This window comes from Choloepus didactylus, chromosome 20, assembly GCF_015220235.1.
Source record: "Choloepus didactylus isolate mChoDid1 chromosome 20, mChoDid1.pri, whole genome shotgun sequence".
In the NCBI taxonomy this organism is placed as follows: Eukaryota; Metazoa; Chordata; class Mammalia; order Pilosa; family Megalonychidae; genus Choloepus; species Choloepus didactylus.
Window position 1 is genome coordinate 51460935 of NC_051326.1, and position 101079 is coordinate 51562013.

Below are 101079 nucleotides of genomic sequence, written 5' to 3' on the forward strand. Positions count from 1 at the left end.
AGGCAGAGACCATATTTTACGTTTTGCATGTGATACAATGATGGAAACATTAGCACTTTGGTGTCAATTTAAGTTTGATTATGTGGCAGTGTTTTCTTTCCCCTGTAGTTTGATTCTTTTAAATAAGGGATCAAAAAAGCATATACAACTTTAGTATATTATTCTACTACCAATAATAATAAATAGCATTTAGTGAGTGCTTACTATGAGCTAAGCTCTTTCGTTCATGACCTATTTAATGAGAATGGAAATAAATCCAATCTGGGTCACCTGAGGATATTTTCTGAGTTCTGGAAATCAGAGGCTGTCCAGAATGGGAGAAGTTGTTCTGAAGTTCATTACTAGTAGTTTTCAAAAAAGAGGGGTGGGGGGAGGGAGAGAAGTAGGGGAGGTAAAAGAATAAGCTGACCCTCATTGAGCCTCACCACTGAAGTAGGTGTTTGCTGGTACTGGTAATCCCCTCTCCCTGATTGCTTGTGCTGACCAAAAAGAGTATGCGTTAATGAAAGATGAATCAATTTTCTTTGTATTTCAGATCCTCCTAAACCCATATGCTTAAAACTGCTTCATTCAGGAACCCCTTCTCATTGTTTTTGTCCTCTGTGTCACAGTTCTCAAACTTTTTAGTCTCAGGATCCCTATATACTTAGATATTTTGAAATTCCCTGGGAACTTTTGTTTATGTGAGTTTAAACTATTAATATTTATATATTAGAAATTGAAACTGAAAAAAATATTTATGTATTAATTCATTTAAAATAGCAATAACAACCAATTGCATGTTAACAAAAATATTATGAAAAAATTATATTTTGCAAACTTAAAAAGTTAATGAGTAAAATGGGAAATTTTATGTCGTATATATGTTACCACAGGGATTAAAAAAATAAAGAGTTAATCAGAGGAGGGGCATGGTTTTTCATTTTTACAAATTTCTTTATTGTCTGGCTTAAGGGAGATTCTCATACTAGCTTCTGCATTCAATCTCTTCGTATATGGTTTGTTTGTTGATACATATTGTTTTGTTTGATGTATAGGAAGGAAATCCAGCTTCACACAAATATGTAGTTGGAAAAGGAAGGAGCATTTTAATAGCATTTCAGATAGTTGTAGATATTCTTCTTTGATGCTACATCAAAACTCAATAAGTGGTAGTTTTTTTAAAGGTTAGTTGGAATGTGAAATCTGAAACCAAATCTTATACTCTGTGACATTAAAATCCATTGTCTCTCTTATACTTTGAATTGATATTTTACCCATGCATGACTTTGTAATATGTAAAACCAGTCTTTTTTAAAATATTGATTCATTGAGTTACATGTATCTTACAAATATTAACACATTTTGTTATACAATATTAGAAAACAATATTTGTTAATATCACCTCCAGTGTCAACAGTAAAGTCTAGGTATTGTAAAACTGTCAAGCTCTGGGGCAGACACAAATTTTCTGAAATTCTAATTTTCTTTGGAAAGGTTGGATTTTATCATTGGCCATAAATGTTTTCAGTTGTTTTTCCTTTAGTGACAGGCTCCCTTATTTCCTTTTCAAGCAAATGTCTGCCAAATAACCACATTCATTGGCTAGCTCTGCTCACAACTCAGTTGCACAAGTGCTTTTCCTCATGACAACCATCATACTTCAGTGTATGTAATTCCCATCTTGTCCCAGAGGATACTAAAAAGAGATCTGCTCAAGGGTCAAGATTTACTAATATTAATAATTTTTACTGCTTCATCAACGACATTCTTAAGAGAAACAAGAACTACTGGTACCATTTTGTGCCATGACATTATTCATGCTAAAGGACCAATAATTGTACCCATTGTTCCGGTTTGCTAATGCTGCCATTATGCTAAATACCAGAAATGGATTGGCTTTTATTAAGGGTGTTTATTTAGTTACGAATTTACAGTCTGAAGGCTATGAAAATGTCCAAATTAAGGCACCAACACAAGTATACCTTCTCTGTAGGAAGGCCAATAGCGTCCGGAAAACCTCTGTTAGCTGGGAAGGCCCATGGCTGGTGTCTGCTGAACCCGGGTTGTGTTCCAGCTCCTCTCTCAGCTCCTGTGCATTCTTCAAAATGTTGCTCTTGGGGCATTTTGTCCTCTTTTAGCTTCTCTGGAGCAAACACTGTGCTAGCATCCCCAAGTGTCAGCAAAAGTCTGCTTCCAATAGCCATCTCCGAAATGTGTCTCTCAGCTGCTCTCCAAATGTCAGTCTCAGCTGCTCTGAGGTCCTTCTGTTTGTGAGCTCTTTTATAGAACTCCAGTGATTAAATTAAGACCCACGCTGAATGGTGGGGGAAACATGTCCATGGAAATTATCTAGTCAAAGGTTTCGCCCACCGTTGATTGCATCACATCTCCATGGAAACAGTCAAAGGATTCTAACCTAATCAGCACTAATATGTCCACCCCCACAAGATTGCATCAAGGAACATGGCATGTTGGGGGATGTAATGCATCCAAACAGGCACACCCATCATTGAATTTTTTTTTCCAGAGGGAAAAATCATGCAAAAAGTACAGAGTTCCCATATATCCCCCTTCACACTCGCAGTTTTCCCTATTATTAACACTTTGCATTAGAGTCTTACCTTTGTGCCAATTGATGAAACAATATTATTATAATTATACCATTAACAGTAATTAACATTAGGGTTCACTGCCCAGCATTGATTTTGCACCATTAGTGCTCAGTGAAAAAGGCAAATAATGTCTTAGTGTTATTATAAAAAAAAAGTATTAAAAACAAACAAAAAAATAGTTTTGATTTCACGCACCTCCACACTTTGAGAACTGCAGCACTCATCTTCATTGTTCAGTGCACTTTAGGTTGCAGGTGACAGAAATCCAGCAAGTTGCTTAACCAAATATATATATTTATATATATAAACACATACACATATTTATACACACAGGCCCACATAACTGAGACAAGTTAGAGTGGTTCTTGCCTCAAGCATAACTAGATTCAGGACTCAAGAATATTATCAGCTCTCTCTCTCCATATCTCAACTTTCTTTTCTCTGTGCCATGGTGTAATTCTCATCTAGTGTAATAAGAGTTCTGTGTATTTCAGGAAACAGCCACCATTATCTCTAAAAGTATGATCGCTTGTAATTCAAGAAAAAAGAGCTATTTTTTGTAGAGTCTGGACATCGAATCTCATGGAAGAATTCCAGGTGGTCTGAATTGTGTGTCTACCCCTTAGATCTCTACTGGAATCAGAAGTTCCGGGTACCAGATGTCCAGGTCAGGTCAGGTGCCCACCCCTGCAGCCAGCAGCAGAGATATGCTATTTGCAGCCCCCAACAGAGTCTCAAGTTTGGCACAGTGAAAGGGCCATCTCCTCAAAATAGGAGAAAAAAGGGTGCTGGGCAGGCCAATAAAAAAAGACATTCACTAAAAATACTAAATGGCCAAGATTCTTCTACTTTTCAGGTGTTTCTAATAAAAGGGGATCAGCAAAACTGCTCTAAACTAACCATTCTCATTTGTGTCTTCAGGTCCTCTATCCTTACAGTTCTTCACTGCTAGAAACTTCTTTTGTGCAACACAAGAGCGGAATCAATTCCATGGAGGAGCCTGTGTATAAACTACTTTCACTGTTAGAGCCAGAAATAAGTTAATGTCTTCTAAATGGAACAACCTAGAGGGCTTCCTGGGAAATGCAGAAAATTTTGAGGGAGAGTGAGGTCTAATAAATAATGGAAGACATAGCAGTAGCTAGAAGCTACATAGGAGCACCTGAATAAAAAGTAGTTTCAAGAGCATTTTAAAAGAAAAAGCTAAAAATAAAAGTTTGCTGTGAAACACAAGGGCCCATCTATAAATAGAGTTAAGCATAAGATCTATATAATGAAAATGAGTGAGTCTGTCCTAGATCCTACAGTCAAGGAAAATCAGGAAAGTTTAATGAAAGAGTACATAAAATGGCAAGAGACTTTAATATGATCTCATTTATGGAAGCTGGGTGATGGGGATATATAGAAGTTCATTAAACTATTCTACTTTTGTGTATATTTGAAATTTTCCCATTAAAAAGTATTTTTTTAAAATGTGTTATCTGTGAACTAAGAAACAAACCATCCATTTGTGCATGTAAATTTTCTTAATTTAATAAAAAAAGAGAGTAGGGGCCTGGATTTCTTAACAAAGAAGCACCCGAGAAACAGCTGCCTGGGGACCACAATCAGTGACATTTTGTTTGAACTAATTAACAGGAAAACCCTTCTCTTTGTCTTCTTAATGCATCTTGCAAGCAAAGATGGAAGGTATCCATAAGACTCTAGGCTCTTTCTCCTGGGGAAAAAATGCAGGCTTATTTATATCACTTTAGGATGTTGCCCGAAACCATCACAAAATCAAACATTTATTTCAACCTGAGGTAACCTATCTCATTCTTCATTTTGTAATCATATTTGGGATCATATTGTCTCTACTTGCTTGAAGAAGACAACATTTCCTCAAATGTGTTCCTATAATGTGGGGAAATGATTAGCAAAAAAGGGTTCTGAAGTCAAAAAGGTGTGGGAAATTCTGCATCTACTATTTGCATTCTAAAACATGACTAGACTTGGGATGAAGAAATTGTTTAATGACTAAATTTCTTTCAAACTATTCTGGGAAAGCATCTATTAATTCCAAGAATGTTCCACAGAACATCCTTTAGTAAATGCTGATAGTGGGAGGGGAGAGGAATAGGATAAGGCAGGGAAGCAGAAATATAAGAATGCCTGTAATGGTTAATTTCATATGTTGATTTGGCTAGGTTATGGTGTCCAGTTGTTTGGCCTGATTATTACTGTGAAGGTATTTCATAGATTTGCATCTGTAATCAGTTGATTGCATCTACTGGTGACTGCATGTACAATCAACAAGGAAGCTTGCCCTCAGTAATGTGGAGAGTCTCCTGATATGATCAGTTGGAGGTCATAAAATGAGGACTAAGGGTTTCAGAGATCAGAAAGAAGAATTTCTACTTCAACAACAATCCAACAGCTTCCCCTGGGGAATTTGGACTCAATTTCAGCATCACCTTTATCTGAGTTTCCAGCTTGCAGTCTACCCTATGGAATTCAGACTTGCCAGTCTCCACAGTAATGAGAGCCAAACTTTTTTTTTTTAATTCAGTTTTATTGCAGTATATTCATATACCATACAGTTATCCATGGTGTACAATCAGCTGTTCACAGTACCATCATATAGTTGTGCATTCATCATGCCAATCTATTTTTGAACATTTTCTTTATACCAGAAAGAATCAGAATCAGAATAAAAAATAAAAGTAAAAAAGAACACCCAAATCATCCCCTCCATCCCACCCTATTTTTCATTTAGTTTTTGTCCCCATTTTTCTACTCATCCATCCATACACTGGATAAAGGGAGTGTGATCCACAAGGTTTTTACAATCACAGTGTCACCCCTTATAATCTACATTGTTGTACAATTATCTTCAAGAGTCAAGGCTACTGGATTGGAGTTTGGTATTTTCAGGTATTTACTTCTAACTATTCCAATACATTAAAACCTAAAAAGGGTTATCTATATAGTGTGTAAGAATGTCCACCAGAGTGACCTCTTGGCTCCATTTGAAATCTCTCAGCCACTGAAGCTTTATTTCGTTTCATTTCACCTCCCCCTTTGGGTCAAGATGTTCTCAATCCTACGATGCCAGGTCCAGATTCATCCCTGGGAGTCATATCCTGCATTGCCAGGGAGATTTACACCCCTGGGAGTCAGATCCCACGTAGGGGGAAGGGCAGTGAGATCACCTGCCAAGGTGGCTTAGAGAGAGGGCCACATCTGAGCAACAAAGAGGCACTCAGGGGAGACTCTTAGGCACAATTACAAGCAGGTTTAGCCTCTCCTTTGCAGTAACAAGCTTCATAGGGGCAAGCCCCAAGAAAGAGAGCTCAGCACATCAAGCTGTTAGTCCCCAGCATTTGTGAGAACATCAACAATCCAGGTGAGGAAGTCCAACACCTCTGCATTCTCCCTGAGCTCCTCAGGGGGACCCCAAATATGTATTTTTATTCTCCACCCAAATTACTTTGGGATGTGTTCCTATTTCACTCTAACATATACAGACCTACCATATCTCACTTCCTATTCAAACCAAACTCTTATATGTATGTGTGTGTCTATCTCCTGTCAGTTCCATTTCTTTGGAAAACCCTAACACAACACCAAACAATTAAGAATCAGATAAATTGTTCCAGATATATATAGTTACTCAGTCTTCTTCATAATTAAAATAAAAACAGGAATATAAATTATAGGTATTTTGAAAGAAAATATCACTCTGATGAAAGTAAGCTTTTGCAAATAGCATAGACAAATATTTGGCTGCGTGTGTCAAATGACTTTGGTACATATACAGCACTCTTTAAACAACTGATATTTCTGACACTTGGATCTGACTTTTCTCCATTACACTACTGCCCCTCCCCAAACACGATCTATATGAGCCACACTATTCTCTGCACAGTCACGAGAAACCATCATCAAGCTTCTCACACTGGGATATAAATGCAATCACACTGTTACTTCTCCAAAAACCCTATCTGTGGGAAGTTCAGTATCTTCTTGATATCTCTTTCACATTCCCTTGTCCCAAAAGCTATATATCATCCAAGAACTCAGGGCCCCACTTCATCTGTGGGGTCAGGGAGAGAGTTAGTACATCTGTTAGATCACCAGCACTGTTGTGACTTGGCCCATGGTCTCATGTCTGAACCAGCCCAGCTCCTTTCCCCAACCTCTGCCCCAATCTCGTTTCCAGCTAATTGTCTGTACCTGGTTTTCTCCTCTGTCTCTTTCTGCTCACTCTTCAGATTAATGCTTCTGTTATAAATTCACTCAACAAATATTTACTGGCTACCTTCTCTAGGCCAGACACTTGTTCTAAACCCTGAGTACACAACAGTGAGCACAGTGAAAAGAGAAAAAAAAAAAAAATCCCTGCCTTCAAAGACTCTAAATTCTGATGGTGGCAATGAACATAAGAGCAAGTAAATATGCAGTATGTCAGTTAGTGGTAAGTGCTATGTAGGAATGTAACTACAGGTAAAGAGGAATAGAAAGTGCCAGCCATGTGGGGGCAGGACAGGGGAGACAAGAAAGAAGGTTTATGTGGCATGATCAGGACACCATCAATATTAAAATGACATTCAAACAGACACCTGAGGGAAGTGAGATATTCCACAAGGATATCTGGAAAAGTGTTCCAAACAGAAGGAACAGCAAGAAGGCCCTGGGGCAATAGCTTACCTGAGTCCAGTGGGACAAGAGTAGATTGAGCAAGAGGGATAATAGCAGGACACAAAGTTAAAGAGAGTGGTGGGGCTGGATCAAGTAGGGACTTCCAAGCTTTGTTAAAGACTTTTTAACTTCACTCTGAGTAAGATGAGGGATTGGGGCAAAGGAGCAACATGATATGACTTAGGTTGTAGAAGGATCATTCTGGCTCCTGTGTTGAGAACAACCTCTATGGAGGCAAGATGGAAGCAAAAACCCAGTTAGGAGGCTATTGCAATAGTCTCAATAAACAAACAGATGCTGGGTGGCCTGGGCCAGGTGGTAATCATGAGAGAGGTGAGAATGATCCGATTCTGGGGTCATTTTCAATGAAGAGTCAACAATATTTGATGATGGAAGAGTATGAGGAATGACAGACCGAGAGACGTTGAGAACATTCCCAGGTTTTGGCCTGAGCAACTGGAGGATGGATGTTCCAGTTTGCTAATGCTGCCATTATGCAAAATACCAGAAATGATTGGCTTTTATAAAGAGAGTTTATTTGGTTACAAATTTACAGTCTGAATGCCATGAAAATGTCCAAATTAAGTTATCAACATGAGTATACCTTCACTGAATGAAGACCAATGGCGTCCGGAAAACCTCTGTTAGCTGAGAAGGCACATGGCTGGCATCTGCTATCCCAGGTTGTGTTCCAGCTCCACTCTCAGCTCCTGTGTGTTCTTCAAAATGTTGCTCTTGGGGCGTTTGTCCTCGGTTAGCTTCTCCAGAGCAAATACAAGCTTAGCATTCTCCAAAGTGTCAGCAAAAGTCTGCTTTCAGTGACCAAAATGTCTCTCTCAGATGCTCTGAGGTCCTTCTGTTTGTGAGCTCTTTTATAGGACTCTGGTGATTAAATCAAGATCCACCCTGAATGGGTAGGGTCCATATTCCATGGAAATAATCCAATCAAATGTTTCACTCACAATTGATTGAATCACATCTCTATGGAAACAATCAAAGGATTCCAACCTAATCAACACTAATACATTTGCCCCCACAAGACTGCATTAAAGAATATGGCTTTTGGTGGACATAATATATCCCAACTAGCACAATGGAGTTACAATACATTGAGATGGGCAAGACTGGATGGATCTGATTTGAAGTCAGAGATGAAGTCAAGAGCTTGTTTTTGAACATATTTTGTTTGAGATGTCTATTAGCTGTCTAAGTGAAAAATGCTGAATAAACAGTTGGATATATATGTCAAATTCGGGAGAGAATGCAGATGGAAATACTGTGTATCTCTGGGAGACGTAGGGAGTTATAGCCAAGTAAATAGATGGGTTCACCTAGGGAGTAACTGTAGATAGAGAAAAGGGCTGAGTTCTGAGTCCTGCATCAGTTTATGCTAGTTGCCTGGAGATAAGAAAGAACCAGGAGGATTCTGTAATCTACTGGATTCGTAGCTTTGCCCCTGACATTGGTTTTTGATTCTTCCCTGACTCTGTGGTATCCTTCTAGCTCAATCCAAGGAACATCAGCCCTCCAACCCATGTTTAGCACAAGTTCCAAACTGTCTGAAAGAAGCATTTAAACAGTATGGTCAATTAAAGAAGGAACCAGGACATAAACCTGGGAATCCTAGTTCTAAATCCAATGTTTTTCTTTAAAATTAATTTTTGACTTGTATTTATTTGTATTAAATGTATCACACAGGTTAACTGAGACAAATTAGAAACAATAAATCAGCCAACAATTTTTAAAAGACATAATTTTTGGGTCATCTATAATCCCACCATCTATTATGACCACTGTTAATATTTTGGTATAAATTCTTCCAGATTTTTCTCTATGTAGCTATATTTACATGTAACTATAGGTCTTCTGTATCTCATAGCTTTGAGTTCTGATTAAGATTACTAAAACAGTGTGTCCAAGAAATGCTGTTTGCTGCCAAGTCTCTGTGGCTGACTGCTTGCCTCGTTTCTTTCCCATTTATGGTTGGCAGTGTTTTCCTCTGTACCTCCCCCTTGCTCTTCCCTCTTCCTGGAACACATCCCAGATGTCTACATGGTCTTCTGCATTTGTTACTGCAGGTCTCTGCTCAAGTGTTGCTTCTTAGCACCCCCACGACTCCCACCAGAGCAGGGCCTGCTGGTCCCTGCTTGCAAGCTGGTGTTCACTGGGCCCTTACCCAGCCCCAGAATATCCAGCACGTGAGCTAGATTGTGGATGAGAAGGAGGCTAGTTTAGTTCTACACACAAGCCTTATTTTAGTCCCAGCTCCACCCCAGCAAAGACAGTCTGTTATATGTGTAAATACATATTCCTTTTTTTCTTCTCCTTTTCTTCCTCTTCCTTCTTTTTTCAAAAACGGGATCAAGCTATGTGTATTGTTCAAAATGCTTTTTTCATTTAACAATTTATCTTGAACATCTTTCCATGCTAATAAATTTACATATAGATCACCTTAATGAGAGCATAGAATTCCATTGTGAGGTTGGGCTGTGCTGGTTTGTATGTATTATGTCCCCCAAAATGCCATGTACTTTGATGCAATCTTTGTGGGGGGCAGACAGATCTGTTAGTGTTGATTAGGTTGAAATCTTTGGATTAAGTTGTTTCCATGGAGATGTGACCCACCTAACTGTAGGTGATAACTCTGATTGAATTATTTCCCTGGAGGTGTAGCCACGCCCATTCAGTGTGGGTCTTGATTTAATTACTGGAGTCCTTTAAAAATGCTGACACAGACGCAGATGCTAGCTGGCTTAGCTTAGAGAAGCTTGGGATTGCAGACCACTGACGCTGCTGCAGGATAGAGACACATTTTGAAGACAGCTGTTGAAAGCTGATGCTAACATTTTGCAGCAAGCCATTCTGAAACACAACCTGGCAGCAAGAGGCACCAGCCACGTGCTTTCCCAGCTAACAGAGGTTTTCTGGACGCCATTGGCCTTCCTTTGGTGAAGGTATATTTGTGTTGATGCCTTAAGTTGGACATTTTCATGGCCTTCAGACTGTAAATTTTTAACCAAATAAACCCCCTTTATAAAAGCCATTCCATTTCTGGTATTTTGCATAATGGCAGCATTAGCAAAGGGGAGCATGGGCCATAATTTAACTAATCTTCTATGGTTGATTTTTAGATTTTTATAGTTTGTGACCTGCATAAAACATTCTTCTTTATACATTGTATCCACTCATCCAATTATTTCCTTAAGATGAATTTTAAAACATAGATTTATAGTTGTGCAAGATACTACCATTGGGGAGAACTGGGTGAATTGTACACAAGACTTCCCTGTACATTTTTTTGTAACTTTTTGTGAATCTATGAATATTTCAAATTAAGAAGTTTTCTTAAAATCCTATTAGTGGGGGGCGGGGCAAGATGGCAGACTGGTGAGCTGTACGTTTTAGTTACTCCTCCAGGAAAGTAGGTAGAAAGCCAGGAACTGCGTGGACTGGACACCACAGAGCAATCTGTCTTTGGGCATACTTCATACAACACTCATGAAAATGTCGAACTGCTGAGATCAGTGAAATCTGTAAGTTTTTGCGGCCAGGGGACCCGCGCCCCTCCCTGCCAGGCTCAGTCCCGTGGGAGGAGGGGCTGTCAGCTCCGGGAAGGAGAAGGGAGAACTGCAGTGGCAGCCCTTATCCGAAACTCATTCTACTGATCCAAACTCCAACCATAGATAGACTGAGACCAGACACCAGAGAATCTGAGAGCAGCCAGCCCAGCAGAGAGGAGACAGGCATAGAAAAAAAACAACACGAAAAACTCCAAAATAAAAGCGGAGGATTTTTGGAGTTCTGGTGAGCGTGGAAGGGGGAAGGGCAGAGCCCAGTCCCGAGCTCGGGCCCTGAGGCGCATATGCAAATCCCGAAGAAAAGCTGATCTCTCTGCCCTGTGGACCTTTCCTTAATGGCCCTGGTTGCTTTGTCTCTTAGCATTTCAATAACCCATTAGATCTCTGAGGAGGGCCCTTTTTTTTTTTTAATCCTTTTTTCTTTTTCTAAAACAATTACTCTAAGAAGCCCAATACAGAAAGCTTCAAAGACTTGCAATCTGGGCACATCAAGTCAAGAGCAGAACTAAGAGAGCTCTGAGACAAAAGGCAATAATCCAGTGGCTGAGAAAATTCACTAAACACCACAACTTCCCAAGAAAAGGGGGGTGTCCGCTCACAGCCACCATCCTGGTGGACGGGAAACACTCCTGCCCATCGCCAGCCCCATAGCCCAGAGCTGCCCCAGACAACCCAGTGTGACGGAAGCGCTTCAAATAACAGGCACACACCACAAAACTGGGCGTGGACATTAGCCTTCCCTGCAACCTCAGCTGATTGTCCCAGAGTTGGGAAGGTGGAGCAGTGTGAATTAACAAAGCCCCACTCAGCCATCATTTGAGCAGACTGGGAGCCTCCCTACACAGCCCAGCAGCCCAGAACTGCCCTGGGGGGACGGCACTCACCTGTGACATAGCACAGTCATCCCTCAACAGAGGACCCGGGGTGCACAGCCTGGAAGAGGGGCCAACTTGCAAGTCTCAGGAGCCATACGCCAATACCAAGGATTTGTGGGTCAGTGGCAGAGACAAACTGTGGCAGGACTGAACTGAAGGATTAGACTATTGCAGCAGCTTTAAAACTCTAGGATCACCAGGGAGATTTGATTGTTAGGGCCACCCCCCCTCCCCGACTGCCCAGAAACACGCCCCACATACAGGGCAGGCAACACCAACTACACACGCAAGCTTGGTACACCAATTGGGCCCCACAAGACTCACTCCCCCACTCACCAAAAAGGCTAAGCAGGGGAGAACTGGCTTGTGGAGAACAGGTGGCTCGTGGACGCCACCTGCTGGTTAGTTAGAGAAAGTGTACTCCATGAAGCTGTAGATCTGATAAATTAGAGATAAGGACTTCAATAGGTCTACAAACCCTAAAAGAACCCTATCAAGTTCAGCAAATGCCACGAGGCCAAAAACAACAGAAAATTATAAAGCATATGAAAAAACCAGACGATATGGATAACCCAAGCCCAAGCACCCAAATCAAAAGACCAGAAGAGACACAGCACCTAGAGCAGCTACTCAAAGAACTAAAGATGAACAATGAGACCATAGTACGGGAGATAAAGGAAATCAAGAAGACTCTAGAAGAGCATAAAGAAGACATTGCAAGACTAAATAAAAAAATTGATGATCTTATGGAAATTAAAGAAACTGTTGACCAAATTAAAAAGATTCTGGACACTCATAGTACAAGACTAGAGGAAGTTGAACAACGAATCAGTGACCTGGAAGAGGACAGAATGGAAAATGAAAGCATAAAAGAAAGAATGGGGAAAAAAATTGAAAGAATAGAAATGGACCTCAGGGATATGATAGATAACATGAAACATCCAAATATAAGACTCATTGGTGTCCCAGAAGGGGAAGAAAAGGGTAAAGGTCTAGGAAGAGTATTCAAAGAAATTGTTGGGGAAAACTTCCCAAATCTTCTAAACAACATAAATACACAAATCATAAATGCTCAGCGAACTCCAAATAGAATAAATCTAAATAAACCCACTCCGAGACATATACTGATCACACTGTCAAACACAGAAGAGAAGGAGCAAGTTCTGAAAGCAGCAAGAGAAAAGCAATTCACCACATACAAAGGAAACAGCATAAGACTAAGTAGTGACTACTCAGCAGCCACCATGGAGGCGAGAAGGCAGTGGCATGATATATTTAAAATTCTCAGTGAGAAAAATTTCCAGCCAAGAATACTTTATCCAGCAAAGCTCTCCTTCAAATTTGAGGGAGAGCTTAAATTTTTCACAGACAAACAAATGCTGAGAGAATTTGCTAACAAGAGACCTGCCCTACTGGAGATACTAAAGGGAGCCCTACAGACAGAGAAACAAAGACAGGACAGAGAGACTTGGAGAAAGGTTCAGTACTAAAGAGATTCGGTATGGGTACAATAAAGGATATTAATAGAGAAAGGGAAAAATATGGCAAACATAAACCAAAGGATAAGATGGCCGATTCAAGAAATGCCTTCACGGTTATAACGTTGAATGTAAATGGATTAAACTCCCCAATTAAAAGATATAGATTCGCAGAATGGATAAAAAAAAATGAACCATCAATATGTTGCATACAAGAGACTCATCTTAGACACAGGGACACAAAGAAACTGAAAGTGAAAGGATGGAAAAAAATATTTCATGCAAGCTACAGCCAAAAGAAAGCAGTTGTAGCAATATTAATCTCAGATAAAATAGACTTCAAATGCAGGGATGTTTTGAGAGACAAAGAAGGCCACTACATACTAATAAAAGGGGCAATTCAGCAAGAAGAAATAACAATCGTAAATGTCTATGCACGCAATCAAGGTGCCACAAAATACATGAGAGAAACACTGGCAAAACTAAAGGAAGCAATTGATGTTTCCACAATAATTGTGGGAGACTTCAACACATCACTCGCTCCTATAGATAGATCAACCAGACAGAAGACCAATAAGGAAATTGAAAACCTAAACAATCTGATAAATGAATTAGACTTAACAGACATATACAGGACATTACATCCCAAATCACCAGGATACACATACTTTTCTAGTGCTCATGGAACTTTCTCCAGAATAGATCATATGCTGGGACATAAAACAAGCCTCAATAAATTTAAAAAGATTGAAATTATTCAAAGCACATTCTCTGACCACAATGGAATACAATTAGAAGTCAATAACCATCAGAGACTTAGAAAATTCACAAATACCTGGAGGTTAAACAACACACTGCTAAACAATCAGTGGGTTAAAGAAGAAATAGCAAGAGAAATTGCTAAATATATAGAGACGAATGAAAATGAGAACACAACATACCAAAATCTATGGGATGCAGCAAAAGCAGTGCTAAGGGGGAAATTTATAGCACTAAACGCATATATTAAAAAGGAAGAAAGAGCCAAAATCAAAGAACTAATGGATCAACTGAAGAAGCTAGAAAATGAACAGCAAACCAATCCTAAACCAAGTAGAAGAAAAGAAATAACAAGGATTAAAGCAGAAATAAATGACATAGAAAACAAAAAAACAATAGAGAGGATAAATATCACCAAAAGTTGGTTCTTTGAGAAGATCAACAAGATTGACAAGCCCCTAGCTAGACTGACAAAATCAAAAAGAGAGAAGACCCATATAAACAAAATAATGAATGAAAAAGGTGACATAACTGCAGATCCTGAAGAAATTAAAAAAATTATAAGAGGATATTATGAACAACTGTATGGCAACAAACTGGACAATGTAGAAGAAATGGACAATTTCCTGGAAACATATGAACAACCTAGACTGACCAGAGAAGAAATAGAAGACCTCAACCAACCCATCACAAGCAAAGAGATCCAATCAGTCGTCAAAAATCTTCCCACAAATAAATGCCCAGGGCCAGATGGCTTCACAGGGGAATTCTACCAAACTTTCCAGAAAGAACTGACACCAATCTTACTCAAACTCTTTCAAAACATTGAAGAAAATGGAACACTACCTAACTCATTTTATGAAGCTAACATCAATCTAATACCCAAACCAGGCAAAGATGCTACAAAAAAGGAAAACTACCGGCCAATCTCCCTAATGAATATAGATGCAAAAATCCTCAACAAAATACTTGAAAATCGAATCCAAAGACACATTAAAAAAATCATACACCATGACCAAGTGGGGTTCATTCCAGGCATGCAAGGATGGTTCAACATAGGAAAAACAATCAATGTATTACAACACATTAAAAACTCGAAAGGGAAAAATCAATTGATCATCTCAATAGATGCTGAAAAATCATTTGACAAAATCCAACATCCCTTTTTGATAAAAACACTTCAAAAGGTAGGAATTGAAGGAAACTTCCTCAACATGATAAAGAGCATATATGAAAAACCCACAGCCAGCATAGTACTCAATGGTGAGAGACTGAAAGCCTTCCCTCTAAGATCAGGAACAAGACAAGGATGCCCGCTGTCACCACTGTTATTCAACATTGTGCTGGAAGTGCTAGCCAAGGCAATCCGGCAAGACAAAGAAATAAAAGGCACCCAAATTGGAAAAGAAGAAGTAAAACTGTCATTGTTTGCAGATGATATGATCTTATATCTAGAAAACCCTGAGAAATCGACGATACAGCTACTAGAGCTAATAAACAAATTTAGCAAAGTAGAGGGATACAAGATTAATGCACATAAGTCAGTAATGTTTCTATATGCTAGAAATGAACAAACTGAAGAGACACTCAAGAAAAAGATACCATTTTCAATAGCAACTACAAAAATCAAGTACCTAGGAATAAACTTAACCAAAGATGTAAAAGACCTATACAAAGAAAACTACATAACTCTACTAAAAGAAATAGAAGGGGACCTTAAAAGATGGAAAAATATTCCATGTTCATGGATAGGAAGGCTAAATGTCATTAAGATGTCAATTCTACCCAAACTCATCTACAGATTCAATGCAATCCCAATCAAAATTCCAACAACCTACTTTGCAGACTTGGAAAAGCTAGTTATCAAATTTATTTGGAAAGGGAAGATGCCTCGAATTGCTAAAGACACTCTAAAACAGAAAAACGAAGTGGGAGGACTTACACTCCCTGACTTTGAAGCTTATTATAAAGCCACAGTTGCCAAAACAGCATGGTACTGGCACAAAGATAGACATATAGATCAATGGAATCGAATTGAGAATTCAGAGATAGACCCTCAGATCTATGGCCGACTGATCTTTGATAAGGCCCCCAAAGTCACCGAACTGAGCCATAATGGTCTTTTCAACCAATGGGGCTGGGAGAGTTGGATATCCATATCCAAAAGAATGAAAGAGGACCCCTACCTCACCCCCTACACAAAAATTAACTCAAAATGGACAAAAGATCTCAATATAAAAGAAAGTACCATAAAACTCCTAGAAGATAATGTAGGAAAACATCTTCAAGACCTTGTATTAGGCGGCCACTTCCTAGACTTTACACCCAAAGCACAAGCAACAAAAGAGAAAATAGATAAATGGGAACTCCTCAAGCTTAGAAGTTTCTGCACCTCAAAGGAATTTCTCAAAAAGGTAAAGAGGCAGCCAACTCAATGGGAAAAAATTTTTGGAAACCATGTATCTGACAAAAGACTGATATCTTGCATATACAAAGAAATCCTACAACTCAATGACAATAGTACAGACAGCCCAATTATAAAATGGGCAAAAGATATGAAAAGACAGTTCTCTGAAGAGGAAATACAAATGGCCAAGAAACACATGAAAAAATGTTCAGCTTCACTAGCTATTAGAGAGATGCAAATTAAGACCACAATGAGATACCATTTAACACCGGTTAGAATGGCTGCCATTAAACAAACAGGAAACTACAAATGCTGGAGGGGATGTGGAGAAATTGGAACTCTTATTCATTGTTGGTGGGACTGTATAATGGTTCAGCCACTCTGGAAGTCAGTCTGGCAGTTCCTTAGAAAACTAGATATAGAGCTACCATTGGATCCAGCGATTGCACTTCTCGGTATATACCCGGAAGATTGGAAAGCAGTGACACGAACAGATATCTGCACGCCAATGTTCATAGCAGCATTATTCACAATTGCCAAGAGATGGAAACAATCCAAATGTCCTTCAACAGATGAGTGGATAAATAAAATGTGGTATATACATACGATGGAATACTACGCGGCAGTAAGAAGGAACGATCTGGTGAAACATATGACAACATGGATGAACCTTGAAGACATAATGCTGAGCGAAATAAGCCAGGCACAAAAAGAGAAATATTATATGCTACCACTAATGTGAACTTTGAAAAATGTAAAACAAATGGTTTATAATGTAGAATGTAGGGGAACTAGCAGTAGAGAGCAATTAAGGAAGGGGGAACAATAATCCAAGAAGAACAGATAAGCTATTTAACGTTCTGGGGATGCCCAGGAATGACTATGGTCTGTTAAATTCTGATGGATATAGTAGGAACAAGTTCACAGAAATGTTGCTATATTAGGTAACTTTCTTGGGGTAAAGTAGGAACATGTTGGAAGTTAAGCAGTTATCTTAGGTTAGTTGTCTTTTTCTTACTCCCTTGTTATGGTCTCTTTGAAATGTTCTTTTATTGTATGTTTGTTTTCTTTTTAACTTTTTTTTTCATACAGTTGATTTAAAAAAGAAGGGAAAGTTAAAAAAAAAAAAAAAGAAAAGAAAAACAAGGAAAAAAAAAAGATGTAGTGCCCCCTTGAGGAGCCTGTGGAGAATGCAGGGGTATTCGCCTACCCCACCTCCATGGTTGCTAACATGACCACAGACATAGGGGACTGGTGGTTTGATGGGTTGAGCCCTCTACCATAAGTTTTACCCTTGGGAAGACGGCTGCTGCAAAGGAGAGGCTAGGCCTCCCTGTATTTGTGCCTAAGAGTCTCCTCCTGAATGCCTCTTTGTTGCTCAGATGTGGCCCTCTCTCTCTGGCTAAGCCAACTTGAAAGGTGAAATCACTGCCCTCCCCCCTACGTGGGATCAGACACCCAGGGAAGTGAATCTCCCTGGCAACGTGGAATATGACTCCCGGGGAGGAATGTAGACCCGGCATCGTGGGATGGAGAACATCTTCTTGACCAAAAGGGGGATGTGAAAGGAAATGAAATAAGCTTCAGTGGCAGAGAGATTCCAAAACGAGCCGAGAGATCACTCTGGTGGGCACTCTTACGCACACTTTAGACAACCTTTTTTAGGTTCTAAAGAATTGGGGTAGCTGGTGGTGGATACCTGAAACTATTAAACTACAACCCAGAACCCATGAATCTCGAAGACAGTTGTATAAAAATGTAGCTTATGAGGGGTGACAGTGGGATTGGGAATGCCATAAGGACCAAACTCCACTTTGTCTAGTTTATGGATCGATGTGTAGAAAAGTAGGGGAAGCAAACAAACAGACAAAGGTACCTAGTGTTCTTTTTTACTTCAATTGCTCTTTTTCACTCTAATTATTATTCTTGTTATTTTTGTGTGTGTGCTAATGAAGGTGTCAGGGATTGATTTAGGTGATGAATGTACAACTATGTAATGGTACTGTAAACAATCGAAAGTACAATTTGTTTTGTATGACTGCGTGGTATGTGAATATATCTCAATAAAATGATGATAAAAAAAAAAAAAAAAAAAAAAAGAAGGGAAAGTTAAAAAAAAAAAAAAGAAAGAAAGAAAAACAAGGGAAAAAAAAAAAGATGTAGTGCCCCCTTGAGGAGCCTGTGGAGAGTGCAGGGGTATTCGCCTACCCCACCTCCATGGTTGCTAACATGACCACAGACATGGGGGACTGGTGGTTTGATGGGTTGAGCCCTCTACCATAAGTTTTACCCTTGGGAAGGCGGTTGCTGCGGAGGAGAGGCTAGGCCTCCCTATATTTGTGCCTGAGAGTCTCCTCCTGAATGCCTCTTTGTTGCTCGGGTGTGGCCCTCCCTCTCTGGCTGAGCCAGCTTGAAGGGTGGGGTCACTGCCCTCCCCGCTACGTGGGATCGGACACTCAGGGGAGTGAATCTCCCTGGCAGCGTAGAGTGTGACTCCCGGGGAGGAGTGTAGACCCGGCATCGTGGGACGGAGAACATCTTCTTGACCAGAGAGGGGATGTGAAGGGAGATGAAGTGAGCTTCGGTGGCAGAGAGATTCCGGAACGAGCTGAGAGGTCACTCTGGAGGGCACTCTTATGCACACTTTGGACAACCCTTTTTAGGTTCTAAAGAATTGGGGTAGCTGGTGGTGGATACCTGAAACTGTCAGGCTACAACCCAGAACCCATGAATCTCGAAGACAGTTGTATAAAAATGTGGCTTATGAGGGGTGACGGTGGGATTGGGAAGGCCATGGGGACCGCGCTCCAGTTTGTCTAGTTTGTGGATGGATGAGTAGAAAAGTGGGGGAAGGAAACAAACAGACAAAGGTACCCAGTGTTCTTTTTTACTTCAATTGCTCTTTTTCACTCTAATTATTATTCTTGTTATTTTAGTGTGTGTACTAGTGAAGGTGTCAGGGATTGATTTGGGTGATGAATGTACAACTATGTAATGGTACTGTAAACAATCGAAAGTACGATTTGTTTTGTGTGACTGCGTGGTATGTGAATATATCTCAATAAAGTGATGATTAAAAAAAAAAAAAAAAAAAAACAGGAAGCATGGTGCAACGCACAGGGCATGGGGTTTGGTCATAGGAAGCTGGTTCAGATCTTGCCTCCACAACCTACCAGCAACTTCTTCATCCTACATTCCCTCATTTGAACAATGGGGTTAAAGCATATATACCTCATATGCTTGCTGAGGTTAAATGAGATGCAGGGCACCAGCTATTATCATTCTTTCACTGCCTAGAGCACTGCATTGCATGAGATAGGTGAAAATTTGTAAATTAAAACAGCAAAAACACCTGAGGGGAAAAAAAAAAAAATCCTATTAGCTTTCACACTAATGCAAGGTGTTAATAATAGGGTGGAATGTGGGAACTCTGTTTCATGCATGATTTTCCTGTAAACCTATAACTTCTCTAATTAAAAAATAAAATCTTTTTAGTTTTAACAAATGGTGCTGGAACAACTGGCTACCCATGAGCAAAAAATAAAATAATGAAATAAAATAAACACACATACATGAAACTTGGATTATCTCCTTTAACTGTTTTTTAAATTCAATTTTATTGAGATATATTGACATGCCATACAAACATCCATAGGGTACAATCAATGTTTGTGCATTCATCACCCCAATCAATTTTTGAACATTTTCCTTACACCAGAAAGAATATGAATGGTGATGGTGGTGAATACATAAATACGTGACTATAAAGGAACCATCAATTGTTTACTCAGGAAGGAATGTATAGTGTGTGAACAAAACTGTCTTAAAAAAATGGGTTGATGATGAAACCTTGAGGGCACTATACTGAGTGAAATAAGTCAGACACATAAGGACAAATATGGCAGGGTCTCACTGATAGGAACTAATTATAATATGTAAACCCATAGTATGAAATATATGTTACCAGGATATAGAATGAGGCTAAAGAAAGGGGGGTGGTTGCTTATTATGAGCAGAATGTTCAACTAGGTTGAACTTAAATGTTTGGAAATGGACAGAGATGATGGCAGCACATTGTGAGAATAACTAACAGTGCTGAGTGGAGCATGAAATTGGTGGAAAGGGGAAGCTCAGAGTCATGTATGTCACCAGAAAGTTAGAGGTTAAAAGATGGGAATATATAAAGCAGTGAACCTTGTGGTGGGCAATGTCCGTGATTAACTGTACAAACATTAGAAATCTCTTTCATGAACCAGGACAAATGTATGACACTATAACTAGAAGTTAATAATAGAGGGGTATATAGGGGGAAAATGTCTCTATTGCAAACTATGTGCTACAGTTAGCAGTATTTTAACATTCTTTCATCAACAGTAACAAATATACTATACCAATACTATGAGTCAACAATAGAGCGGGGGTGGTTAGGGGTATGGGAGGATTTGAGTTTCCTTTTGTGTCTTTCTTTCTTTTCTGGAGTAATGAAAATGTTCTAAAAATTGGAAAAAAAATTAATTGTGGTGATGGATGCACAGTTCTATGATGGTACTGGGTGCAACTGAGTATACACTTTGGATCTTTGGATAACTGTATGGTATGTGAACAATCTAAAAAAAATAGAAAAAGTAAAAATAAATAAAATAAAAAAAGAACACCCAAATCATCCCTCCCATCTCACCCTACTTTTCATTTAATTTTTGTCCCCTTTTTCTACTCATCCATCCATACACTGGATAAAGGGAGTGTGATCCACAAGGTTTTCACCATCACAGTCATCCCTTGTAAGCTAAGTTGCTATACAATTGTCTTCAAGAGTCAAGGCTACTGGGTTGCAGTTTGATAGTTTCAGGTATTTCCTTCTAGCTATTCCAATACACTAAAACCTAAAAAGGGATCTCTTGATTCTATTTGAAATCTCTCAGCCACTGAAACTTTGTTTCATTTCGCTTCCTCCTTTTGGTCAAGATGTTCTCAATCCAACCATGCTGGGTCCAGGGAGCCTCATCCCCGGGAGTTGTATCCTGTGTTGCTAAGGAGATTTACACCCCTGGGAGTCAGGTCCCACATAGGGGAGAGGGCAGTATATCTCCTTTAACTTTAGAGTAAAGGAGATGACAATCTCCTGAATTTAAAATGTTGTTTGTATGTTTGTTTGTTTTTAGTATATAGACCTTTATTTGGTGAAACATTCTGTTTATTAATGTGCATTTTGCAGTTGAGTTTTCAGGTTGCTTACAGGAATTGTTACTGTGCAAATTGTGAAAGAAAGCAGAACACTACCAGTATAGCATGTAAATGAAACTAAATATTAAAATCTACTGTGAGACTCCCATGTTCTTATTTGACAGACACTTTAAAACAGATGAAACTATGAAGCAGAATCCATTGTTAATTTGAAAGGCCTGCAATCTGTGTGCCTAATAAAGTGCAAGGCTCTGGCGGTACCAGTAGGTTTTCCAGCCTATAGCATCCTAGAGATTAAACTGGTGGCAAAACAGTTATTCCTTCCTCTGCCCATATCTTCTGTTGTGCAACCATTACTGTTGTCAAAGACCCCTCCTTCCTCCCAGCTCAATCCTAGATACCGAGGAAGTGTATTATGTGTGCCCTGAAGCATAACAGCCTCAGTGTTTTCGACGCAGTCACCATTTTCTTTCTCTCTGGCTCCCGGAGATAATCAGTACCTGAGACCCCTGATACGAAGCCTGTCCTCTGGGCATTGCTGCCCAGGTTGGGTTCCAAAGCTCCTCTGCCATGTCAGAGCTCTTGGATACTGCTAAGCAAACGCTCCCTACAAGGTGATGGGCTGAGGTCAAACATTTTCTGCTGAAATGCAGTGAATCTTGTTTTCTGCTTTGTGCCCCCAAACTTTGCTGCCACCTTATACTTCCAGCATTTGCAGAGATCGGGTATAGTGGCTATTTCCATTTTTTACTTGAAATCTCCAAAACTCAGGGACACTCCTCAAGGGCAGAGTCAGACAATGAGCTGACAGGCAGGACTTTGCGACTCCCCCAAATCTAAGACTTTCTCTTTGGATTGAGTTGCGTATTTCAATGAATCTAAGAGTCCATCAATTATAAACTGCAAAATTATTTTATGTGCCATTAGGAATGGAAAAAATGGCTAAACAATGAGACATTAATGATTCTAAGACATTTTGATTTCAGGGATGTTAGGATGTAAAATAGTGTACATCTTCAAATTGAGGAAATGCTGTAGTGTGCTTTGACATTCTATTCCTTTGAGAAGTTTTCTCCCAAACTGGCTCTCAGTCTCCGCATTCCACAACCCCTGGCAGGTGCCCTACTTGGTCTTATAGATATAATAAGGCATGTCACGTCTAAATCTTGGAGGAAATATAGACCCTTGTTACATAGACAAAATTAAAAAAAATAAAAAATAAAAAGCTTCCCCCCAAACAGGGGAACTCACAAGGGACTTACGTTCCAATTGGCAAGACAAACAAGAAAGAAACAATTATAAAATAGTAAAACTACCATCAGAGGGCCCAAAGTTTCCACAACTTTCTCCATTCACTGCATCCTTAATGTCAGTAATTTTTTCATGACATCTCTAGACCAAAACAACTATCTAACAGTTCTATTTAAGAAGCAGTTAAGTCTAAATAGCTTAACACATATTTATGCTTTAACAACTTAGTAGTTGCTTGAAAAAATAATACACAAAATTGATAGAAAAAAATATTTTAATTTCATTCTTAAAAAGCACAATTACTCTTGGGATGTGGGTACCTGTTGGACCTTGCACAACTTTTCTAACCTTGGACTCAGATTGGAAACTTCACCCTCATTTCCTGTTCCACACTGATTTTTGCAAGGACCTTCCTTTTTATCATAGCAACCACCAAAAAGCCAGCTTCACAAAGATGGCATCCTCAAAAGAACTTTCAGTGTGAGTTAATGTTGAAAACGTGAACAAACGACCTCAAGTTTGTAGTCTGTGTATTATCTGACAGATGTGGCTGTGTTTCCCTTGGACATATGTTTGGGCCTCCTAGGAGGACTGTCCAAGCTAAAGAGGACTAGATGGACACAGAAGACAAGCGTAATGAGCCAGATCCAGCAACTCATGTTCTGATGCAATGTGGCCAAGGAACACTAGTGGACTTCAACAGCCAGCAAAAGAATGCACTATGCTCTTACAGACAGGTACTAGGAGAGCTGCCGGAGGAGTTCCTGCTCCAGGGGCCAAGGAGCAAGGAGTGCAGCTCAAGGTGTGGTGCTTTAGAGGTGATGGTGGGTGGGAGGTCTTGGTTAGGACCCCTGAGAGGCCCAGACACAGGTTGTAGCCCTAAATCTGTATCTTGGATACTTCTGTTTGGGGCTAATATGTTGTTTTACTGGTTTATAAAGAGGCTACTGGGTCAGTGCACTAATAATGTTGTGTATTTTGCAACTGAGAGCTTTAACAATATTTTAAAATTCTTGACATGAAAATGTTTGCGTGGAGAGGAAATCTTAATTTCAACTTAACATTTTTCAATGAAAGGAAAAGAAGAACTATTTAAAAATTTTATCACCTGTTTCTGCTTACAAGGTTTCTTGTCAAAGATTACTCAAGAATTTGAAGAGATCATCATTAAAGTCTTGGCTGGGAATTGCCTCCAGCTATTTTAACATAAAGCTAATATTAAAAAGTTATGTTCCTGGAAGTTGCCCATTAAATGTTTTGAGGAGCATTTATTTGGAAGTTTTATATAAATTTAATATTTATTATCTTCCCTAATATTTTGTGTTTTATTTTTCTAATAAATATATTTAGAAAATGTAATAGAAATGTTTGCCTAGCCCCATAGAGATGCCCCCCAATCTCCTCTAGTTTACCCCAATGTGCTATAGAAATATTATCATTTTTATGTGTGCCCTGACATTATAAAGGTCAGGAAACATTACACTAAAAGATATGGAGTCATCCCTTCCCTGCAGACAGGACTGATAAACCATTACTTGTTCCTAGAGCACAGTAATGCAAAGCTCTAACCCTTCCACCTCGAGATAATTTATTTATGCTGCCAAGGGGATACATAAAAAATGTTGTACAATTTTTTTTCTCCCCATACATGCTGGCTTCTTCATGCTTCCCTATTACAGAATAAAGAGAGTTCACGTCTCCATATTGTAATTTCATGCACATATTCATTCAATCAATATTTATTGATTTACCTACTATAAGCCTGCTACTGTTCCAGGAGTTGGGAATATAGAAAAGAACAGACAAAAAAATTCCTGCCCATATGGATGTTATATCTAGACAGGAGAAACAAAACATCATAAATATAAGTAAACAAACAGTATATTCACTGATGTGCTGGTAAATGTTTAACAGCAGCTCTGAGGAGAAAGAGAGTGCTGATTTGTAGTATTTGCTGATTTGTGTGGTGTGAATATTCCCATTGTGGCCAGTTTCAAACTATCAGTGTGAGATCCCTGAACGCAGAGCTGGGAAGAGATCTTACAACTGGCTGTCACGGATAGGTACAGATCAGATCTAGCACACCACTGAATGTGCCATGGTAATAAGTATCACGGAAGAAAATAAAGAAAACAAGAAGGACATGAATAGTGGTAGTCAGATGAAAATTTGCAATAGTAACTGGGAGAATTAGGGAGGCCTCATTAAGAAAGTACCATTTTGGTGAAGACCAGTAAGTGCAAAAGCATTCCCAGCATATTTGAAGAATAGCTACAAAAGCCCACATGGGAAAAAAAAAAGCCCACATGGACTGAACACTCCAGAACTCATTCTCTGAGGCCAACATCATATACCAAAGCAAGATAAAATTACCAAAGAAAAGAAAATTACCGACCATTATTCCTTATGAGTATAGATGCAAATATTCTCAACTAATTACTAGCAAATTGAATCCAACAGCACATTAAAAGAATTATACACTATGATCAAATGGGATTTATCCCATGTATTCAGGTGTGGCTCATCACAAGAAAATCAATTAATGTGATTCACCACATTAAGAGAACAAAGGAAAAAATCCACATGATCATCTCAATTGATGCAAAGGCAGTTGACAATAATCTAGCACCCCTTCTTGATATAAACACTTAGAAAAGTAGGAATAGAAGGAAACTTCCTCCACATGATAAAGGGTATATATGAAAAACCCACAGCTAACATCGTACACAATGGTGAAAGACTGAAAGCTTTTCCTCTAAGATCAGGAACAAGACAAGAACACTCACTGTCACTGATGTTATTCAACAATGTACCAGGAGTTCTATCCAGAGCATTAGGCTAGAAAAAGAAATAAAAGGCATCCAAATTGGAGAGGTTTTTACAAATGACATGATCCTATATATAGAAAATCCTGAAAAATCCACAACAATGCTACTAGAACTAATAAATTCAGCAACGTGGTGGGGTACAAGATCAATAAACAAAAATCAGTTGTATTTCTATACACTAATATTCAACAATCTGAAGAAGAAACCAAGAAAAAAATCCCATATACAATGGTAACTAAAGGAATCAATAACTAGGAATAAATCTAACCAAGAATGTAAAGGTTTTGTAAATGGAAAACTAGAAAACATTGCCAAAAGAAATCAAAGAAGACCTAAATAAATAGAAGGACATTCCATGGTCACGGACTGGAAGACTATTGATGTGATGTACATTCTACCCAAAGTGATTTACAGATTCAATGCAATCAATCAAAATTCCAACAGCCTTCTCTGAGGAATTGGAAAAGCCAATCATTAAATTTATATGGAAGGATAAGGGACCCCAAATACCCTAAGCCACCTTGGAAAAGAACAAAGTTGGAGTACTTACATTTCCTGATCTTAAAACTTACTACAAAGCTACAATAATCACAGTATGGTACTGGCACAAGGACAGACATATAGACCAGTGGAACTGAATTGAAAGTTCAGAAATAAACCCTCACACCTGTGGCCAAATGATTTTTGAAGGGTGCCAAGTCCACTCAATTGGGAAAGAATAGTCTCTTCAACAAATGGTGCTGGGAAAACTGGATATCCATGTATAAACAAATGAAGGTGTACCCTTACCTCACATCAGGTACAAAAATTAACTCAAAATGGATTAAAGGCCTAAATATAAGAACCAAAACTACAAAACTCTTAAGACAAAAACATAGGGAAGTAACTTCATGATGTTGTGTTAGGCAACAGTTTCTTAAGACTTTACACCAAAAGCAGGAGCAACAAAAGAAAAAGAGAAATCAGATAGCATCAAAATTAAAAACTTTTGTGCACATAAGAACTTTACCAACAATGTAAAAAGACCTATACAATGGGAGAAATAATTGGAAATCACATATCCAATAAGGGTTTAATATCCAGAATATATAAAAATATCCTACAATTCAACAACAGAAAGACAATCAACTCAATTAAAAAATGGATGAAACCTTCTGGACCAAAAGGGGGATGCCAGATGAAATGCAGTGAAACTTCAGTGGCTGAGAGACTTCAAACGGAGTCAAGAGGTCACTCTGGTGGACATTCTTATGCACTATATAGATAACCCTCTTTAGGTTTTAATGTATTGGAATAGCTAGAAGTAAATACCTGAAACTATCAAACTGCAACCCAGTAGCCTTGACTCTTGAAGATGAGTGTATAACAATGTAGCTTAAAAGGGGTGACAGTGTGATTGTGAAAATCTTGTGGATCACACTCCCTTTATCTAGTGTATGGATGGATGAGTAGAAAAATGGGGACCAAAACTAAATGAAAAATAGGGTAGGATGGAGGGGATGATTTGGGTGTTCTTTTTTACTTTTATTTTTTATTCTTATTCTGATGTATTCTTTCTGGTGTAAGGAAAATGTTCAAAAATAGACTGAGGTGATGAATGTACAACTATATGATGCTACTGTAAACAGATGATTGTACACCATGGATGACTGTATGGTATGTGAATATATCTCAATAAAACTGAATTAAAAAAACAAAACAAAACAAAAAAATGGGTGAAAAACCTGAATAGACATTGCTTGAAAGAGAATATACAAATGACCAAAAAGGACATGAAAATATACTCAACATCAATAGCCATTAGGGAAATGTACATTAAAACAGATACCATTTCATACCCACTAGAATGGCTACTATTTAAAAAATGGAAAATTAGTGTTGGAGAGGATGTGGAGAAACAGTAACACTCCTTGTTGCTCAGAATGTAAAATAGAGCGGCCACATGGCAAACAGTTCAGTGTTTCCTCAGAAAGTAAAGAATTGGCAGTTTCCACTTCTAGGTATATAACCCAAAGAACTGAAAGCAGGGACTCAAACAGATGCCAGCACACTAATGCTCACAGTGGCATTATTCACAATTGCCAAAAGATGGAAGCAACCCAAGTGTCCGTCCATCCACAGATGAATGTATAAGCAAAATGTGGTATATCCATACAATGGAATATTACTCATTTGTAAGAAGAATAAAGTTCTGATATATGTGACAACATGGGTGAATCCTGAAGATATCATGTTGAGTGAAATAAACCAGACATAAAAGGACAAATATTATATCATATCATTGATGAACTATTTAGAATAAGCAAATTCATAGTCAGAAACTAGAATACAGGTTACCAGGGGTTAGGGAGGAAGTAGGAAATGGGGCATTAATCCTTAAATAGAACAGAATTTCTGTTTGGGTAGAAAAGTTTTGGTAATGGATGGTGGTGATGGTAGCACAACATTGTGAATGTAATTAACACCACTGAATTACATATTTAAATGTGGTTACAAGGGGAAATTTTAGGTTGTATATATGTAACTAAAATAAAAATTAAAACCATTAAGACAGTACAACACAAAGAATGAACCCTAATATAAACTATGTACCACAGTTAATAGTACAATCATAATAATATTCTTTAATCAATTGTAACAAAGGTACCACAGTAATGCAAAGTGTTACTAATGGAGGGAGGTAAATGAGAACTCTGTATTTTTTGCATGTCATTTCTAAAAACCTATAACTTCTCTAATTTAAAAAAATTATAATAGTAATAATTCAATAAGCTTTACATTTTTGTAGTCTGTTTTTATTTTATAATAAAAAGTATTAAATAATATCATGTATTTTTTAATTTGCAGTGCTTTTAACAAAAACATCCAAATAATATTTTTAAAGATGTATTTTCTAAATCTTAGTCTTTAAAAGTTGTAACTGTTCCTATATTAAGGTGTAGTGGCTGAGGCTACCTATATGCAGGTTCTGCCCTATACAAGAGTGGAGACAAATGGGCAAATGGGGCTCTAAGATCCAGGTCACATTCTGTCTGGAAGCTGTGTGCCCTGGCATAGGGCTGCCCAAAGGAAGGGGCACCTTCCTCTAATTTGCACAAAGGCACAAATCAACTTTAAAATCATGACACTTAATCCTGCAAACTGGAAAACAAATGAACTCCTCTAGGATACTTCGATACTTCTTATTTGCATTTTCAAACCAATTGTTTTATTCACTCCTAATTAAAGTCAATATAATTCTGGGCAAGACTGCAATAAAACATATAAGAACGTATCAAGCCAAATAAGCACAATGCTGAAATCTCAAATAATCCTCAAATCTCAACGGATAGTCAATTTATTATATATATATATATATATATATATATATATATATATATATATATATCATACACATATATATCCACTTTTCATCAAACTGTATTTATTTTACAGAATGCCATACTCTCTTTGTGATTAAATATAAAATTCTGCCAGCCACATCTATTGCTTTACTTTATCCCATAGTTTTATTTTTCATACCATTAAGTAAATGTCAAACAGCCACTGACTCAAGTGTTCCCAAGTATTAAAATTACTTCTTTCAGTCTTCAGATTGTTTAGCTCCTTCTCTTGCTAATCTATCAGCTTCTTCATTGCCTGTAAATCCCGAATGACCAGGAACATGCACCTGTTAAAATAAATTTTTTCTTTTTAATTTTATTAATTTTTACACAAGTAACACTTGACTACATTCTCATTCCAAAAATCTCAACTACAGAATATACTGATAGAAGACAGGTCCCTTCATAGGCTGTCTTTCCCCAACATAATTCTACACAGCATGATGTGTATCCTTACACACCTATTATAACACACTTATGCAATGTAAACTTTTACAAATATTTAGTTTTGTTTCTCAAGAAATTGAATTTTACTGCTTGTATTGCTTTTTTCTCCTTACTTAACAATGAAACTTGGCAAGCTTTCCAAGCAAAGTGCATGTATGTATGTATATGTATAAAATGTATATATACACACACACTTTTTATTCTTTTTTATTTATTTATGCATTTATTTGATTTAACCATTGTTTACATTTAGGTTGCTCAAAGACAAAGTTAAATGTCAGGTTACCAGGGGTTCTGGGGAAGGAGAGAAAGGTGGAATTGAGACAATGGTTTCAGCTTAACTTGCTCTGTACTGTTTGAAAAAAAATTTTAACAAAAATCATCTCTTACAAAATACTGCCATTTACTTAGTGATGTAACTAAGGCCATATCATACAACTTTATTAATTTTTTTTAACTAAACACATTATAAATTAGTTTTATTTAACATTATGGTTGATGCCAAAGAAACCAATAGGTCTGACTATTATATAGCACTTTAACAGTAAAGAGGTATGCCTGACCTGGCATTACTAACAAAATACAAAGAGTACAGAATAGCCCTCAAATTTTACTGCCAGTGTGTCTGTATACAGTTAATACCTCTTGTTAAAACCATGGCCTATAGTTGATAGTACAATTATAAAAATGTTCTTTCATCAATTGTAACAATTGTCCACACTAATAAAGAGGTTAATAATAGAGTGGTATATTGGATCCCCATATTTTATGCCTGATTTTTCTGTAAACCTACAACTTCTATAATTTTAAAAAACAAGCAAAAACCAGTACTGATTATATACTCATCTAAAGATGCAAATAATTTCATGGAAATTTATTTTAACTTAAACCACTAAATCACTCATGTACAAAAACCACAAATATCTCTAGTTAATTTAGATTACTTGGTCATAATAGCCATAAGACATAAACGTTTAAAAAAATACTTACCCACTGAATATCCATGTCCTGGGTAAGTCTCTCCAGCTCAACAAAGTCCTCTTTGTTGATCACCTCTTTCCCTGTGCTTGTTCTCCATCCATTGTTCTTCCAACCTTGAACCCAATTAGTTATACCTAAAAGAAATGCATACAGATTAATTTCATTATTTCACAATTGGCTTCACTTTCTTTTTTACCTTTATTCTTACATTTATTATCCCATCTTAAATTTGCTCCACCCCCTCTCCCTCCCTCCCAGGATATTTTCTAACCAATGTTCAACAGAACAATACATACAGCTATTAATTCTCAAAAGGACTGGCTGACATCCTTCCTAATTTCCTCACTAAACCTATACATTCTTAGACTCTACTGCGGGATATGTAGTTGTCTCAAACCCAACTCAGCTATTCTGTGGCTGAAAGAGATCCCCTATATAAGTCGAGAAAAATAATTTTACTCTGCTTTGCTTCACAGTAGCATTCTGCCATACCAAGTGATATAAACCTATCAACACTGTTCAGATGAACAGGTGGTTAATGGGAGACACCCAAAATACTAAAGAAAAAGGATTAGCTCTGCCCACACGAAATTCCTTGGGGAAGCCAATCAGTTCAGTGAAAATATCTTGAACTGTTCTAGTCTTTTTTTTAACCTCCCTAGACTTAGCTCTTATAATTGTTCCCCTTTGTATTTTAAGTAGTCATTCTGGGTGAAATTTTCACTTTCTTAACTGTGTCATGCTTTGGCCTTTTGCACATGCCTGAAACATTCCCTTTCTTTTCCCTTTTCTCTATCTAGTATTCAACATTCAGCTGTCAGTTGAAGATGCCAGTTCTCCAGAAAGCTTTCCTTGACCTCTTCAGCATCCCTCCCCTGTGGTCCTATTTATTGCGTTTTACAAAGGAGCTCTTAGCATACTATCTTAGATAATTTATACAGGTTTAGACTCTTAAATGCCAGGAGAGCAGAGATATATCTATCTTTATTACTGTTTTATCTTCCGCACCTAGCAAAGGGCCTAGCACAAAGTGTGTATGAAATAAATATGTAGTAAACCTTGATGCAGTGGAAACAGGACTTCAAAATCCTCATTCTTTCCTCTGTATCTTACCATTCAATGTTATACCCTCTTACCATTTGGGTCCTGCCCTGTTACAGTATCTCCTCCTGGGTTAAGAAGTATCTATTTCCCTTAAATTTACTACTACTACTACTACTACTACTAATAATAATAATAAAACACTAGAAGAAATATAATGTGAAAACTTACCATTTATAGTAAACATACTATCTGTATATAGAACCAACTTATTGATGTTTTGAGCCTTTGCTTGTTCAATGGCTTTGCAGGCTGCCTTGAAGAAATAAATCAATAATCATGCTATAGGAAGTGCTTAACTTTCAACATTGTTGATGTTCCTAATGACTTTAAAGTTTAAACATTCCTTCTTTTTCTGTACTAGCTGTAATGACTATATTCTGTGAAATAATGATATATATGCAATTCTTCTGCTTAAATCTCTCTTTGAAATAAGTTTTCATTTTATTTTCAGTAAATTCCTATTGTGAAGAGTAGTAACAAACTCCAAAATAAGCTTCTTTTGGACTCTGAATATCCTCTATACAATATAAAGTTAGCTGATATGTTCGTAGTCAATGCTAAAGAATGATAAAGTTAAATTTTGAGTGAAAAAATGTATCAGATAACTTACATGAATTTCTGCTCTTTGGTTCGTTTGTCGTCCAGGAAGTCTAATTCCTACATTTCTGTTTCAAAGCAGTACCAAAGAAAATAAAATTATAAAACTAATTCTCTAAGTGATTCCTTAAGCCTCTCAGTGGATAACAATAGGTTAGTGTATATTTACTTGAAATATAAAATCATCATATAAAAACACAGCCTTTAAACACCAACCAAACCAGCACTTTTAACATTTTATCAAAAGACATGATGGGATGGGATGGTAGAAGAAACACTGGGCTAGAAGTCAAAAGCTTACCCCTGAAATACATTAGCTGTATGATTTTGGTCAAGCCATTTAAAACTCCCTCACACTCAGTTTTCTACCTGTAAAATGGGAATAACATGAGTCTGCCCTCTTTTATAGGGCTTGAAGCTAAAATGAGGTATTAAGGTGAAAGAACTTTGTAAACTGTAAAGCTCAATATATGCGTAAAGTGGCATTACTACCAAACACTTTACATTAAATGTGCCTAACAGTGCTTGTTAGCACCTGTAAATATTGGAAAACAAGGCTCAGAACTAAAGATGGAGACTTTAGAAGGGTCAAATCCCTAGTTTACATTTAATTTTAGGGCTCTCAGTTACTAGTCAAGTTCTTTCATACCCAAGGGTTAGGTTTATTTGAATGGTTGCATTTCACATCACCTTGACTCTGTGCCTTTTGAAAAATAATGAGATCACCTCTAGGCGCACATATTTTCAAAAGAGTGATGGCTAAAACTCGAGTGATATAATGGTTTCCAAGTCCAGTGACCTGCCCCTGCCCTCCTGTGCACCTTGCCCAAACTATGTCCCAGTGTACCATGTGACTTTTTAAAACAGGCAGTTACATAATTTTGATGTAAAAATCTTACTAGGGAGACACAGACTTGTCAAGTTTTAGGACTAGAAAAGCAATGCTAAGGTACTTTATCATTCTAAAGAACAAATCTGTTCAGCATCAACATTATTCAAAGCTCTGTTTTTCTGCTATCCCCTGCAAATGCTGTTTATTTGGTAGGTCTTCCAAGTAATTAAACAGATCTCGCCTCATCCTTTCACAAGTTTTGAAATACGATTCAGTAAAATCTGAAGTTGCAAAAAGTTTGCTTTATTTGTTTTACTTACAAAGGATGGCCTGGTCCCCAATAAACACCAATTCCTGCTCGTGCCCTCCTCCGTCCATTACTGGAGCAGCAGCCATCAGTGTAAACAACTACAAAGTCTCCTGTAAAAAGGAAATTTAATAAGTGCTGCTGGACTGACATTACTAAAAACTGAAATTCACATCAAAAGTTTACTAAAGTTGAATTAGTATTTTAAACTTAGAGAGTATTTTGCAATACTGTTGAAGATTTCTGTCTATGAAAACATCAATTCCTTATATGGGGGTATTCAACACTTTTGCTTGGAATCCACTGATGTTTCAGTCCCACATGCCAGGTAAATTAAAGGAGAATGCACGGCAGCGAGAACCGCTGTTCACATCCCATTCTGAAAGGGCCAATAAAACTGTTCCTTTCTACACGATAGGTTACTTTCACTATCAGTTTGTTGTGCTTCACAAAACTAATAGCAGTATGCCTCAATCTGATAGTGACCTTGCCCAGTAGTTCAAGCCCTCTGACAAAATTTTTTTTTTTAATATATTTGCCACTAGTAAAAATTGGTCCCTGTCTTTGCTTCTTTCCATCAGGAAGGTCTGATTTGACTACTAATTCTATAGAGAACACAGTAGAAAAGGACTGATAAGAGGCCACCCTCAAGGTCACTGAAGACCAGCAGAACCCTTTCAAGAGTAATGGGAGTAGAAGTCGTATTGCAGAGTTAAAGAACAGGGGTATGAGAGCAAATAGAGGCAACATGTATGAGGTATTTGTCAAAAGTCTGGTAGATTGAGCATGGCAGAGGCAACAGGAAAAGGAGGCAAAACATTAAAGAAGGGTTGGAGGAATACATTCATGACAGGAGTGGGGTTACGAGTATCAGAGGGTAACCTATTCAAGTACGGATGTTGGAGAAGCTTCCTTGGTTCAACTGGAACTTGAAACTATCAGCAGTATTGCAAACTCCCTTTGTATTCACTTATTTATATTTCCACGGTGAGTTCCTTTTATATGTCAGGCTCTATATTAGGTACCATATACACTGTGCTCCAAGTAACTGTTTATACATTGGAAAAGGCTGATCTCTCAATTACTCCAGAATATCTCCTTCAATTACTATGGGTAAAATATAGCCAAATCAAGGACCCTTGCTTTTTTTACATAACTGCAAAGCTGATATACATGCAGCATTTTCTACTCGTTTTTCTTGAATTATAAAGTGGCTTCTTCTTGGGAAAAACTTTGAACCTACAAATATGCTGACTGATATAAAAATGCTAGTTATTTATACTTTCCCTCCATACATGTAAAAGACAAAACGTAGACTTATAAGTGACTAAATATGCAGGACTTGCCCTTGGGAAGACTGTTGCTGCAAGAGAGGCTAGACCTGATTATAACTGTGCCTCCTGAGTGCCTCTTTGTTGCTCAGATGTGGCCCTCTCGCTCTAGCTAAGCCAACTTCGCAGGTGAACTCACTGCCCTCCCCGCTATGTGGGATCAGACACCCAGGGGTGTAAATCTCCCTGACAGCATGGAATATGACTCCTGGGGAGGAATCTAGACCCGGCATCGTGGGATGGAGAACATCTTCTTGACCAAAAAGGGGATATGAAAGGAAATGAAAAAGTTTCAGTGGCTGAGAGATTCCAAAAGGAGCTGAGAGTTCTCTCTGGTGGGCACTCTTATGCACAATATAGATAACCCTTTTTTGGTTCTAATGACTTGGAATAGCTAGCAGTACATACCTGAAACTATCAAACTACAATCCAGAACCCTTGAATCTTGAAGACAATTGTGTAACAATGTAGCTTCTGAGGGGTGACAATGTGATTGGGAAAGCCAATGTAGACCACACTCCCCTTTGTCCAGTGTATGGATGGATGAGTAGAAAAACAGGGGCAAAAAAAAAAAAAAAAAAAAAAGGCACCCATTGTTCTTTTTTACTTTAATTGTTCTTTTTCCCTTTAATTTGTATTCTTACTACTTTCGTATGTGTGGTGATGAAAATGTTCAAAAATTAATTTTGGTGATGAACGCACAACTATATAATGGTACTGTGAACAACTGATTGTATGCTTTGTATGACTGCATAGTATATGAATATATCTCAAAGCTGAATAAAAAAATAAAGTGACTAAATATAAACAATGATTCCTGGAGTTAAAGGCAGAAGAGAAAGTTCTTTACTATCTTGCTTCTCATGATAAGGTAGGATCTCTTAAAGTTTTCAAAGATTGAAATGCTTGTGTTAATTATAAAAAAGCAGCTCTCAGTAGGCCCTACCTTATTTGAAGAAGCTGAATGATGTCTTTGCATTTTCTCTTTGTTAGAGACCTAAAATACTGTGTGCATCGGGAATACTGATATTTTGAAAGACTGCAATGTTTTTTATTTGTAGTCTATATAATGGTTTTCCTATGAACACCCAAAATTTTAGTAATTCTGCATCACTTTATCAATTATAAAATACTGACCTTAAGAAATCCGTAATTAACTTTTTAAGATAAAAATAAAGATATTAAACATTAGCTCAAATTGTTCCCATTAACAAAATGGGATAAAATTTTATGTACAGATATATTTTCATGATTATTCCATTAAAAATGTTTAAATCCAAGAAATATATACCCATGTAAGAAAATTTGTCTTTGCCAACCAAAGGTATTGATTCTGTATTTTGTTTTACATGCTTTGCATATGGTTCTTCATTTTCATCTTCGGCTACATCCAATGACTCACGCGGTCGCCTTTTTGCTTTCACTTGTGATTCTGGTACAAGTTTATTTTTCTGTCCTGAAAGACAGGGTCTACTCATAAGTCGAAACAATGAACATAACATAAAATATTTAAGAGTCAAGAAATGTAGTATGTTATTTAATATCACTAAATAAGGCACAAGTACCCTAGAATGATTTAAGATGATATACCCCATTTCAAACTTTGATGTCCTGGGAAGTAATTCTAAATTTTGCATGATAAACTTCGTAAATTCAATGTGGAAACAACAGCAAGGCTTCTGTTAAAAACATAATCTGGTTTTAATGGCAGTAATAAAGATACCAAAGGTTCTTAACCCGTTAGGGACCACTGACATTTTGAAAACCTGCAGGGCTCTTTAACCAGAAAATCAGAATTTCCAAATTTTGTAGAAAGTATTAGTGGTATCCATAGTTCAGTGCTCTGCGCCCCCCAATATTCCACCTCGAAATTCTAGAATCGCATAGATGCCAAGTCGAGAACCTCTAGGGAGATTAGGAGGACATGGGGAAGTCCAGCTTAAATAAACAGATAACGGGGCAGGTAAAGAACGCAAAATAGAAACCAGAGGGTAGAAGAGATTGAGTCCCTGTAGGGATGTAACGTTGCAATGTTATTTCTTCAGCAGTCTAGCCAGGTAATCTAAAGGGATTCTCAAATACTATCTCACAGTTATCTGGGAGAAACCAGCACTTCACTCACTCTTTAATATTATTATGGTAGCTGTGCTAGTTTAGATGTATTATGTCCCTGAAAATGCCATTATCTTTGATGCAATTTTGTGGGGGCAGACATATTAGTGTTGATTAGCTTGGAATCTTTGATTGTTTCCATGGAGATGTGACTCAAGCAACTGTGGGCAAGACCTCTGACTGGATCATTTCCGTGGAGGTATTACCCCACCTATTCAGGGTAGTTCTGAATTAAATCACTGGAGCCATACAAAAGCTGACAGATAGTTCAGAGCAACTGAGAGTGACGTTTTGAAGAGCTGCAGCTAAGAGAGGACAAAATACCCCAAGAGCAACATTTTGGAGAACACCATTTTGAGACACAACCTGGGAGCAAGCAGATGCCAGCCATGTGCCTTCCCAGCTAACAGAGGTTTTCTGGACACCAAAGGCCATCCTACAGTTTGAATGTATTATGTCCCCCAAAACACCATTATCTTTGATGCAATCTTGTGTGGGCAGACATATTACTGTTGATTAGATTGTAATTCTTTGAGTGTTTCCATGGAGATGTGACCCACCCAACTGTAGGTGATAACTCTGATTAGATAATTTCCATGGAAATGTGGCCCTGCCCATTCAGCATGGGCCTTGATTAGTTTACTAGAGCACTATATAAGCTCAGACAGAAGGAGCAAGCTTGCCACAGCCAAGAGGGACACTTTGAAGAATGCACAGGAGTTGAGAGAGGATCTGCAGCTTACAGAGACATTTTAGAGAGGACCTTTGAAAGCAGACTTTTGCTCCGGAGAAGCTAGGAGAGGACAAATGCCCCAAGAGCAACTAAGAGTGACGTTTTGAGGAGCTGCAGCCTAGAAAGGAACGTCCTGGGAGAAAGCCATTTTGAAACCAGAACTCTGGAGCAGACACCAGCCATGTGCCTTCCCAGCTAACAGAGGTTTTCCAGATGCCATCAGCCATCCTTCAGCAAAGGTACCCCCTTACCATGGACACTTTATGGACTTAAGACTGTAACTTTGTAACCAAATAAACCCCCTTTATAAAAGCCAATCCATTTCTGGTATTTTGTAAAAGGCATCATTAGCAAATTGGAACAGAAGCTGAAGAACAAGAAGAATTAGACCCATTCAAAAAAAAAAAAAAAAACAGTTTCAATTTGAGCTCTACCTCTTCTCAACTGTGAACTTTGTCAGTTCACTTAAATGCTCTAGGCTTCTGTAAAATCAGACATTGGACTGGATGATCTGAAATGTCTTTTTCTACATCATCATTTTATAGAGTGGGAAGAGAGGTAAAGAAAGAACAACTAATTGTGTCTCCAAGATAACAACCTTAACCCAACATCACTTTTAGCTCTAAACCATAAACCAGGGATGGAGAAATGGGGCACTAACATTTATTGAGTACCTACTAGATAGGTACAAACCCAAATCTCTAGCCTAGGCTGTCTTCTAAAGCCACGCCTTTCAGAATAATGCTAAGGTACACAGGCAAAACTCGATTGAAATTTGCATTACATATGGTGCAATGTTTTGTATTTCCACTCTGTTATATTTAGTGTTACTTTATATTCACCTTGAAAACATTTCTCTCAGTACTCTACAGAACTCAATACACATGGACAATTTTGTAGAATCTTAAAAATTAATGTAAGTATTGGTCTTATTTATAACAGAGAAAGTTAAATTAAACTGAAAGTTTTTAAAGAACAATCAAGACTCTGAAGGAAAGGGAGAACATATGTGTCAGACACTTTTTATTTTACAAAATAATTGTGATTTTTCTTTGAGTAAATTAACCCTAAGTCAGCTTATATGAGACACAATAGCTACAAATAACTTAGTAATCCCCAAATAAGGATAAATGTAATATTAAGAGAGAGAAAAACGGGATAAAGGGACAACACTTCTGCTTTGGTATAGGTCCTGAATATTAAAAATGTTAAATCCCAATTTATATATATATATGTCACTTCACTAGGAGGTCTCTATAAACTATGAAGTAAGATTCATAGATATAAAGAACTATCTGGCCCTGAAGTAAAGATTTAGAGTACATATTTGTACTGGAAAAAATGAGTTAGATGAACTATTTAGTTAAAAAAAATCTGCGAAATGTAAATATTAAGAACCCAATAAAGACAAGAGTCACACTTTTAAACTTGCTTTCTGTCTCCCAAACTAATTTCTCCATCTGAGTAGAAAATAGAACTGTCACATCAGAACTTCCTTTAAAAGCTGCTGGGAAGATGGAGGGTGAAATAGATGCACTTTGAGGTCCTCTCCCTTCATGGAAACTAGCACTTCAGGGGTAGATTCTTAGTGATCTGCCTCTCCTTAAATTCTGTGTTATTCAGAATTGCTACAAGAGTTCAAAGGAGGAGTTGTTCACTGTTCATGCATCTCAATGTGCTCTGGGGGGATCTATCTTCTGCTTGGTCTTAATCTGCTGTAGTAATGAAGTTTGTGAGTAAAGTTAAAAAAAAAAAAAAGTCTTGTCTCAAGGTAGATTAAGATATATTTTTTAAATCTCTGGTTTTAAAGTAGAGTCACCCTGTGCTGGTTTGAATGCATTATGTCCCCCAAAATGCCATTATCTTTGATGTCATCTTGTGTGGGCAGACATATCAGTGTTGATTGGATTGTAATTCTTTGAGTGTTTCCCTGGAGATGCGCCCCACCTAACTGCTGGTGATGACTCTGACTGGATAATTTCCATGGAGGTGTTACCCCACCCATTCAGGGTGGGGTCTAAATTAAATCACTGGAGCCATATAAATGAGCTGACAAACAGTAGGAAGCTAAGAGAGGACAGTGAAGCTCAGAGAGGACAAACACCCCAAGAGCAATGAAGAGGGACATTTTTGAGGAACTGCAGCCTAGAGAGGAACATCCTGGGAAAAAGCCATTGTGAACCCAGAACTTTGGAGCAGACACCAACCACGTGCCTCCCAGCTAACAGAGTTTTCTGGACACCACTGGCCATCCTCCAGTGAAGGTACCCGATTGTTGATGACTTACTTTGGACATTTATGGCCTAAGACTGTAACTTTGTAACCAAATAAACCCCCTTTATAAAAGCTGATCCATTTCTGGTGTTTTGCATTCCAGCAGCATTAGCAAGCTAGAACAGCCTGCTTATAACTGTGCCTAAGTGTCTCCTCCTGAATGCCTCTTTGTTGCTCAGATGTGTCCCTCTCTCTCTAGCTAAGCCAACTTGAAAGGTGAAATCACTGCCCTCCCCGCTCTGTGGGATCTGACACCCAGGGGTGTAAATCCCCCTGGCAACATGGAATATGACTCCTGGGGAGGAAGCTAGACCTGGCATTGTGGGATGGAGAACATCTTCTTGACCAAAAGGGGGATGTGAAAGAAAATGAAAAAGTTTCAATGGCTGAGAGATTCCAAAATCACTCAGAGAGGTCACTCTGGTGGGCACTCTTACGCACAATATAGATAACCCTTTTTAGGTTCCAATGACTTGGAATAGCTAGCAGTAAATACCTGAAACTATCAAACTACAACCCAGAACCCTTGACTCTTGAAGACGATTGTATAACAATGTAGCTTCTGAGAGGTAACAATGTGTTTGGGAAAGCCATGTGGATCACACTCCCCTTTGTCCAGTGTATGGATGGATGAGTAGAAAAACGGGGGCAAAAAAAAAAGGCACCTATTGTTCTTTTTTACTTTAACTGTTCTTTTTCACTTTAATTTTTATTCTTATTACTTTGGTGTGTGTGGTAATGAAAATGTTCAAAAATTAATTTTGGTGATGAATGCACAACTATATAATGGGTACTGTGAACAACTGATTGTACACTTTGTATGACTGCATGGTATGTGAATATATCTCAATGAAATTGAATTAAAAAAAAAAAAAGTGTTCATAGACAGAAGGAGGTGCTGCAGCCAAGAGAGAGACATTTTGAAGACGGCTGTTGAAAACAGACTTTTACTACTCCAGAGTTTGCCTGGGAGAGACTAACAGAATACCTCCAGACACCTAGAGAGAAACATCCTGGGAGAAAGCCATTTTAAAACGCAACCTGGGAGCAAAAGAAGAAGATGCCAGCCACATGCCTTCCCAGCTAACAGAGGTTTTCTGGATGCCAATGGCCTTTCTCCAGTGAAGGTATCCTATTTTTGATGCCTTACCTTGGACATTTTATGGCCTTAAGACTGTAACTTTGTAATCAAATAACCCCCCTTTATAAAAGCCAATCCATTTCTGGTGTTTTGCAAAACAGCAGCATTAGCAAACTGGAACACCCCCTTATATTTCAAATAACTATATTTTCTGTAACACATGAAATTGGAAGAAATCCAGATTGTGTGTGTAACTCTGTCCTAAATAAAAATGGAACCATCACTCAAATACATGCAGTGAGAGGAACTATGCTCATCACTTAAAAACTGTAGCCCATTCAATCCAATAGCAAGTACAAGTATTTTTTAAAAGATAAGGAATTATGTCCTGAATGGAGGCAGGACATCTGTGTTGTCTTGTCTCTAATATCATTACTAACATGAAACACTATCATTAACTTCTCTGATCCTGTTTCTTGATCTGCAAAGGAGAAATAATCATATCTCCTCTCTCTGCCTAGAGATTAGCTATATAACTCAAATGAGATCTGGAATAAGAAACGCTCTGAATAGATTAAAACGTTAAGCTGATATGAAATAACGACTACCTTCTGAACCATCAGGGCTCACAGAGCTCCTGACAAAGGCCCAAGCATCATCTTCAGTGGCAAACTTCTTAAATCTGGCAGCAGGAAAACGGTCCACCTGTGCTCTACATTCACCCCTAGAACAGAATATATATAATGTTACTTCCTTCCTCCCTCTTTTACTTATCCCATTTTTAATTAAGATTCTTTTTCTAAGTTGGAAATAATCTAAAAAAATAATAGGGCTGTGAGTTCCTTGGAGAAGAAGGGTCTTCTCATTATTTACAGCTTTATCTTTTATGTACAACCCCACATCCTGTGTCACGCTATGTGTCAGCCAGACAGTACACTAGCAGCATCGGGCTTTCCTCAGATTCAAAGCTAAAGTTTTGGGGTTTTTTTTTTTGAGGGGGGGCAGGGTAGGGACCATAGAAATCATTTCATTATAGCGAAAAGGCCAGCTTCTGAAATGCTTCTTCTTCAATACCATGGCTGAAGTGCATGAGGAAACATACCAATAATAAACCTTGCTATGTGTAGTGGGAAGAGTCCTGGTTTGGACTCAGAAAATCTGAGTTCAAGTCCTGCACCTGTCACTTACTAGCCCTGTGAACGTTCTGACCACCACAGCCACACCTGAAAAATGAGACTAGTCACACCTACCTCAAAGGATAGTTACAGGGATTCAACAGCAAATAATAGTTTATAATAATTTCTCTTTTTAAAAACACAAGAAAGATTAGATTAGGCATCACTGAGTTGCAGTTCTACCTTATTTGATTGGAAAAATCTTCTGGTAATGCTGCTTGGTACTTCTCATCTATGTATTAGCTTTTAGGAATTCTTAATTGCAACAAAAAGGAAGAAATAAGGGGCCACAGGCAACTCTCGAACTCTATATGACCTTTCTGATATTCCAAACAAAAACCAAACTTAGTCGAGGCCTCCAACCCAGTGAACCTGGTAGTCCGACGTCAGCTGGTGACTAGCAAGAGCCAGAACTAGGGCTGCACGCCTTTCAGGTTCCCCAATTTCCTAGAAGTCAGTAAGAAAGTAGGGCTCTTCCAACCGTGTGGCATCCCCGGGAGGCAAAGCTCAGAACGCATCATCCCTGAAAAGCTTGTCTCCTGCCATTCGGCAAGGAAGAGGGTAGTAAGCAGGGCACGCAAGGCACTCACCACGTAAGAAAAACCCCGGTCTTGCGGCCCCTCCTCACCGCGTAAAACATCCCGAATCCCCCGCAACGGCAACGACTGCAGCTCACAGCGGCTAAAGCAACTCTGTGAGCCAGCGATAAAAGCCTGGTCATTTCTCACTCCCGCGGAGAGAGAAGCATTTTGGCTCCCGATCTCAAAACCGAGCGACCAGAAATTCACACCCAACCATATTTCTGCCAGCGGCGCACAGAGATGACGTCAACCGCGGGCGGAACCTGCTGACAAGTGGGGCGGAGGAAGGGCTGCAGGTGGGCGGGGCCAGGGCGCAGTTCAGGGGGCGGGGCGTAATCCAGACCCGGGCGGAGCGGAGGTGGGGCCTAGAGCTGGGCGGGGACGGGGCTGGGGTGGAGTCCAGATAGGGGTGGGGCGGAGCCTGGAGTGGGGCGGGGTCCAGGGCGGAGTCCAGAGCAGGGTGGGGCGGGCCGGGCGGGGAGGGGCGGGGCAGGATTTAGCTTGGAGAATCGCAACGCTTGAGCGAAACCCAGCCTGGACAGGAAACATCTGGAGCAGGGCGGGACCTGGAGAGAAGCTGAGCCTTTAGGAAGCGGGCATAGAGTAGGTCAGGATCTGGAATAGGCGAGAACCTAGGACAGGGCCTGACATACGGTCTTTTTTGTTTTTTGTGTTTTTTTTTAACTTGTGCAGTTTGTTCAAATACCATAATTACATGGAACTTTGAATAGGAAGTGAGATCTGGTGGGTTTGTACAGGTTAGTGTAAAATTCCAATACATCCCAAAGTAATTTGGGTAGAGAATGAGGATATATTTGCAGGGCCCCCCGGGGAACTGGGGAAGAATAAGGAAATGTTGGACTTCCTCACCTGGGTTGTTACCAGTTCTCTCACAACTGTTGAGGACTGACAGTTTGGTAGGATGAGCCCTTGATCTTGGGGCATGCCCCTGTGAAGCTTGTTGCTGCCAAGGAGAGGCTGAGCCCATTCACAACTGTGCCCAAGAGTCTCTCCCAGAGAACCTCCCCTTTGCTCCGATGTGGCCCTCCCTCACCCTCTCCAAGCCCACGTGGCAGGCGAACTCACTGCCCTTCCCCCTATGTGGGACCTGACACACGGTCTTGGAGCTGGGTGAGATATCGGGAGGGGCGAGGCCTAGGGAGGGACCTGGGGCAGGGCCCGGGACTGTGTGAGTTACAGAAGATCTATCATCCACAGAGAAAAAAAGTTCTTGTTGCATCTGCTTGAGGCTCCTCATCTCATATATCCTGCCCCACCCTCACCCCCACTCCCAGGCAATTTGCAGAGCACTCCCTCCAGCACTCGCTTGCCTATCAAGTTCTCAATCTTGGCTCCAGAAACATCACAGCTGGGGAGCTTTTTTAAAATTACCCATATCCAGCAAACCCCCACCCCCACCCCAGACCATCTGAAACCGAATATCTGAGCGGGGAGCCCAGTAATCCTAGTTGTTTATAAACTCCTATGGTGATGCCAGAACCATTGATAGTATCTGTCTAAGCAGGCTGGAACACCCATTTTCAAACTTCCTAGGTGTGGGGTGAAGGGTGGGAGAATTTGATTTGTGGTTGAAAATGATGGAGCAGGGCTGGGAGATAAAGATGTAATTCTGTTGTCCACTTTGAGAACTTTGGGGCCCAGTGCTTTGTCCATCCCCCCATTTTTCCCTTCAATTTTTATCTTGGCAACATATATACAATTTAAAACTTCCCATTTTGACCACTTTCAAATGTAACGATTCAGTGGTACTAGTTACATTCACAAAGTTGTGCTACCATCACCACCATCCATTACCAAAACTTTTCCATCACCCCAAACAGAAACTCTACACATTAAACAATAACTTCCCATCCCCCCTCCACCCACCCCTAGAAAACTTTAATCTACTTTGTCTCTATGAATTTGCATATTCTAGTTGTTTCATGTAAGTGAAATCATACAATATTTGACCTTTTGTGTCTGGCTTATTTCACTCAGCATGATGTTTTCAAGACTCGTCATCTTGTAGCATGTATCAGAACATCATTAATTTTTACTGCTGGATAATATTCCATTGTAAGCCTATACCACATTTTGTTTGTCCATTCATCCATTAACAGACAGTTGGGTTGCTTCCAAAATTTGGCAATGTGAATAATGCTGCCATGAACTTGGTGTTGTCCATCCACTTTTGAAGATATATTTCCCTTTCCATAAATTTCTTCACTGGTGGACAATCAATAGTTATCAGTTAAGTCAAAACTTCCTAGTTCTAAAAACAAACAAACAAAAATAAACTTCCTTGTGCTAGATAAAAGTTGTGAAGAGATATGAGTTAATTTTAAATTAATCCTGAGTACTGAAATTGGGTAGAAAGTCACTGTTCATTATCAAAGATGGTTTAGTTTCACTGTCTTTGTTGTTTCATGGGAAACAGTGTTAACACTAATCATGCAAAAAGGAATAAAATTGGCTTGGAGACATTTGATTATCATGTAATATGGCTAGGTTTTTATCCTGTGTATTCATTAACAGAACAAAACTTGGATGGGGTAAGTAGTTTTGTTGTGGAGAACAAATAAATGAGCTTGTTTTTGTTGCTGCTAATGGCCAAAAAGATATTAGAATTCATAAATTTAAAACAGCAAATAGGTACGAATGAAGGAGAGAAGAGAAGCCTGTGTGTGAAAACCAGCATTTCTCATCATTTTCTTGGATATTCAAATTCTGAAGGGATATAGTCCCATTTATTATCCATTCCAGAGCTATTTCTACCAGCAGTATTTTGCCAGGGGAAGACTGTCCCATACTTAAATTGCTGTGAGCCAGGGAGAAAATTTAGTTGAAAGGCAATGTGAGTATAATTAACAGTGCTGAATTGAGGAGAACCTAAGATGGCAGCTAGGAGAGACAAGGCAAAAAAAACACCTCCATAAAAATTACTAGATAAAAGCCAGAAAGTGACCCACACCACCAGTTCCAGCGATGCACCAGCTGGGCAAGGTCTGCTAAATCCACAGGGACTGTGAACTTGGTGAAACCAGGAGTCTGTGTCCTGAAATGAGTAAGTCACTGAATATCCAGCAGCCACGCTGTGGTGTGGGGAAAACGTGGGTTGGTGTTTGGAGGTGGACTAGTTCTTTTTTAAAAAAACCCAAAAGTGGCTGCAGATACAGCAGCGAGAACCGCACAGTGAAGCACGGCAGGAACGGGCTGTCTGAACGCCTCAATATCTGGCGTGGAAGATAGCCTTTTGTGCACTCGCTGCTAATTGTCTTGGAGCTAGGCAGGCAGAGGTGAGCCAAAAGGGGAAAAAAACACGCCCCTTGCAGCCATCTTCCTGGCAGGTTGGGAACACTCCTGCCTGGCATCGAGGCCACAGCCCAGAGCCGTGCCAAGAAACCCAGAGTGACGGGGGGTGTTTCCAGCAGCACGCTCACACGCCACAGAGTCGGGCGTGGACAATAGCCTTTCGTGCACCCACAGCTAATTGTTCCGGAGCTGGGAAGGCGGAGCTGTGCGAAAAGAGTGGAAATGAACACACCCCATACAGGTATCTTTACAGCAGGCTGGGAACGCTCCTACATGGCCCGGTGGCCCAGAACTTCCCTTGAGGGATGGTGCACACTTGTAACATAGCAAAACCCTCCCTCAGCAGAGGCCCTAGAAGGGCACGGCTTGGAAGAGGGACCCACTCAGAAATCCCAGGGACCATATACCAATACCAAAGACTTGTGGGTCAGCGGCAGAGACAATCTGTGGCAAGACTGAAATGAAAGTTTAGACTCTTGCAACAGCCTTAAATCTCCAGGAACACCTGGGAGGTTTGATTATTAAAGCTGCCCTCCCTCCCTAACCACTCAGACACATGCCCCACATTCAGAGCAGACAGCACCAACAACACACCCAAACTTGGTGCACAAATTGGACCCCACAAGAATCAGACCCCCACACACCACAAAGACAAAGTTGGGGAGAACTGACTTGAGGGGAACAGGTGACTCATGGATGCCATCTGCTGGTTAGTTAGAGAAAGTGTATGCCACTGTGCTGGTTTGAATGTATTGTGTCCCCCAAATGCCATTATCTTTGTGGTCTTGTGGAGCAGAGATTTGCTTGGAATGTGCCCCACCCAGCTGTGGGAGATGATTCTGATGAGATGTTCTCATGGAGGTGTGGCCCTGCCCATTCAGGGTGGGCCTTGATCAGTGGAGCTATATAGATGAGCTGATTCAAGGAGAGGGAACTGAGTGCAGCTGTGAGTGATGTTTTGAAGAGGAGCAAGCTTGCTAGAGAGGAACGTCCTGGGAGAAAGCCGTTTTGAGGCCGGAGCTTTGGAGCAGACGCCAGCTGCCTTTCTAGCTAGCAGAGGTTTTCCGGACGCCATTGGCCATCCTCCGGTGAAGGTACCCGATTGCTGAGGTGTTACCTTGGACGCTTTGTGGCCTTAAGACTGTAACTGTGTAGTGAAATAAACCCCCGTTTTATAAAAGCCTATCCATCTCTGGTGTTTTGCATTCTGCAGCATTAGCAAACTAGGACAGCCACCAAGCTGTAGATCTGACAAATTAGAGATTAGGCTTTGAATTAGCCTACATATCATAAAAGAACCCTATCAAGTTAAGCAAATGCCAAGAGGCCAAAAACAACAGAAAATTTTAAAGCATATGATAAAACCAGACTATATGGATAACCCAAACCCAAACATCCAAATCAAAAGATCAGAGGAGACACAGTACTTGGAGCAATTAATCAAAGAACTAAAGACAAACAATGAAAGCACGGCACAGGATATAAAGGACATGAAGAAGAGCATGGCACAGAATATAAAGGACTGAAGAAGACCCTAGAAGAGCATAAAGAAGAACTTTCAAGAGTAAATAAAAAAATAGATGATCTTATGGAAATTAAAGAAACTGTTGACCAAATTAAAAAGATTCTGGATACTCATAATACAAGACTAGTGGAAGCTGAAAAATGAATCAGCAACCTCGAGGACCATAGAATGGAAAATGAAAGAACAAAAGAAAGAATGGGGAAAAAATTGAAAAAAATTGAAATGGATCTCAGGGATATGATATATAAAATAAAATATCCAAATATAAGACTCATTGGTGTCCCAGAAGGGGAAGAGAAGGGTAAAGGTCTAGAAAGTGTATTCGAAGAAATTGTTGGAGAAAACTTCCCAAACCTTCTACACAATATAAATACACAAAGCATAAATGCCCAGCAAACTCCAAATAGAATAAATCAAAATAAACCCACTCTAAGACATATTCTGATCAGACTGTCAAATACTGAAGAGAAGGAGCAAGTTCTGAAAGCAGCAAGAGAAAAGCAATTCACCACTTACAAAGGAAACAACGTAAGACTAAGCAGTGACTACTCAGTGGCCACCTTGGAGGTGAGAAGGCAGTGGCGTGACATATTTAAAATTCTGAGAGAGAAAAATTTCAACCAAGAATACTTTATCCAGCAAAGCTCTCCTTCAAATTTGAGGGAGAGCTTAAATTTTTCACAGACAAACAAATGCTGAGAGACTTTGCTAATAAAAGACATGCCCTACTTGAGATACTAAAGAGAGCCCTAGTGACAGAGAAACAAAGGAGAGAGAGATATGGAGAAATGTTCAGTACTAAAGAAATTCAATATTGGTTCATTAAAGAACATTAAGAGAGAGACGGAAGAAATATATCTGACAAACGTAAACCAAAGGATAGGATGGCTGATTCAAGAAATGCCTTCACAATAATAACATTGAATGTAAATGGGTTAAACTCCCCAATTAAAAGATATAGATTGGCAGAATGGATCAAAATATATGAACCATCAATATCTCCCATACAGAAGACTCATCTAAGACCCAAGGACACAAAGAAATAAAGTGAAAGGATGGAAAAAACATTTCATGCAAGCTACAGCCAAAAGAAAGCAGGAGTAGCAATATTAATCTCAGAAAAAATAGACTTTAAATGCAAGGGTGTTATGAGAGACAAAGAAGGCCACTACATACTAATAAAAGGGGCAATTCAACAAGAAGAAATAACAATCATAAATGTTTATGCACCCAATCATGGTGCCACAAAATACATGAGACAAACACTGGCAAAACTAAAGGAAGCAATGGATGTTTCCACAATAACTGTGGGAGACTTCAACACATCACTCTCTCTTATAGATAGATCAACCAGACAGAGGACCAATAAGGAAATTGAAAACCTAAACAATCTGATAAATGAATTTGATTTAACAGACATATATAGAACATTACATCCCAAATCACCAGGATACACATTTTTCTCTAGTGTTCACAGAGCTTTCTCCAGAATAGACCATATGCTGGGAAATAAAACAAGCCTCAATAAATTCAAAAAAATTGAAATTATTCAAAGCACATTCTCTGACCACAATGGAATACAATTAGAAGTCAGTAACCATCAGAGATTTAGAAAATTCACAAACACCTGGACGTTAAACAACACACTCCTAAAATAAATGGTTTATAATGTAGAATGTAGGGGAACTAGTGATAGAGAGCAATTAATGAAGGGGGAATGATAACCCAGTAAGAACAGATAAGCTATTGTGGTTAAATTTAACATTTTGGGAATGCCCAGGAATGACTATGGTTTGTTAATTTCTGATGGGTATGGTAGGAATAAGTTTACAGAAATGTTGCTATATTAGGTTATTTTCGTGGGGTAGAGTAGAAACATGTTGGAAGTAAAGTAGTTATTTTAGGTTAGGTGTCTTTTTCTTACTCCCTTGTTATGGTTTGTTTGAAATGTTTTTTTATTGTATATCTTTAAAAAAAATTTTTATACAATTAATTAAAAAAAGAGTTAATTAAGAGTTAATGGCAATCAATGCAATATATGATACTGGAGTCGTTCTAAGAATGGAGGAGAAAAGCTCAAAGGAGGCATAAGGAAAAATTGGAATATAGAATTTAAGCTTTATATCCATATTAAATTTCTTGAATTAACTGCAGTTAAATTAATGATATAAGTTAATATCCTTGTTCATAGGAAATGTACACAGAAGTATTAAGAGTTCAAGGAGTATGATACATGCAACCTACTCTCAAATGTTCAGAAGATGATAAATGGGTAGATCGATAATTGATAGAAAGATAATAGATACAGTTAAAAGAAAGAGGGGGGAGGGAGGGAGGGAGAGAGGAAGAAAGGAAGGAGGGAAGATAGGAAGGAAGGAGGGAAGGAAGGAGGGAGAAAGAAAGGTACTGCAAAGGTAGCAAAATGTAAAATTGATAGATACAGATATCTGGGGGTGGGGGGGTGTTGGAGTTCTCTGTATGGGGTTTGTATTGTATTTGCAACTGTCCTATATGTTTGAAATTCTTTCAAAATAAAAATTAAACAAAAAAAACAGTGTTGAATTTGTCTGAGTGTGGTTGATAGGGGAAGTTCAGAGTCATATATGTCAACAGAAGGAAAGCAGAGATTAAAACATGGGAATGTATAACTCAATAAATCTTGTGGTGAATGACATAAAAAATTTCCTCCATAAATTAGAACAAATGTATGAAACTATTACAAGGAGTTAATAATAGAGTGGTATATGGGGAAAAACACAACTACTGCAAGCTATGGACTACAGTTGACAGTAATATCTTAATATTCTTTCATCAACAATAACAAATGTCCCTCACAAATGCTAGCGATCAATGATGGGTGGCTGGGTGGGGGTGGATAATAGGTATGGGATGTTTTAGATTTTCTATTTTTGCTCTTTTTTAAATTTCTGGAGTAATGAAAATGTTCAAAAATTGATTGTGGTGAGGAGTGCACAACTATATGATGATACTGTGAGCCACTGATTGTATAGTTTAGATGGATTGTATGGTGTATGAATATATCTCAATAAAATGGCATTAAAAAATAACAATAACCTGATGGGATTTAGGTCTCTTTTCAGTTATGTTGTTTTTCTATTAATATATTTTTAATTCTTTAGTATTACTGAATGAAGTCCTTTTTTTCTGGGGGGAAAAAAGGCAATGTCTTGATCCAAGACGGCTGATTAGAGAGAGGCTGGGCTCACTTTGCTCCCAGAAAAACAACTGGAGGCCAGGCAGAATTGTCTACAGTAACAGATCTGGGGCTCTGGAGATCAGGGGGAGCACTCTGCAACACCCAGGAAAGTGAGAGATGAAGAGACGCCAAAACTGCAGTGACATACTGCAAGTAACCCAGCTCAGCCCTGGCTCCTGGTGTCCATTCCCCACTCTTGGGGCAGGAAGGGTCTGATTCTCCAGGTTCTGGCAAGCAGGTAGATCCAGACTGAAAGGGCAGGGAAGTTCCACTCTCTCAAGAACAGGGTGGGACATGGTCTAGCACTGTGCCAGCTTTTGGCTGGCAAATTTCGACTGCTGGAATGGTGGTTTCATCCAGGCCATTGCTGGGTACTGACAGCTAAAAATAGCCTGACTTCTAAGGTCTGAGGGGATTAGGTTGCTGAAGTACACCATGTGCTGGCAGGCGTGGAAAGCACACCTCTGGAAAGACATCTAAAAGGCTTTTGGGCAAACAGAGCTATATGCTGGGCAAGCCAGGTAAGTGTACCCTTGGGGACCAGAATTAAAGGCTTTTGGTGTCTTTACCTGACCTTCTCCCTGGGGCCCTGTGGAACTGGTTTGTACCCTGTTCATGGGTCCCTGGAGAACCAAGTGTCAAAGAAGAGTGTTAACACAAACCCAATCTACAACAAAAGCTTTCACAAGAGAGAGAATCCAATCTTCAGAGTAAATTCACCAAGATGCCTAGACATTAGCAGGGGGGAAAAAAAAAGCTATATTAAGAAATTGGAAGATAAGGCCCAGTCAAAGGAGCAAATCAAAAAGTCAGAGGAGACTTATAATCTGAAACAACTAATCAAAAGATGTTAGAAAAAACCTCCTAAACAAATTCAAGGAGATGGCTAAAGAGATTAAGGATATTAAGAAGACACTGGAGGAGCATAAAGAAGAATTTGAAAGCATGCAAAGAAAAAGAACTGATCTTACAGGAATGAAAGGCACAATAGATGAAATTAAAAATATACTAGAGGCACACAACAGCACATTTGAAAAGGCAGAAGAAAGGCTCAGTAAGCTAGAAGACAGAACATCTGAATTTGAGCAGACAAAAGAATGGGAAAAATTGAGCAGAATCTCTGGGAACTGATTGAAAACAGGAAGCACACAACCATCACTTCATGGGTGTCCCAGATGGAGAAGAAAAGGAAAAAGGGACAGAAGGAATATTTGAGGAAATAATGGCTGACAACTTCTCAATTCTTAAGAGAGACATTGATATGCAGGGCCAAGAAGCACAAAGTATTACTAATCAAATCAATCAGAATGTCCCTACTCCAACATATATACTAATCAGAATGCCAAATGCCAAAGATAAAGAGGGAATTCTAAAACCAGCAAGAGAAAAGTGATTCATTACATACAAGGGATGCCCGATAAGACTAAACACTGATTTCTCATCAGAAACCACGCAGGTGAGAAGGCAGTGGTATTATATATTCAAGATACTGAAAGAGAAAAATTGCCAGCCAAGAATTCTCTATCTGGTAAAACTGTCCTTCAAAAATGAGGGAGAATTTAAGATTCACAGATAAGCAGAAGCTGAGCGAGTTCGTTAACAAGAGACCTGCCCTACAAGAATCCTAAGTGAGTCCTGAAGGCTGAAAGGAAAGGACAGGAGAGAGAGGCTTAGAGGAGGGTGTAGAAATGAAGAGTATTTCAGCAAAGGTAACTAAAAGGGTATAAAGAGAAACAAAAATAAGATATGGCATATAAAAGCCAAAGGACAAAATGGTTCAATTAAGTACTGCCATTACAGTAGTAACATTAAATGTTAATGGATTAAACCTCCCTATGAAAAGACACTGGCAGAATGGATTAAAAAAAAAAAAAGTACCTCCTGTATGCTGTCTGCAAGAGACTTACCTCAGACCCAAGGATACAAATAGATTCAAATTGAAGGCTGGAAAAAGATATTCCACGCAAACAATTAAAAAGAAAGCTGGGGTAGCTATACTAATATTGGACAAAATAGACTCTAAATGCAAAGCTATTTTAAGAGACAAAGAAGGAAATTATAAAAGGGGCAATCCACCAAGAAGAAATAACAATCATAAATATATATGCACCTAACCTGGATGCCCCAAAATACATGAGGCAAGCACTAGCAAAACTGATGGGAGAAACAGACACCTCTACAATAATAGTAGGAGACTTCGATACACCACTCACATCAATAGATGGAACATCTACACAGAGAATCAATAAGGAAACAGAATTTGAATAATTTGATAAATGGACTAGAACTAACAGACATATACAGAACACTGCACCCCCAAATGGCAGGATATATATTCTTCTCAAGTGCTCATGGATCCCAAGTCATTGTTGGGTCACAAAACAGGTCTTAATAAATTTTAAAAGTTTGAAATGATACAAAGCACTTCCTCTGATTATAATGGAATGAAGCTAGAAGTCAACAACAGCAGAAGGACTGGAAAATGCATGCTCTTAAACAATCAGTGGGTCAAAGAAGAAATTGCAAGAGAAATGAGTAAATATCTCAAGATGAGCGAAAACAAGAACACAACAAATCAAAACTTATGAGATGAAACGAAGGCAGTGTTGAGAAGGAAATTTAGAGCCCTAAATGTCTGTATTAAAAAGGAAGAAAGCTAAAATCAAAGATCTGACTACATACCTGGAGGAACTAGAGAAAGAATTGCAAACGAATCCCAAAGCAAGCAGAAAGAAAGAAATAACATAACAAAGATGAGAGCAGAAATAAATGAAATTGAGAAAAACCACCACAAAAACATTAGAGAGAATCAAGAAAACCAAAAGTTGGTTCTTTGAGAAGATCACCAAAATTGACAAGCCCTTAACTAGAATGATAAAGAAAAGAGAAAAGATGCAAATAAATAAAGTCAGAAATGAGAGGGGGGACATTATTACTGACCCCACACAAATAAAAAAAGGGCATAAGAGAATACTATGAATAAACTTATGCCCACTGTGCTGGTTTGAATGTATTAAGACACCCAAAACTCCATTATCTTTGACATAATCTTGTGTGGGCAGAGGTATCAGTGTTGATTAGATTGTAATTCTTTGAGTGTTTCCATGGAGATGCACCCCACCCAACTGTTGGTGATGACTCTAATTGGATAATTTCCATGGAGGTATTACCCCACCCATTTAGGGTGGGTCTAAATTAAATCACTGGAGCCATATAAATAAGCTGACAAACAGAAGGAATACAGTGCAGCTGAGTGACATTTTGAAGGGAGCTACAGCCAAAAAGGACACTTTGAAGAACACACTGGAACTGAGAGAGGATCTTGATCTTACAGAGACATTTTGGAAACGTCTTTGAAAGCAGACTTTTGCTCTGGAGAAGCTAAGAGAAGACAAATGCCCCAAGAGCAACTAAGAGTGATATTTTTGAGGAGCTGAGACCTAGAGAGGAACATTCTGGGAGAAAGCCATTTTGAAACCGGAACTTGGGGCAGATGCCAGCCACGTTACTTCAGAGCTAACAGAGGTTTTCCCGAAGCCATCTGCCATCTTCCAGCGAAGGTATCTGATTGTTGATGTTACCTTGGACACTTTATAGCCTTAAGACTATAACTGGCTTTTAGAAAAGCCAATCTATTTCTGCTAACAACTAACCAACTTATATGAAATGAACAATTTTCTAGAAACACAGGAACAACTCACCTTGACCGTAGAAGAAATAGGAGATGTGAACAAACTAATCACAAATAAAGAAATTAAATAAGTCATCCAAAACCCACCAACTATTTACCCACATTAGCTATTTGTGATCTTTCGCAAACATTGAGGATTGCCAATCAGAGCACTAACACAAAACTTCTTTTTACTAACATCACGACCTGGCTTCTAAAGAAGTGTCATGCAATATATTCTACCTATAATACTGAAAAAAGACAAGCACATATCTAACAGCCAAATATCATTACTCACAAACGAAAACAACAGTAAACAAACCCCACGGTACGAGTTTCGACAAAACACAACTAACTACACAGAACAGAAAAACACGTCAAGCGCTTCTTAAAACCTTGAAACCTGCTCTGTTTTGGAATCGAATAAAAACGAAAACCACTCAGACTGCGTTCTCTCCCTCCAACTCTCCCAAAATGGAAAAGCAGAACGATCATCAATGGCAATAGGCAGTTGCAGAAAAACAACACCGAAAGCCGCCTTCACGCTCAGGAAAGAACGCTGCGCCTCCTCCTCGTGGTTTTCGGTACCCTATACAGTCAGAGAAACTTCTCTAGTAACAAACTATAGAAATGATCCCTGAAAGTATAGTCTTAACTCAGATCCCCCCGCCTCTGCTGGGTCCCTGGCAGCCGCGCACACTTCACCCACGGCGATCCAGGTTCCGCATTTCGCGTTCGACCCGCAGAAAAGACAGAAACAGGTTCTACAATACCTTCTTCTCTATTCTTAGCATTTAACGACGCGTGTTTAGCTTTTTAAGTGGAAATGTACGAAATTTTTTTTGTAATTTCGGCAGCCACGTTAAATTAGCATAACACTGAAAGACAGCCAATCACAACCCGCGTCGTTAAGCCGCTGTTCGGGGACAACCGCCTCGCCCGGGGAAGCTGAAGGCCAAGGGCGGGCCGCTGCCTGTCTCTGCCCGGGAGAATCGGGCCGAGACGCGCGATCAGGGAATCTCGGCGGTTGCTCGCCACAGCCGGACGGAGAGTCTGACTTTCAAACGCTAGTACGTTAGGAGACGGAGCCACCGTGACTGCCCGTGCCATGCCACGGAGGAGCACCGGGTGGCTGGGACCTAAGGGCGGACAGACAGAATTGCTTCTCGCTTGATTCCCAATTGTACCTTTGTGTGGATTCGTGTTCCATATGCTTGCACTACCTGTTCACAGATTCTTGGGTTTTTAGAAAAAAGCTAGTCTTTTGGTGGGGGAAATAAAGGCAACTGTCGCCTTGGAAAGTCAAGAGTCAACTTCAAACTTGTTCAAGAAACAAAGTAAAACAGAGCAGCACCTATAATCTTATCTAGACAGTCATTCTGAATTCCCCTGATGAGCTACTTCCATTTCTTTGCTATACGTGCCTTTTTTTCAACCTTTTATCTGCTACTCTATCCAAGCAGCACTCTCCAAGTTCATTCAGTAAAGTTCTTTCTGGTTGCCAGTACTTCGCTGCCTGGGAGTGATGAGCGTGGACCCCTTGCCTTGTTCCTGATCTGATAGAAAGCGTTCTGTCTGTCACGATTACGGATGATGTTGGCTTTGGGTCTTTTGTAAATGCTCCCTAGCAAGTTAAGGAAGTCCTCTCTATTCCTATTTTTATGAATGTTTTGATCATGAATGGATGTTGAATTTTGTCATATGCTTTTCATGCGTCAATATGAACGTGTGATTTTTCTTCCTTAGTGTGATAATATGATGGACTAATTAATTGATTTTCAAATACCTGACAAGCCTTGCATCTCTGGAATAAACCTCACTTGGTCACATAGTGATAGAAATGCAAGGTTGTGTGTGTGAGAATTACTCTTGCACCCAGTCCTTTCCTTTCTTCTTCCCATCTCTGAGCTGTGAAGTTCACATATAATGACTTCAAATCCCAGCTCTGTGATTTACTAGCAATATAAATTTGGTGAGTTGCTTCAAGTCTCTATTTCCTTCTCTGAAAAATGGAGATAATGACACCTTGCATAGTGGCTATGAATAATGAATGAGATAATATGCATGATGCCACAAATATTATCTGATACACAAGTATGTTCTCAGCCTAAATTTTGATTTCTCATCATGTACGTATTTCACAAAAATCAATGGTAAGAAAGATGTGGGGTTTTTTTTTTCCTGCTTTTTTTATTTAAAAGAGTGGGTGGCTCTGAAAAGAGCCTTTTGATTTCCAAGATGTTGTTTTTGATGTAATACATTTACGTTGAGGAAATGATCAGTTTGTGATCAAAACAAAAGTGTACATTTTAAATGTTATTAAATAAGCAATATCCTTCAGTCCACTTGGAAGATCAGTTATTTGGAAATGTGACCTTAAAACTTTTAAGAATAAACCAGGAACCTTGTTTTAATTAAATGCATGCTAACACAGGATTTCACATTCATTATAACCTTGCACATTCATTTCACTTACATTCTTCTTACACTGACCAATAGATACTAATAATTTTAAAAATTCTGCCAGCTGTAAGTAGAAGGGAAAGAAAAGACCTGTTAAATTCAATCCATTAATTCTTGACTGAACAGACAGGTCCATAAATTCATTTTACATGCAAGGACTAATCAGTAATTCTCCTTCTGTCACTATATTATTAACATTAGAAGCTGAGATTTGAAGAGGAAAAAATGACTTTGAAGTCTACTCTGCATCTTTGCTATCTGCTCTCCCACCTTTCTGACCTCTAGGCTGTCAGCATTCCAAATGCTAAGATTATATATTTGATCATGTTATCCTTATTAATGAGTAAATCTACAAAATATAGAAGTAATATATTTTTAAGGTGAACAGATCTTGGTTTTTTAAATGCCCCCCTCTTCCTGTCCTTGTCCCTTACCCCTAGTATTATGTCCTGGATCAAATATTCAAGGTTTCTTGATCCTTCTAAGACTAAAGTCAAGGTAACTAGTTTTCTTAGTGTTGAAAGGAATCTTGCTACTGTATCTTCTTGTAATCCCTTGCTACATTTAGTTTCTTGCAATTCAGAGTGTGGTCCCGAGATGAGCATCATTGCCAATACCTGGGAGCTTGTTAGACTATAAAATATTGGGCTTTCAGCCAACATCATCCGTAATCGTGACAGACAGAACGCTTTCTATCAGATCAGGAACAAGGCAAGGGGTCCACGCTCATCACTCCCAGGCAGCGAAGTACTGGCAACCAGAAAGAACTTTACTGAATGAACTTGGAGAGTGCTGCTTGGATAGAGTAGCAGATAAAAGGTTGAAAAAAAGGCACGTATAGCAAAGAAATGGAAGTAGCTCATCAGGGGAATTCAGAATGACTGTCTAGATAAGATTATAGGTGCTGCTCTGTTTTACTTTGTTTCTTGAACAAGTTTGAAGTTGACTCTTGACTTTCCAAGGCGACAGTTGCCTTTATTTCCCCCACCAAAAGACTAGCTTTTTTCTAAAAACCCAAGAATCTGTGAACAGGTAGTGCAAGCATATGGAACACGAATCCACACAAAGGTACAATTGGGAATCAAGCGAGAAGCAATTCTGTCTGTCCGCCCTTAGGTCCCAGCCACCCGGTGCTCCTCCGTGGCATGGCACGGGCAGTCACGGTGGCTCCGTCTCCTAACGTACTAGCGTTTGAAAGTCAGACTCTCCGTCCGGCTGTGGCGAGCAACCGCCGAGATTCCCTGATCGCGCGTCTCGGCCCGATTCTCCCGGGCAGAGACAGGCAGCGGCCCGCCCTTGGCCTTCAGCTTCCCCGGGCGAGGCGGTTGTCCCCGAACAGCGGCTTAACGACGCGGGTTGTGATTGGCTGTCTTTCAGTGTTATGCTAATTTAACGTGGCTGCCGAAATTACAAAAAAAATTTCGTACATTTCCACTTAAAAAGCTAAACACGCGTCGTTAAATGCTAAGAATAGAGAAGAAGGTATTGTAGAACCTGTTTCTGTCTTTTCTGCGGGTCGAACGCGAAATGCGGAACCTGGATCGCCGTGGGTGAAGTGTGCGCGGCTGCCAGGGACCCAGCAGAGGCGGGGGGATCTGAGTTAAGACTATACTTTCAGGGATCATTTCTATAGTTTGTTACTAGAGAAGTTTCTCTGACTGTGTAGGGTACCGAAAACCACGAGGAGGAGGCGCAGCGTTCTTTCCTGAGCGTGAAGGCGGCTTTCGGTGTTGTTTTTCTGCAACTGCCTATTGCCATTGATGATCGTTCTGCTTTTCCATTTTGGGAGAGTTGGAGGGAGAAAACGCAGTCTGAGTGGCTTTCGTTTTTATTCGGTTACAAAACAGAGCAGGTTTCAAGGCTTTAAGAAGCGCTTGACATGTTTTTCTGTATTGTGTAGTTAGCTGCGTTTTGTCGAAACTCGTACCGTGGGGTTTGTTTACTGTTTTTGTTTGTGAGTAGTAATGTTTGGTTGTCAGTTACATGGGTTTGGTTCCCAGTTTGTAGATTGGTGTTCTTGCAAGCTCTTTTCTGCCAAGCGAGAGTCTCGGTATTCTGAAAGAGTCTTAAGTACTACTGTTCAGGAAAGTTACCGATTAAAGCTATTTAATGATTTTTTTCATTGCAGTTTCAATATACCACAAATTGGTATAAGAAATCACAGTATTTGTAAACCGAAAAAATGAAAGACTGGATTTGCTCATCAATTTCTTTCTGTATGCAATTCATGTGATCTTTTCTAGTTTAAAGTCTAGAAAAAGAATTCCATTGGTTTTCTATTCATCAATGGATTATTTTATATCCCAACTTTGAAGAGCACTGCTTCAGACAGTGACAATTCCCAGGTTATTGAGCTAATGAATGTGGTTTAATGAAGCATGTCTCTAAAACTTCTGACTCAGTTTTTCATAAAAAATTCAGTAGATTCCTTTAGGTATGAAGTAGGTAATGAAATCTCATTTTACAGGTAAGAAAACTGAGGCTCAGTGGTGATCCCTAAATATTTTTTTAGGATTATGTTCAAGTGTAGTTTTAAATGCACCTCTTAATATTTTTGGTCATTTTAGGATGTTTAGTTCTTTTCTCCTTTTTTTCTCCCTCTTTGCTCTGCCTTATTTCTTTTAATTTTGATTCTTTAGTAAAGTGGAAATTTTCCTTTCTAGCAGTTTGCTAAGTTTCATTTTCTTACTATTTCCTTATTATTTGCTAATTCAATATTTTTTCTTTGCATTAAAAAAAATTTAATTGTGTACGTGTATGTTACAAATTTCTCACCTTGCTTTACGTGTACAATTCAGTGGTACTGCCTGCATGTGATCACTGTCACCACCATCTGTTACCAAAACTTTTTCATCACACCAATCAGAAACTGTGTCCTCATTAAGCAGTGAGTCCCTAGCCTCCCTTCTGTAATCTACTTTGTCTCTATGAATTTGCATTTTCTAGGTATTTCATATAAACATACAATATTTGTGCATCAGATTAAAAAAATTTTTTTTACATTATTAGAAAAGCGTATCAAGTTTTAAAAATCTTAGATGAACACAATCTTAACTGACTGAAATCTTAGAGATCATGTAGTGTAATGCTTTCAGCATTTTTCACAGTGCCTGGCTCACAGTAGATAATAACCCTTCTGTTAATTTTGACACATGGGGAAATTTACAGCCAGATAATATGGTAGAAGCTGTTCTCTCTGTCTGGAATGCTTTTCCACCTCCAATCTTCACCTGATCAGCTACTCCTATCTCTCAGAGTAATGCCATTTTACAAAGACTTCCCTGACCTCTTAAAGCACAAATCCCCTCCTCCCTTTTCCTCTTTACTGTTTAATTAGTGTAATTTGTAATTAAATATTTACTCATATCTATTTCTGTAACGGTTTCCTCACTAAACTGTAATCTCCATGAGGGCAAGGATAAAGTCAGTTTTACTTAATAATTAGCACCTGGTATAGTATTAGCACAAAGTAAACATGATGTTGAATTACCTTTTAAGGCATTCCTTCTTTACACATGAAAAGTGTACAATGAGTGACTCTCAGTAGAATCACAGACTGGTGCTTTCATAACCACAATCAATTTTAGAACATTTTCACTGCTGCAAAAAGAAAAACCCCATGTCTCCCTCTTATTGACTGTTAGCCTTAGTGTGGTATCTTTGTTATAACTGATGAGATTATATTGAAAATATTACTGTAACTGTAGTCCATAGTTTGCATTAGGTGTATTTTGTCCCATATACTACCCTATTACATAGGGTTTATTATATTATACACCTTGGTGTAATACACAAGGTGTATATTATACACCTTGCAATAATGATGTACATTTGTTTTAGTTCATGGAAGAACGTTTTTATATTTGTACTGTTAACCACAGTCCATCATTCTCAACAGCGTTCACTATGCTATACAGTCCCATGTTTCATCCTCTAGCTTTCCTTCTACTGACATACAGGATCCTAAACTTCACCTTTCAATCACACACACAATTCAGTGCTGTTAATTACACTCATGGTAATGGGCTACTATCACCACCATCCATTTCCAAACATTTCCAATTCACCTTATTGAAATTTCTGCACAAATTAAGCATCAGCTCCCCATTCTCTACCCTTATTCTATCTCCTGGTAACCTATATTCTAGAAATCAACTCCATGGGGTTGCTCATTATTAGTTTATATTGGTGAGACCATAAATATTTGTCCTTTTGTGTCTGACTTATTTCACTCAACATAATGCCCTCAAGATTCATCCATATTGTTGCCTGAGTCAAGATTCATTTCTTCTTACAGCTGAGTAATATTCTATCATATTTTGTTTTCCGTTCTTCAACTGATGAACACTTGGATTGTTTCCATCTTTTGGCAACTGTGAATAATGCCGCTATTAACATTGGTCTGTTCACATCCTTGCTTTCAGTGCTTCTGAACTGAGTATTTTTGACCCACTTCAAAGCCATTTATCATCCCCAAATCTTTATCATACTCATTCCTTTTTGGCTTTATCATACTCATTTCCTGTTGAGCTCAAATTGTGACTCTTCCCAAAGCATATATATATACATATTTTTTCTCTATTTTGGTACTCCTCATCTGGATCACGTACAACTAATTGGCCTTCTCGAATTCTTTACCACTTAGTGTTTAACTACTTTCCCAACTTGCATACTGTAAATCCCTGGGTGGTCAGAACGGTGCCTTATACATGTATGGACCCTCAACGCCTAGCAGTGCTCCGATACAGAAAGACTAGATAAACATGAGCTGGAACGACCTAAGTAATTCCCGGAGGACAGAGTTTTTGCAGACTTAGAAATGTCCACAGCACCTAGAAATACTTAGAGATCAAAGGCTAAATATCTGCCTGAAAATTAACTGACATTTATTTGTAAAGCACTTATTTTCCAAAGTTTTTTGACAAACATCTTATTTGATATTCTATAAGGAGAAACTAGAATCTAAGTCTGGCTACTTTATTGGTTTAGAGGGGAAGTTAGTTTCCTAGGGTTTAAATAGGTATTTTTTAAACTTTTTATCTGTTGCTTTTCTTAATTGTCCTCCCGACTTCCCTACCTTCAGCCCAGGACAACCGCGGACACCCCTGGCTCCAGTGCCTCGACTAGGAACAGAGGATGAAAACCTCAGGAACCGGTATAGGAACTTTTACAAATTGCATCAAAAACGATCCTTCGGCGAAATGGCGTTACCGATTAATTCGCCCCCACGGAGCCAGTTCCTGGGACTCTCTAGGGTTCCTAAAGTTTCTCACTGGTTCTTCCGGTTTCCTCCCCTACCTTTGAAACATTCCCTCCTCCTTCCTTCCGCCGCCGAGATTTGACGAGTTCTCGCGAGGTTTTGGCCTCTTCCTAGGCCGGCGCTCAACAAGGTAGGTTGTACAGTCTCTCCTCTGGCCTAAGCTTTTCTGTCAACTTTGGGAAAAATACCTTTTGGAGTCAGCCTTAAAGCAGAGGATTCTACTTAACGGCCGGGGATACAGCCGATTACCCATTTTGTGTCCTCCGATGGCCTTAATGGGTGTCGGTCCCCGCGGGGGCCACAGAAGGCACCCCGCGCCGGGCGCGTGTGGAATGGTCGCTCGGGGCGCGCGTCCGCCGCACGGGCGGAAGGAGCCCCTTCTTGGGAGTCGGCGGTTGGTCTCCAGGTGAGGGGGTGCAGGGGGTCTGTGGAGTGTTGCTGAACTTGGTTCGCTCTGTGCTTCCAGAAAAAGGCCATGTTCAGTTCGAGCGCAAAGATTGTGAAGCCCAATGGCGAAAAGCCTGATGAATTCGAATCTGGCATTTCTCAGGTAGGTGAAGTTTAAGGGAGAGGAGCTGTGTCCCGACGCTTGTCGCGTCTCCACCGGGGTTCCGGGTGGGCTTGGGGACCGGTACACCCCCTGGAAAAGTGGCCACGTGTATCCCGTGTATCAGGCTGGGTTAATCTCATCCCAGCACTAGCGGGATGATAACTTTTTTGCGCTTTGGCAATACTTGTTACCTCCCCACAAGTTGTGACCTGTTCGGTAGTGGGGGCCCAGGGTGCTCGCTCGCGTACTAGCAAGGCTTGTTTTAATTGTAGGCATTGAGGGTTGTCTACTGTTTTCTGTTTCTTTAGGCTCTTCTTGAGCTGGAGATGAACTCAGACCTAAAGGCTCAGTTAAGGGAGCTGAATATAACAGCAGCCAAGGTAAACTTAATTTTCTTCTCTTTAGGGAGATGCATAGTATGTACCCTTCAAGTAGTGCCTGAGGAGAATTCTTTTATTGTTAAATGAGTTGCAGCTTAAATTTTACGGTGATTTGCAGTCTGCTTCCTTGATGTAGACCACAGAGACTTGTCTATTTTGTTATGTTACGTGATATATACCCAGGTGCAGGGAGTGGTGTTGGGAATACATTGCAGTTTAGCTGCGTAACTGTATAATATGAAGAGGGAAAGTATGAGCTGGATCTAGTTATAAAATAGCAAGGTGTCTTGGAGAGTTCTCACTGATGGAGATTTAACTAAACTTGGAATTGAAGCATACTTTTATGGCAAACGTGGAAGCAACAATCTATCAGGGAGGTGGGCTTTGACCTGGAGATGGAATCTCTGTTGGAATTTAGATTGGGGTTAATTTGTTTCATAGCCTGAGGCCCAGTCCTTACCCTTTCTTCTTGGAAAAATAAAATGTAAAGATTGAAAAGAGATGAGAAATGCTTTGAAGTTAACTTGTATATTTGCATTAAAAAATTAATGCATCTTATGACACTTAAGAGGTTAGACTGTTCTCCTTCGCTTCTAATTTGACTGCAACATTTGAAAAACTTCCTGAAGCAGTTTTCCTGACCTGGGTATGTCTGCTTAGTATGCATGTTACTGACAAATAGTTCTTTTTGAATTAATGGCTTTACTTTAGAGTTTATTTGGATAGCTTGAAATTTATGAAGAGGATTATGCACAGGACAATGAGCCATCATTTTTGGTTGCAAGACATTTAAAATTAATACCTGCAGTAGAATTAACCTTCACGTGTAGTTATCAACAAGTTCATAAACTGAAAGTTTTGTGGGTTAGCTATGTCAGGCATGAGAAAGACTAACAGTAGAGCTTTGGTATGTAGCAATTTTGAGCTGAAAAATGTAAAAGAGGAGCTCTTAAAATTCTGGTGTAATTGTATATGACAACTAGTAAACTAGTAATCACATTGAATGATGTCAGGTAGTGATATTTGAATGAAAAAAATAGAGGTTATGAACTTAAAAAATTGGATTTTTTTTTTTTTTAGGAAATTGAAGTTGGTGGTGGTCGGAAAGCTATTATAATCTTTGTTCCTGTTCCTCAATTAAAGTCTTTCCAGAAAATCCAAGTCCGGCTAGTACGTGAATTGGAGAAGAAGTTCAGTGGAAAGCACGTTGTATTTATTGCTCAGGTATATGTCATATTATTAAGTTTTTTTAAGGGCGATTTTATTGAGATATAGTCACACACCTTACAGTCCATCCAAAGTATACAATCACTGGCTCACAGTATCATCCCAGAGTTGGGCATATATCCTCATGATCAATTTTAGAACATTTTCATTATTCCAGACAAGAAATCAAGATAAAAAAGAAAACCCAAATCCTCCCATAACCTTTTTCCTCCCCTATATTATTGACGCCTAGTATTGGTGTGGTACATTTGTTTATGTTGATGAAAGAATATTAAAATACTGCTGTTAACTATAGTCCACCGTTTGCGAGAAGTACGTTTTCCCCATATACCTCTCTATCATTAGCTCATTGTAATAATGTCATACATTTGTTCTAGTTCATGAAAGAACTTTTTTATATTTGTACAGTTAATCACAGACATTGTCCACCACAAGATTCAGTATGTGTTACACATTCCCATGTTTTAACCTCTGGTGACATACTGACTCTGAACTTCCCGTTTCTGTTAAGTGTTTTATTCTGTGAATTTTGTTAAAATTTGTTCTGTTTACGATTTGATGTTTTAGTTAGAATAATGAAGCAACCCTTTCATGAATATAAGAAAACTGTTCTAGGTGTTAGGATGCTGGGAGTGTTGTGAAGTACAGACCTGGCCTGTCAGGATTGACCAGAAATGGAAGAAATACTATTCTGGGTCAGTAGGTATTTTAATGCATATATTGAGTAATGAGTGTTGGAATGTGAAAAGATGTATAATATTTGGGAAGTCAGTCAAATCATGAAACTAATATTTCAGTAGTATTTTAAAGTAAACAGTTTGTATTCTGAGTGAATTAGTGAAAAATCAGTAACATCACAAGTGTTTGTCAGTAAATTGTTTGGTCCAGTTTGTTTTGCTTTCTTGTACTTGGACTTATTTTTTTGCTATTAAAGCAGTTCGATGTTTCTTAGCTTTCTGCCAGCTTAAGGTCTATTTTGCATTTTGTAGCACGATTGATAATTTTTACCTTTCAGAGGAGAATTCTGCCTAAGCCAACTCGAAAAAGCCGTACAAAAAACAAGCAAAAGCGTCCCAGGAGGTGAGTATTTTGTTACAATAAAAAAGGGGTTTACAACTCTTGTCAGCAACTCATTTGCAGAGTTGCAGTTTATAGTAAAAGTTAGAAGTAAAATTATAAAATTAAATATTGGTAGGAGCTTAGGAAAGCTATTAACATAAATTTTAAAAATACAATTTTTTTATTGAATAACTTGATTTCCTCTAAAGTTATATGTAAAATGTTTTAAAATTCATTGTATAGGCAATATAATAAGCCAATGCTATCATAAAAAAATGAGACTTTCTTCAAATTCTGTGAGTAAAGGGGTAGGAATGATGAGAAGGAAATCATTAGTACTGTGATAAAGCGTACTGGACATGTTTGAGGTGGGCTTTTTATTTTTTTTATCAGAGAAGTTGTGGGTTTACAGAACAGTGATGCATAAAATAAAGGATTCCTATATACTACCCTGTTGGTAACATCTTGCATTGATGTACATTTGTTGCAAAAAATGGAAGCACATTTTGTAATTGTACTATTAGATATAATCCATGGTTTAATTAGGGTTCACTGTTGTACAGTCCCATGGGTTTTTAAATTTTTATTCTAGTAACCTATATACATTTTAGATTGTGTGTATATTGCCTTTTTTTTTTTTTTAATTTTATTTTGAAATAAATTCAAACTTACAGGAACAGTTGCAAAAACAATACAAACCCCATACACAGAACTCCAGCATACCCTGACTCCCCTCCCCCAGTATGCGGATACACCAACTTTAACATCCTGGCACTCCACCTTTTCTTTCTTTCCTTCCCTCCCTCCCTATCATCCATCATCTATTGCTCTGTCTTCTGAACATATGAGAGCAAGCTGCACACATCCTTGAACAATGTAATTCACACATACATTTCCCATGAACAAGAACATTCTTTTATTCATTCCCATTAAGCATAGCTAAGAAGTTCAAGAAATTCAACATTGATACAAAGGTTATATTCTATATTTCCTTTTTTTTTTTTTTCTTATGTCCCAACTGTGTCCCTTTGAGCCTCCTCTCCATCCTCAGATCCCATCCAGGATCATCCTTGGCATTTAATTGTCATTGTCTATTTAGACTTTTTTTTTCCCCCCACTTGTGGAAACATATATACAGCCTGAATCTTCCCATTCCAACCCCTCCCTAGCATTCCATTAGTGTGATTAATCACATTTAGAATGTTGCAATGCTATCACCTTGCCACCATCCATTACTAGAAATTTCCCTTCACCCCAAAGAAATCCTACACTCCTTTCTCCCCATTGCCCCTTCCCCCACTTCTCTTAACCCATACTCCACTTTTCATGTCTATGGTCATATTCTCTGATACTTTCTTTGTGTTTACCGTGGGGCTTAAATTTAACCTCTTAAGTCTATAACAATCTTGTTTTTTCTTTGATACCAACTTAACTTCAATAGGACACATGAACTATGTTCCTTTATTCCTCCATTCCCCCACCTTTATGTAGTTCTTGTCAAAAATCACATATTTTACATTGAGTCCAAAACCACTGATTTATCATTACAGTTTATGTATTTTAGATCCTGTAGGAAGTAAATAGTGGAGTTACAAATCAAAAATACAGTAGTATTGGTAGTTATATTTACCATATGATCTTTACTGGAAATCTTTATTTCTTCATGTGGTTTCAGTCAATTGTTTAGTGTCCCTTCCTTTCAACCTGCACAATTCCCTTTAGCGTTTCTTATAGGGCTGATCTACTGGTGGTAAAGTCCCTCAGCTTTTGATTATCTGGGAATGTTTTCCTCTCCCCTTAATTTTTACCCTCCAGGTGTTTGTGAATTTTCTAAGTGTCTGACGGTTATTGACTTCTATTTGTATTCCATTGTGGTCAGAGAATGTGCTTTGAATAAATTCAGTTTTTTTTTTTTTTTTTAATTTATTGAGGCTTGTTTTATGTCCCAGCATATGGTCTATTCTGGAGAAAGATGCATGAACACTAGAGAAGAATGTGTGTCCTGGTGATTTGAGATGTAATGTTCCATATATGTCTGTTAAATTTCTCTATATCTCTCTCTCCTTTCTTTGTTTCTCTGTCGGTAGGGCTCCCTTTAGTATCTCAAGTAGGGCAGGTCTTTTATTAGCAAAATCTCAGCATTTGTCTGTGAAAAATTTAAGCTCTCCCTCAAATTTGAAAAAGATTCTTTGCTGGATAAAGTATTCTTTGTTGGAAATTTTTCTCTCTCAGAATTTTAACTATGTCATGCCACTGCCTTCTCGCCTCTACGGTGGCCGCTGAGTAGTCACTACCTAGTCTTATGTTATTTCCTTTGTATGTAGTGCATTGCTTTTTTCTTGCTGCTTTCGGAACTTGCCCCTTCTCTTCAGTGTTTGACAGTCTGATCAGACTATGTCTTGGAGTAGGTTTATTTGGATTTATTCTATTTGGAGTTCACTGGACATTTATGCTTTGTGTATTTATATTGTGTAGAAAGTTGGGGAAGTTTTCCCCAACAATTTCTTTGAATACTCTTTCTAGACCTTTACCTTTCACTTCCCCTTCTGGGACACGAAAGAGTCTTAAATTTGGACGTTTTATTTTATCTATCGTATCCCTGATACCCATTTCAGTTCTTTCAGTTTTTTCCCCATTCTTTCTTTTGTTCTTTCATTTTCCGTTCTGTGGTCCTCGAGGACGCTGAATAGTTGTTCACCTTCCTCTTATCTTGTATTGTGAGTATCCAATGTCTTTTTAATTTGGCCGACAGTTTCTTATATTTCCATAAGATCTTTTTTTTTATTTACTCTTGCAGTTTTTTCTTTATGCTCTTCAAGGGTCTTCATGTCCTTTATATCCTGTGCCATGCTCTCGGTGTTTGACCTTAGTTCTTTGATTAATTGTGCCAAGTTCTTTGATTAATTGTGCCAAGTACTGTGTCTCTTCTGATCTTTTGATTTGGGTGTTTGGGTTTGGGTTCTCCATATTGTCTGGCTTTATCATATGCTTTAAGATTTTCTGTTGTTTTTGGTCTCTTGGCATTTGCTTAACTTGATAGGGTTCTTTCAGGGTCTATAAAATACCAATCTCTAATTTGTCAGATCTGCCGTTTGGTGGCATATACTTTCTTTAACTAACCAGTAGATGACATCTGTGAGTCACCTATTGCCCTCAAGTCAGTTGTCCCCAGCTTTGTCTTTGTGGTGTGTGGGGGTCTGATTCTTGTGGGGTTCAATTGGTGCACTAAGTTTGGGTGTGTTGTTGGTGCTGTCCGCCCTGAATGTGGGGTGTGTGTCTGAGTGGTTATGGGGGCAGAGCAGCTTCAGTAATCAAACCTCCTAGGTGTTCCTGGAGATTTAAGGCTGTTGCAAGAGTCCAAGCCTTCACCTCAGTCCCACCACAGATCGTCTCTGCTGCTGACCCGCAAGTCCCTGACACTGGCATAGGGTCCCTGGGATTTCTGAGTGGGTCCCCCTTCTCAGCCGTGCTCTTCCAGGATCCCTGCCGAGGGAAGGCTGCACAACGTCACAAGTGTGCGCTGACCCTCCAGGGAAGCCCTGGGCCGCTGGGCCATGCAGGGGCGTTCCCAGCCTGCTGTAAAGATGGTTGAATGGGGCGTGTTAACTTCCCCCTCTTCACACAGCTCAACCTTCCCAGCTCCGGGACAATTAGCTGTGGATGCCCTAAAGGCCACTGTCCACAGCCGATATTGTGGCATGTGCATGGTGCTGCAGGAATCGTTCCCTGTCACACTGGGTTTTTTGGCACAGCTCTGGGCTGTGGGTCCGTCCCCGGATGGGAGTGTCCCCAGCCTGCCAGGGAGATGGTTGAAAAGGGAATGGTTTCTTTCTCCTTTTGGCTTTCCTCTGCCCCCCTGGCCCTGAGACAGTCAGCAGCAGGTGTGGGTAGGGCTATCCTCCATGCCAGCACCAAGGCGTTGGGAGAGCCCACTCCTGCTGTGCTTCACTGCGTGGTTCTCACCGTTGTATCCGCAGTTGCTCCCAGGTTTGTTTTTTTTTTTTTACAAGAATTAGTCCATCTCCAAATGCCAACCCACAGTTTCCCCACACCACAGCGCAGCTGCTGGACTTTCAGCCGGCTCACTCACTTGTTTCAGAATGCAGACTCCCCGTTTCACCAAATGCACGGTCCCTGTGGATTTAGCAGACCTTGTCCAGCTGGTGCATCGCTGAAACTGGTGTTCTGGGTCACTTTCTGGCTTTTATCTAGTATTTTTCACGGAGGTGTTGTTTTGCCCTGTCTTACCTAGCCACCATCTTGGGTTCTCTTGTATATTGCTTTTTTTTTTTAATCTTCATTTTATTGAGATATATTCACATACCACGCAGTCATACATTAGTATATTGCTTTTTATCTTTGCTTGTGTATTAAGGCTGAATTAGTGAGGTGGTTTTTTCTGGTGCTAACATGACACATAAAGAGTATCGCTTCAGTTGAAAATGATGGGAAAATATTTTTTATTAATTTGGCCAACTTGCAGGTTATCTGGCATAAACTCACATATTAATAGTTGGTTTCTTGAGCTAAACCTTCTGGTATTTTGTTAATGTCTCTGGTTAGTACATTGTTTCACAAATTTGGATTATTGGACCCCTGCAGAGTCTTCCCTAGAGATGAGATTGAGAAAAAATATGTCCTAGTATCCCTCTAATTTCCATATTGGCAACAAGTATGAAGTATATCATCTGTATTATCCCTAGTGAATGGATAGGAACCCACCCAAGGCTTGGAGAACTTGCTTGTTACAACTAGTACCAGTAGTGCTAGAATTTTTTAAAAACGCAAGTGTAGTTCTAAAATGACTAGAAAATGATGGGAATCTTGTATTGTGGATAGATGTAGGAAAGAAGAGGGGTATGTAGGAAGGAAGAAGGGAATATGGATGAGGCTGGAAAAGTAGTTGACAGATTTTCTAGAACTTCAGTTGTAGCTCAGTACTTGGAACTGGTTTATGGGTAATTGGAGTGAATGTTACATTGCATTCCAGATAGTTTTTAAGAGGGCAAATACAGGAGACAATCAAGCATGTTAGGTTTGTTAACCATGAAACTTAAAAAATGGTTTTATAATTCAGTTTTGAGGATCCAAGTTATGGACTTCAGTATTACATCATTCCATTTGTTTGCTTTATACCCAGTTTAGGGACTGACTCCCAAATCTACAATCTCAGTTCTCCTTGACTCCCAAACTTATATTTTCCCAATTTTCTCAGGTGATTATTTCACTGTTCTTAGTGACTTAAGTCTATAACTTAAAAACATGTCCATTTCCCTCCTGTCTCAACATTAAGATCTAGAATGTAGGTCATGTCTTCAGATTTACTTTCCCTCCAGTCCTTTACAGAGTATCTGTCTCCTACACAGATTTGAACACTGCCATTTATGTTTTCTTTGGCTTCTGCTATCTGTAAGAGGGTTTCACTTTCCCACTGAAGCACTTCCTCTCTGGTTTGTGATTATAAAGTTGTGTTGCCTTTGCTCCTCCTCCCGCCCTTTAAAAAAACTTGGAATATTGGAATCTGAGAGGTGACTCTTAATAGCTTTGATTGTTTCATGGGAACTATTGAGCAGATTTCCAAACTTGTATGCTTTCCTAGTACTGTTAGAATATGTTTAAGGAGTAGCAATGAACATTTGAGCTGTCTGCCTAATTTGCTTTCTGAAAAGTGCTGAAGACTTTGGGAAGTGATTTCCTTCATTTGCTGCCGAAAGTGTTTTTGTTTCTAGTTTGCTTCTGTGGCCATGGAATAATAAAACCTTGTGGCTGTCATTTGATCACTGCTAGGGTAGCTTCTGTTAGCCATTTCTCAACATTATTGTGTATTTTGGGTACTGCCAGATAGGAGATAAGAATGACTAGGATACAGTATCTTAAGATCTACTGTGGAGTGAATAAGACCTAGACAAATAATCATAATAGAAGGTGGCTCCTAAGAGGAGGACAGAGTATCTCAGGTTGTTGAAAGTAAGAACTGTCTTGACATAGGTACCCCAAAGGTTTGTAATTGAACCTTCTCATTCATTAGGCGACCACATAGGTTGTGGACTTGATTGTGATATTAGAGAGAGCAGCAAACTCCATTGACAGTTTGCTTTATTGGAAATGGATTTAAAATAAATGAGTGATTAACACCAAAATATAATACATTATGGGAGTCAAAGGCCCTGTTTCAAATCATGGCTCTTTCATTAGCTAGCTGTATGATTTTGGGCAAGATACTTTTCAGTGTTAAGCTTTTTTCGCTATAAACCTAAGGTCATACCTACAGGCCAGAGTTATTGTAAGGATAAACAGGGTATTTAGCAAAGTCTCTGCTTCGTAGTTGCACATAGAGTAGCAATTATCGTTACTATGTTGTGTGTTTTAGGTGATAGGGATATAGAGGTAAAAAAAGTTACAGACTTGCTCTCAAAAAGCCTGTAGTTGTCTTGGTGGAGATGAGATAAGTGCATGGTTGTTTGCAGGGAGTATGTGGAAAGTGCTGTGAAATGAAACATAATCAGGGACCCACACAGGAGGGGCCATTGTTGTAGAGCTGAAGATAGAATGATATGTTTATGGGTGGAATATTGACTCATTTGGGTCTTAGAGAACAAGGATGACTTAGGTGAAGAGTGTGTATCTTGGAGCTCAAGGAGAGCTCTTGAAGGATCCGATTGGGAAATTATATGATCACAGTAGTGTTTTAGAAATACTCCTCTGACAACCTTGGAGGTGGGGATGACTTTGGAGATGAGTAAGAATAAAAGTTCTCGTTAATTTCTCACTTCCTTGAGATAACCACTTGTAATGACTTGATGGATGGATGTATAGTTCATAGGGTATCATTTAAAATAGATTTAAGTTTTTGAGGTGAGTTAATAACCTGCTTATTACCCTCTTCTAATTAGGCAAAGGCTTTGGTGTGATATGTTAATGTAACTAGCCTATTTGAAAACTAGTGTTAATTTGATTTCAGGTATCTGGAATTTGCCATTTATGTTTTGAATTCAGGTAGTATGCTCCTGGAATTCACCAGAGGGCAGACGTTTGTTAGATTGCTTAATTTTGTAATTATTTCCTTTAAGCCGTACTCTGACAGCTGTACACGATGCAATCCTTGAAGACTTGGTATTCCCAAGTGAAATTGTGGGCAAGAGAATCCGTGTAAAACTGGATGGCAGCCGGCTTATAAAGGTTCATTTGGACAAAGCACAGCAGAACAATGTAGAACACAAGGTAATAGGTTAACTGTTTATTGCAGAAACTTTCAAGCACAGATAAAAGTAGAGAATGAAGTATATAATGTATCTCCATGTACCACCCAGAATCAATAATTGTAAACTCAGGGCCAGTCTTTTTTCATCTATTCCTCTGCCCACTCTCCCCTTGAGTTATATGTAACAGATTTTAAATTGGGGTTTTTAAAAATTGGACACTTGAAATTCTCTGTAGCTTTTAAATTATTAGGAAAAATGGAAGTAAAACAATTTCATGGTCTCGCTTTTGGTAGGGTTGTATATCCTTGATAAATTAGGGACTGGGTGGATGAGGAATATAAGAATCTGGGGGAGAAGTGTTACTTTCCTTAAGACTTGGTAAAAAAAAAAAAATTAACCAATGTGGGCAACCACTGGGATCACTGAGTGGTTCTGTCCATGTGGCGTAAAGGAGCATAGCACTCTGGTGCAATGGTGTATAATCCTGTTCCACGACATTGGAGATCAAACTTGTCCCTAGTCTTTGGACTGATGAGGGCATGGTCCTGTATATTCCTTATCTTCTCAGTATCTCATTGCTGAGGAGAAAAACCATGCAGGGCACATTTTCACCAAAACATTGTTTTAGATTGGAATGTGAATTTAAAAGTTGTGATGAATTATTTCTTTTGTTGCAGGTTGAAACTTTTTCTGGTGTGTATAAGAAACTCACTGGCAAGGATGTTAATTTTGAATTTCCAGAGTTTCAATTGTAAGCCAAAATGACTAAATAAAATATCATTCTCAGTTTTCTGTCTTAGGAATGTTTTTCAAAATTCCAGAGAAGTGAATGCACATAGCTGTCTATATATTAATAGCTTCCTACACAGGCTGAAAGACATAAGATGGTTACACAAACAGAAGAGACAGAAGGAAGAAACATGGAAGATGTTGAGCAGAGAAAGTGCCTGTAGTTTGTGTGAGGAAGTTTGGTGCGTGTTAGGATATACTTGTATCCAGTGATGTAATGATTTTTATTTTATGAAATTGCCAAAAATGGCCAATTATTGGCACTTTCACTTCAGTATTTGTGGAGTAGATAATAAGCAAAAGCTGGTTCAGAAAGGAGTGGCTTAATTCTTGGGCCGAGCAGCAGAGCACAAAGGGTAACGATTTCGAGGATGATGCAAACCAAGGTGTGCTTACATTCTCTAAAATTGGTAAGAAAGTAATGTTTTATTCATTGAATTTTTATACACAAATTCTTGTTAGGTCTTAAATGGACTTTTAAAAAGTAAAGTTTAAGAGGGCATTTAAATAGAATTTGTTATACTCCAAATGGTGTGTAAGCTTGGTGGGTAATTTACTTGATTCCTTCGTTTTCCAATCCATGGAACGGAGACCTTGCATGAGATGAAAGCTCTGAAGTTAGGATTCTGGAGCAACATAGAGGTGGCCTTAGTTGTTCCAGGTTCTGTCTTGGTTGTTGGTGGACATCTGTTGGAGCAGATGTCCACTAATTAATTTTTTTTTTTTTTTTTCATTTTTAATGAACGTTTTATTTTAGAATAGTTTTAGATTTACAGAAAAGTTGTGAGGCTACTATAGAATCCGCATATACCCACACCCAAGTTTTCCCTCTTAACAGCTTATATTAGCATGGGACGTTTGTGAACTAAATTTAAAAAAATATTGAGTTCTCTCAGCCTTTTTATAGATATGAATACAGAGACAGTTCTCAGCTAAAGAACAACAAAGCGCAAGCTTGACAGTTCAGCCTCTGGAAGAGAGACAGTAGGGAGGGGAGAAGACTGAACAGGCTCACATCCCTGCTAAAGGAAGGAGCTGCAACTAGACTAGATTCCATTGATGGTCGCTACACAGGAATGCAGACCCTGTATTTCTAGATCTCTAGGTTTTTTTTCCGAGAAGCCAGAATTCCAGATTTTTATGTGAAATATGCCAATTTTAAAGGTGGTCTCACTTTTTCCTTTCTCAAAATACGCTGTCCAAACAGTTAGCGGTGGTTGGATTTGACCTGTGCCTTTTTAGTAGGATCTCTAATTTAGAAGCTAAGTGCTCTTTAGCTTTTATATGATTCTCTTCCAGCTGACTCCCAGCCACACAAATGTTTTCCTACAGTTCCATCTTCTTGACAAAGAAGTCACATTAGCAAGTGTTTGTGGAGTAGCTGCCATGTGCCCAGCAGTGTGCTAGGCATGGAGCAGGGTAGGAGAGGGTATAAAAGAATAAATAAGCTCTTCCATTTTAAAAGTTTCAAATCTACTTGCATAAAAGGTCAAAAATTTACAGAGAAGGTTCAGTGTTCTGAGTCAGTTCACTGGAAAGGTTTTCATTAGATCTGATACTTATCTCCAGTTCGGCATTTGTTAGGGACCTGCTGCAGTCTATATCTTCCTCCAGAGTTCTGAACCATTCAGAATTGTCCTTTTTTCCTTCATCAATTCTCTAGGGACAGATTTTCAATAGCTGTTCACATTGCCATGTTAATGACGTTAACATTGTTAATTAATTTTGATTTGCTTTGTACAAGTGGGTTTTAAGTAGTGCTAAGCCTTACAATGACCTTGCAAAATCTCTAGGATGAAGAAACATTCTTATGGATGTCAACTTACATAACTTGTTTTATACCAAATCAGCTCTATACGTGGATTAGCTTGTTTTATCCTAGTAGACCTGGGAAGGGAAACTAGTATTACCCATTTTGCAAATGAGGGTCATGCCTCGGTAAGATTTGGACCTTTGCCTCAAAATCATCCTGATGTTTTTTATCTTTATAATATTGCATTTACCCATTTATCATTCCCACTGTCTCTACCCTATTTTAGTCCCTGTAACATTAGCCACGGATGTGAAATTTTCTCCTTTTCACATAGTGGCTCCTGGTTTCTAGAATGAAGTATGATTTACCTGGTTTAGGTTGGGATGATCTACAAAGCCCTTCACCCAGCATAAAGCGATCTTGTTTCATGACAATCTCTGAATTTTTTTTTTGTCTTTGCAGTAGGTTTCTTGTTTGTCTTACCTATTATCTCATAAAATGAAGCATGTATTTGGTGTTCAGAAAATACTGTGTGAATGTAATGTAGGAAAATTTGGTGTTGCCCTAAATGTGGGCAAGATCTGATGTGCTGTAGATGGATGCATATTTTTACTTAAACATAATCCTAAGAAAAGAGTACTTAGGGATTGCCACTCAGCCTCAATTTTCTCATCTGTGAAGTGAGAGTTTATTACCTATGTTTCATATCTAAAGGAATATACTGAACTCTATCAAAAGCTAATTTATGTCAGAAATTTTAAGTGTGTGCTTCATTAAACTGCACTCATTAGCTTAATAATCTGGAAATTATCAATGTCTGAAGCAGTGCTCTTCAGAGTTGGTATATAAGATGATCCATTTAGGAGTAGGAAACTGATGGAATTCTTTTCTAAACTTTAAACTATAAAAGGTCACATGAGTTATATATAGCTAGAAGAGTTGATGAACAAATACAGTCTTGTTTTTTTCAGCCTAGAAAATATTGCAGCTTACAAACACCCAGTTATGGTTATTTATGGGTTATATTCAAGTGGCTGAATCTCAAGATGGGGAGTATTTATGAAACTTGTTAGTATCAGATTTATCAGGGTGTTCTAGAATGTATTTTGAGTTTGTTTCTGTGATGCCAAGTGACTATTAATAGTATTACACCAAGTAGACATTAAAATGAAAAATCTGTTTCCATGAAAAGGTGAAATTTTAATGTTAATGGGAAAATAATTGCTTTTTTAAACTAATTTGTACTAAGGAATGAGCATACTATTAAATGGCCATTGAGGAATGTTTCCGTAGTTTGTAATTTTGTTGGTAAAAGCAATGTGTCGTCTGTAAAATGTGCATACTGTAAGAAACTTAGAATATGCTAAATGGTTGTGAGTCCATTTATTAAATATTTAAATATGCAATACCTTCATTTGGAAAGAACAAAGAATATCAGAAACATGAAAATTTTGGTTGCTTTTTCAAGAAAAACATTTGTACAATTGCTGAATAGGAAGCATAGTCAGTGATAAGTTTCTAACATTGCATCTATTTGTCTTTGTGAGGAGTCTTTTTCCAACTTTATAGTGGAAATTTTTAATCATATACATGTAAGTATAAAAGAATAGTATAATCTTCTATGTACCAATCACCTAGTTTCAAAGACTTACTAATGTTTTGCTAATCTTATCTATTCCTGCTCCCTTTTTTGGTGGGAGATTTTTAAAGCAAATCCTAGACATCATGTGACTAAGGAATCTTCTTTTAGCTATGATAATTGTTAAAATCAAGTATCTTTAAACTGAATTTGAAACAGATTCTAAATTGTATATCACACAGTATTAACTCATCTTTTCATAGTTCATGAGTCAGTCATATTACTTTCACTAAAACTTTTTAATGCAGTTTTATTGAAATGTATTCACATACCATACAGTCATCCAAAGTGTACAATTGTTCACAGTGTCATATAGTTGTGCATTCATCACCAAAATCAATTTTTGAACATTTTAATTATTCTAAGCGATAAAAATATTAAAAATAAGAATAAAAATAAAATCAAAAAAGAACACTCAAACCATCCCATATCTCTCCTATCTCCCTATTATTTATTTACTTTTTGTCCCCATCTTTCTACTCGTCTGTCCATACACTGGATAAAGGGAGTGTGAGCCATAAGGATTTCACAATCACTTGGTCATACCATATAAGCTATAAAAAATGATTGTCTTGTTCAAGAATCAAGGATACTGGATTGCAGTTCATCAGTTTCAGGTATTTCCTTCCAGCTATTCTAATAAACTAAAAAGTGAAAAGGGATATCTGTATAATGCCTAAGAGTAGCCTCCAGAATGACCTCTGAACTCCATTTGAAATCTCTCAGCCACTGAAACTATTTTGATACATTTCTTTTCCCCGTTTTGATCCAGAAACAGTCCTACAGTGCCAGGTCCAGGCTCATCCCTGGGAGTTCCGTCCTATGTTGGGTGGAAGGCAAGTTGACCTGCTGAGTGGGCTTAGAGAGGCCACAGCTGAGCAACAAAAGAGGTTCTCTGGGGGAGACTCTTATGCACAATTATAAGGCTTAGCCTCTCCTTTGCAGTAACAAGCTTCATAATTTCAAGCCCCAAGATCAGGGAAGGGCTCAGCCTATAAACTGGTAGTCTCCAGTGCTGGTGAGAATATCGTATTCCCCAGGTGAGGAGGTTTAATATTTCTCCATTTTCCCAGTCCCTCAAGGGGGCTTTACAAATACTGTTTATTCCCTGCCCAAATTGCTCTGAGATGAATTGGGGCTTCACATTAGCCTATACAAACCAACCAGATTTCACTCCCTGTTCAAGGTTCCATGTGATTATGGTGTTTGAGTAAACTAACCATACAAGTTAAATTATGTAGTTGGCTGTAGTCCTTGGGTCCCTCCCAGAAGCTGAAGTTTCAAAACACGGTCAATATCCTCTATCCTTCAGTCTGATCTGCAGTTTCAACCAAGTCCATTTTGTTCATATCTTCAGTCTAGGAAAAATGAAGATGTGACCCAAAGGAACAAACTTAAACTTGAATTGAGATGCAGGAGTATCTCCTAGTATTTTCCTAGTATGACTCGTAGTTTTTGGTTGCCTAGGCATCTAGTTTCCCTGGGCCCAGGGAGGAGGCTGTAATAAATCAGATTTCCCTGAGGATAAGACCCAGCAGGTTGTCAGAATTGTGAGGCCTCTAGACTGCTTTTTCTTTCTTGCCCAGCAGGTGGCTCATGTCAACCTGCAGCTCCCTACCAGTGTAAAGAGGTGCATTGCCTTTAATTTCAGCAGACCCTGTCCCTGCCAGGCACTGAGGGTGAGCCAGAAGCCAAGCTTAGGCTTTTTCTATTCCCCCCCCACCCCCGGTCCTGGGGTCTGAATTCTCTGAGGGAGGGCAACTACTTGAGCTGGGCCCATACCCCTTTTCTTAGGGAGAATAGGCCCTTTAGGGAATTACCTTCTTCACTTCCTTTATCTCTCAACTCCACCCTTGCTTGGGTCAGAGCTGAAATTGAAGATGCTGGAGGCTTTTTCTAATGTACTACTTAGAATGAGAAAAACCAAAAAGAAATCCCTTTTTCAGAGCCAGCCCCCAGCCCCCTGGTTTTGCCTGTTGAGAGCTGGAGTTGGTACCCAGTTCTGTGGGCTCCTTTTCTTGGGACACAGCCTTTTTCTAGTATTCTGAGATCAGCTGTCTCCAAAAGCCTGTTTTAATTTATATTTATTATTTTTTGTCAGGCTCACCTCTACCGGGAGAGACCTCAGGGTTCCTTTCCTGCTTTCTCCGGGTTTATCTGCTTGGAGCTTGTATTCAGTATTCCAAATTTGTTAATTAAAGCCGCAATTGGAGCCTGGTTGAGCTACCTTTCCGTGTTCTCAGCAGAGACCGTTCCTTGTTCCCACAGGGAAGTGTTCCAACTCAGCCTGCCGTGCCAGTGGGAAAGGGGCACCAGCCTCTGCCATTTGGGGAGCTTTACTTACAGATCTACAGTGTGATCTCAGTCCTTTCACCCATTCCAGACTGATGTATGATGTATGAACAGTCATGGATATCCCCCAAACTGTTTACCAATTGTTCCTATTTACTAGTTGCTCTAGGGAACTAACTAAATCCCACACCTCCCTACACTGCCATCTTGCCCCACCTCTCATTAAAACTTTTAATGTAGAAAATATTTTTTGTATCATGACTACCTTTATTTACAATTTCTGTGTTTTTATAATGTACATACTATAGTGCATTATATAATACTAATAACCATATTGCAGGTGCATGCCTCAAAATTTTACCTGATGGGGTGCACAACAAAATACTAAAACTCATTACATATATTTATATGTATATAAAATTTTGAAAAACATTTTAGTGCAATTTTATTGAGATGTATTTGCACATATAATCCATTCAAAGTATACAATCAGTGGCTCACAGAATCACCATATAGTTGTGCATTCATTGCCACAATCAATTTTAGAACATTTTCATTATGCCAATTAAAAAAAAAAAAAAAAGGACACCCAGAACATCCCATTCCCCTTATCCCCCTCTATTATTTAGATATGTTTATTTTTGTCTTTATTTTGTTACTCAGCTGGATAAAGGGAGTGTCAGTCACAAGGTTTTCATAGTCACATGGTCACATGAAAAGCTATAGTTGTACAATCGTGAAGAATCAAGTCTTGGATTACAGTTCAACAGATTCAGATATTACCTTTAGCTATTCTAATACACTAGAAACTAAAAATGAATATCTGCATAATGCATAAGAATACCCTCCAGAATGATTTCTCAACTCAGAACTCTTAGCTGCTGAAACTTTGTTTTGTTCATTTCTTTTCCCCCTTTTGGTCAAGAAGGTGTTCTCAGTCCCATGATGTCAGGGTCAGTCTCATCCCTGGGAGTCATATGCTACATAGCCAGGGAGACTTACACCCCTGGGAGTCATGTCCCACATAGGGTGAAGGGTAGTGAGTTTATTTGCAGAGTTGGCCGAGAGAGGCCACATCTGAGCAACAAAAGAGGTTCTTTGGGGGTGACTCTTAGGCATAATTATAAGTAGGCTTAGCTTCTTTGCAGGAATAGGTTTCATAAGGGCACGCCCCAAGATTGAGGGCTTGATTTAAATTGGGGGTCCCTAATGCTTGTGAGAATAGCAGGAATTCCCCAGGTGGGGAAGTTTAATATTTCCACATTCCCCCCCAGTCCCTCAAGGGGATATTGGTAAACATCATTTCGGTTCAAGATCCTTTTGAACACAGACTTGCTCTCAAACCTGCAAGAATGGATGTATATGCATTTGCTGTGGGAAGTAATTGTGGTTTTAAAATTTTCCTTTTTCGTAGTTATATGTGTTAATCCAATGTATTCTCCCAATTTGTATGGTATCATAATAAAAGAACTGGTAAGTCACACAATGTTGCAAAGTTTCTAAGTAATCATTTGGAGTTTTTGGTGCACTAAGATGCATGTTGGATCTTTTAAATAAATGTTAGATTATCGATATTTATTAAAATTTGTAACAGTATAATACAACCACAGGCTAATGAAAATAGAGGTATTTCAGTTATCAGAAATGAGCTTGGTTTCTGGGATTTCAATTATTGCTAGATACACTCGTAAAATGCTTTTTAGCTCGGTTGAATTGTTACTATAGTCAATAGCAGCAGCAACAATGGGTGAGTGATTATAATCAAGTTTAGTCTGAATGCCTCTTTAGCAATTATGTTTTTATTCAAAATTCTATACAGATAAAATGAAGTTCATGCTCTGTAATAATACATTTAAATGAGGCTACCATTTCACTTAGTGTGCTATTTATTGTCTGCACCTAAAATGGCCTAACTATCCCCTTGAAAGTGGAACAAATTACTACTCATTCAGTTTTTAATCATTATTTGACAGAACCCCGAATACCCCATAAACAGAATAATCATTCTGCAATGTTCTTGTTCGGCATTTTCCAAGATTAGAGAACCAGAGATGTTTCAGTTAGGGACCTTGAAAGCAATGCTGTTAAGTCCATATCTCAATGCACTCAAAGAGTCTTCACCTAAAACTTAGGGTGGTTGAAGTGGTGGACAGCGAATCATACCTGGATTTGAGGTGTGGCCTTAGACGAATTGCCTCATTTCTCTGGACCTCTTCTCATTTGTAAAATGAATGGGTTACCTAGACTAGTTGAGTCCTAAAGTTTCCTCTAATTGTAAAAATCATTGATCTTAAGTAATAAAATTTTAAAAATCAATAACTTTAGCACCTGTCAAAGAGGTGTATGTACCTAGTGTTAGGGTCCAGCAGTTAGTAAATATTAATTTTGTTGAATGAACAGATGTGATTTCCTGCCCTTAAAAATCAAGTCACAGATTTTTTTTTAAGGGGGAGTGAGAATCTCAGTGATGTGGGGAATGGTTACTTGTTAATGAACAATAACCTGAGAAAAGCAATGACTAATGCCCTGGGAATTGCCTCAAAGACACAGGGATGACTAGAGGAGGAAGAGCCAAGTCTGCAACTCCTGAATTGGTGAATGGAGCAAAGGAGAGAATTGAAAATTTTAGTCATTTTTTCAATTGGTTACTTTTTCAATTTCATGCTATTTATCTTTCTTGCATTCTCTTAACTTCTCTGGGCCTCTGTGCCCTACTGATAAAAGGAGGGCCTTGAGAGAGACAAACTCTTAAATTGCCCTGTTATTCCAAAGTTATGTGGCTGTATGCGGTGGCTGAGGTCTTTTGGCCCTTAGTTTTGGGTCTTAGATCAAGGACCTCTCACAGGGAGCAAGGCGATTAGGCTGCTATGTGTATTTGTGGAGGATGTATTTCAGGAAAGATGTTGCTTTTGGCAAAATTTCTTAGCTGAAAAATCTCTTAGTTTCAAGGTTTCACTGGTCAGTGGATACTGATGAACTTCTCTGATTAGGATTATTAACCTTCAACTACTGAGCTATTGCACTCGAGCTACAGTCTTTGCTGTCAGATTCAGCTTTGATCTGATAGGATAACAGTGCCTAATGGAGACCAGGATGTAGTTAAGTTAATATTAGGTTGTGAAGAGGCATGCTTTTAAAAATTTAATTCAGCAAGTGTTCACTGCATGCTAATTACATGCCAGATGCTATGGTAGACCCTGGGGAAAGGAAGGTGAAATAAGTTACAATCTCCACCTGTAAGGTCCTTAATGCTCAGTGGATGTCACAAACAGAAAAATGACCTATAAAATCATGGAATGTTTACTTCTAAATTACCAAAGGGTCCTTAAGGCTCATTTTCCTTTGTGGCTTGCAGAATCAATTTCTTTGCCTTCTATTTGCCTTATGTATGGGTACAGGGAGATGACTTGGGAGGGACCATGAAAAGACTAAGACACACCCCCTCTACAGGTGCCCTTGTGTGTTGTTAGCCTTTACTGTCCTTGAAGCTTCTTTGAGTCTGATTTTCATCACTGCATGAAGAAACCACATTGGGTGTCCCATTTTGTACCTGCCTATAGGTGAGCGTGATTACACGTGTATTTATGCAATCATTCTTTACTATTTGTTCTGGTTTGCTAATGTGCCAGAATGTAAAATACCAGAAATGGATTGGCTTTTATAAAAGGGGGTTTATTTGGTTACACAGTTACAGTCTTAAGGCCATAAAGTGTCCAAGGTAACACATCAGCAATCGGGTACCTTCACTGGAGAATGGCCAGTGGTGTCCAGAAAACCTCTGTTAGCTGGAAAGTCATGCAGCTGGTGTCCGCTCCAAAGTTCTGGTTTCGAAATGGCTTTCTCCCAGGATATTCCTCTCTAGGCTGCAGTTCCTCAAAAATGTCACTCTTAGTTGCACTTGGGGTATTTGCCCTTTCTTAGCTTCTCTGGAGTAAGAGTCTGCTTTCAATGGCCGTCTTCAAAATGTCTCTCATCTGCAGCTCCTGTGCTTTCTTCAAAGTGTCCCTCTTGGCTGTAACAAGTTCGCTGCTTCTGTCTGATCTTATATAGTGTACCAGTAATTTAATTCAGACCCACCCAATGGGTGGGGCAACACCTCCATGGAAATTATCCAATCAGAGTCATCACCCACAGTTGGGTGGGGCACATCTCCATGAAAACACTCAAAGAATTACAATGCAGTTAACACTGATAGGTCTACCCACACAAGATTACATCAAAGATAATGGCGTTTGGAGGGACATAATGCATTCAAACTGGCACACTATTCAAGTGGTTACTGGCAGGGAAGATGAAAGAGTATTTCCCTCTAGGAAGATTGCTAGCATCCAACAGGTCCGTTCCGTCAATCAACTATTAATTTATTGATTATCAGTTTCAAGATCAGTGCTGTGCTGAGAGCCGGAGTGTCCAATTTAGAGGGGGAAACAAGTTGAGCACACAGGAAAATAAAAATAGGACAAGTATTTAATCATGCCAACAGCAGCTGTCATTTATTTACCAAGTGTGTACCATGTGCCAGATGCCAGGGTAGATTATTTACTTGCTGTCACCAGAATTCTTTTTTTTTAAATATAATTTTATTGCAATATAGTCATATACCATAAATCCATCCAAAGTACACAGTGGTTCACAGTATCATCACATAGTTGTGCATTCATCACCATGATCAATTTTAGAATATTTGCATTACTCCAGAAAAAGAAATAAAAAGAAAAAAAACCCAAACATCCCTTACCCCCCCCCAATTACTGACCCCTAATATTGCACTCTACTCATTTTTAAGACTTAACAATAAAGGTAGGTTGACTATGTGTAGTATTGTCAGAGATAGATATCTATAAAATATCCCAAAGCAGAAGCATATGAACACGAGAAACCGACTTTTTTTTTTTTTTTTTTGCTATATAGCTATATACAGTCATTGTCAAAGATCAGGAGTACTGGATTACAGCTCAACAGTTATTTCCTTCTAGCTATTCTAATGCACTAGAAACTGAAAAGAAATATCTATATAATGAGTCAGTATCATAATCATTTGTTAAATCCTAATTTCTTAGTTACATCTTCTCCCTCTCATGTAATCATTCTCTCAGTCTTCAGGGATATCTGGGCAATGACCATTTTAACAAGTTCATGCTGGAAAGGAATGTTGACCTTGTGGAGCAGAGGAATGAAACTGGTTGATGTTTTTGGAGAGACTAGTACCTCTGGGTTTCAGAGCTTATCTGGCATAGGAACAACCTGGAGGCCTTAAGTTTCTGAAAAAAAATGAACTTACTAGGTAAAACACTTACAGAATCTTAGCGAGAGCCCAGGGTATTTTTTAGGGTTTTCAGGAATACTGTTGGTTGGGGCTTGGCATACTTGGCAATTTGCAGTATCTGGCTGAAGCTTGTGTAAGAGTAACCTCCAGAATGATCTCTTGCCTCATTTGAAATCTCTTAGCCACTGAAACTTTATTTTGTTCCCTTTCTTTCCCCCTTTTTTGTCATGTAGGGATTCTCAGTCCCGCAATGCCAGGGCCAGGCTCATCCCTTGAGTCATGTCCCACATTGCCAGGGAAACTTACACCCCTGGGAGTCATGTCCCATGTAGGGCAGAGGGTAGTGAGTTAACTTGCAGAGTTGGCTTAGAGAGAAAGGCCACATCTGAGCAACAAAAAAGTTCTCTGGGAGTGACTGTTAGGCATAGTTATAAGTAGGCTTCACTTCACCATTGCATAGATAAGTTTCATAAGGGCAGACCTGAAGATTGAGGGCTTGACTTATTAAATGGAGAGTCCATAATGCTTGAGAGAATACCAGGAATTCCTCACCACCCAAATTCTTACAGCAACCTTGTGAAGTTGAGAGTGGTTCTCAAACTATGTTTGTTTGGAAATTTGTTAGGAATGAAATTGCTTTGGCCCCACCCCCAATCTACTGAATCAGAAACTCTAGAGGATGGGGCCTAGCAACCTGTGTTTTACGAAGTCCTCCAGATAATTCTGATGCACGCTCGGGTTTGACAACCTCTGATATTAGGTTCCCTAAAGAGCTTTGATGGATATATTATCAGATATTGTAATATCTCTGATATTTCAAGGTCACATCTTGCTAATAAACTAAGGTGTAAAGCCAAAGCCGGAGCTCTTCTCACTGTGCTGCACTATCCTATAATCATGGGATAAACAGTGTGATCTAGATTTTAAGTCATTTGGCAGCGGTGGCTATACTCTTGGGTAATCTTTGTTCTGTATCAATGAGTGATTAGGCTAAGAGAGAGGGAGAATTATGCTTTAAAAAGGATAGAATAAATAAGTCATGTACTGTTAAGGAGGGAGGAATAAGTATAGCTTTGTGCTTTAAGGGAACCCTAGAGGAATGAAGCCTTACAGGGACAAAAAGGGGGAGAGGTGACCAGTACAATATCCTTCTGGACAAAGTGCCACAGAGATATGGTCACGTGTGCTCTGTGACCTCCCAACTGTTTTAGTCTGACTCTTATCTAAATTTCTTTATCTCTGAGAAAAATAAATAATAATTGGGGTATGTGCCAGATTTTAGTCCTGACCCCACTAGAGCAGGCCATTTAACTGAGAGGAGCAGAGTTCACGCGGGGAGAGGCTGTTCCCAATGGCCATGACAGAGCTCTCAGGAAGAAGCTGGGGTAGGGGAGCAGAGAGGAAGAAAAAAGATTAGAGAAGGCCTAAAAGGAGAAATAACAAGTGATTTCTGATGAGTTTTGGGTACTATTTGCATGGCAGATGTAAAGATGATTTATAATCTAAAAATGGCTCTAATTTATAATCTACTTGAATTAGGCAAGAAATTATTAATTATAATATCACTTTTATTTTTGTAATTGAGTGTAATTCTCAGGTTATTGACCCCTTTCTTAAAGCCCTTAACATTTCAGGATATGAAAACAAATGGAGAAATATCCCACATCCGTGGTGATTCAGGAAAGGAAGTGTACAAGGAAGCAAAATTTGGTCGTGGAACAGGTTCATTGATGGTGCATCATCTGCTTGCTCGATACAGTCTGAAGAAGCAAGACAGGTCTCAAATCAAATCCTGCATTTTCCATTATTAACTACATGATCTTGGGCAAGTGTTCTGATCCTCCAACCATGTTTCTTGAACTCTAAAATGGGGATAATAAAGTCTGTTAACGAATGTGAATGATCCTAACTGCTGCGTGCTGGACAAGTTTCAGTTCTCTTCACCCGTTTGCCTTATGACTGCCTAAATGATGTGATTTACAGAAGGTGGAGAGCCCCTCTACCATACGTCCTTGTTTTCTTCTTCTAAAAGTGGGAGTAGCAGTGACTGATGGCAGTGATATTGGAATAAAGGAAAAGGTGTATTTAAAGTATAGAGCAAAGCGCTCGGCACATAGAAGGTACTTAATGAATATAACTGGCCGGTCTGGTTCATCGCATACTGTCCTCCTTGCTTTGCTCCGAATACCAGAGGCAGATGTACTGGGAAGCTAGTAAAGTTTCAACTTTAGGGCCCTTCACTTGCAGGGGACCTTCTCAGATTCTGGGAGAAGCCCTAACATTGTGTCTTGGCAAAAATAGGATATTAGTCATAATCAATTAAGACTACTATCTTTTTCCTCCAGCACAGTTCCGTTGAGTAGTGTTGGATAGCCATGGGCATCTTTGGGTTCTGTCTAAAGTTTTCTCATCCTCAACACTATTGACATTTTGGGCTACATAATTCTTTGTTGGGGGTGTGTGTACTGTCCTGCATATTGTGGGATATTTAGCAGCATATTTGGCCTCTACCCACCAGATGCAGTAGCATCCCCCAAGTTGTAACAAATGGGGTGCTGGACAAGTTTCGGTTCTCTTCACCCCGTTTGTCTCCAGAATATCTCGAGTATTGCCATATGTCCCCTGAGGGACAAAATTGCCCCTCCTATGACCCTTATAAGGGGAAGTTGAATTAGGATCATATTACTTTGTGTTTAAATTGGGTATCTTAAGTGGTTCACAGTGACCTCCCTATGCAAGGAGATCATCCCTTGCAAACTGGTTAATGGATGGGGTCAAGTCAAAGCCTAAGATTACTCTCTGTGCAAGAAAACTAGGAATGCCTGAAATCTTACACTTCCTGTTTGAAAAAAATCTGATAGTTTTCCCCAAATTTAACAACCAATTTTAAAATGTTCACAGTATTACTAGTAGTGGATTGTGATGCTGAAATAAACTTTTTAAAAAGGTATCAGTAACAAAAACAATTTAAATAACCATGTAGGAGGAAATACTGAGTTGTCTTATTCCCTCTACAGAACATTTTTTCATGGGAAGAGGCAATCAAGGAATATGCAACCAATTGAAGTAGGAAAAAAGAATGCTTATAGAGGGCTGTCAGTTTTTTTCTTTTTAAATTAACCACTTTATTTTGAGATAATTGTAGATTCACATGTGGTTGTAAGAAATAATACAGAGGTCCCATGTACCCTTTACCCATTTCCCCCAATGGCAGCAAAGATGTTGCCAACACTATAGTATATCAACCAGAATACTGACCTTGCTGTACCAAGGTACAGAACATTTTCATCACTAGGATCCCTCTTGTTGCCCTCGTCTGGTCACATCCATGTCCCTCTTGCCCCCACCTCTCCCTAACCCCTGGCAATGACTACTCTTCTCTGTTTCTATAATTTTGTCATTTCAAAAATTTTATATAAATGGAATCATACATTTATGATACTTTTGGGGATTCACTTTTTCCTCTCAGTATAAGTCCCTTGAAATTCATCCACACCATTGCATGTATCAGCTGTTCTTTCTTGTTTCTGAGGAGTATTCCCTGGTACAGATGTACCACAGTTTACTTAACCATTTACCCGCTGAAGGACATCTGCGTTGTTCCAATTTTTGGCTATTATGAATAAAGCTGATGTAAACATTTGTGTACAGGTTTTTTTGTGTGTGAACATAAATTTCCATTTCCATTTCTCTGGGATAAATATCCAAGAGTGCAATTGCTGGTCATATAGTAATTGCATGTTTAGGTTTTTAAAAGAAACTGCCAAACCCTTTTCCATAGTGGCTGCACTATTTCACATTTCCACCAGCAATGTGTGAGTGATCCACTTTCTCTACACCTTCGTCTACATATGGTGCTGTCACTTTTCTCCATTCTGATAGGTGGGTAGTGATAGCTTATTGTGCTTTTAAGTTGCATTTCCTTAATGGCTAATGATGGTGAACATCTTTTCAGGTACTGATTTGCCATCTGTTTATCTCTTTTGCCCATTTTCTGTTGTATGTGTGTTTTCTTTTTTTTTTACTGTTGATTTTGAGAGTTCATAAAGAACTCTCAGTTTTCCAGATACTAGTTGTTTGTTAGATATGTGATTTTAAAATTTATTCACCCATCTTGTAGCTTGTCTTTTTCATCCTCATAACAGGGTATTTTGCGTAATGAAAGTTTTTAGTTTTGACTAAGTTTGATTTATCAATTTTGATTGTGCTTTTGGTGTTACACGTAAGAACTCTTTGCCTGGCCCTAGATCTTGGAGGTTTTTCTTCTCATTTAAAAAGTTTTATAATTTATTTTTTACATTTAAGTCAGTGATCTATTTTTTATTTTTTGTATAAGATGTGAGACTTAGATTGAGGTTCATTTTTTTTGGCTTATGTGTGTTCAGTTGCCCCAGCACCAATTCTTGAAAAGGTTATCTTCCCTCCATTGAATTGCTTTTGCACCTTTGTAAAAAATATCTGGAATCACTGACTTATATACTTGAAGGTGGTTAAAATGGGAATGTTATGTTCTGTATATGTTATCACAATAAAAAATGTTTGGTATAACCGTGTGGGTCTATTTCTGGATTCTCTGTTTTATTTCTTTGTATTGTAAGTCTTGAATTCAGATACATGGATTCTTCCTACTTGATGTTTTTTCAAAATATTCCAATTTCTTTCTCTTTCCTTGCAAATTTTAGAATAATCTTGTCTATATTTAAAAAATTTTCATTTTTTAATACATATATGTATATTTCCAGTATTTCCATTGCTAGCATTTGGTGTACAGCTTTCAGACATTATTTTTCTTATTCATATGGTTCTATGCATATAGCTCTATAAATGAAAATAGATATTTTAACCAAATTTAACACACACACATATATATATATATATACTGTTTTATAATTATAGTTTGTATTCACTCAACCATAATTATACTGAATACTCCTTTTTTTTTTTAAGGCAAAATAGCTTTATTGGTGAATTTTATCAAATCCTTAAAAAGAAATAATTCCAATCCTAACATTCTTTTTTTTTAATTTTTATTTTGAAATAAATTCAAACTTACAGTAACAGTTGCAAAAATACTATAAACCGCATACACAGAACTCCAGCATACCCCAACCCCCCTCCACTGATACCCCAATCTACCAATTTTAATATTTTGTCATTTTACCATTTCTTTCTTTCCCTCCCTCCCTCCCTCCTTGGCTATCATCCATCATCTATTGCTCTGTCTTCTGAACATATGAGAGCAAGTTGCACACATCCTTGAACAAATAATATAATTCACATATACATTTCCTACAAACAAGAATACTTAATTTATGTAATCACATTAAGTGTAGTTAAGAAGTTCAAGAAATTTAACATTGATATAAAGCTTACATTCTACATTTCATTTTTTTCTTATGTCCCAATTGTATCCTTTTGAGCCTTTTCTCCTCTATTCTTAGATCTCATCCAGGATCATCTATGGCATTTAATTGTCATTATCTATTTAGACTGTCTTTTTTTTCAATTGTGGGAACATATATACAGCATAAATCTTCCCATTCCAACCTCTCCCAAGCATTCCATTTAGTGGGATTAATCACATTCACAATGTTGCAGTGCCATCACCTTCCCACCATCCATTACTAGAAATTTCCCTTCATCCCAAACAGAAAACCCTACACTCATTTCTTATTAACTCCCCATTGCCCCTTCCCCCACTTCTTGTAACCCATACTCTACTTATAATCTCTATGGTCATATTCTCTGATACTTTCTTTGTGTTTACTGTGGGGCTTAAATTTAACATCTTAAGTCTGTAACAATCTTGTTTTCTTTGATACCAACTTAACTTCAATAGGACACATAAACTGTGTTCCTAAACTCCTCCATTCCCCCACCTTTATGTAGTTCTTGTCAAAAATTACATATTTTACATTGAATCCCAAACCACTGATTTATCATTACAGTTTATGTATTTTAGATCCTGTAGGAAGTAAACAGTGGAGTTGCAAAAAAAAATACAGTAGTATTGGTATTTATATTTACCATGTGATCTTTACTGGAAATCTTTATTTCTTCATGTAGTTTCAGTCAATTGTTTAGTGTCCTTTCCTTTCAGCCTGCACAATTCCCTTTAGCATTTCTTATAGGACTGATCTACTGGTGATGAAGTCCCTCAACTTTTGATTATCTGGGAATGTTTTCAACTCCCCCTCATTTTTAACCTCCAGGTGTTTGTGAATTTTCTGAGTCTCTGATGATTATTGACTTCTATTTGTATTCCATTGTGGTCAGAGAATGTGCTTTGAATAATTTCCATTTTTTTTTAATTTATTGAGGCTAGTTTTATGTTCCAGCCCATGGTCTATTCTGGCGAAAGTTCCGTGATCACCAGAGAAGAATGTGTATCCTGGTGATTTGGGATGTAATGTTCTATATATGTCTGTTAAATTTCTCTATATCTCTCTCTCCTTTCTTTGTTTCTCTGTCGGTAGGGCTATCTTTAGTATGTGAAGCAGGGCAGGTCTTTTATTAGCAAAATCTCTCAGCATTTGTTTGTCTGAAAAATTTAAGCTCTCCCTCAAATTTGAAGGAGAGTTTTGCTGGGTAAAGTATTCTTGGTTGGAAATTTTTCTCTCTTAGAATTTTAAATATGTCATGCCACTGCCTTCTCACCTCCATGGTGGCTGCTGAGTAGTCACTACTTAGTCTTATGTTGTTTTCTTTGTATGTGGTGAACTGCTTTTCAGAACTTGCTCCTTCTCTTCAGTATTTGACAGTCTGATCAGAATATGTCTTGGAGGGGGTTTATTTGGATTTATTCTATTTGGAGTTTGCTGGGCATTTATGCTTTGTATTTATATTGTGTAGAAGGTTTGGGAAGTTTTCCCCACAAATTTCTTTGACTACTCTTTCTAGACCTTTACCCTTCTCTTCCCCTTCTGGGACACCAATGAGTCTTATGTTTGGACGCTTTATTTTATCTATCGTATCCCTGAGATCCATTTTGATTTTTTAGATTTCGCCCCCCCATTCTTTCTTTTGTTCTTTCATTTTCTGTTCTGTGGTTCTCGAGGTTGCTGATCATTGTTCAGCTTCCTCTAGTCTTGTACTATGAGTGTCCAGAATCTTTTTAATTTGGTCAACAGTTTCTTTTATTTCCATAAGATCATCTGTTTTTTTTATTTACTCTTGCAATTTCTTCTTTATGCTCTTCTAGGGTCTTCTTCATGTCCTTTATATCCTGTGCCATGCTCTCATTGTTTGTCTTTAGTTCTTTGATTAATTGCTTCAAGTACTGTGTCTCCTCTGATCTTTTGATTTGAATGTTTGGGTTTGGGTTCTCCATATCGTCTGGTTTTTTCATATGCTTTAAAATTTCTGTTGTTTTTGGGCTTTTGGCATTTGCTTTACTTGATGGGATTCTTTTAGGATATGAAGGATTATTCAGACACCAATCTCTAATTTGTCAGATCTGCAGCTTGGTGGCATACACTTTTTCTAACTAACCAGCAAATGGCATCCACAAGTCACCTATTCTCCTCAAGTCAGTTCTCCCCAACTTTGTCTTTGTGGTGTGTGGGGATCTGGTTCTTGTGGGGTCCAATTGGTGCACCAAGTTTGGGTGTGTTGTTGATACTGTCTGCCCTGAATGTGGGGTGTGTGTCTGAGTGGTTAGGGAGGGAGGGCAGCTTTAATAATCAAAGCTCCCAGGTGTTCCTGGAGATTTAAGGCAGTGTCTCTGCCGCTGACCCACAAGTCCTTGGTATTGGCATAGGGTCCCTGGGATTTCCAGGTGGGTTCCCCTTCCCAGCCATGCTCTTCTAGGGTCTTTGCTGAGGGAAGGCTGTGCTACATCACAAGTGTGTGCTGTCCCTCCAGGGAAGCCCTGGGCCACCAGGCCATGCAGGGGTGTTCCCAGCCTGCTGTAAAGATGGCTGTATGGGGCATGTTAATTTCCCCCTTTTCGCACAGCTCTGCCTTCCCAGCTCTGGGACAATTAGCTGTGGGTGCGTGAAAGGCTATTGTCCACGTCCGATATTGTGGTGTGTGCGTGGTGTTGCTGGAAACACTTTCCGTCACACTGGCTCCCTTGGCGTGGCTCTGGGCTGTGGCTCCAGCGCCAGGCAGGAACGTTCCCAGCCTGCTGGGAAGATGGCTGCAAGGGGCGTATTTTTTTCCCCTTTTGGCTCACCTCTGCCCTCCTTGCTCTGAGGCAACTAGCGGTGGGTGCATGAAAGGCTATCTTCCACGCCAGATATTGAGGCGTTCGCACAGCCCTTTCCTGCCGTGCTTCACTGTGTGGTTCTCACTGCCATATCTGCAGCTGCTTTTGTTTTTTTTTTAAAAAAGAACTAGTCCACCTCCAAACGCCAACCCATGGTTCCCCACACCGCAGCGTGGCTGCTGGACATTCAGCAGGCTTACTCACTCGTTTCAGAGTGCAGACTCCCAGTTTCACCAAGTGCATGGTCCCTGTGGATTTAGCAGACCTTGTCCAGCTGGTGCATCGCTGGAGCTGGTGTTGTGGGTCACTTTCTGGCTTTTATCTAGTATTTTTCATGGAGGTGTTTTTTTTGCCCTGTCTTTCCTAGCCACCATCTTAGGTTCTCCCTGTTGGAATTTTGATAGGAATTGTGTTAAACCTGTATATCAATTTGGGAAGAATTATCACCATCATGCAGAATTACCACCTTTTCTATGATACGGTATGTCTCTTCATTTATTGAGATCTTTGATTTCTTCCATCAGCATTTTGTAGTTTTCAGCATAGAGGTCCTGTACATGTTTTATTGGATTTACACCTCTTCTTTTGAGTATTGTAAAAGATACTGTTTTTAATTTCATTTTTCGTATGGTTATTGCTAGTATATTTTTGCATATTTATCTTTTATCTTGTGAACTTGTTGAATTCAGTAGTTCTAGGAATTTTTTTTTGTAGATTCCTTGGGATTTTCTATGTAGACATCAGTCATCTGCTAATAGGGACAGTTTTATTTTTTCCTTTCTGGTCTGTATGCCTTTTATTTCCTTTTCATGCCTTATTGTACTGGCTAGAACTTTTAGCACTATGTTGAATAGGGGCAGTGAGAGTGGGCATCCTTGCCTTGTTCCCTATATTAAGGGAAAAGCATTCAGTCTTTCATCAAGTGTAATGTCAGCTGTAGGTTTATTTTTGTAAAAGCTCTTTCACAAGTTGAAGAAGTTTCCCCTATATTCCTATTTTTCTGAGTTTTTTCTTTTTATCATGAAAGGGTGTTAATTGGGTATTTCAACCCAGTTTTTAACATTAGTGGCTGTTCCAAATGCTTTTTCTGCATTAGTTGATATGATCATGTGATTTTTTTTCATTAACGCATTAGTATGATGGATTACATTGATTGATGTTTGAATATTGAACCTACCTTGCATCCCTGGAATAAAGCACACTTAGTCATAGTGAATAAATCTTTTTCTGTATTAACTGAATTCTATTTACTATATTCTGTTGAGGATTTCTGCATTTATATTTGTGAATGATATTGGTTAATCCAATATTGAGATATTTGTTTTCTTTTTTTCATACCTTTTTTTGCTTTTAGTATCAGGATAATGCCTCATAAAATGATTTGGGAAGTTCTCACTCTTTTTTCTGGAAGAGATTGTGTAGAATTGTTGTTAATTTTCTTGAAATGTTTAGTAGAACTCTTCAGTGAAATCATCTGGGCCTGGATATTTCTTTTTTGGGAGTGTTTAAATTATGAACTCACTTCCCTTAATTGTTATAAGGCTATTCAAATTATTTAGTTCATATTGGGTTAGTTGTGGTAGTTTGTGTTTTTCTAGGAAGTGGTCATTTTATCTAAATTGTCAAATTTATGTGTGCTATCAGGCAGTTAAAAAGGAATTTTTATTAGAACAGTTATAAGTTTACAGAAAAATCATGCAGAAAGTACACAGTTCCCATATACCCACCCCTGACACACACAGAGTTTTCCCTATTATTAACATTTTTTCATTAGTGTTTTACAATAGTTTAAACAATATTATTATAATTATACTATTAACTATAGTCCATAGTTTACATTACGGTTCATTCTTTGTGTTGGACAGTTCTATGGATTTAAAAATTTTTTTTATTCTGGTAACATCTATACAGCCTAAAATTTCCTATTTTAACCATGTTCAAGTATACGGTTCAGTGCTGTTAATTACATTCACAATGTCTACCATTACTACCATCCATACCAAAACTTGGAGCTCCATCACTCCAAACAGAAAATCTGTATCAATTAAGCATTAACTCCCCATTCCCTACCCTCACCCCTGGTAACCTGTTGTGCCGGTTTGAATGTATTGTGTCCCCCAAATGCCATTGTCTTTGTAGTCTTGTGGGACAGACGTTTTCGTGCTGGTTAGATTTGCTTGGAATGTGCCCCACCCAGCTGTGGGTGATGATTTTGATGAGATGTTCCCATGGAGGCATGGCCCCACCCATTCAGGGTGGGCCTTGATCAGTGGAGCTATATAAATGAGCTGACTCAAAGAGAGGGAACTGAGTGCAGCTGGGAGTGATGTTTTGAAGAGGAGCAAGCTTGCTAGAGAGGAACGTCCTGGGAGAAAGCCATTTTGAGGCCGGAGCTTTGGAGCAGACACCAGCTGCCTTCCTAGCTAGCAGAGGTTTTCCGGACACCATTGGCCATCCGCCGGTGAAGACTGTAACTGTGTAGCGAAATAAACCTCCGTTTTATAAAAGCCTATCCATCTCTGGTGTTTTGCATTCTGCAGCATTAGCAAACTAGAACACCTGTGTTCTGATTTCTGACTAAGAATTTACACATTCGAATTATTTCATGTTTGTGAGCTCATATAGTATTTGTTCTTTCATGTCTTGTTCTTATTTTACTCAACTTGGTGTCTTCAAGTTCTATCCATATTGTAGCATGTTTCAGGACTTCATTCCTTCTTATGTCTGAATAATACTTCATTGTAGGTATGTACCACATTTTGTTTATTCATTCATTCATTCATGGACACTTGGGTTGCTTCTCTCTTTGGGCTATTGTGAATAATGCCACCATAAACATTCATGTGCCAAAATCCGTTCTAATCGTTACTTTCAATTCTTTTGGGTGAAGCAAGATTGCTGGGTCACGTGGAATTGGGGATATAATCATTTCCCCTGCAAAAGTCATGTTCATGTTCCAACCCCTGGTGCTGTGAGTGTGAACCCATTTGTAAATAGGACCTTTGAAGATGTTATTAGTTAAGGTGTGTCCAAAATGAATGAGGGTGGGCCTTAATTCAATATTCCTGAAGCCCTTATAAACAAAGGAAATTGGACATGGAAAGAGAAGCCCCAGGAAAAGCAAGAAACGGGAAGTCAATGAAACCTGGAAGAGAAAGAAGACACTGCCATGTGCATTGCCATTTGACAGTAAATCCAAGGAACCCCAAGGATCACTGGCAGCCAGCCCCAGAATGCCACCGTCTTCAAGTTGAAATCATGGCCCCACTGATGCCTTGATTTTGACTTCTCCTAATCTCAAAACCATAAACCAATAAATTCCCATTGTTTAAGCCAACCCATTGTATGGTATTTGGTCTTTGCAGCTGGGAAAATAAAACACATATTAATTTAATAGTTAACTTTCTGAGGAACCACCAAGCTTTTTTCCACAGAAGCTGCACCGTTTTTTGTTCCCACCAACAATGTGCGAGTCTTTGCATTTCTCCACATCCTTGCAAATGCTTATTTTTTAGCTATTCTAGGGGATGTGGAGTGCATCTCATTAAGATTTTAATTTGCATTTTCCTAATAGCTAATAATATTGAACATCTTTTCAGGTGTTTATTGGCCATTTGTATATCTTTGGAGAAATGTCTATTCAAATCCTTGGCCCATTTTTTTTCCAATTCAGTTTTATTGAGGTATATTCACATACCATATAGTCATCCACAGTGTGCAGTTATTCTGAGTCCCATCATATAGTTGTGCATTCATCACCAAATTCAATTTTTAAACATTTTCATTATTCCAAAAAGAAAAAAAAAAAGAAAAAAATACAAGCAAAGAAGAACACTCAAAACATCCCAACTCCCCCTCCCATTATTCATTTAATTTTTGTTCCCATATTTATACTCATTTGTCCATACACTGGATAAAGGCAGTGTGAGCCACAAGGTTTTCAAAATCACAGTCACACCATGTTTACTACATAGTTATGCAATTGTCTTCAAGAATCAAGGCTACTGGGTTGCAGTTCAACAGTTTTGTGTATTTCCTTCTAGCTATTCCAATACACTAAAATCTAAAAAGGGATATCTATATAACTCATAAGAATAAACTCCAGAATAACTTTTCAACTCCATTTGAAATCTCTCAGCCATTGAAACTTTATTTTGTTTCATTTCTCTTCCCCTTTTTTGGTAGAGATTTTCTCAATCCCAAATGCCGGGTCTAGGCTCATCCCTGGGAGTCGTGTCCCATGTTGCCAGGGAGATTTACATCCCTGGGAGTCATGTCTCATGTGGGGGGGAGGGCAGTGAGTTTATCTGCTGAGTGGACTTAGAGAAAGAGAGCCTTGGCCCATTTTTTAAAAAAATTCAGTTTTATTGAGATATATTCACATATCATACAGTTATACTTGGTGTATAATGGACTGTTCACCGTACCATCAAATAGTTGTGCATTCATCACCCCAATCTATTTTTTTTTAATTCAGTTTTATTGAAATATATTCACAAACCATACAGTCATCCATGGTATACAATCAACTGTTCACAGTATGATCATATAGTTATGCGTTCATCACCACAATCTATTTTTGAACATTTTCCTTACACCAGAAAGAATCAGAATAAGAATGAACAATAAAAGTAAAAAAGAACAACCAAATCATCCCCCCATCCCACCCTATTTTTCACTTAGTTTTTGTCCCCATTTTTCTACTCATCCATCCATACACTGGATAAGGGGAGTGTGATCCACAAGGTTTTCACAATCACACTGTCACCCCTTGTAATCTACATTGTTATACAATCATCTTCAACAGTCAAGGCTACTGGGTTTGAGTTTGGTAGTTTCAGGTATTTACTTCTAGCTATTCCAATACATTAAAACCTAAGAAGTGTTATCTATATAGTGCATAAGAATGTCCACCAGAGTGACCTGTCAACTCCATTTGAAATCTCTCAGCCACTGAAGCTTTATTTAATTTTATTTTGCATCCCCTTTTGGTTAAGAAGATGTTCTCAATCCCACGATGCTGGGTCCAGATTCATCCCTGGGGTCATATCCTGCATTGGTCTTGGCCCATTTTAAAAATTGGTATGTTTTCCAAAATAATTTGGGCAAAGAATAAAAATATATTTGCAGAGCCCCGCTGACGAGCTGCAGGAAAATGTGAAAGTGTTGGGCTTCCTCACCTGGACTAATGCTGATGTTGTCACAGGCATTGGGGACTGGAGGTTTGATGTGCCGAGCTCTCTATCATGGGACTTGCCCTTATGAAACTTGCTGCAAAGCAGAGGCTAAACTTACATATAATTGTGCCTATGAGTCTCCCCCTGAGTGCCTCTTTGTTGCTCAGTTGTGGCCCTCTCTCTCTCTAACTAAGCCACCTCAGCAGGTGAACTCACTTCTCTTCCCCCTAAGTGGGACCTGACACCCAGGGGTGTAAATCTCCCTGGCAACGCAGGATATGACTCCCGGGGATGAATCTGAACCCACCACTGTGGGATTGAGAATATATTCTAGACCAAAAGGGGGATGCAAAATGAAAGGATATAGTTTCAGTGGCTGAGAGATTTCAAATAGAGTCGATAGGTCACTCTGGTGGACATTCTTAAGCACTATATAGATAGCACCTCTTAGGTTTTATTCTATTGGAATAGTGTTCTAGTTTGCTAATGCTGCCAGAATGCAAAACACCAGGAATGGATTGGCTTTTATAAAAGGGGGTTTATTTGGTTCCACAGTTACAGTCTTAAGGCCATAAAGTGTCCAAGGTAGCACATCAGCAATTGGGTACCTTCACTGGAGGATGGCCAGTGGTGCCCAGAAAACCTGTCAGCTGGGAAGGCACTTGGCTGGCATCTGCTCCAAAGTTCTGGTTTCAAAATGGCTTTCTCCCAGGACGTTCCTCTCTAGGCTGCAGTTCCTCAAAAATGTCATTCTTAGTTGCACTTGGGATATTTGTCCTCTCTCAGCTTCTCTGGAGCAAGAGTCTGCTTTCAACAGCCATTTTCAAACTATCTTTCATCTGCAGCTCCTGTGCTTTTTTCTAAGTGTCCCTCTTGGCTGTAGCTCCTCTTCAAAATATTACTCACAGCTGCACTGAGTTCCCTCTGCCTGTCAGCTCATTTATATGACTCCACTGACCAAGGCCCACCCTGAATGGGTGGGGCCATGCCTCCATGGAAGTATCCCATCAGAGTTATCACCTACAGTTGGGTGGGACGCATCTCCATGCAAATCTAATCAGCACCAAAACATCTGCCCCACAAGACTGCATCAAAGAATATGGCTTTTTCTGGGGGATGTAATACATTCAAACCTGTACAAATAGCTAGAAGTAAATACCTGAAACTATCAAACTCTAACCCAGTAGTCGGGACTGCTGAAGATGTTTGTATAACAATGTAGATTACAAGGGGTGACAGTGTGATTGTGAAAACCTTGTGGATCACACTCCCTTTATCTAGTGTATCGATGGATGAGTAGAAAAATGGAGACAAAAACTAAATGGAAAATAGGGTGGGATGGGGGGTATGATTTGGTTGTTCTTTTTTACTTTTATTTTTTATTCTTATTCTGATTCTTTCTGATGTAAGGAAAATGTTCAAAAATAGATTGGGGTGATGAATGCATAAATATATGATGGTACTGTGAACAGTTCATTGTACAGGATGGATGATTGTATGGTATGTGAATATATTTCAATAAAACTGAATTAAGAAAAAATTGCAAAAAAAATTGGGATGTTCGTCTTTTTGTTGTTGAGTTGTAGGAGTTCTTTTTATTTCCTTAATATTGAACCCCTATCAGATATATTGTTTCCCAATATTTTTTCCCATTCTGTAGTTTGTCTTTTTACTTCCTTGATAATGTTCTTTGAGGGACAATTTTTAATTTTGATGAAGTCCCATTTCTCTATTTTTTCTTTCGTTGTTCATGATTTTGGTGTAAAATCTAAGAAAATATAAGCTCCTGAAGATGTTCCCCTATGTTTCTTCTAGAGTTTTTTTAGTTTTAGCTCTTATATTTAGGTCTGATCCATTTTGAGTTCATTTTTGTATATGGTATGAGATAGGGGTCCACTTTCATTGTTTTACATGTGGATATCCTGTTATCCCAGATCCATTTGTTGAAGAGACTATTCTTTCCCCATTGAGTGTACTTGTCAGCCTTGTCAAAAATCAATTGGCCATTGTGGTAGTTTGAAGCTGTTATGTACCCCAGAAAAGGCCATGTTCTTTTAATCCATTCTTGTGGTTCCAGACCTATTGTGGGTGGGACTTTTTGGTTAGGTTGGTTCAATTGAGATGTGACCCACCCAATCAAGGTTGGTCTTAATCCTTTACTGGAGTCCTTTATGAGGATAAAAGGCAGAAACATTGAGGGAGAGAGGTAAGAGAGAAATGCCCTGGAGATGCTAAGAGAGGATCCACAGATGCTCAGAGAGAAGCCACCGGAATCAGAAGCTGAAAGCAAGGGAACCCAGGAGCAAAGGACCAGCAGATGCTGGCCGTGTGCCTTCCCATGTGACAGAGGAACCCTGGATCCAGCAGCCTTTCTTCAGAGAAGGTATCAGTCCTACTGATGCCTTAATTTGGATATTTTTTGTGGCCTTAGAACTGTAAATTTGTAAGCTAATATATTTCCATTGTAAAAGTCAACCCATTTCTGGTATGTTGCATTTCGGCAGCTTTAGCAAATGGAAACAGCCATAGATGTGAGGGTTTATTTCTGCATTCTCAATTTGATTCCATTGGTCTATACCTCAGTTCTTGTGCTAGTACGATGCTGTTTTGATTACTGTAGCTTTGTAATAAGTTTCAAAATTGAGAAATGTGATTCCTCCAAATTTGTTCTTCTTTTTCAAGATGGTTTTGGCTATTCAAGGCCCCTTACACTTCCATATGGATTTGATGATTGGATTTTCCATTTCTACAAAGAAAGCTGTTGGAAATTTGATTGGGATTGTGTTGAATTTGTAAATTGCTTTGGGTAGAATTGACATCTTAATATTTAGACTTTCAATCCCATACAAGTACTTTACACCCTTGGTTAAATTTGTTTGATTCTTTTAGTTGCTATTGTAATGGAATATTTTTCTTGATTTCTTTTTCAGATTGTTCTTTATTAGTGAACAGCAACACTACTGATTTTTGTATGTTTATCTTGTATACCTCCACTGTGCTTGATTTGTTTATTAGTTCTTATAGCTTTGTTGTGGATTGTATGGGATTTTCTGTATATAGGATCATGTTATCTGCAAATAGAGAAAGCTTTACCTTTTGTTTCTTTTTCTTGCTTAATTGTTCTGGCTAAAACTTAAAGGATAATGTTGAATAACAAGTGTGACAGTGGGCATCCTTATCTAGTTCCTGATCTTAGAGGGAAAGCTTTCTGTCTTTCATCATTGAGTACGATGTTAGCTGTGGGTTTTTCATATATGCTCTTGTCATGTTGAGGAAGTTTCCTTCTATTCCTAGTTTTCTGCATGTGGGCAGTTTTAATACTGATACTTTTTAATGGATTTTGTGGTGTGTGTGTGGAATTTATTAGTTTTTAAAATTTGTAATTTGTTATGATTTATCTTTTCAGTCCAAATAAATATTAAGCTTTATACCTAACTTTTTAAATAAAGCAGTTTTAGTCACATACTCATACAGTCCATCCAATATATGGGTAGTGATTAAAATTTTGTTATGTATC

At 38.8% G+C, this 101079-nt stretch overlaps 2 protein-coding genes, 1 long non-coding RNA gene and 3 other non-coding genes across 7 annotated transcripts; 4 read left to right on the forward strand and 2 right to left on the reverse strand.

Moving 5' to 3' along the window:
• Window positions 1-29036: 29036 nt before the first annotated feature.
• Window positions 29037-42806, reverse strand: RNASEH1 (ribonuclease H1). Of its 2 annotated transcripts, XM_037812723.1 has the most exons (8): window positions 42582-42806; window positions 41425-41540; window positions 35908-36072; window positions 33299-33398; window positions 32160-32214; window positions 31718-31802; window positions 30455-30579; window positions 29037-29304 (listed from the first exon to the last, which is right to left on the reverse strand). In XM_037812723.1, the coding sequence occupies exons 1-8, from the start codon at window positions 42710-42712 to the stop codon at window positions 29218-29220; spliced, it is 864 nt and encodes a 287-aa protein (XP_037668651.1). In that variant the 5' UTR covers window positions 42713-42806; the 3' UTR covers window positions 29037-29217. The 2 variants fall into 2 exon arrangements, with proteins under 2 accessions (XP_037668651.1, XP_037668652.1); XM_037812724.1 differs by lacking the exon at window positions 35908-36072.
• Window positions 42807-54731: 11925 nt separating this feature from the next.
• On the reverse strand, window positions 54732-54949 carry LOC119516984. The gene has a single exon (XR_005213415.1). It is a non-coding gene; the product is annotated as a small nucleolar RNA U3 (small nucleolar RNA).
• A 3412-nt stretch (window positions 54950-58361) lies between these two features.
• On the forward strand, window positions 58362-58579 carry LOC119516985. The gene has a single exon (XR_005213416.1). It is a non-coding gene; the product is annotated as a small nucleolar RNA U3 (small nucleolar RNA).
• A 3495-nt stretch (window positions 58580-62074) lies between these two features.
• On the forward strand, window positions 62075-73226 carry RPS7 (ribosomal protein S7). Its single transcript, XM_037812725.1, has 7 exons — window positions 62075-62149; window positions 62486-62569; window positions 62878-62949; window positions 64030-64173; window positions 65192-65256; window positions 72306-72456; window positions 73115-73226. The coding sequence occupies exons 2-7, from the start codon at window positions 62495-62497 to the stop codon at window positions 73190-73192; spliced, it is 585 nt and encodes a 194-aa protein (XP_037668653.1). The 5' UTR covers window positions 62075-62149; window positions 62486-62494; the 3' UTR covers window positions 73193-73226.
• On the forward strand, window positions 72835-73045 carry LOC119517002. The gene has a single exon (XR_005213431.1). It is a non-coding gene; the product is annotated as a small nucleolar RNA SNORA73 family (small nucleolar RNA).
• Window positions 73227-78243: 5017 nt separating the features above from the next.
• On the forward strand, window positions 78244-79156 carry LOC119516749. Its single transcript, XR_005213365.1, has 2 exons — window positions 78244-78297; window positions 78720-79156. It is a non-coding gene; the product is annotated as an uncharacterized LOC119516749 (long non-coding RNA).
• Window positions 79157-101079: the final 21923 nt, after the last annotated feature.

Bases quoted from the DNA above. Each gene is read 5' to 3' on its own strand.
- RNASEH1 (XM_037812723.1), bottom strand. From the start codon at position 42,712: ATGACCAGGCTTTTATCGCTGGCTCACAGAGTTGCTTTAGCCGCTGTG. The intron at 41,541-42,581 runs GTGAGTGCCTTG...ATTCTGTTCTAG, and splicing joins ACCGGGGTTTTTCTTACGTG to GGGTGAATGTAGAGCACAGG. The intron at 32,215-33,298 runs GTAAGTAAAACA...GCTTTGAAACAG, and splicing joins TGGGGACCAGGCCATCCTTT to AAATGTAGGAATTAGACTTC.
- RPS7 (XM_037812725.1), top strand. From the start codon at position 62,495: ATGTTCAGTTCGAGCGCAAAGATTGTGAAGCCCAATGGCGAAAAGCCT. The intron at 62,950-64,029 runs GTAAACTTAATT...TTTTTTTTTTAG, and splicing joins TGAATATAACAGCAGCCAAG to GAAATTGAAGTTGGTGGTGG. The intron at 65,257-72,305 runs GTGAGTATTTTG...ATTTCCTTTAAG, and splicing joins AAGCAAAAGCGTCCCAGGAG to CCGTACTCTGACAGCTGTAC.